General features: G+C 37.9%; 2 protein-coding genes across 10 annotated transcripts; both read left to right on the top strand.

The window, feature by feature from the left end:
• Window positions 1-35,241: 35,241 nt before the first annotated feature.
• ATP5MC3 (ATP synthase membrane subunit c locus 3) lies at window positions 35,242-38,609 on the top strand. The gene is made up of 5 exons (XM_027055453.2): window positions 35,242-35,382; window positions 35,569-35,677; window positions 36,864-36,941; window positions 37,467-37,660; window positions 38,349-38,609. The coding sequence occupies exons 2-5, from the start codon at window positions 35,639-35,641 to the stop codon at window positions 38,461-38,463; spliced, it is 426 nt and encodes a 141-aa protein (XP_026911254.1). The 5' UTR covers window positions 35,242-35,382; window positions 35,569-35,638; the 3' UTR covers window positions 38,464-38,609.
• Window positions 38,610-54,463: 15,854 nt separating this feature from the next.
• Window positions 54,464-134,904, top strand: ATF2 (activating transcription factor 2). Of its 9 annotated transcripts, none has more exons than XM_027055449.2 (16): window positions 54,466-54,630; window positions 69,063-69,179; window positions 70,160-70,260; window positions 74,250-74,284; window positions 83,639-83,713; window positions 85,570-85,639; window positions 91,418-91,514; window positions 94,565-94,683; window positions 94,827-94,955; window positions 99,436-99,614; window positions 100,323-100,437; window positions 101,167-101,253; window positions 114,853-115,002; window positions 119,186-119,392; window positions 127,401-127,506; window positions 132,331-134,904. In XM_027055449.2, the coding sequence occupies exons 5-16, from the start codon at window positions 83,682-83,684 to the stop codon at window positions 132,555-132,557; spliced, it is 1,518 nt and encodes a 505-aa protein (XP_026911250.1). In that variant the 5' UTR covers window positions 54,466-54,630; window positions 69,063-69,179; window positions 70,160-70,260; window positions 74,250-74,284; window positions 83,639-83,681; the 3' UTR covers window positions 132,558-134,904. The 9 variants fall into 9 exon arrangements, with proteins under 9 accessions (XP_026911253.1, XP_014941968.1, XP_026911250.1 ...); XM_053215305.1 differs by lacking the exon at window positions 74,250-74,284 and adding an exon at window positions 63,188-63,341; XM_015086482.3 differs by lacking the exons at window positions 74,250-74,284; window positions 132,331-134,904 and adding an exon at window positions 119,826-119,901 and having other exon boundaries at window positions 54,465-54,630; window positions 127,401-127,477.
• Window positions 134,905-144,179: the final 9,275 nt, after the last annotated feature.

Below are 144,179 nucleotides of genomic sequence, written 5' to 3'. Positions count from 1 at the left end.
TGAGTCAGACAAATACGGTATGATCTCACTTCCATGGGGAATCTAAAACAAACAAACTCATCGATACAGAGAACAGATTGGTGGTTGCCAGATGCAGAGAGTAGGGAGGCAGGCAAAATGGGTGAAGGTAGTCAAAAGATACAAACTTTCCAGTTATTTTATAAAATTGTATAACATGTATTATATATACATCCTGGGGATGTAATATACAGCATGGTGACTACAGTTAATAACATTGTATTGTGTATTTGAAAGTTACTAGGAGAGTAGATCTTTCTTTTCTTTAAGTTTTTATTTAAATTCCAGTTAGTTAACAATGTATTATTAGTTTCAGGTGTACAATGTACTGATTCAACACTTCCGTAAAACACCCGGTGCTCATCACAAGTGCACTCCTTAATCCCCGTCACCTATTTCACCCTTCCCCCCACCCACCTCCCCTCTAGTAACCATCAGAGTGTTCTCTGTAAAGAGTCAGTTTCTTGGATTGCCTCTCCCTCTCTCTTTTTTTCCCTTTGCTCATTTGTTTTGTTTCTTGAATTCCATATAGGAGTGAAATCACATGGTATGTGTCTTTCTCTGACTGACTTATTGCACTTAGACTATTAAGAGAGATCTTAAAACTTCTCATCATAAGAAAAAAAATGTGTAACCATAGGTGGTGATGGATGTTAACTAGACTTTGCGGTGATCATTTCACAGCATATACGAATACTGAATCACTATGCTGTACACCTGAAACTAATAGAATGTTATATGTCAATCGTCTATCAGTTACAAGCAAAATGAGGCAACACAGGTAAGTGCTTACTTTCCTGGGAAGACAAAACTTCACAGAAGAGGTGATGCACATGCTAGGGTTTGTTGTTTTGTTTTGTTTTGTTTTTAATTTTTTTGATGTTTATTTATTTTTTAAATTTTTTTTAACGTTTATTTATTTTTGAGACAGAGACAGAGCATGAACGGGGGAGGGGCAGAGAGAGAGGGCGACACAGAATTGGAAGCAGGCTCCAGGCTCTGAGCTGTCAGCACAGAGCTTGATGGGGGGCTCAAACTCACAAGCTGCGAGATCATGACCTGATCCGAAGTCAGACGCTTAACTGACTGAGCCACCCAGCCACCCCCAAGCTGGGTTTTGGGGGAAAAAAAAAAAGAGATTTACCAGTAGTTAAAATTGGAAAGAACATTCAGGCACAGCATGTATGAGACCTCAGAGGTGGGAAACGGCAAGGGAGTCCAGCATAGCTAAAATGAAAAGCACCCACAGAACAGAATCTTTTTTAGTAGCTTTATTAGCATATAATTCACATATCATAGAGTTCACCCATTTAAAGGGTACACCTTAGTGGTTTTTAAGGTAGTCACAAAGTTGTACAACTTTGTGCTGTACATCAAAGTTGTACATCATCGTTATCTAATTTTAGGACATTTCATCAGTCTCCAATGAAATACCATACCCCTTAGCAGTCACTCCTTATTCCCCACCCCCAGCCCTAAGCAACCATTAATCTCCTTTCTGCCTCCACAGACTGGCCTGTTCTAGACATTTCATTTAAGGAATCAGAGAGTATATGGCCCATTGTGATTCCTCCATTTGGCATAGTGTTTTCAAGTTCCATCTATCTTGCAGCATGGCTTAGTACTTGATTCCTTTTCGTTGCCAAATAATATTCCAGCATGTGGATATATCTCCTTTTGTTTATCCACTCAACAGTGGGTGGACATTTGGATTGTTTCCAGTTTGGGGCTATTATTAAGGATACTGCTACAAACATTCATATACAAGTTTTTGTGTGGACATATGTTTTCATTTCTCTTAGATACATACTTAGAAGTGGAATCACTGGGTCATACTGTAACTCTATATGGTTACTTTTTGAAGAATTGTCTAACCGTATTCTACAGTGGTTGCACCATTTTACATTTCCACTGGCAACATAAGAGGGTTCTAATTTCTTCACAACTCCACATTTGTTATTGTCTATCTTTATTATAGCCATTCTAGTGGGAGTGAACTGGTATATTAGCTTTCTAGGGCTGCAGCAACAAATTACCACAGTGTGAGTGATTTAGAACAACATGTATTTATTCTTTCACAGTTCTGGAGACTAGAAGTCTGAAATCAAAATGTCAGCAAGGTCATGTTTTCTTTCAAAGTTTAAGGGAAAGCTATTGCATACTTTTCTCTTAGTTTCTTGTGTTGCCAGAAATCCTTAACATTACTTAGCTGGTAGAGACATCATTTCAATCTCTGACTCTGTCATCACATGAAATTCTCCACCATATCTCTGTGTCTCTTCTCCAGTCATATTAGATTAGGACCCACCCTAATCCAGTATGGCCTCATCTTGACTTGACTACATCTGCAAAGACTGTTTCCAAATAAAGTTATTTTCCCAGGTACCAGAGTTAGGACTTCAACGTCTCTTTTGGGGGGACACGATTCAACTCACAAGTGGTATCTCATTGTGGTTTCAATTCACATCGCCCTAATGGCTAATGATGTTTGTCATCTTTTTATGTGCTTCTTTGGAGAAATGTCTTCTCAAATGTTTTGCTATTTTTTAATTGAACTATTTGTCTTTTTGTTCTTGTGTCATAAAAGTTCTTTATATATCTGGACTCCTATCAGACATATGATTTGCAAATATGTTCTTGCATTCTGAAGGCTATCTTTTTACTTTTTGATAGTGTCCTTTGAAACACAAAAGTTTTTAATTTTGAAGTATAATTTATCTATTTTTTCTTTTGTTTCTTGGTCCTTGGTATAATATCTAAGAAACTGTTGACTAATTCAAAGTCATTAAGATTTATGACTATGTTTTCTTCCAAGAGTTTCATAATTTTATCATTTACATTTAGGTTTTTTTATCTAATCTGAGTTAAATTGTGTGTATGGCATAAGATATGCATCCAAATTCATTCTTTTGCATGTGAATATCCAGTTGTCCTAGCACCATTTGTTGAAAATAATATTTTCCCCCATTAAATTGTCTGGGCATACTTGCCAAGACATGGATTGACCATAAATGTACAAATTTGCTTCTGGACTCTCAATTCCATTCTATTGATCTATATGTCTATCCTTATGTTGGCAATACACTGACTTGATTACTGTAACTTCGAAATCAAGAAGTGTGAATTGTCCAACTTTAGTCCTATTTTTAAAAATTACTTTGGGGGAAGCTGGGTGGCTCAGTTGGTTAAGCGTCTGACTCTTGGTTTAGGCTCAGGTCATGATCTCACAGATTGTGAGTTTGAGCCCCACGTCAGACTACTGCTGACAGTGTGGTGCCTGCTTGGAATTCTCTCTCTCTCCCTCTCTCTCTGACCCTCCTTTACTCATACGTTCCCTCTCTCTCTCTCTCTCTCTTCTTCTCTCTCTCTCCCTCCCTTTCAAAAAAATAAATAAACTTAAAAAATTACTTTGGTTATTCTGAGTCTTTTCCATTTTCATATATATCTCATGATCAGTTTGTCAGTTACTGCAAAAAGTTGGTTGGAATTTTTACAAGGATTGTGTTGAATCTGGAGATTAATTGGGGGAATATTGTCATCTTAACAGTACTCAGTCTTCCAATCCACGTGCATGGATGTCTTCCTATCTTTTAAATATTTTTAATATTGTGTAGTCTTCAGTGTGCAAACTTGACATTTATTTTGTTAAACTTATTTTAAGTATTTTATTTTTGATGCCATTAAAAATGAAAATGTTTTCTTAATCGTATTTTCAGATTGTTCGTTGCTAGTATACGAAGTAAAATTGATTTGTATATTAATCTTGTGTCTTGCAATTTGCTGAATGTGTTAGTTCTATTAGCTTTTTAGTGAATCTCATAGGATTTTCTATATAAAGATCATATCACCTGCATATTAAGTTTTTTTTACCTCTTCCTTTCTAAACTGGATGTCTTTTATTTCTTAATCTCACCTAATTGCCTTAGCTAGAGCTTCTAGTACAATGTTAAATAGAAGTGGAGAGAGGCGACATCTTTGTCTTGTTTCTGCTCTTAGGGGGAAAGCATTCAGTCTTTTACCAAGTACGACGTAGCTGTGGAGTTTTCATAGATTCCCTTTAACAAATTGAAGATGTTTTCTTCTACTCTTAGTTTATTGAGTGTTTTGTCATGAAAGGCTGTTGAATTTTGTCAAATGCTTTTTTATGACTATTAAGGTATTCTTGTGGGTTTTGTCCTTTATTAATATCCTATATTCATTGATTTTTATATGTTAAACCAACCTTGCATTCCTGGGGCAAATCCCATTTGGTCATGGTATATAATGCCTTTTATATGTTGTTGCATTGAGTTTACTAGTTTTGTTGAGGAATTTTACGTGCGTATCCATAAGGGATATTGGGCAGTCGTTTTCTTCTCTTACAATGTCTTTGTCTGCTTTGGGTATGTGGATAACACTGGCCTCATAAAATGAGTTGGGAAGTGTTCTCCCTACTTCTGTTTTTTGGAAGAATTTGTAAAGGACTGATATTAATTCTTCTTTAAACATCTGATAGAATGTATCTATGAAGCCATTCAGTCCTGGGCTTTTCTTTATAGTAAGTTTTTTCGATTACAGATTCAGTCTCTTTACTTGTTATATGTCAATTCAGGTTTCCTATTTATTCTTGCATCTGTTTTAATAGTTTGTGTCTTTCTGGGGCTCCTGGGTGGCTCAGTCGGTTAAGCATCTGACTTCAGTTCAGGTCACGATCTCGCAGTCTGTGAGTTTGAGCCCCGCATTGGGCTCTGTGCTGACAGCTCAGAGCCTGGAGCCTGCTTTGGATTCTGTGTCTCCCTCTCTCTGTGTCCCTCTCCTGCTTGCACTCTGTCTCTCTCTCTCAAAAATAAATTAACATTAAAAAGATAGTTTGTGTCTTTCCAAGAATTCATCCATGCCATCTATGTTACATAATTTGTTGGCATAGGATTATTTATGGCATTTTCTTATAATCCTTTTGATTTTTTAATGTCAGTAGTTACGTTCCTTCTTTCATCCCTGATTTTAGGAAGCTGAGTCTTCTCTCTTTTTTCCTTGGCTAGTTTAACTAAAGGATTGTCAATTTTGTTGACCATTTTAAAGGACCAATTTTTCAGTTCACTGATTTTCTCTATTATTTTTCTATTTTCTATTTCATTTATTTTTGCTCTAGTCTTTATCATTTATTTCCTTCTCCTTGCTTTGGGTTTAGTTTCATCTTCTTTTCCAGTGTCTTAAAGTGAAAAGTTAGGTTACTTACTGAGATCCTTCTTTTTTGGTATAGGCATTTACAGCTATAAATTTCTCACTAAGCACCCCTTTAGTTGCTACACATGTTGGTATTTGTGCACATAAAGGACCAAAGCAGAGATATGAAAGATATGACTCATTTGAGAAAAGTCAAATGAAAAGAGAACAGGGCTAAGGAAGGAAAGTGGGAGAACGTGGACATTTAAGGAGAGGACAGATGACAAGAAGCCAAGGAGGGGCAATGAGGAAAGGAAGTTATAGCAAAAGAAAACTCCCATAGTCCTGGTGGGCAGAAAGAATGCCCATTTCAAGAAGAAAAGAAAGATCATGTTTTGGCATAACATATTAATGTCAAAAAGCAGTCAAATTCTGTGCAGTTTGAGGACAATGTGACTTTCTTCGATCATGTTCTGATAGCCTCGAACAAAGATTTGATTTTTAATCGATAGGTTGCAACGGAATACCGTTTATTTTTGTTTCCTGGAGTTTGTAAGTGACACCTGTTGTTTCTGTCACCTTCTTTTGAAAACAGCATTGCTGGTGAAACCATCAAATAAGATGACCCCACCTTCATCTGCCAATGAGATCAAGAGGAGCAGGAATCAGACCCAAAGTGGGCCAATCAGGGTTTGCCTCTAGAATTTGAATCTTAAGCAGTGAAATCCAAAGCAGTGAGGGCTGACCTGCATTTCTGCCATGTCCCAAAGAAACTGTCCTCCTACCTAAAACCCACAGCTGCCCCAGTTTTTACCCAGCCAGAGCCAGCACCAGGACTAGAGTGAAATAAGTGAGACACTTTTCTGGAACACAAAATTTAAGAGCATTCTAAAAGACTCAGTGATCTATTTTTAACTTTCTGAGGAACCTCCATACTGTTTTCCAGAGTGGCGGCACCAGTTTGCATTCCCATCAACAGTGCAAAAGGGCTCCCCTTTCTCCACATCCTCACCAATACCTGTTATTTCTTGTGTTGTTGATTTTAGCCATTCTGACCGGCGTGAGGTGACATCTTATCGTAGTTTTGATTCGCATTTCCCTGATCATGATTGATGTTGAATATCTTCTCATATGTCCGTTGGCCATCTGTATATCTTCTTTGGAAAAATGTCTGTTCTTGTGTTCTGCCCATTTTTAATTGGGTTATTTGGTTTTGGGTATTGAGTAATAGAAGTTCTTCACATATTTTGGATACTCTTTATCAGATATGTCATTTGCAAATATCTTCTCCCATTCAGTAGGCTGCCTTTTAGTTTTGTTGGTTATTTCCTTCTGTGTGAAGAAGCTTTTTATTTTGATGAAGTCCCAATAGTTTATTTTTGTTTTTGTTTCCCTTGCTTCAGGAGACATATCTAGAGAGAAGTTGCTATGGCTGATGTCAAAGAGGTTACTGCCTGTATTCTCCTCTAGGATTTTTATGGTTTTAGGTCTCACATTTAGGTCTTTAATCCATTTTGAATTTATTTTTGTGTGTGGCGTAAGAAAGTGCCAGTTTTCATTCTTTTGTATGTTGCTGTCCAGTTTTCCCAACACCGTTTATTGAAGAGACTGTTTTTCCCCCCCACTGGATGTTCTTTCCCACTTTGTCAAAGATTAATTGACCATATAGTTGTGGGTCCGTTTCTGGGTTTCCTATTCTGTTCTATTGATCTATGTGTCTTTTTTTGTGTGCCAGTACTGTACTGTGTTGATCACTACAGCTTTGCAACTTGAAGTCTGGAGTTGTGATGCCTCCAGCTTTGCTTTTCTTTTTCAAGGTTTCTTTGGCTATTTGTGGTCTTTGATGGTTCCACACAAATTTTAGGATTGTTTGTTCTAGTTCTGTGAAAAATGCTGGCGATATTTTAATAGGGATCGCATTAATTGTGTACATTGCTTTGGGTAGTGGAGACATTTTAACCATATTTTTTCCCCAATTTATGAGCATGGAATGTCTTTCCATTTCTTTTTATCATCTTCTATTTCTTTCATCAATGTTTTATAGTTTTCAGAGGACACGTTTTTCACCTCTTTGGTTAGATTTATTCCCAGGTATCTTATTGGTTTTGGTACAATTATAATGGGATCCATTTCTTAATTTCTTTCTTCTGCTTCATTATTAGTGTATAGAAATGCAACAGATTTCTGTACCTTGATTTTGCATCCTGTGACTTTACTGAATTCGTTTATTCTAGCAGTTTTTTGGTGGAGTCTTTTGGGTTTCTTTATAGAGTATCATGTCATCTGTAAATAGTACAAGTTTAACTTCCTCCTTGCTGATTTGGATGCCTTTTATATCTTTTTGTTGTCTGATTGCTGAGGCTAGGACTTTCAGTACTATGTTAAATAACAGGGTGGGTGTGGACATCCCTGTTTCATTCCTGACCACAGAGAAAGAGTTACCCTACAATCCAGCAATTGCACTGCTAGGTATTTGCCCAAAGAATACAAAAGTGCTAATTCAAAAGGATACACGCACCCCGATGTTTATAGCAGCATTATCTACGGAAGCAAAATCATGGAAATAGCCCATTGATTAATGAATGGATAAAGAAGATGTGGTGCGTGTATATATATATAAATATATATATTTCATGATATATATATATCATGAAATATTACTTATGCATAAAAAAAGAATGAAATCTTGCCATTTGCAATGACATGGAATGAGCTAGAGAGTATTATGCTAAGTGAAATAAGACAGAGAAAGACAAATATCGTATGATTTCACTCATAAGTGGAATTTAACAAAACAAGCAAAGGGGAAAATAAGAGAGTGAGAAAGGCAAACCAAGAAACAGACACTTACCTATAGAAAACAAAACTGGTGGTTACCAGAGGGGAGGGGAGGGGAAGGGTTAAATAGGTGATGGGGATTAAGGAGTACACTTGTTGTGATGAGCACCAGGTGTTATACGAAAGTGTTGAATCGCTATATTGTACACCTGAAACTAATATAACACTATGTTAACTGGAATTTAAATAAAAACTCTTTAAAAATTAAAAAAAATTAATTTTTAAAAAATAAAAAAATTGGGGCACCTAGGTGGCTCAATCAGTTAAGTGTCCAACTCTTGATTTCGGCTCATGTCATGATCTCACAATTTGTGGGATCGAGCCCCACGTCAAGGTCTGCACTGAGTGCAGAACCTGCTTGGGATTCCCTGCCTCCTCTCTGTCCCTACCTCACTCATTTTTTCTCCCTCTCTCTCAAAATTAAACTTTAAAAAATAAAAATAGAGGCACCTGTGAGGCTCAGTCGGCTTAGCATCCGACTCTGGCTCAGGTCATGATCTCACAGTTTGTGGGTTCCAGCCCTGCGTCGGGCTCTGTGCTGATAGCTCAGAGCCTGGAGCTTACTTCAGATTCTGTGTCTCCCTCTCTGCCCTTCCTCTGCTCACGGCCTGTGCTCTCTCTCTCTCAAAAATGAATAAACATTGAAAAATAAAAATAAAAAACTTCATGATCAAGATAATGTTTTAATACAATATTTTTAAAAAACAAAATTAATGCAAAAACCAATGATGAACAAAATGTCAGTATTACTGATTTCTCCTCTTGCCTCAGGCTCCAATATGGCTTGAAATGGCACTATACAGGTCTGGTTGCTCACATTTTCCATCTATAAGCCAGTCCTTGTCTTTCCATAAGTTAACAGAAAATGTTTCCTTTGCTTACACCCAAAATCCAGCTGAGATGGAGTCTAAACATTAAAAGTAAAGGTAACTGCCTAGTAATTCCTTGGCTTACCATGAATTCCAACTTACAAATTCTAATCGATCAGCCTTCTGCTTGGAGAGATCCTATGTTGTCTTAATGAGAACTTAAAACTCATCTTATGTGAGGACTATTTGAAAGCAGAGATTTAAAAAAAAAATCAGTTGGGAAAGAATCTCAAAATAATTACACTGAGTGAAAAATACAGACAAAAATGAGTACAGAGTGTGTGATTTCATCTGTATAGAACTCCAAACTAATCAATAATGACAGAAAGCAGATCAGTGATTGCTTAGGGTGGGGATGGAATGTCAGGGACAAGGAAGGACTACAAAAGTCAACAAGAAAACCTTGGAGGATATTGGATGTGTTCACTATCTTTCTTTTATTTATTTTACAATTTTTTTTTTAAGTAGGCTCCACACCTAACGTGGGGCTTAACTCATGCCCCTGAACTCAAGAGTTGTAGCTTCTACAGACTGAGCCAGCCAGGCACCCTGGATATATTCACTATCTTGATTGTGCTGATGAAGTCAGGGGTATACATATGTCAAAATCTATTGGATTATATGCTTTAAATATATGCAGTTAATATGTCAATTATATCCTAATGAAGATTTTTTTAAATCTACCAATTGGCCTTTAGACTTTGCAGCTTTATTGTAAAATAATTTCCACCTTTTGAAACTTTAAACGTTTTACATGATTGCTACATAAAATGTTTTAAATTGATGTTTTGGATATTTGATAGAGTTGGCTTTTTCCATTTCTTCCTTTCTGTATACCAGGTGGATTGTTTCAGGTAATTAGAAATTGTTCCAAAGGAATATTTCTTTAAGGTTGCAGTGGAATGGCAGTTTAGTCTATGAACTGCATACTACCCTAACTGCAAAGTGTATGAAAAATATACCTAGTGTGCTGATTTTCTACTCATAAAACTCATGTGCAGATGATTCACAAGTTTTGAATAGGTTGTCTTCCGAAGCCCACTGTCCATTTCTGAGCTGTGTGTTCTGCTCTTGGGCCATATTTTCTCAAAGGAAAGACATCGTACATTTTAGGTGAGTCCATAGGCTCATTCTCCAAATTCTGTTTGAATATGGCCACAAATCCAACCTTGAAAATAAATAAATAAATAAATAAATAAATAAATAAATAAATATCTTGAAAAATAAATATAACAATCAAGTAAATAACAATTATAAAAAGTTTATCTTTTCTCTAACTTCAAAACTTGCCCTCAAGACAAAATACTTGTATATAGAAGCTGAAGAGGGGTGCCTGGGTGGCTCCCAGTTAAGCATCCAGCTTCATCTCAGGTCATGATGTCACAGTGAATTTGAGCCCTGTGTCACGCTCTGTGCTGACAGCCCAGATCCTGGAGCCGGGAGCCTGCTTTGGATTCTGTGTCTCTCACTCTCTCTGCTCCTCCCCCTATCTCTCTCAAAAATAAATAAACATCTAAAAAAAATTTTTGTAAAGAAGCCGAAGAAATGGTCAATGTGGAATTTCTGTGGAAATTGTAAAGAAGCCTTCTAGACACTTTCAAGGGCTTTGGAAGCTAATAAGGAATATTAGTTGATTCTCATTTCTGAATTCATTTTTACCTGTGGTTTTCCTCATTCAACCAAGTGGGGATAACTGATAAAAATGGTTTTCCCTAGTCACAATTCAGTATTTAGCTTTGCTTTAGAGCTTATAGACAGAGGTTCTTTTCCTTGGAATTTGGGGTACATAACGCTTCAGACCCCTAACTCCCCTTTCAAGCCCACTCAACCCAATATAAAATCCAACCATAGTGAAGAAAGAGGGCTGTGTCTTTTCATGTTTCCTTGCTAATTCATACCCCCAATCCTAGGTTCCCATGTTCAATCCCAGCATAATCAGTATGCTTTCTTAAAGGGAAATAATATTTTTGCACATCTTCCAAATCAATGAATTTCTTTCTCATGAATCAATGGATTTCTTTCTTATTGTTTTACTTTTATTTTTTTTAAATAGTTCAAAGGATTTTTAACCTAAAAAAACCAATGTTTTAATCTAAAAGTGTTCAAAGCTCTGAAAGCCCAGGTTTGATGATAGGACAAATAAAATAATATATACACCTAGATTTATAATCAATGAAACTGATTTATAATGTAATTAGAATTCTGCAACAGAAGCTTCCCCACTCCCAGTTTAACTTTATAACAGGACTTTTCTAGATTTTAAAGATAAAATAACGGGGGGGAAAACCAAGCTCAGAAACGGAGTGAAAACCTAGAGAAAAATAAAGAAAGAGAAAGAAAGAAAGAAAGAAAGAAAGAAAGAAAGAAAGAAAGAAAGAAAGAAAGAATAAAAATAAAAGAAATCAATTTACAAATTAAAATAAAGAAAAATATAAACAAATATAATAAAGCTAAAACAGATCATGGCATCTACAAACAAATAAATACAGCTGATCCAAATCTTACACCTTTAAAGCCCTACATATGTAAAGTCCTTAGGAATGGCTTCCAGCTCACCGAAGAGAGAGTGCTTCTCTCCATGCCAAATTACAGCGCTAAGGCAGATTGAGGGAGAAATATAATCAACCATTTGTTGATTATTTATTTTTTTAATCATGTTCTCAAACATCTACAGATGTAAGGAAGCATGTGGCCTCAGGCTGGAGCTGTTTGCAAACAGCAGGATTGCCTGGCCCAAGGAATGGCACTTGCTGTGTGATGAAAGCCGCCCCTCTACAACCGTGTTTGGTTAGCACCTAAGCCCTGCTGAAATTGGCAGAGCACACGCTTCGTGGGCATGCTGCCAGCCCAACAGATGGGCATGAATGCGACCCTGCCAAAGAACTAGTGCGTGCAGCAAGCTCACGACTGTGGTTAGCTTCCTTTCCAAGCGTGTTGCATCTACTTAAGCTGCCCAGCAAAAAATTTATGACTTACATGCCTTCAACTGGCATTAATGAATATGTAAATTAATTTTCCAGATTAGTAGTTCTCAAAGTGTGGTCCCCCGGACCAGCAGCATCGGCACCATTTGGCAGACTGCTGGAAATTCAAATTCTCAGGCCCTACCTCCCCCAGACCTGTTGAATCAGAAACTCTGGGGCGTGGGGCCCAGCAATCTGGGGTTTAACAAGCCCTCCAGGTGATTCTAATGCGCAGCTCAAGTTTGAGAACCACTGCTCTAAACCACCTTCTCAGATGTTTGAATTACTGGAGACATTTTTTAAAACACTGGTGCCTATTTCTTAGGCTCAGAGATTCTGATTTAATTGGGAGAGGGTGCGGCCTGGGCCTCAAGAGATTTTAAATCTCCCCAGGTGATTCTAATGTGCAGCAAAGTTTGAGAAGCACTGTTCTAACTGCTCAGAATACCTCGCACAAGCTTTGAGGAGAAATACTTCAGATCCTTGAAAATGCAGGTAAGTCTTTATTGAAAGAACATTTGTATAGATCTTCACTTAAATTATTCTTTGATCGGTCCATCACTTTATTTTAAGCCCTTAGATAAGACGAAGTTTATGTAATCTGTGGTTTTAGGCAAAGCCCTCTGTGCTCTGTGAGTCGCTTTCAACATGCCAACTCCCTCACAGCGCCATATTTAAGTTTGCTCCGGATTTCAGATTTCAACGTATTCTTTCAATCTCAATGACCTTGACATCTTTTTTTTTTTAATTTTTTTTTTAACGTTTATTTATTTTTGGGACAGAGAGAGACAGAGCATGAACGGGGGAGGGGCAGAGAGAGAGAGGGAGACCCAGAATCGGAAGCAGGCTCCAGGCTCTGAGCCATCAGCCCAGGCGGACACGGGGCTCGAACTCACGAACCGCGAGACAATGACCTGAGCCGAAGTCAGACGCTCAACCGACTGAGCCACCCAGGCGCCCCGACCTTGACGTCTTTTAATGTAATATCCCCAAACGCTCTTCTACTGGTACCTCACACCCCTGTGTCTCTCAAATACGGAAACCTCACCTTATTCCCAGCCGGGATGAGATCTGATATCCAAAAGTTTAAGCTTCAGTCTAAATTGAGATAACAAAAAAACAAACAAAAGCAAAAACGAAAAAACCTTTAAGCTCTAAACTTACCCAGCATGGTAGGTAGTATATTTGACTAAGAAGCCAAGAGTAGAAAGCCTGAAATATCCACTGATTTTCTGTGCTGTCACTCCCTGTTTCACATCGGGGCACATGATCATATTTGCACATCCCTGCAAAGTGAGTGGGAGAAACTGACCGCCTGGCCACTCACTGACCATTCATGATCTCACACACACCATATTCACTACTGGGAAGCTCTGAATCGATGACAAGTCGGGTTCCTGGGTGAAATCTTAATATAATTTATGAAAAATTAAACAAATGGTTGGTTTCCCTTCGATTTTTCAGCAACTAACGCAAGATGAGCCTGGCGGCCCATGATACTACTATTGATTTTTGTTGAGGTCCGACTTAGCCCTGGAAAAAAACAAAGTGAGACGAGGGGTTAAGTGAGCACACTCAGCTTCCTGTGGCAGAATCTCAGTTCTGCCACCTACCAGCCATGGGACCTGGACAAGTAACTCAGTCATGTTGTGCTTCAGTTTCTCTATCCATAAAATGGAGAAATGAGAGTTCCTATCTCATACGGTGGGTATGAAAATTAAATGGGCTAACGTATAAAAGTCTATAGTAAGCTGTGATTAAGTCGTCCCTATTCTTATGAACAGTGGTTACATGTAATGATAATGTGTGTGGACCTATTATTGCTAGCCCTCAGCCTCGTTTTCCTTGCCTCAGTCTCGCCCGGCTCGATAGACCTACTGAAGGAGTAGGTCATTCAACTGTTGTAGCAAATGAACAGAATAGGTCACAGCAAAGTCCAAGAACATAGTAAGGCATCCATTGCTCTCAGACAACAAGGTTCCAGACTGGGTTCAGCACAAAGCCCCTAGGCCCTGAGGTGATATTCTGACCTGGTGGTTTTCAATTCAGGTGTCTCAACAAGCTAGGAGGTATTTGGAAATGTTTGGAAATATTTCTGACTGTACACAGCTCAAGAATGCCACTAGCATCAGGGAGCTTGGGTGGTTCAGTCACTCAGTAAGTGTCTGACTCTTGATTTCGACTCAGGACATGATCTCACAAGTGGGATCGAGCCCCATGTCAGGCTATTCACTGACAACACAGAGCCTGCTTAGGGTTCTATCTCTCTCTGGTCCTCCCCTGTTCATGTGCACACGCATGTGCACTCTCTCTCTCTCAAAATAAATAAGCATTACAAAAAAAAAAAAAAGAATGATACTGGCATTTAGCCAGTGTTGCTAAATTTCCTCAAATGAATGGAAACCAAAATGGCAGTAACACCCGCATTGATAACAAAGAACAGGACGAGGTAGGCCCCGGTGTGATGACTGGGGCATAAGGCAGGTTACCAGAAGAGAGACATGAGAACAAGAACTAAGAATGAGCACCAGAGTATAACTGAGGTCCATGGCATGGTAGTCTATAAAGGAATACCCTTGAGATGAACATCTGTGGAGGGAAGGGACTATCTTAGTCTATGTGGGCAGTTGTAACAAAACACCACCAACCAGGTGCCTTATAAACCAAAGAAATTTATTTCTCACTGTCCTGGAATCTGGAAGTCCAAGATCAAGGCACCAGCATGGTCATATTTTCTGGTGAGGACCCTCTTCCTGGTTCATAGCTGGCATCCTGTTGTTGTGTCCTCACATGGTGGAAGGGAAAAGAGAGCTCCATGGGATCTCTTTTAGAAGGCCACTATTTTCATTCATAATGGCTTTACCTCCATCACCTAGTCACCTAGGGCACCTAGTCATGCCCCCTACCAATACTATCACCTTTGGGGGTTAGGATTTCAACATATAAATTTGAGGGAAACACAAACATTCCAAGCATACAAGAGACAGAAGCAAAACTGAGCAGAAATCAAGGTGCCTCCAATGACTCTATGGAAAGTGCTGGAGCTAGAATGGTCCTTCAAAGTTGTCTCGAGTTGAGCTGAGATATCAGTGTCTTTATATTCCCCATTGATCAATCACTGCATATGGGCTGCCCTGGAAAGGGAATAAGCTTGGGCAAGGCCATTCTCCTTGGTTAGGTAATTGCTGAAAGGGCTGACAACTGAAGGCTGTCTGCTGACAACACTCCTCATAGCTGGGTGAATAAGTTCCATTGAAAGAGAACCTGAATGGCGCATCACAAGGACAGATAAAGTACGTAGAATAACATGGAATCCCAGTGATAAGTGCCACAACTCTCTCTTCCAGGTCAGCTATTGGCATGAGTTCCCTGACCAAACATATTCATCCCATGTTCAGAGCTTGGCTGATGGTCTCTGAAGTAGGGAAGTTGCATTTTCTCAGGACAATGCCCGCTTAGCCTTACTTGGAATGGTCTGAAAGAGGGGATTGGCCAATAAAGCCATGGAATTTTTCCAGACTCTGCAGCAAGACACTGTTGTCACATTCTCTGTTCTTGGATGCTCAAGCCCTGAGTTAGGCAATTGATATGTTCAACCTTCCAGCTCAGTCCCACCCCATTGGTATGCTAAAGGGAACCAAACACGGTTATGTTTAGGGGCTGCCTCTCTCTCCTCTCACCAGTCTTGCCTACAAGGGACTAACAGCAGCCTCTGCATAAATCTCTGTCATAGAAATTCAGTTGGCAGGAATGGGCTCTTGACACCAGTTCTGATTTATTCAGTGCTCCAGACCTTTTCTTGAATGCATTGGTTTGGCTGGGACTCTCATTCCACCCAGTTTTGGTCAATCTATTTTTTGTAGGGTCTGGCCCATATTCCTGATCCCCACATGCTCTCTGGGATCCTGTATGCATCTGAACCAAAATAATATCCCCCATGGAGTTTCACCACCATAGTTACTGCTCAGAGACTCTGGCTACAGGATCCCAGCTCATCTTATCTAATACCTTAACTGGGGTTTTGTGATTTGGACTTCTGGTCCAGCTTCCTTGGAAACTGGTAGGGTCAGTCCCCCAAACCCTTGCCCTGTAAAACTTAAGCTTACTCTCATCTTCTTGTAGATCCACTGTTAGGGCTCTGGGATGACCATTGGCAAGTTATATATCCTATGATTCTTTGAAGCCTCTTAGAAGGATGCTTCCAAAGTATAACTTTCAGGAGTCCTACTGCTATAATAATTCTGTTTTAGCCATATACAGATAATAGACCTTAACCCACAATTTCCTTGCCTTCCTTACTTCCCAGATCTTAGTCTTTACCCCCACAGATAGGACCATTTTACTTCATACATCAAGGAAGTGTTCCTCTAAACATAGCAACCCCTTTGCTAGAACATGACAAAAGACCATAGCTCAACATCTCAGACTCCCTTGGGGGCCTCCCACTCAGGTTTGGTTTCCTGTCTGGTTTGTGTTCTTTCTGCAGTTGACTGACCACACACAATAAGTAGTTTACACTTTCCAGGCTATTTGGGGTAAAGTAACTCCAGTTCTCCCAAAACTCTGGACAATGGTTTTGCCGCTTACAGGTTTGCTGTATAAATAATATCCTAACCATTGAATACTAATATTATTCATTCAAAAAAGACTCCACACACATTCATAGAGACAGAAAGTAGAATAGTGGCTGCCAAAGGCTGCAGAGAGGGGATGGTGGGCAGTTATTTTTCAATGGATATTGGGGCTCCTGGCTGGCCCACTGGGTAGAGCATGTGATTCTTGATCTTGGAGTCCTGAGTTCAAGCCCCATGTTGGCCAAAGAGCTTACTTTTAAAAGGGGGGGAATAAGGGCACCTGGGTAGCTCAGTCAGTTGAGCATCCAACTTTGGCTCAGGTCATGATCTCACATTTCGTGGGTTCAACCCCCACGTCGGGCTCTGTACTGATGGCTCACATCCCTGAAGACTGCTTCAGCTTCTGTGTCTCCCTCTCTCTCTGCCCCTCCCCTTCTTGTGTCTTGTCTCTCTCTCTCTCCCAAAATAAACAAACATTAAAATTTTTTAATAAATAAATAAATAAATAATAAAAAGGGGGTACAGAATTTGAGAAGATGATAAAGTTCTGGTGATGGATAGAGGTGATAGTTGCACAACAACACAAATGGTCTTAATGCCCTTGTACCCTACACTTAAAAATGGCTAAAATGGTAAATGTTAGGTATATTTTCACACGATTTTTTTTAAGACCCAAAGCAGCAACATTAATCTTTCATATCACTCCTATTCTAGTTAGCTACTTTGGTTACAGGGGAACAAATATTCACTCAAGTTTCCACAAGTAATGGTCGTCAATTTCAAGAGTCAGGATGGAGCCAGGATCACATGGCAATCAATGAACAGGGACGTGACTGGAACAGAAACCTAAGGACCCTCAGCGGCAAGAGCCATGACTCCTCTCAAGTGCTCCATCACAAACATGCCTCAGCTTCCCCCTGGCCCTGCTTCTCCTACATGTCTTCCTACTCCTTCCACTAAAGGAGTAGATGCCTCTTCTCTGTGTTTTCTCTTTCTCCCAGCTTCTGCTTAATTATTGTCTTACTTTCTTCACAGTGTAGCTTCCTTATAACCCAGATTTGATCTTATTCTCTATTCTACAATATATCCCCTCTATACATCCTTTCTTATCAGTTCCTTCTGTTACCCACCTCATATTTTGTTTCCCCAATCAGGTTCCCATGAGTAAGCCTGTGATTGGAATGGCTGTGTCTCAATGAAAAGAGCTTTTTGAGCTAGGCGACCCCACAAACTGTTCCCAGGCTATATTGTGGCTCTCTGTAGTACAATCAGCCCTATGAAAAACAGACGTATATGATACAAAACACAGCCACCTTCATCTGCCTCTTTGGCAGAGGTGGTAGGTGTAAAAGACACTGTGATAGCCATGCCCAGTACAACCTCATTTTCTACACCTTCTTTCCTTATGCTCTAGAATAATAACCCCTTTCCAGGCAAGGTCACAGCAACTGCATCTGGGTCAATGACATCTTTGGCATCAGTATATTTCAGGGGCATCTCTAGTATCTGATGCAGCAAAAGACCACATGACTGACCTAGAGCTTACAGCAGCAGCAATATCTACAGAAGCCTCCCGTGCTCTATGGACCCCCAACCATACCCATATCAGACAGCATGCCTTAGGTGAGAACACATGCAACACCAATGTAAGACATTTAGCTTTATTTTATGGCACATTTTTACCCCTGCTAGTTAATTATTATGTTCCTAATCTAGAACCTTCTTTGGACAAATATATCATTTTGAATCTGCAAATTATTTTTAGTTCTTGGCTATTGAATCTTACTAACACAACATATCTAGCACATTTGGCCTCTAACAAGTACACTAATGATTAATGTTTGAAATAGCACATAATAGTTTATTGTGCGGGCCACATGCTAAATAAGATATTCCCCAAACCTGGTGATATAGAAGGCTATTCCTTGAGACATCAGATCTGGCTGGCTGCGCCCCGGAGAGCAGACTAAATTCATCTGCTGGCTCAACTCCAGCTCTTCAGGGCTTGAAGCTTCTGGGCAGGAAAACAGGCAGAAAAGCTGCATTGTGGGTGCCCCCAAGTGGGTATATTTTGATGTGCACGCTGAGGATTTTCTGGCCAGCTCCTCTTGCATTAGGTTATGTCTGTGAGGTACTTTTGAAGATGAAAAAAACTTCTAAAATGTGTATGCTTTTCAGCATACATCTTTTATCATATACTATCAACTGAAGCGATAATGTTTCAGATCATCACAGATTATTTATTTTTCAGTAAATATCTTACAGGAAAGTTTTCAAGTTACGCAGCCATTGAAAAGTGTGGAATAGGGGTACCTGGGTGGCTGGGTCAGTTAAGCATCTGACTCTTGATTTCGGCTCAGGTCATGATCCCAGGGTCATGGGACTGAGCCTAGGGTTGGGCTCTGTGCTGAACGTGGAGCCTGTTTAAGATATTCCCTCTCTCTCTGTCTCTCTCTGTCTCTCTCTCTCTCTCTCTCTCTCTCTCTCTCTCCCTCCCTCTCCCTCTCCCTCCCTCCCCCTCTCTCCCCCTCCCTCTCTCCCCCTCTCTCCCCCTCCCCTTACTCTCTCTCTAAAAAATAAGTAAAATGAAAAAAATTTTTAAATAAAAAAATTAAAATGTGGAATAGAAAAAGGATGGGCTTTAGTGTCAGACGAAACATCACTTTGAACTCTGAGTCCCTAATGAATTGTATATCCTTGGGCAATCCACTTAACCTTCAGAATCCACAATTGTCTCTTTGTTAAAATGGGAGTTAGGAGTATTCGAAAGAGTACTTAACTAATAGAGCTGTGTTTTAGGTAGATCACATTTCATGTAATGTAATAAGGACAGTGTCCTTATTAATTATATTAATTATTATAATTATATTAATAAGTGTCCTTATTATTATATTATAATTGCTCAGTAAAGTATCGTTTATCTTTTTTTCTGTAAACAATATTGTTTGATAGACATATGCAAAGGAAAATATTTTATTGATATTATTTGAAATTCTAGGAGCTCCCCAAAGCCTTTTTGATTAAATTCATCTCTTGCTTAAATCGGTAGGTAACTCAAGACTTATAACTGAGAACTACGTAATGTGTATAATCATGGCAGTGAAAAAGAGTGAGGTTTCCCTGTATTCCTCAAAATTCTCAATGTCATGACAAAGAAGGGCTAAAAATGTCCTAAATTATAGCAGACTATGAGACATAACAACTAAATGCAATATGTCATTTTGGACTGGATCCTTCCTGTATTAGAGGGAGAAAATTCTATTAAGGACCTTATTGGGACAACTGATGAAACTGGAATGTGGACTGTAGATTGAATAAAAATATCTTATCAGTGTTATTTTTCCTGAATTTGGTAAGTAAACTGTGATTATGTAAGAGAATCTATATTTATGACTGTGTAATTGATATATTCACTTCAGGTATATAAAAATAATTCAACATTTGCATATAGAGAATCTTCTTGTTAAGAAATATACACAAAAATATTAAGGGAAATGATGTGTGCAACCTACTCTCAAATGGTTTAGAAAAAAATGTGTAATATGTCTGTGCATGTGTGTATAGATGATAGATGTCTATAAATATGGACAACTCTCTACATATGCTCTGTGTGTGTGTGTGTGTGTGTGTGTGTGCATATCTACAGACAGAATAAGGAAGAGAATATGAAAAAGTATAGAAAGTGGTAAAAATCAGTGAATCAGGATAAGGAGTAAACAGCTCTCTGTATTCTTTTTGAAACTTTTCTTTGTTAATACTTAAAGCTTAAAAATCTAGGTATAAAACTTTTTATATAATAATTTTGAAAAGATAGAAAAGTAGTCCCCTCAAAAAAGACCTGATAACTCTCCAGTACTTTGAGACAAACCCACAAAATTATTGCAAATTATGTTATGTGTTAAAGGAACATCTACTCTCTGAAGACCACTGAAAGATATTAACTAATTCCTTTGAAATTGAGGATTAAGGCATAAATGTTTTTCATGAGGAAGAAAATGTATGAGCTGTAAGAGCTCAAAGGAACTTTAGACATCACCTGGTCCAAACTTCCTTCAAAGACAGAAAATCATTCAGATTTCCTTAAAGACACATCACCCATTCTTAATCTATAGGATAAATCACTCTATACTCATTTCCTAATGATTTAGATTATTTATCACTCATTATTCTGAAAATTGTAAATAAAAGAGAAAGAATCAACTCTTTATTCTGTCTTTTCTGTCCTAGCTGTAATATAAGGTAACAAATAGTTGATATGGGAAAGTTCTTCTTTATAAAATAATTCCAGCTACTAAAAGAAAAAGAAAGTATAGAAAAAGAATATCGCCATATTTCAATCCTCAGAAATAATCATCAGTGACTGCTAAAATCATTAAGCAGAAAGCTGATGGGGAACTTCATAATAGATAAGTCATGCTGACCTCACTGATCAATTTTAATATCAGAAAGAAAGACAACCCGACATTATGTGCCACCTAAGTGGTGCACATAAGAAATGCATCACCTGTGAAGGATATTTTAAGAAGGAAAAAAAAAGCTGACCAAGACTCTAGATCCATCTACCAATTTATAGGAAATATAGAGCTCTGATGAACATGCTAAATGACACCATGAGGGGGCGCCTGGGTGACTCAGTAGGTTAAGCATCTGACTTCAGCTCAGGTCATGATCTCGAGGTTTGTGAGTTCGAGCCCCGCGTCGGGCTCTGTGCTGACAGCTCGGAGCCTGGAGCATACTTCTGGTTCTGTGTCTCCCTTTCTCTATGCTCCTCCCCTGTTCATGCTCTGTCTGTCTGTCTGTCTCTCTCTCTCTCAAAAATAAATAAACATTAAAACAAAAAATAAATGACACCGTGAGGATAAAACTAGCAAAACCCAGAATGCGGAAAACTCTATTTGACAGACAACCAAGATTCTTGAACTAACGCATTTGAAGAGTGAGGGAGAATCTACAGGCTAAAACAGACTGAAAAGACATAATATAACTAATAATGATGCCAAGAACTTGTACAAATTCTTAATTTCAACCAATGCGCTGTTAATATTAAGAGACACTCAGGGATATCTAAACACTGGCTGCATATTTGGTGATATTAAGAATTTATTGTTAGATCCTTTAGGTATAATAATGGTATTGTACCTATGTTTTTCAGGAAAGAGTCCTTATAGAAACTCACACTTACACATTCATAATATAAATGTTTTGACCTCTGAAAATTGTTTCAAAATGACATGGGGTAGGTGGGGAAGAGGTGGATGAGAAGGAGAATAGAAGAAATGAGATTGACCATGTGCTGATAACCGTTGAAGCTGGGTGATGGGTGGGAATTAATATACCATTCTCTTCGCTTTTGAATATGTTTGAAATTTCCATTATAAAATTTAAACATGATTTTTAAAAGATTGAAGTAGCTATGTGTTTACTGAAATTGAAACCCTACTAACAAGTACATTTATCGAAAAATCAAAGTATAACTTGTTTGCTTTTTATTATGGAAAAATATATATAATTTACCATTTTAATCATTTTGAAGTGTACGGGTCAGTAGCGGTAAGTACATTCGCACGTTGTGCAACCATCATCACTATCCATGTCCAGAACTTCTTCAGCATCCCAAACAGAAACTCTGTCTCCATGAAGCAATAATTCTCCATTTCCCCTCCCCTCAGGGGAGTCCTGGTAGCTTCTACTTTACTTTCTGCCTCTATACGTTTGCCTATTCTAAATACGTTACGTGAGTAGAATCACACCATATGTATCCTTTTGCATTATTTCACTTAGCATAACGTTTTCAAGATTCATCTACTGGTATAGCATGTATCAGAATTTCATTCTGCCTTAAGTCTGAATAATACCCCCGTTGTGTGTTGCACCACATTTTGCTTCTCCATTCATTTGTTGGTGGACATTTGTGTTGTTTCCTCCTCTTGGCTATTGTGAATAAAGCTGCTGTGAACACTAGGGTACGAGTATCTGCTTGAGTACCTGCTTTCAGTTCTTTTGAGCATATGCCTAGAAGTGGAACGGCCAATCGTATGGTAATTCTATGTTTAACTTTTTGAGGAACCATCGCATTGTTTTCAACAGCAGCTGCACCATTTTACATTCCTACCAGCAATGCACAAGGAGTCCAGTTTTCCAACATCTTCACCTACAGTTGTTACTTTTCCTTTTTTAAAATAATAGCCATTCTAATGGTTGTGAAGTAGAATCTCATTGGATTTGCATTTCCCTCATGGTGAAGTGGTGCAACTTATCATGTACTTATTGGCCATTTGTATATCTTGTTCGGGGAAACGTCAATTCCTTTGTCCATTTCTTCATTGGGTTGTTTGGAGTTTTGCATTGTTTAGCTGCAGGAGTTCTTTACATATTCTAGATATTAATCTCTCGTCAAATATGTGATCTGCAAATATTTTCTCCCATTCTGTGGGGTATCTTTTCACTCTCTTGATAATGTCCTCTCATGCACAAAATTTTTAATTTTGATGAAGCCTGATTTATCTATTTTTCCTTTTGTTGCCTGTGCCTTTGGTGTCATAGCCAAGAAATCATTGCCAAATAAAGTGTCATAAAGATTCTCCCCCAATTTACTCTTGAGAGTTTTATAGTTTTAGATCTTACATTTGGGTCTTTAATCCATTTCAAGTTCATTTCTGCATATCGTATAATGTAAGTGTCCAACTGTTTTGCAAGTAGTTATCTAATTTTCCCAACACTATTTGTTAAAAAAAAAAGATGTAAGTTTTTATTTAAAAAAATTTTAAACTATATTCATACACTTCCACATAAAAAACATAGTGAAAGATCTGGCAAGATACACACTATACTATCCTTTTTTAAGTAGGCTCCAAACCCAACGTGGGATTCAAACTCACAACCCAGAGGTCAAGAATCACATGCTCTACCAACTAAGCCAGCCAGGCACCCCTCCACTATACTATTAATAGTGATTACTTCTGGAAAGGCAAACAATCTGGGGAGGAAGATACACAAAAGCTACAGTTTTTGCTGTACATAATCTTATATTGTTTAGGTTATTTATAAGCCTGTATTTATATATTACATATATAAATTTTAAAAGATAGTTCTAGGGGGGATATTTTTCCTATTTGTCTTTAAGAGAAAGTTGATTGGATGTTGAAGCATGGGACTAGTGGGCCAAGGGTTGATATTCTGGCAAGCTAGAGGTCCAAATTAAATAAAAACTCTGAGGTAGGAGAACGGTAGTGTGGGAAGGAATTAGCAGATCTCAAGGGTAATGCTGTTTGTCCAGATAATCTGGCCGCAGCAATAGCAAATAGAGACAGTTAAGAAGACTCGGTCCTAATTCTTAACCTCCCACCTACCCCCCAATCTCCCACCCTAATTTATTCCATTTTTAAGTCTCAGCTGTATTTGGATAGCATAGATTTTGCTGAAATATGTAAGAGGTAACTGAAGACTTAGAGGTCTCGGTAAACTTTGCCCGAGCAAAGCAGCCGAAGGTACAAAGAGGTTTTTATGCAATGGTTTTTTGGACAATGGCAAGTGGACTATTTTGACCAGACCAGAGGGTTTTCAGAGCAGACTGGCAAGGGGACAGGGGGAAAAAATCTTAATTTTACATTAGTTAGTATGCATTTTATTTTTTTTTTAAATTTAATGTTTGTTTATTTTTGAGAGAGAGAGAGAGAGACAGACAGAGTGTGAGTAGGTAAGTAGGGTGACCGAGAGAGGGAGGGAGACACAGAACCTCTGTGAGAGGTTCTCTCACAGAGAGAGTTCTCTGTGAGAGAGTTCTCTCTGTGACAGAGAGAGGGGGCTCCAGGCTCCGAGCTGTCAGCATAGAGACCGACACGAGGCTTCAACTCACGGACCGTGAGATCATGACCTGAGCCGAAGTCGGTCGCTTAACTGACTGAGCCACCCAGGCGCCCCAGTGTGTATTTTATTTTAGTTTTCACCCATGAAATATCTTTGGAAAGCAGTCTCACAATTGTATATAATAAATAAAATGCATAAATGACACATAAGTCTGAAGGAGACGAGATGAAGACAAGTAGACTAAGAGTACACTCGTAGTAGAAAGACATTGGCCTAAATAGGTGGTTTCGGTGGGGGAAGAAAAGAAAAGAATACATGGAGACTTGCTGCCCAGTGAGTCCCTGGACAAGACCCCTGGATAGTCAAGAAGTGTGAATATGGAAGCCTATGACTTTTACCCTCTAGTGACCTATCCACGACTGGCCCTCACTCTATTCCCTTTCCACCCAACACCCTGCCATTGATGACCTTCATCCTACAGGGTTTTATATCCTAAGAGCAATTTGAAGGGCAACCTAGAAAGATATTCCTAGCTCTTCTTCTAGAAGTCAGTGTGGTTCTGAAAGTGCTCTGATGCTTTATGCTTAACAGCATTTCAGCAACATTATATATCAGCTTCCTACAACTGCCTCCCTAAAGATATCAGTCTTCCCTTCTGATACACTTCTGCCCAGTTTCTTGGATACCTGGCTCTTCTTCTGGCCTCCCAAGTTCGGGTGCCCAGGATGGGCCTGGTCCTATGACCCAGTCAGCCGGCTAGTATACCTACTATGCTCTTGGAGATCATGCCATTATTGGTCAGAGCACACCCCTGCTGCTCATCTCCCTGACCTTGTACTAAACTAAGATCCATAATGAATGACCTATCCCATACAATGCCAGACAACTCAGCTGCCTGCATTCCAAAATTAAGTCCCCATCCCATCTTTGATTTGTCTCTCCAGATTGATAACCTGTGCCTGGAATCAGACAAGAAAGAGTTTGACTATTTTTAGCTTCCCGTGGCTGTTGTAACAAACTACCACAAACAGAGTGGCTTAAAACAACACAAATATTTTTCTGTTTTGGAGGACAGAACTCTGAAAGGGGTGTCACCAGGCTCCACAGAGTCATGAAAATCCAAAAGTAAAAAGGAAAGAAAGCATCACTTAGAATGATGCACTGGTGTCATATAGAAACCCTATAATTCCCAAAATTGACATAAGACCCTGTATCACATGGCACTAGGACTAGGAATATGACCCTTAAAGACCTCACTAGGGCTAGAATAGCAGAAAAGTTAGATAAGCAAGAGTCCTCTCACACATTGTGTTAGTGTTGTGAAACTTCTTATCTCTTAACCCTAAACTGAATATCTGGGTCCATTGAATATCAATGGATTTAACTTCTTGAAGGAGAGCAGGACATGTAATTGTCTTAAAAAATAGCTGAAATTGGCAAGATGCCTTGCAATCACATATAAGAAACTTCAGCCAAGATAGAGATAAGGTACACACACACGTTGTGCTTTAAAACAGGGATAGCCTACCATAACTTCAAGTGTAATTTAAAAATCACTGGGGTGCCTGGGTGGCTCAGTCAGTTAAGCGTCTGACTTCAGCTCAGGTCATGATCTCACGGTTTGTGAGTTCGAGCCCCGCGTCGGGCTCTGTGCTGACAGCTCAGAGCCTGGAACCTGCTTTGGATTCTGTGTCTCCCTCTCTCTCTGCCCCTCCCCTGCTCATGCTGTGTCTCTCTCTTTCTCTGAATAATAAACATTTAAAAATTAAAAAAAAAAATCATTATGTGGGGCTACAGCCAAGCCCATCACCAAGAACTGAAAGTCAACATTGAATAATGCTTCCCTGGGGCCCCTGACTGGCTTGGTTGGTAGAGCATGTGACCCTTGATCTTGCGGTTACAAGTTTGAGTCCCATATTGGGTGTTGAGATTACTTAAAAATAAATTATTTTAAAAAAATAATGTTTCCTTTTGGTTTAATTAATGCAAGTACCACATAGGGGATAATGTAATAAATTTTATCAATGATTGCGAACTATTAAAACTTTCCTAACATCCTGGTTTTTAAAACATCAGAGTAACTCACACTGATGGAGCACTTGGGTAGCTCAGTTGGTTAAGAGTCCAACTTCGGCTCAGGTCATGATCTTGTGGTTCATGAGTTCGAGCCCCGCATCAGGTTACCATCAGGACAAAGCCCACTTTGGATACTCTGTCACCCTCTCTCTCTGCCCCTCCCCTGTTTGTGCTTTCTCTCTCAAAATAAACATTTTTTTAAAAACTACAAAAAAAGAGTAATTCACGCTCATGGTAACCTGTCAAGTAATACAGTGATATGTGAAGAAAAAGTTAATAGTCTCTCTCTTCCTTCTCCACCCTCTTGGCTCAAAAATTTATTGAGTGCCTTTCAATGGGCCAAGCATGTTCTAGACTCTGTGGATACAGCAAAGAACAAAACAAAGTCCCTCCCACCATGGACTTACAGTCTAATGCAGGAGCCAAATAATGGCAAGTAGCAGCAAGTGTTATGAAGAAATATTAAGATATGTAAGGGATCCAGGAAGGCCTCTCTTAAGAGGAGACTTGAGCAAAGCCTTGAACAAAATGGAGTTGTAAACCAAGTGAATATCCAGAGGAAAGATGGCCCAAGCTAAAGGCGCAGACGTGCAGCTCTGTGAGATGGAATATGGTTGGCATATTGGAGAAATAGCATGAAGCAGAGTGATCAAGGAGCTATGTTTTTATCCATCTATAGAAACCTTTGCATTTACCCTGTGTAGTTATGGTACTGACTAGATGCAGTTAAATTCATTTGCTTCATTTACCTTAAATTTTTAGGGATTTTTTTTACATTTACATTTTTTTAATTTTTTAAACATTTTTATTTTTGAGAGACAGAGACAGCGCGCGAGCAGAGGAGAGGCAGAGAGAGAGGCAGACACGGAATCCGAAGCAGGCTCCAGGCTCTGAGCTATCAGCACAGAGCCCGATGTGGGGCTCGAACACATCAACTGTGAGATCATGACCTGAGCCGAAGTTGGAACTGAGCCACCCAGGTGCCCCTAAGTTTCCTTTCATAAATGGTTTGTGTGGAGGGGTCCCAGGCTAGCTCAGTTGGTAGAGCGTGCGATTCTTGATCTTTGGGTCATGAGTTCGAGCCCCACACTGGGAGTAGAGCTTACTTTAAATTTTGTTTTCATTTTTTTAAACAAATCAATTAAGACAAATGGTTCTCATGGTTCCAAATTCAAATCTACAAAGCCAAGAATTCCAGAGGAAGTCTAGCTTCTATTCTTCTTCCCTCCAACCTATTTCTTCTAGTTTTTAAATATAGGAAATACATTTGAAGGTTCTATGAACCTTCTAGTTTTTAAATATAGGAAATACATTTGAATTCCTTCCGCTTCTCAGATGCAGTCACATCCCCCACCCCTCCCCACCCTTCCTTCTGACATCGATGGCGGCACAGTACGAAAATATGGAATATTTGAGTTTGTGTGTTGTTCTTGCATTGGCACCATGCTCATCTTCTCTATCATTATAATATTGGTATATTGGCATCTGTGCTGCTGAAATGAGCACTAAGAGATTAATATTTGACATGGATGGAAGTTTAGAAGCTGGACACTGGAGAGAGGTGGCTTCAGTAGGTGCTCCCATGGAGAACCTCGCGTAGTCAGAAGTCACCAGGAAGATACCAGCTGCTGGCAGAAAAGAGCAAGTTGACTAGGAATGGACCAAAGGCATTGAAAAAAGAAGTGAAAGGGTAACCACACACAGACACTGCTTAGTTCACAACTCAGACTTGTGGCGGCTTCGGTTTATGTCCCATTCCCGCCTAGACTAGGTTGTATCAGAGACTAGATCAATAAAGGGCTCTGGTAATTTGGGTTTTCAGTGACTTCATTAAGCACATGAGAGTATAAACACAGAGTCCTTCATAGCACACAAAAATGTTTGAACAAATTCACGCCACAGATCAAAAAAATGTTCGTCGGTTTCTCTTAGATTGAACTTTGCAATACTAGAAAGACAAAGGCATTCTACAGATCATCCTTAATTTGAACAGAGACTACAATCTTAGTCGAAAGAGAAGAACAAACAAAATTATTGCAAACTACTTTGTACAGACTAAATCCCTTATATGTTATTGAGCAAAAATTTATTGAGTGACTACTATGTTTAACCCCGTGTCAAGTGCTGTGGAAGACATAAACATGAATTAGACCTAATCCTTGCCCTTGAGAATCTTACCATCTGTGCCAGTTATCACCTTACGACTTCTCAGCTACAAATCCATCCTTCTTTGCCTTGCTTCCCTATTCTAGAGCTGGACCCTGTAGGCATTTCTGTTTTGACAACTGGAAGAATGTTAGGTTTTGCCAAAAGAAGACCGTGGAAAGACCCCTGTGAGGCCAGAGCTGGAGGAAACAATTTTCTTCCCTCTGATGTGGAGCCCGTGGATTTGTTTGCAAGAGAGGCCTGGTTATGCTCACCTCCGCAGTCCTCCTGGTTCACTTGTGGCGGGTGCCTCCAGCAAAGTCCGTCACCACAAGTGGACTATGAGTTCCTATGACAGCCATGCCCTCTCGTCTAACCTCTACATTCTTCTTTCTGTTCACTCTTCCTCAGCCAAGGGTGGTCGCTCTTCTGACAGCTGCTACTTCTGCACCCCCTTTACAATCCACTCTACCCTTCTTAGTAGTAGATACTTTGTATTGGTTAGCAATCTCTACGTTCAATTTTCCTCATTCAAATTACTAAACTGGTCTCTGTCTCCTGGCTGGTCCCTGTCAGATATACCATGGAATATGGACAAAAGACAGACGTAAGTTAATGTAAATTCTGTGGGAAAAGAGCTATTTCTGCTGTAATCACAGCCCAACGACCAAAAAAACTTCAGAGATGTCGATTCATGGAATTATAGGTTAGTTTGTGCTGTGTTCAGCTGCATGTAACAGAAAACTGACCTCAGTGGCTTAAACAAATAGAGGTTTTTTTCACATATGACATGAAGTCCATAAGTAGACAGTTAAAAGCAGCTCTAGCTGCTAAAAAAAAAAAAAGAAAAAAAAAGTTAAGAACTCAGTCTCCTTTTAGTTCCCAACTTCTTCATCCTTACTGTTTGGCTTCTATACTCATGGGCACAAGATTGTTGCTTCACCTCCAGACATTGGATCCATATTCCAAACAGGAAAAAAAAAAAAAAAAAAAAAGGAAAAAAAGAAATGAGCCAATTGAATCTACACCTTTTGTACACATTCTTAGAGGCAATACCAAGTGACTTTAACTCACATTTCACTGACCATTCCTAACTGTAAGGAAACCTGGGAAGTTCAGTATTTTTAAACTGCGGACAGTTCTTAGTTCTGTAACTAAGAAAGGGAGAACATATGTTGGATAGGCAAGTAGCTGTATCTGCCACAAATTAAATGAAAAGTGAGTAAATTACTTACTTATTTTTTTGTCTATTATTGAAGTACAGTTAACACACAATGTCATATTTGTTTCAGGTGTACAACAAGTCTATACAGTCTTCAGTGTTCGCCACAATACATGTAATCACCACCACAAGTCACCGTACAACATTATTACGATATTATTGACTATCTTCCCTATGCGGTGTCTGCTAGGCAAGAGGCAAGAGGGACCTGATCTCATATCCACATACTTATTCATTTTCTTCTCACGTAGTCTTTCTACATGAATCATCAACTGAGACATAAAATTGTTTTTTCCTCAATAACGAGCGACATCTTACCAGAAGAAAAAAGGATGGAATAATATTTACTGTATTAATATACTGTTCCATGTAACTCTTTAATATAAATTTTAGCCTGGACCATCTGGACCTCTGCGAGGCCATAAAGAGGTACATTTATGTTTAATTCCTTACTAAATTCTTTGGCGTCATTTAGTAAATAATCTATTCCACTACACTGGATGGCATGACAGTAGCTAAAAAAATTTGTAGAGGAGTCAAAAATGAAGTTTAGGAACAAAAATTTCTGCAGCAGAAAGTGATCAGTAGCCTAGACAGACCTAAGACTGTTAGGTTTTATATAAGGGGTGCCAAGAAGCGTTTTGTAAACATCATCCCATCTCATCCTAGCTCAAGTCTTTCTCAGTGAGGCACTTTTTTTTTTTAATGTTTATGTATTTTTGAGAGAGAGAGAAAGAGACAGATTGGGAGCAAGGGAGGGGCAGCGAGAGAGGGAGACACAGAATCTGAAACAGGCTCCAGGCTCTGAGCTGTCAGCACAGAGCCCGACGTGGGGCTCAAACCCACAAATCGTAAGATCAGGACCTGAGCCAAGGTCGGACGCTTAACCAACTGAACCACCCAGGCGCCCCTAAATGAGGCACTTTCTAACCAGCCCAATCTTTTTTCTTAAGCTATTTCGCTTATCACACACCACACAACTTAGTCCTAGAACATGTACTAATTTGTGTTTGTCTCCAATTCTTTATATACCTTAGTTTAATTTTTCATATACCCCAATAATAATGAAAACTCTTACATTTTCCTGTATACTCGCTATGTTCAAAGAGAGGACCCAGTATTTATCTGACTTGAATGATCCTACAGAATTAGCACAGGTTTGGAGGTTTGTTTTCCTTTAAAAAAGATAAAATGAGGGGCATGTGAGGGGCTCCATTGGTTAAGTGACCAGCTACGGCTCAGGTCATGATCTCACAGTTTGTGAATTCAAGCCCTGCGTCGGGCTCTGTGCTGACAGCTCAGAACCTGGAGCCTACTTCAAGTTCTATGTCTCCCCCTCTCTCTACCCCTCCCCTACTCACACTCTGTTGTCTCTCTGTCTCTCAATAATAAATAAATGTTAAAAAAATTTTTTTTGATAAAAAAATAAAAATGATAAAGTGATAGCAAATTAAGGCCAATGATATGAAACAAAAATTTTAATAAGAAAAGCAAAATAGTTTTATAATAAAACCCAGAATATTTTTAACTCACATTTCTGATTTTCACTTCCACAAATAATATGTATATTTTTAAATCACACTAATGTGAGAATTAGTATTAAAATGAAAACTCTCAAAAGCAAGTAACTTAAACATCTTTCCATGTGTCCAGGTTAGAAGTACCTTTTTTTGTTTTGTTTTTTTGAGAGACAGTGAGAGAGAACCCAAGCAGGGAAGGGGCAGAGAGAGAGAGAGGGAGAGAGAAAGAATCCCAAGCAGGCTCCACACTGTCAACCCAGAGGCCAACATAGAGCTCAAGCTCACGAACAGCAAGATCGTGACTTAAGCGGAAATCAAGAGTCAGACACTAGGGGCACCTGGGTGGCTCAGTCAGTTGAGCATCTGACTTCGGCTCAGGTCATGATCTCACAGCTCATGAGTTTGAGCCCTGCATCAGGCTCTGTGCTGACAGTTCTAGAGCCTGGAGCCTGCTTCGGATTCTGTGTCTCCCTCTCCGTGCCCCTAACCCACTTGCACTCTGTCTGTCTCTCCCAAAGATAAGTAAACATTAAAAAAATTTTTTAAAAATAAAGTCAGACACTTAACCAACTGAGCCACCCAGGTGCCCCCCCTGCAATAGTTTTAACAATAACAACCCCATTCCACCCCAGAATTTCAAGGAAAGGGGAGTCAGTGCATAAGACATGTGATTCTATCTGGTTTTCTCTGAGTTATGCCTGGAGTTCTGAACTGAAATTGCCCACATTAAGGTGCTGCTGCCTCCTAATTACTTAAAAACAATTTTAAAAATTTTTATAAGGGGTGCCTGGCTGGCTCAGTTGGTGGACCATGCAGCTCTTGATCTGGGGGTCGTGGGGTTGAGCCCTGTGTTGGGCATAGAGATTAAAAAAAAAAAAAAACGATGCTACTGCCTCCACATGGATCTCAAAGGAGGAGTGAATATTTTGAGGACAATATCTTCTGTTCCAGTTACCTATGGCTGTGTATTAAACCACCCTAATTCTTAGTAGCTTCAAACAATAACCTTTTCATGGCGTTTGATTCTGTGAGTCAGGAATTTAGGCAAGGCTCATTTCTGTTCTATGTGGTGTTGGCTGGGAAAGCTTGATTAAAGCTAGAGAAGCCAACGTGGCCTCACTCACATGTCTGGGACACCTCAGTTCTCTGTCATGAGGCTTTTTTTCCTGTCCAGAAGGTTTCTCATCCATCAGCCGTGTAACCTATGTTTCTTGATGTGATGGCTGGCTTCCAAGGAGAGAATGAAAGTTATGAGACTTCTTACTTAAGACCTAGTCCAGAATTCACACAGTGTCACTTCCAATGCATTCTTTGGGTCAGAGCAAGTCATAGGATTAGCCCAGACTTGGGTGCCTGGGTGGCTCACTCGTTTCAGCATCTGACTCTTGATCTCGGCTCAGGTCATGATCTCACAGTAGCAAGCTTGAGCCCCATGTGGGACTCTGCACTGAGTGTGGGGCCTGCTTGGGATTCTTTCTCTCCCTCCCTCTCTTGTCTCCCCCTCCCCCGCCCCCCCGCCACTTGTGCACACTCGCTCTCTTTTCTCCCTCAAAATAAATAAATGAACTTAAAAAAAAAAGATGATCCCAGATTTAAGGAGAAGGGACACAGACTCCATTGCTTGATGAGTGGCAAAGTCCCATCGCAAAGGGGCATGCAGGGTAGGAGGGATTGCTGCATGTATATTTGGGAATGCTTGTCCATACTTCTTTTTATTGCACCATTCCTTTCGTCTCCAGGCCATCATCACTCAGGCTTATCAGGTACTGCCAAACTGTGAGGTCATAACGTAAGATGATTCTTTCCACGATTTAAGAAAAAATACGAAGAGAATTGAATACTTTCAAAGAAGTCCCCTGTGCATCATTGTGGTCTCACTTTACTCCTCTCAGAAGGTGCTGTTTTTCTTCAAACTTCCTCAGTGTAAATATCCACCCCCTATCAACATGGCTGGTGTCACCCAAGATCCACTTCTCTCTGTTACACACACACACACACACACATTCTCACAGGTTAACACACCTGTTCTTTGAACACCTCATATTCTTCATAAATACTTAAACTCTGGTAGAACACACCAAGGACCTATTATTGCCTCCTCTTCTAGGCCAGCTCACCTACTAATCGACATATTGACAGTTGGGAGCCTGGACTTAGATTGCACCTCTCCCTACCATAGGCACCTAACCCAAATACACCCTGGAAGTGATCCTCTTAGGAACCCTGGCTTCCCTCCTGCTTCCTCCTCCTCCTCAACAATTACTGCTACTCATTTATGGCTGAAGAAATAGGAAGTTCCCTTACACCACCTCTGTACACAAATCCACTTAGGATAGTTTTTCCCTAAGACAGTCTATTATTGAAGTATAGGATACGTGATGGTTAATTTTGAGTCAACTTGACTGGCCATGGGTGTGCTTAGATTAAATATTATCTCTGAGTATGTCTGTGAAGATGTTTCTGGATGAGATTAGCATTTGAATCAGTGGACTTGGTAGACTGTCCTCCCCAATGTGAGTGGGCATCATCTGATCCATTGAGGGTCTGAATAGAACAAAAGGCAGAGGAAGGAAGAATTTGTCCCCTTTTCCCCCATCTCACTATGGAGCTGGGACATCTCATCTCATGTCTGGCACTCAGACTGGGAATTACACTATTAGCCTCCCTGGTTGTCAGACCTTTAGATTCTAACTGAATTATACCACTGGCTTTCCTGGGTCTCCAGCTTGGAGACAGCAGATCATGGGACTTCTCAGCTTCCATAACTACATGTACTAGTTCTTCCTAAATAAGTCAATAATTAATTAATCAATTAATCTCCCACTGGTTCTGGTTCTCTGGCGAACTCTGATGAATACAGAGCTTTGTTTATTCTACTGTAGGCATCACAGGACACTACATACTTCAAGTAAGAAGTAAATACTTGAGAAAATAAATGAATAATCTCTCTTTGAACTGTACGTGTGAATTTACATGAATTATCTCTATTTTATGGCTAAAGATCGAGCCTAAAATGACTAGCATTCACGTGATTTTGAGCCATTTGTGTTTGAAGTTGGATCAGTGACACATTCTTATTCATTCTTCATGTGTTACTTCTGAGGGCTTCTCCCCAGGGTTGCTGCTAGATGATACTGAACCTTTGTGCTAACTAGAAAAAGGGTGATCCTCTGGGTGGATGTTGTCCCATGCCAACTCTCTAGGGGGAGTGGGTGTGATTTCAGCCCCCAGCTATCCCTTCAGCTCGTCATACTAGATGTTTAATCTTTTATGTTGGCTTGTATCACTGCTAGTAGTCATTTGTTAGAACTACTAAGTAAAATTTACAGAATTTTAGATCCACCAGAAGTTCAGTAGGAGCCATTTTTTTCTGAGACATTTCTGCATTCGTCGAAGAAGATGATGTGTCCAAAGTTACCAAAAACAAGTGTTAAAGTTGGATGGGTTTTGAAAATACTCAGACTTTCCTTAGTCCCATGAAATACATCACATCCCTTACTTTTTCCAAGCAGAGAGCTGGAAGAAAAATTGACCTCCCTTACTTTACAAAAGGCAACTTTATGCTCAGTCACATAACTTTTTGATCTATTCACATGCTCATTCCTTTGTCCCAGTATTTCTAGGTCATGTCTTCTGTCGCCCAAACGATTAGCCATACTTCTGGAATACTTTTCCAGATTCCTTTAAAGAAATGTGCTTTGCTGGGACCTAATTTCGTCGGTCAAGCAGTGACTGAACTCCTTCCCCACGCACACAGAGAGTCCAGTTTCACAAAAAAGGAGAAAGACCGGGAAGGGGGCCCCTCCCATAATGAAAGAACAATGAAAGAACAACTGATTAAAAGGCCAAATCTCACAAGGTGCCAATTGAAAGAAAAAGTCACGCTATCCTCCGGCCAGCTCAGATCAAAAGGGGAACAACCTGTTCAATTCTCTCAGCCAGGGCCAATTTTCAATTTCTTCTTTCTGCTTCTCCTCCACCACCCCCTGCCCGCCAGCCCACCTGTGTGGGACTGTCGTTGTCCTTCCCAACTAGTTGCCAATAAAGTTGGTACAAAGTGACCTTGAGCGGCTTCCCTACTGCCCCGTTTCCCCGCCTTCTCCATCCGGGTGCCGCGGCGCGGATAAGAGCCGGACCGCGCCTGCGCGCCGCGCGCCGCTCCTTCGACCTCTGCCGCCGCAGTTGCCGCCGCCACCTCCCGGGAAGGTAAGCGGAGGGCGCGACAGCCGGGCCTGGCCCGAACGGAGCGGCGTCCAGCCGGGATCCATTCATTCTGCTGGCGCCTTGCTGGACGAGGGCCCGAGCCGACGGCGTGCTCCGGAGCCCGCGGGACGTGGGTGGGAAGGACGGGCCCTGGAGGGCACTTGACCTTAAGCCCCTTTACTTCCGCAGAGGGGAAGCCCAAGAGCCCACGTCGCCATTCACTCACGTCCTCCAGCCGCGCCGCCCCGAAGACTGTAAGATGTTCGCCTGCGCCAAGCTCGCCTGCACCCCCGCTCTGGTGCGTAGCCCAGGCTGGGCCGGGACGCGGAGGGCCGAGCTCTTGGCCCGGAGCGTCCACGTTGTTGAATGGGGCACGGCACACCAACTTCGGGGGACAGTTCACCCCTTCACCTCTTACCCTCTGTGTCCTCTCCTGCCTTTCCTTCTGATCCTGGGGCACCTCGCTCGGCTCCTCCCCACCAGTAGGGCGGTGGGGTGCAGCCGCGGCCTAGTTGTCACGCTTCGCTCGCTGTAGGTCAAACCCTCCTTGCAGCTAGTGCCGGAGCGGCCCCCTCCCCCACCTCCTCGGTGACTTTGGGGTTGGGGTCGGCGCGAAGGTTGGGGTGCTGTTCAGGATGCTGGGGGCCCCTGAGGCCTACTTGACCGCATTAGCGTTTTCCATTGCCTATCTGTAGGTCAAACTCGCTGCTGCAGAAGGAGGGACTTTGCCTCACCCTGTGTGGGCGGAGGAAGGTGGTGGAGGAGTCGAAAGTCTTTCTTCCTGCCTCTGGCTGTCATTTCCATAACCATTTTGGAGGCTTTAGGTGAAGTGAGGATGTGGGGGACTTGTCTTAGAGAATCAAGTCTTGGTTCTGAAGGGATTTTCTGTGACCTTAGTTTAGTGGACGGTCAAGGGCAGAGACGCTGGACTGCGAGACATTCCTTATGGTCAGAGTATTTCCCCGATGATTCGTACGTTGGTACAGAATTGCTTAAACTGCTTTTTTATTTTATAATTAACGGACATATAGGAATATCTTGGAAGTTGTGGGACTCATATTAACTGATGGGCTATTTTAAATGACAAGCTTTTCTAGCAACACTCTGATATACTTGTTGCTGCACCGTAAGTTTACTGAAGAATGTGGCATGTTTATTGCTGTTTTTCTGATCTGAGTTGTGGCACCACAGTAACTGAAAATCTAAAAATAATGCTTTCTTTCCACCAATTGTTCTTAGAAGTTTTATTCAGATTATTACAAATAGGTTATGTACCACACTTTAAACTTTAATTAGCAACTTTAGAACTATTAAAATACCTTCATGGACTGAAAATAATCAAACAGCAAGATACCAGACAATACAGAAAAGTCATAAGCTCTCTGATTCATTTTTGCTGCTTGCTTTTTTAGAACTCCTGGTACAAGAAGGGTCATTGAAGTCTTATCCACTGTTAATATTTGGAATATTTTTTTCATTCATAGATCCGAGCTGGATCCAGAGTTACATACAGACCAATTTCTGCATCAGTGTTATCTCGACCAGAGACTAGGACTGAAGAGGTAATAGCAGTAGTAATAGAAATTGAGTAACCCTACCAAGTAAGTCCTGTGATTTTAATCAAAGGGGAGGAAAAACCTCATTTGTGAATGGTTTGAGAGCAGTTTTTTTCCACCCTTTTGTCAAAAAAATAGTGCAGAGGATAAGCCAATGAAAGGAACTTCTGTATCCAAAACTTACCTCCTTGAGTTGTCCAAGAAATGGAGTCCGTCTGTATATTTAAATATATGGTTTTGAATGCCTGTATTTAAGATTACACTTGCTACAGTTATTGAAAAGCCTTCCCTACCAAAAAGCTTATTCAAATACACTGTCTCTTAATTTTCAACAGCCTTATAATAGATATTGTTCTCCCTATTCTACAGCTTTGGAATTATTCTAAACTCTTGATTTTTCCATTGTGCCACACCACCTCCTATTCAGACTCAGTTACAAAATAGAGAAGTAGCTACCATTTACAGGATAGTAATTAAAATAGCTACTTGTGATTATTGATTTGACCTTTGCCTTTATTTCCTTTTGTCTAGGGCTCTACGGTATTTAATGGGTCCAGGACTGGTGTGTCCCACCTAATCCAAAGGGAGTTTCAGACCAGTGCAGTCAGCAGAGATATCGATACTGCTGCCAAATTTATTGGTGCAGGTGCTGCCACTGTGGGAGTGGCTGGTTCTGGTGCTGGTATTGGAACAGTCTTTGGCAGCCTTATCATTGGTTATGCCAGGTAATTTCTATCACCAAATAAGCTACTTTAAGAGCATGCTTGACATAGTTGGAAACTTGGAAAACTAGTCAGATAATAAGTACTTTGTATTAAGAGCCAACTCTGTGTCTTGCATTGTATTTTGAGGGCTTTGCATGCATGAGCCCACTTAACTCTCACGACACCCCTTGGAGATATACTCCAGGTTACCTGTGAGGGATGAGCAACGTAGAAATTACACTGATTGCCCAAGTAGCTAGTAAGTGTCAGAAAATAAATTTTAATTCTGACTTCAAAGTCTGTACTCTTGATTGTGAAGCTGTTTTTGGAATATAGTTAACAGCACAGTCTTTAGAAGTATCAACTTCCGTTTTCTTTAAGACCTTATTTCTAAACTATTAGATCTTAAGAGCACAGAACATACTTTCACAGGGATAGCAAATATGTCTGAACCCCTTAAAATGGATGAGGACTAACCATGTATATTGACATACAGAGTTAGCTTCCTACCTTTTCCCCATGTGATTAGGATTGAGGAGAAAGGAATAGCAAAAGCAGAAATAAAAGAGAGCTGGGCAAATACTTTTCCAGGACTCACCCAGTTTACAAAGATCCCACAGTAATAATCTGATTCTTTAGCATTTACCAAACATTCTGAAATTCAAATAATATTTCAGAGTAACAATTATATGTGTTGTGTCTCTTTTAGAAATCCTTCACTGAAGCAGCAGCTGTTCTCATATGCTATCCTGGGATTTGCCTTGTCTGAAGCTATGGGTCTCTTTTGTTTGATGGTTGCTTTCTTGATTTTGTTTGCCATGTAACAGAAATTACTGCTTGAAATGTTGGCATTCATATTAATTACGGATGTAATTGTGTGTATCTTACTGTGACTCCGAAAACTATAGTGTTGGTGTCATGGAAATGTACGTTATTTCCAAGGTCATTTCATTAAAGGTAAAAACTTTAATTTTTGCTGTGATTTGTACTTACCTAAATTTAGATCATCATAAAGAAGAATATGCATTCAGATAGATGCTGTATAAGTCAGAGGAAACTACGGCTGTTGGCCCATGATGAAAAAGATCCAATTTCATGAAAATTCTCTTATATAGTATTCTGCATATTGTAATTTGTAGGGCTTTTGGTTATCCATATAAAGGAGAAATATGTGTTTTCAGCTTCTATGAAACATGATAAATTAAACCAAAATAGTTAATTGCTTGAGATGGTTTTGTGTTTTTAAGAGCTAACATGAGTTATAGGGTCTAGCAATACCTAGGAGCAGAATTACCTTCCAAGACTAACTTGGCTAGTATTACACAGCTGGATCTAAAAATAAATGTCAGCTTTTTAGGAATTGAAGTCTTGTTAAACTGGGGGGAGGGGTTGCTTTTCAGTTATGTCTCACGTTTAGCAATTAAGTGTCCTATAACAAAGTAGAGTTTCTAAGAAAATCTAATTAGCATCTAGTTTCTTACTTGAACAAGGCTCTCGTTAAAAACCAAATACCAAAAAGTAAGCTGAATTGGCTATATTTTTAAAGCCAAAAGTTGCTAAAGCATTGGTTATCACTAGAATTTGGGGATGCTAGTTGATTCAACAGTACTTTGTTTCTAATACTACATGGAGTATGTTAAAGAAGAATGTAGAAATTGTACCTGTAAGATTTGATGTCTAGATCTTGGGAACCAGTTGTGGAAGGACAAGGGTATGTGCATCACACAAGTGCCACTCCCTGTCCTAGGAACTTAATGTATCTTAGGTAATTTAGTCCTCGATGACAATCTTCCATAATTAGGGAGGAAAGATGAAGAGAAAAAAAAGCCCAGAGGGATTAATTCCCCAAATCACATAGCCATTAAGTGGCAATGTCAGGGTCCAGATTCAGACCTTCCTTGATTCCAAAGCCCATGCTTTGATTTTTTTTTTTTTTTGCTTTTTCTTTCTTTCTTCCTTTTTTTTTTTTTTTGTAAGGGATGACAAAGGAAAAACTGATTTGGGAGAAACTGTTTTGTTATAGAATTTAAAGCAAAAAATGGAAGTATAATTTTACAGATAGCCTTGTGGGCTTGAAAAGAGGAAAGGAATGGTGTTTGGTATGGAGTAGATTTGAATAAAAGCAGTGCAGAGCAGCAGTAAGAACCCAGCTCCCGATAGTTACCTGAGTTGGTAATGAACCTCGTTAACCTCACTTTATGACTACCCAGTAATATTGGAAAGTTTGTTAACACAAACTCATAAAGAGCAGTGAGGATTATTCAAGTCTGGTTACTGACAAGAAGAAATGACAGGTCAAAGGGGCTCTAAGCAACAGCAAGCCAGCACATTGTTCAACAGGCTGACCTATGAGCTTCAAACTGGGTAAGGAATGAGTAGAGCCACAATAGTGACAAGTTGGAATAAAAGAGGCTGGTCAAGGGGATTCTGGAAAGATGGAGTAGGAAGCACCAAGAATCTTCACCACGTACATAGCAATTGCACTGTCCTATCTAATAGAACTGTTTTGGAACTCTGGTCTATTAATGGCTTGCAACTTCCAAAGGAAGGCTTGGACTGTAAATTGGGGTTAATTTCAATTTCAGGTCTTCATAGAGTAGCAGCTGCTAACCCTCAGCCCCAGCCCCAGGGCAGGCCACTATGTACATCTTCCTGGAGCAGCTTATACACAGCTTACAGGAGCCAGGGTAAGCAAAATGAACCCTGCCCTCCAAATACTGGTCATCAATGCTTTTATCACAGATTGCTACTTCTGATTACAGAGGTACAGATAAAGACGAAGGTGGCCATTGTTGCTGTACCTCCCTTAATTGTTACAAGCCCCTCTCCACTCCCAACTGAAGTGACTTCAGGGGATTTAAAGAGCTGGTATTCATTTCCACCTTTATTTCTCTTTCCCCTTTTGGGAGCCAGACACTAAAGACTAGGACATTCAAAAACAACTGTATATACAGGGAAAAGTTGAAAGTGATCACTCGTGTCCAAGAAAAGGCACAGGCTCAGAAAAGACCTGAGAAAACAGTAAGTTTACACATCAGGCTAATCCTTGGCACAGAGATCATTTACAACAATTAAAAAAAAAAAAACCCTAGGAAAGAAGGATAATCTGCCAGAGATACCATATTATTCAGATATCTAGTTTGCAACAAAAAAATCACAAGGCATTCTAAAAACAGGAAAGTAGCGCCCGTTCAAAGGGAAAATAGACTGTCCCTGAAAAAGACCTGATAGCAGATATCTAGATGAAGACTTTAAAACAACCATCTCAGAGATGATGAAAGAACTAAAGGAAGAGGTAGAGTAAGTTTAAAAAGTGATACATGAACTTCCTTATACTGAAACAGCACAAAGCTGCAATAATCAAGAGTGTTAATGGCATAAGGAAAGAGTAGACCAATTGGATAGACAGCCCAGAAATGAATCTTTGCATATATAGTCCAATAAGTCCCAATTTTGGTAAGAGTGCCAAGACCATTCAATGGGGAAATGATAGACTTTTCAACAAATGGGGACCTCGGAAACTGGATATCCACATGCAAAAGAATGAAGTTGGACCCCCATCTAACAACATATACAAAAATTAACTCAAAATGGATCAAAGACTTAAATACAAGACCTAAAATTACAAAGCTCTCAGAAGAAAACAAGGCAGGGTGCCTGGGTGGCCCAGTCAGTTAAGCATCTGACTCTTGATTTCGGCCCAGGTCATGATCTCATGGTTCCTGAGATTGAGCCCCTCCTTGGGCTCTGCGCTGACAGCAGGAGGCTGCTTGGGATTCTCTGTCTCCCTCTCTCTCTGCCCTTCCCCCACTTGGGTTCACGTGCACAAGCACACGAGCTCACTCTCTAAATAAACAAACACTTTCCAAAAATGAAGAATAGGCAAAAGCTTCAGGACGCTGGATTTGGCAATAGTTTCTTGGATATGACACCAAAGAAAGGCAATAAAATAACAAAATTAGATAAATTTAAGATGAAAATTTAAAATCTTGTGCAGTAAAAGACACAGTCAACAGAGTAAAAAGACATCATACAAAATGGGTGAAAACATTTGCAAATCCTGTATTTGATAAAGGCTTAACAATATCCACAATATATGGAGAAGTCCTAAAACTCAATAAAAACACAACACAATTTTAAAATGTTCAAAGGACTTAAATAGCCATATCTCTGAGGAAGATATTCAGATGGGTAACCAGTACATGGTTGTGTGATCTGAAAATATGCATGGTATGATCTCAATCTTTCTGTATTTGTTGAGGGCTGTTTTGTGACCTAGTATGTGATCTATTTTGGAGACTGTTCCATGTGCATTCAAGAAGAATGTATATTCTGCTTTAGGATGAAAAGTTCTGACTATATCTGTTAAGTCCATGTGGTCCAATATCAGTGTCATTTAGAGCCGTTGTTTCCTTATTGATTTTTCTGCCTAGATCTGTCCATTGTTGTTAAGTGGAGTATTAAAGTCACTATAATTATGGTATTATCAATAAGTTTATGTTTGTGACTAATTGATTTATATGTTGGATACTCCCACATTGGGGCATAAACATTTACAATTGTTAGCTCTTCTTGATGGATAGACCCCTTAATTAAGATATAATGCCCTTCTTCATCTCTTGTTACAGTCTTTATTTTAAAATCTAGTTTGTCTGGGGTGCCTGGGTGGCTGGCTCAGTTGGTTAAGTAGCGGACTTCGGCGCCAGTCATGATCTCACAGTTCGTGGGTTCGAGCCCTGCATCAGGCTCTATGCTGACTGCTCAGAGCCTGAAGCCTGCTTCGGATTCTGTGTTTCCCTGTCTCTCTGCTCCTGCCCTGCTCATGCTCTGTTTCTCTGTCTCTCCTTCAGAAATAAACATTTAAAACAATAAAATAAAATCTAGTTTGTCTCATATAAGTATGGCTACTCCAGCTTTCTTTTGACATCCGTTAGCATGATAGATGGTTCTCCATCTACTCATTTTCAATCTGCACGTTGTCCTCAGGTCTAAAATGAGTCTCTTGTAGGCAGCACATAGATGGATCGTGGGTTTTTTTTTTTTTTTTTTTAATCCATTCTGATACCCTATGTCTTGATTGAGGCATTTAATCCATTTACATTCAGAATGATTGTTGAAAGATACGGATTTAGTGCCATTGTGTTATCTGTAGATTTCCATGTTTGTGGCCATGTCTCTGGTCCTTTGTAGTCTTTGCTTGGTAGTCATGCAGGGCTGGTTTAGTGATCATGAACTCCTTTAGTTTGTGTTTGTCTAGGAAAGCCTTTATCTCTCCTTCTATTCTGAATGACAGCCTTGCTGGATAAAGGATTCTTGGCTGCATATTTTTCCTATTCAGCACATTGAACATTTGCTGCCACTCCCTTCTGGCCTGCCTAGTTTCAGTGGGCAGATCTGTTACTACCCTTATGTGTCTACCCTTATAGGTTAAGGACCACTTGTCCCTAGCTGCTTTCAGAATTCTCTTTATCTTTGTATTTTGCCAGTTTCACTGATATGTCATGGTGTTAACCTGTTTTTGTTGATTTGAAGGGAGTTCTCTGTGCCTTCTGGACTTGGATGTCTGCTTCCTTCCCCAGATTAGGGAAGTTCTCAGCTATAATTTGTTCAAATAAACCTTCTGTCCCTTTCTCTCACTCTTCTCCTGCTGGAACTCCTCTAATATGGATATTGTTACGTTTCATGGAATCACTCAGCTCTCTTAATTCTCCCCCTTGTGATCTAGTAATTTCCTTTCCCTCTTTTTTTTTTGTCAGATTCATCATTTACCACCTATTTTATCTTCTATTTCACCTATTCCCTCCTCTGCTTCTTCCATCCTTGCTGTCACTGTATGTAGTTTATTTTGCATCTCATTTGTACATTCTTAATTCATCACGACTAGTTCTTAGATCTTTGATCTCTGCAGCAAGAGCTTCTCTGCTGTCTTCTATGTTGTTTTCAAGCCCAGCTATTAGTCTTATGACTGTTATTCTAAATTCTTGTTCTTATATATTGCTTATATCTGTTTTGAGCGATTTTCTGGCTGTCATTTCTTCCCAAATTTTCTTTTGAGGAGAATTCTTCCATGTTGTCATTTTGGGTAACTTTCTGTCTTATGTGTATTTTAATAGCTTGTTATATTCCTGCACCTGAACTACTATATTAAAAAGGGGTCATATACTGTCCAGGGCCTAGTGCTTCAGGAAGCATTCTTGGTGTATGTTGCAGACAGTCTGTTGTTGTGTTTTGGCTGTTCTATCTCACTGGTCAGTCCTCTCTGCAAAGCTCCTTCTTGCTTGCAGTAGTGAGTGTTTGGACCTTCAACCAGGTGTGCTTTGATTTGTTCTTTGAAGTAACCCTGGAAAAAAAGGAAGAAGGAGGGGAGGAGCCTGATCCCATAAAAGAGAAAAACGAAAGGGGAGAAAAGAAGACCAACCAGAATAAAAAAAAAAACAAAAAACAAAACAACTATAAGGCTAAATCCAGAGAAAGAGAAAGGAAAATAAAGAAGAGATAGAAAAAAGTGTAAAAAGAAGAGAGTAAAAACGCCTGATCAAACAAGCAAACAAAAAATTATATATAGATACATTTCTATATCTATTTTATATCTATAGACCTACATCTATATATAATATAGAGAGAGATGTAGATATAGATAGATGTAAATATAAAATAAGAATTGGCCAAAAACAAATCAGAAACTATAAGCCTGGTTCCAAAAGAAAAAAAATAAGAGGGCAGAAAGAAAAAGAAGACAAACACAAAGAAAAACAAAAAATTAACAGTTCGTCTGTTGGTGCCTGGGACCAGTGGCTGTGCTGGCCTGGCGGAGAGAGGCAGGCTGTATCGGGGGTCAGTCAGCTCCAGTAGATAAGCAGTTGCCACGCAGGGAGGGGAGGGCTCAGGTGTAAGCGGGTCCCACTTCCCCCGGGGGGCCTCTGTGTTGCTCTCCCAGTCCCACCATGCTGGTGCTGGGGAGAAGAATGGCGACACCCCGATCTCTCCTCCCCTGACCGGGTGTCTCGAACCACACTGTTCAGGCAGCCCTCAGCCCTCACAGAGTAGCATGGGTGGCCGGCCAGCCCTGCTCCACAGTTCTCCCCCGCCTCCTAGGTGCTCGGCTGGGATTCAAAACCCAAAGTCTTAAAGGACCCTGCACCGACTGGACCCTTTCCTGGTGCAGCGTCACTCAGCTCTGCTGATAAAAGGGCTTTCTTTGGCTGGCACATGCAGGGGTTCACAGCACTCGGAGGAGACTGCTCTCTCCTAGGGCACCCCTGAGATCACTACCATGCCCTGAGCGGCTCCTTCCCCTGCCAGCCAGCACACGCGCACAGACTGGCCTTCCCTCCGGAGAAAGTCGCGCACTTTTGAAACCTCCGAGTTTCAGCTCCTAAGGCTGTTTGCAAAATAGAAACTGGCACCCTCCCTATTTCTCATTCCCCAGTCCGTGGTCTGGAGAGGTTTGCCTCTTGTGCTAACTCAATAGGGCAATTTCACACCCTTTCTCTCCCTTTCTCACCCTTTTGTCTTTCCATAGAAGGGGTTCCCTCCCCTCTGTGCCTACACCGTTTTTTTCTGCCCCAATTCACATACACACACCTCGATACCACCATGCTGTCTCCCTCCAACTGTGGAGATCTTTGTGCCACTCCACAGATCAATTTCCTGGGTGTTCCAAGTAAGCTGGCCTCAACACAGCTGTATCCGAGGGAGGAGGAAAATCCCAGTCCCCCTACTTCTCTGCCGTCTTAACTCTGCCCCCCATTGACCAGTACACGAAAAGATGCTCACCATTACGAATAATAAGAGAAATGCAAATCAAAGCTACAGTGAGATACCATCTCACACCCTATAGTATGGCTACTCTAGAAACAAAACAAGAAACAGGCATTGGCAAGGATGTGGGGAAATTGGAACTCTTGTGCACTGTTGGGAGGAAGGTAAAATGGTGCAGCTGCTGTGGAAAACAGTATGGTAGTTCCTCAAAATGTTACCAATAGAATTACCATGAGATCCAACAATTCCGCTGATGGGTATGTACCCCAAAGAACTGAAAGCAAGGTTTTGAAGAGATATTTGTACACATGTTCATAGCAGCATTATTCGCAATAGCTAAATATGGCAGCAACCCAAGTGTCCATCAACGGATGACTGGATAAGCAAAATGTGGTATATGCATACAATGGAATATTTTTTAGCCTTAAAAGGAGAGAAATTCTGACACAGGCTACAATGTCGATAAACCGTGAGGGCATCATACTAAGTGAACTAAACCTGTCATAAAAAGACAAAATACTGTATGATTCCACTTAGGTAGAGTAGTCAAAATCATTGAGACAGAAAGTAGAATGGTGGTTGCTAGGGGCCGGGGAAGGAGAAAGGGGAGGGGTTCCAGTTTAACAGCTATGGAGTTTCAGTTTCACAAAATGAAGAGCTATGGACATGGATGGTAATGCTGGCTGCACATTAGGAATGTATTTAATATCACTGAAACATAAACTGAAAATGGTTACGATGGTAAATTTTGTTATGTATGTTTTATGAAAATAAAACAGCGCTAGAACAGTCAAGGGCCCGGAGGGTACAAAACAGCGGAAGATCCATTTCAGTTAAGAGCCAACAAATAGACAAGAAATTTAAAGAACTTCAGAGTGCAAGCTCTTGAAGGTAAGTAGGTCCAATGAATGAAAAAAAAAATTTGCTGAGCAGCTAAAGTTAGGTAGAAATGAATGCCCGGATGCCTGGGTGGCTCAGTCCATTAAGCGTCTGCCTTCAGCTCAGGTCATGATCTCATGGTTTGTGGGTTCGAGCCCCGCACTGGGCTCTGTGCTGACAGTGCGGAGCCTTCCTGGGATTCTGTCTCTCTCTCTCTCTCTCTCTCTGCCACTTCCTGGCTTGCTCTCTCTCTCTCAAAATAAATACAAATAAACTTAAAAAAAATGGATGTCACTGAAGTTTAAGGAAGGATTGTAGATAAGTGGGAAATATGATTTGAAAATGTATATATATATATATATATTCATAGTTCTTCAGTAAGTTTTAAATTCTATTTGGCACTTTTAGCCAATGTGGTTAGGTTTGGGTGTTAAGTGTTTGGGAGAGGATGGTATGTGTTGTTTCAGTACTATCCTCTGCAAAGGCTTTTAAAATATGTGATTTCTACACACGAAATTATGAGTTGTTGAATGTTCTACATGCCGAGCATATATTAATTTAGTAATTTCATGGTATTATTCTGTTGATAATATTCTGGACTTAAGACCTCAATACATCGTCCGTCAATTACTTGCCCAATACTTTACATTACTACGGCCAAAAATTATTATTTTTTTCAGATCCAGCACCACCCTCCTCTGCCTCAACAGACAAGGCAGTTAGACTGTCTCTGCCAATAGCAACATTGTGCCTTAGCTGGCTTTGATGTAGAGATAGCTGATACGTAGCAGTCGAAACTTGTGACAGTATAGGATTTATAAGCAATATCATCGTTTTTACAGATTTTTTGGAAAGTAGATAACATGGCTTTATTTATACTCCTCTTTTCCCTCCACCCACCCTTATCCTACCCTCCTCCTTCACCACACATATACACAAGCTCAGCAGTGCATTTTGTTAAAGGCTTTCTGGTGATGTGTATATCATGATATATGCAGCACTGCTGCTCAAAGTGAGGTCCAGGGGTCAGCAGCGTTAGCATCACTTGGGAGCTTGTCGGAGATATAGGTTCTGGAGCTTCACACCAGATCTTCTAAACCAGAATCTGAATTTTAACAAGATCCCAGGTGATTTGTATATACATTAAGCTTTGAGAGTACTGGTCTAGAATACTGCAGTCCCCCATATGCCTTAGCTCAGACTCCTTATCTTTCAAAAAGTTGTCAACTCATTAATTGGGTAGTCCCCTGCCCCCCCCGCCACCCCTTTCTTCCTGGAATGTACTGCTAATCCAGTGATTCTCAAAGTGTGGTCTGAAAACTTCTGAGGGCCCCTAGAACCTTTCTTTCAGGGGTTTCACAAGGTCTTCCCTTTGCCGCTTGCACAGCTACGTGAGGCTAGATTGTCATTAAACACTTCAACCAAAACAACATATTGCAACAGATCAAATACAGGAGTAGATTAAGTGTGACTTAATTATTTACAACAATGAAAACAATGCCATTCTTCTATTTTTGCTTTGGAAACTATAGTTATTTTTCTTTTTTTTTTTTTAAGTATAGTTCTTTTTAAAAAAAAAGAACATGTTATTTATGTTAACATGTTGTTATGGAGTGAAGGGTACTGAATCTCCCTGACTGGTCTGTCAGTGATAAAACAGGCTCCAATATGACCTTTCACTTACAACTTTATAGAAATGTCAGTTTTGTAAGTTGAAGGTAACCCTGTATCCCTAGGTTACTTCCCTTCAGCTATCAATCTATTTATAATCTCTAAAAATTGGCCCATGTTCCTAGTAAGAATCTGCACTGCTTTCTCAAATGATGCAAGTAATCTATCTCCTCCTAGATGTTTAGTAACTTAGAGCTTCTTTTTTCAAGGGAGCTTAAATACTGAAAAGAATTGACCTAAGATCAATGGAGACTCGTAAATCCAAGGGCTTTTGATTGTTCTACTATTAGCATGAGCTAGCATCCTACTGCTGATCTTGGCAGAGACTCCTAAGAGGACCCATGGTTGTTGGCAGTGGCTACTTTTCAACAAAAGCATTTAGTCAGCATTTCCCAGCCGTGGAGATTCCAGGATCTGCTCCTCTGACATGAGAGTCCCAGAGTTTGCTTTGTCCAAGGGTTAATGTAGTTTGGCTGAGTGTCTCAGATGCTGGACAGCTCAGTATGATTCCCTCAAGACTTCCTCTATCTAAAGGACAGTTCAAAGTATTTACCTACCTCTCTAGAGATATCCAAAACATCTTTAGCTCTCAAGACCCCAGGAGCTGTACAAAAAGAATAAGCTTATAATACTGCACGTTATCACATTCCTGCCTTATTTTCTCCACAGCACTTACTATTCTTTAAATGGTCACACGGTTTATGTATGTGCCTCGACTCCCCTCCCCCACGAAAATCTCGCTAAGGGGCTTTGTCTTGTTGACAGTTGTAGCAGCAGGGCCAGGAACAGTGCCTGGCATGTTCATGCTCAATAAATATTGATGCTTTATGAGTAATAAAGTATAGAAACAGAGCATTAGGTTGATCGTTACCCTAAGAGGCTGTGTCCAAGGTGAGAATGCAACTGAAAAGAGCGAAGTATTAATCTAAGGGCCTAGGAGGGTCCATATGACCAAGACTTTCTGGTCTCTGGCATAAGGAATTCATAGCTTTGGTACTAGGTGGGCCTCAGGGTGACAGACTAGTTATGGCGAATCATCAAGGGTAGACACTGGAATGGCAGACAAAAATCTTTATCCTAGGGGCGCCTGGGTGGCGCAGTCGGTTAAGCTTCCGACTTCAGCCAGGTCACGATCTCGCGGTCCGTGAGTTCGAGCCCCGCGTCAGGCTCTGGGCTGATGGCTCAGAGCCTGGAGCCTGTTTCCGATTTTGTGTCTCCCTCTCTCTCTGCTCGTTCATGCTCTGTCTCTCTCTGTCCCAAAAATAAATAAACGTTGGAAAAAAAAATTAAAAGAAAAAATCTTTATCCTAGGAGTGGTTCTATCTACTTGTATTGGTAACTTAATAGTATGTGGAAAGCTGAATATAACGATGACAAGCCCTCTTTCTTTTTTCTTTTTCTACTCAATTTTATTTATTTATTTTTAAATTTACATCCAAATTAGTTAGCATATAGTGCAACAATGATTTCAGGAGTAGATTCCTTAGTGCCCCTTACCCATTTAGCCCATCCCCCCTCCCACAATCCCTCCCATAACCCTCAGTTTGTTCTCCACATTGGAGTCTCTTATGTTTTGTCCCCCTCCCTGTTTTTATATTATTTTTGTTTCCTTTCCCTTATGTTCATCTGTTTTGTCTCTTAAAGTCCTCATGTGAGTGAAGTCATATGATATTTGTTTTTCTCTAATTTCACTTAGCATGATCCCCTCCAGTTCCATCCACGTAGTTGCAAATGGCAAGATTTCATCCTTTTTGATTGCCGAGTAATACTCCATTGTATATATAGACCACATCTTCTTTATCCATTCATCCATTGATGGACATTTGGGCTCTTTCCATACTTTGGCTATTGTTGATAGTGCTGCTCTAAACATGGGGGTGCATGTGTCCCTTCGAAACAGCACACCTGTATCCCTTGGATAAATACCTAGTAGTGCAATTGCTGGGTCGTAGGGTAGTTCTATTTTTAGTTTTTTGAGGAACTTCCATACTGTTTTCCAGAGTGGCTGCACCAGCTTGCATTCCCAGACAAGCCCTCTTTCTAGTGAGTGGGATGAGAAGAGAGGTGGGAGGAGGCATTGATATGAAGGATGGAAACAAGGGCCTTAAATTCCATTCTCTGTCTTTGGGCTGATCTCATTGAGGCTGGCATAAGCTAAAGTATGATTTGAAGGTAAAGACAGCCCTCTAATTTTTGTTTCTTCACAATGCCACACACAATTAATTACAAATTCTTGTGAGACATTGAGGGTGGGAAGTGGACAATGACCCCCCCCCCCACCTTGTACTTGAAATGTTCTGAATGGATATTTCCATTATGAGAACAGATGCTTGAAAGGTGAACTATAGCATAGGCAATTTCGAGGATGTGCAGGAAAGCCCTGGGTTGTCAGAGGAAGGGAAAGAAGATCCGTCTGGAGATAGAAGCTACCAAAAGAATCAACCAAAATGTCTCGGGTCACGGTGTCCTCATCTCATCTTTCTGTACTGGGCTATACCTTGAGGATACCTGTGAAAACACAGAGGCTTTTTCTCTGAGTTCAAGACAGACATAAGGGACATCCTGGAATATGCTATGTTTTGTTTAACTACAAACAGAAACTATGTCCTTATGAATTGAATCTTCCTTTTCACCTTATTTTTCATATACACAGATCTGTATATTTCTATGTTAGTATATTTATATACTACTTGAGCAGGGTTTTAGTTGAATTTTTAAGAATAACAACAGATTAATGGATTAACAACCACGTCTTCTGAACAAGGCAGAAATACCACATTCTGGGCATTGGAAGGTTTTGAGAGCATTGAGAGGCCCCCGTTATTTCTTGCAGTATTTAATAATGGGCATTTCTACAATAGAAGTAGTTTTCTTCAAATAGCCTCTTGTATCTAAGGGATACCAATTTTACTCAGAAGTCATGTTGGGTTCTTAAAGGAGGTTTACCAGGTCCTTACCAACTCTCTTAGGAGTAAGTTGGGTAGGTGCATGTTTGGAATGATAAGACAGGTGAAGAAGGGGTCCAGAACAGACTTCCTGCGTTTGCAAAAGAGAAGATTGTAGAGAATTTTCGGGCTGTCAGGGGAGCTTGAGGAAAGACAATGAGAAAAAGAACTGAAAAGCAAAGCATTTTATTAAGATATAGTGAGACTTCCAAGTTCACGGGATCAGAATTAAAAGTCGTAACTACATTCGTTTTGTCTAAGCTGAATGTTTTTTTCATTTGTAGAAAAGCTATATTACATGAAATGTGGTGGAGCTACAAATATGTAGATTAAAGTAAGACACTTTCTAACTAGAAGGTTGCCAACATGCATATGGAACAGATTTGCATCTTTTCCACCTGTTTTCTTCCCGTGAGCTGCTTTATTTTTTCGCACCTTAAGTTTACTTTTTTAAAAAAGAAAAGTAGCTAAAACTGCATTCTCCAACAGAGCAGAGTACTATTTGTATTACTAAATAGTCTTCTCTTGTCTATGAGGACTCCTGAAAGACTTTCTTTAAAATAACATGTTCCATAGGGCACCTGGGTGACTCAGGGGTTGAGCATCCGACTTCAGCTCTGGTCATGATCTCACAGTTCGTGGGTTCAAGCCCCATGTCAGGCTCTGTGCTGACAGCTCAGAGTCTGGAGCCTACTTCAGATTCTGTGTCTCTCTCTCTCTCTCTCTCTCTCTCTTCCCCTCCCCCACTCGTGCTCTCTCTCAAAAAATAAACATTAAAAAAAAGTTTTAAATTAACATGTTCCTCTAGTGCATTATGTAGATAATTACTTGACAACAGACTGGATGAGGAGGAGAAATTTAAAACCAAACCTACTGCCAATTGAAAATGAATCAAAACCAGAGAAAAGAATTTCGAATTTTTGATGTGAATGGAAATAATTGTTTTTAAAACGCTACTCTAATTGACGCAAAGTTCTTTTGAAATGTCATAACATTTATAGTTCTTTTTCTCACATTAGACATTATTAGCCATTTTGAGAGATGGAGAGAAGCACCATTGTAGTGAATATATACTTGACCTAACAATTTGTCATTTGTCAATTGCACATTTTGTCCATCATCATATTCATGTTCAGTAGTCTGAGCTGCTGGGGTTTAACTGATGTGACAAGTGCTACACTACATTAACACTAGGACAATGTGACTGTTACTAGATAGGGATAGTACTTTCATTTTAACTTGAGAAGGTAAACAGTGGCTTCTTTCTGGTCTCTTGAATAATGAAATGAGTTTCAAAAGAAGAGTGAGTTGGCTCACATATATGTCCATAGGCCAGAAAGAAACCCGTTAAAAGGTTCAGTGCCATCAGGATTTCATTTTTATGTCAGATACCATTACTGAACTGCAAGTGTAACTTTCAAATACAATACTGCACAATTTTCCAATAATTTCAGTTTCAGTTTGGTTTGGATGTTTGAGAGTACATTTTATATTAACACAAAGCTTTATTCATAATTTGTTATAGACTAGAAATCACGTAATAGATGAAAAAACAAGGCACTGAAAAACAACTGGTTTTTAAAAAGTTGATGCAAGTTTTTTTGCAGGAACCCCTCATCATACTTTTCAACTTGTGCCAGTGTATGTTTCTTGAACAATCAATATCCCCACACCTGACACTGAAATATTTAAGTTGTATAGAGAATCACAGAGCAACATTAAAAAAATATTTTCAGGGGCATTCACTTTCGAATGTCCCCTCTCTGTAAAGAGAGCTTTCCTACTATTCTTTCTTTCTAATCTTATACTCTAATAAACTTTTGCCTGCTGCTCAAAAAATTTTTTTTTGAAAAAAAATATTTTCAGCACTATACTTCTTTGTGTTTTTAGGAGTGTATCTGTGTCAGTTGCAGAGCAGTAAGTATGGTCTCTTTTGTCCCTCATGTGAATCAAACTGTCTTCCTCCAGCACCCTTTTTTAAACAGCTTCTTTCAAAGTTTGAGGGACATTTCTTTGTCACTGTAGCAACCTAGTGGGCGGTAGGATAGTACTATGGGTAGAGAGCCATTTCTATTCCATATTCCAATTTGGTGTCCTTTGGTCCTCTCGAAATGTTAATAAGCAGATGCTGATATTTTAAAGGTTTGAAATTATTTCTAATAAAGTTGATATATTTATTTTTTAATGTTTATTTATTTTTGAAGGAGGGGGTAAAGAGAGAGAGAGGGAGAGCATTAGCGATGGAGGGGGAGAGAGAAAGGGAGACAGAGGATCCAAAGCGGGCTCTGCACTGACAGCAGAGAGCCCCATGTGGGGCCTCAAACTCACAAACTGTGAGATCGTCAGGACCTGAGCTAAAGTCTGACGCTTAACCGACTGAGCCACCCAGGTGTCCCTAAAGTTGATATATTTAAAATCGGTAACTACTCAGTAAAATTGATAAAATAGAATACACCACAGCATGGAAGATTTTTTTTTTTTACATTTTTTAATGTTTATTTTTTCTTTGAGACAGAGAGAGAGAGCACGCACACAAGCAGGAGAGGGGCAGAGAGAGACACACAGAATCTGAAGAAGACTCCAGGCTCTGAGCTGTGAGCACAGAGCCTAACATGGGGCTCAAACTCACCAACCAGGAGATCATGACCCCGAGCTGAAATCGGACGCTTAATCGACTGACCCACGCAGGCGCCCCCGATTTTTCTCTTATAAACAATTCTGTGCACTGTTTTAACTTACGGTTATATAGTGGAGGGCACTGTATTTCTTTTGCTAAGTTATTTAGGTATAATTATATGCTAACATCCTACACTGTACCAGGCGCCAGAAGAATCAGCTTCAGTTACAGTTTAGTAAAATTCGACCAAACGCCATCCAAAGTACAGGCTTTTTTTTTCTCTTGCTTTCAAAACGGACTTACCTTGCTTTCCCGCTTTGGGCCTTGGGGATACTTTGAGGCAAACTCCGCCTCTTCCAAACCCCAGCTTAACGGAGACACCCTCTCTCAGACTTCAGAGTAGCAGCAAAATGGGTTTAGGCGCGCGCCTCTCTAACGTTCTGCCTGCCTTCCTACCCAGGGCCGGGAAGTGACAGCGACAAAAATACCGGGCTCCCGTGGCGGAGCTCAGAGGACTCATCGCGCTTTCTCTCCCGCCACTCGCAGCCTTTTCCAGAGTTCACCTTACTTCTCCGCACACCGTCAAACCCTTCCCTCGACCCCAACATCCACCTGCTCCAGCGCCGCACACCCGTGCGAGTCGGCAGCCAGCCGCCAATCACAGGCTTCCGCACAGGTTACGGAGACTCCTCTCTTTTGGCTCTCCGATCCCGCCCCCTCCAGGCCTGCTTCCCGCCCTTCGGGCACTTTGTCCAATCACCCGCCACTGAGTGTTCTTTGGTTCCCACCCCCTCCATCCCCGCCCCCCTGAAGTCCCGCCCCCTTCCCCTTTAAGCTGACGAAATCACCTGACCCGGAGGCGCTCCATCAGATAGAAGGCAAGAAGGGGCGTGTGCGGTGGAGGGGAGGGGCGCCGAGAAGAAAGGGGGGATGCCGGGAGTGGGGCGGGGAGAAGGGAAGGGGTGTCAGTCCGATCTCGCGAGAGAGGACGGAAGCCTGTGGGAGCCCGTGGCCTTTAAAGTGCGGTTCAGCCCTTTCCTCCAGGGGTAGTTTGTAAACACCGCTGAGCTCGGGCCTCGGTGGCGACCGAAGGAAGCATGAACTAGTGACCTGGAAAGGTGAGTAGTGATGGGGGAAGGCCGAAGGACTGGAAACTGTAGGGATACGGAGAAAGAAGGCACTAACATGGCGACGTCGCTCACCGTAGTCCCCACCCCCCGCTTCCCATCACCTCCGGCGCTCCTGCCTCGGTGCCTAGCCCTCGGGGCGGCTGTGGCTGTTCTGCCACCTCAGCGGCCCGCGCGGCGTCGGCTTCAGGAGCCCGACCGGCCGGGCGGGACCGTTAGGTAACTGGCGTTCGTTGTTCCGGCCCCTCCCCGCTCGCGCGCTTTCCTAACGAAGAGGAAAAAGGAATAACGGCTCCTGTTAGACCCCTCCCCCCGATTTATCTTCCCCTTCTCTGGTTAGTTCAGAGGTCCCTGGGCTGCAGGTCGGGTCCGCCGGGGGCGCAAGGAGACCCCCTTTAGTCTTGGATTAGCAAGGAGAGGGCCGGCTCTGGTCTCCCCACCCAAGACTCAGTCGTTGGGGAACGTGTGTATGTGATGGTGGCGGGGAGGAGGATCGGGAGGCGCCGCTGAAAATAGGGTCAGGGTCTCTGCCTTTGGTGGAACATGATGGAACAAATGGTATGGAGAACCTGTGAGCTGGAAGTCTGGGCATTTTCTGTCCTTTCTGCCCCCTCACACTCTCGCCACCCCCCTTTTGCCTGGTGGGGCGGGGCTGAGATGTGGGTGCAGATTGATTCTGGTATTTTCCCCCATTTTTAACCTCCCTGCTTGGACTGCAGAACCTCCGTAGGGAAGTAACCTGTGCTTTTTAGTGATGCCCTAGGGGCCAGGGCCGAGAGAGGGGGAGAGGGAGTGAGTGAGTGTTTTCTGTGTTAGCTCGTTGAACCGACGCTAGAGGAGGGAGAGGGCGGAGGAGCTGGGTACTATTTTTGTGTCCTTAGGTAGTGTAAAACTGCCTTTGCTTAATCGGGAGCTTAAAACTGGTTGAGGCCAAAAGCAAAACTACTGTGAATATGATGGAGTAAAAGGCAGTACACCTGATGGACTTTAGGCATATTGACTAATCCCTAAACTATAATGTGAAAGTTGTGATTTCTTAGGAATTTTAAATTATGGAAACAGTAACATTGTGTAAGTTTAATAGACATACTTGAAATCAAAACAAAAACTGTTCCTTTGAGTGCACTTTTTGTCCTGTTTGAAGAAACCACTGACAATGTCAGTAATAGCCTTTCCAGGCGTAATTTTTAAATAGCGTGTAACCTTACTTAGTCTAGTGTGCCAAAATTACGAAGGTGATAAGATTGTTTAAAAGTCAACCCTACAGGGTTAAGTGACCTGAAAGACCAATACGGTAGCAATTACACCTTGTAATTAAATGTGTTACACTGACTTGAGGAATCCACTGTCAACACTCCTCAAAACTTCAGGAACACCATTGTAAAGTTATGTTAAAAAGTAGAGATGCCCTTCTGCAGATCACAAAATAGAGTTAAGGATGTTCTTGGATCTTCAAGGTCACCAATAATTAAGTAACAGTTAGAAATTCTAGTCCTTGTAATTTGTAAGAATCTTACAAATTTATGGTGGTCTCTATGCTGCTTTCCTAAAACATGTTTAATCTTGCTTTGAGAGGATTACTGCCATTAAGTTTTGAATTATTTAAAATGTATTGTGGTAATTTAGAATGTAGGTGTTTGTCAGTAAAGAAGTAGCTTTCAGGAACTGTGTGTGTGTGTGTGTTTCTAAGGTGCCCATGCCTTCTGTCGACCTGATTGCGTTTCCTCGAAGTTCTTTTTAAAATAACCATATTAGAATGTTTATTTCATCTTTGGGGACTATACCATAATCTATTATATATGTAAACCAGAAATTCCTGTATTTACTTGAGAGTATTTGTTTCATATTTAAAAATTAAAATAACAGCACAAAGTAAGGTTGTTATGTCAGCTCTCTTTAACAAATAATTTGGAGGAATGCTTTTTCTTGGTAGTCAGGATTTGAAAGCTTTCTGAATATCATTTTTAAAAATAATAGGCTATACATCAACTCGTATGAAGTCTCAATAAATAATGAACATTTTGCCTACCTAAATTTTTGTGTTTTGAAAAAGTTGGGTTTAATGATTTATATGTTCTCTGCCGATTAATGAAATTGTTAGATCATGTTAGAGCAAATGTGTAGATCTTACCTGTGTCATCTTGAGCAAATAATACAGTCTGTCTTTTAAAAACCCACTGAGGGGCACCTGGGTGGCTCAGTCCGTTGAGCGTCTAACTTCGGCTCAGGTCATGATCTTGAGGTTTGTGAGTTAGAGCCCCGTGGGCGCTCTGTGCTGACAGCTCAGAGCCTAGAGCCTGCTTAGGATTCTGTGTCGCCCTCTCTCTGCCCCTCCCCCACTTGTGCGCTTGCTTGCTCTCTCTCTCAAAAATAAACAAACTTAGAAAAAAAAACAAAACACTGAATATGGGGCACCTGGGTCCCTCAGTCGGTTAGGCATGGAACTCTTGGTTTCAGCTCAGGTCATGATCTCTGAGTTTCATGAGTTCAAGCCCCGAATGGGACTCTGCGCTGGTAGCACATAGCCTGAGTGGGATTCTCACTCTCTCCCTTTCTCTCAGCCCCTCCCCCAGTCACACTGTCTCTGTCTCTCTCAAAATAAACTTAAAAAAAATAAAATAACCCATCGAAAAACAATTGGATAGTCAACTGATCCTTGTAAAAGTCAATACATTAAGTGTTTGTTAAGCAATTCACTGTAATTAAAATGTACTATAGAAAAACAACAAATCTGCCTTGTTACAGTCAGTAGTTTAACTTAGTATTTCTGTGTTTATCCTATACTCACACCTATTCCATGAGACTAAGAACGTAACTAAACTGCTGCATTTTCTCCTAATGTAATTCTTAATGAGGGGGTATTAGTAGTAGTATTCACCTATTTATGTCCAAGGGAAAACCCACAAAACATTTCTTTTGCTCTGTTTCTTAAGCTCAAGAAAAGAAGTAAATATATAAGCTCAAGAAAAAGAGTAAAATATAATTTCAAAAAAATATAAGGAAGTTTGTGGATCTTTAAGGCCAACAATAATTGGAATTATTTTAAATATATTACTATGAATGTGTTATGTATTATATTAATTACAGATATATGTATATGTACCATTTTCATTTCTTTTTTTAACAATTTTGAAACTTGTATATTCATTTACATTTTTAAGTATGTTTAAGTGATGCTTTTTCTTCTTGGCAAAATTTTGGCAGTGGTAGTACAGTGATTAAAAACATTTTTTGTGGGCACCTAGGTGGCTCAGTCGGTTAAGCATCCAACTGCTCAGGTCATGATCTCATGGTTAGTGTGTTCGAGCTCTGCATCAGACTCTGTGCTGGCAGCATGGAACCTGGTTGAGATATTCTCTCTCTCTCTCTCCCTCCTCCTTCCCTGCTTGCCCTCTCTCTGTCAAAATAAGTAAACATTAAAAAACTTTAAAAATAATATAAAAAAATAACTTTTTTTTGTAACAAGAAGGGATGTAAGTAGAATGCTCTCCAGGCTAGACTTATGCATTCATGTCTGCATTCTGTATCTTAACAAAGATAGTGATTCCCATTTTTTTCCTGTCTTAATACCCAAGGAATAGAAACACTCCCAACGGTAGTAGTAGCTTATTATCACAGAGATTCTCAACAAGATTACTAGGGAAAGAGAAAGGGTGGGAATGATTAAAATTGGCAAACAGCCAGTGGGCAAAATACCAAGAGTATTTTGATTATTTGGCTAGTCCTGTATATCATTATCTTTATAATACTCCCTTAATTTACAAATTCCCTAAATGTTCTTTAGTTTGCCTACCTGAATCTAAACCTTTGTCATTCCAATTTTATAGCTTTGATTTTTCTAATTCTTGTTATGTGGGCTAGTGTGTTTTTTTCTGTTTATTGAACAGTTAAAATAGTGTTACTAAAAATCAATTACAAGTGTCCTACTGATAAATAACTTTTCATTACTTTTGTTGCCTTCTAATTTCTGCATATACATTGTAGTTTTAACAGAATTTGACACTTATGTTTTACTTTTCTAGCTTTAGCATTTTCCCATACTGTCTAACCTTTGTAATATATAATGGTTACCTGATAGTTTACCAAATGAGTATTAACATTTCCTCAATTTTATTTTTTTAATTTTTTTAAGTTGATTTATTTTGAGAGAGAGAGCTTGTGCATGCATGCACAAGCAGGAGGAGGGGAAAGAGAGAGGGAGAGAGAATCCTAAGGAGGCTCCATGCTGTCAGTGCAGAGCCGGTGGGTCACAGGGCTTGATCTCACTCACGAACCGTGAGATCATGACCTGAGCCAAAATCAAGAGTTGGACAGTCAACCAACTGAGCCACCCAGGCACCTCTACATTTACTCAATTTTAAATGCCCAACAGGAAAATAGTTGTTTTCAGTTTCTATTTTAACACTGAATTGAGCATCTCTATGCATTTATCTTTTTTTCTTATTTTGAATTGTTTTCCATACGGTACTAATCTCAAATGAAATTACTAGGTCAGAGGATATAAATGTTTCTATATTGCCAAATGTTTGCCTCCCCAAAGAGTTGAGCACATTTACACTGCCATGAGAATATGAGTTCACAGACTTTATCATGATTTTATCAACTTTGGAGTTATGCTTATTAATAAAGTAGGATTGCTTAATTAGGAATTATTACTAATTCTGGGAATAACTTGCATTATTTAGTAGTTTTATTTAGGAGACCATTTCAGTCTGTAGTTATTTATCTGCCAGTGATCTGTGTGCTGGGACAAATACTGTATATTTCATTTTTTTCTGTCATTTCACTGACTTTCTCCTAAAAATTAACTGAAACATTTAATGGTATAGTAACAATAATCCTTACATTCGATGTATTTTTAATGGTTTACAGGTTGGGTGTTTTATGCTGGTTTTAATATAAGACCTACTTTCTGACCTATACATTTATGAGTTATTAAAATTCATAATAACAATTATTTCCATATAGGTAACCCTTGAAATAAAGAATATGTATGTTATAGCCAAATTGACTGAGTTTTTGTTTCCTCAATGTCATCTTCTGGTATATAGTAAGTATATAATCAACATTTTAGTGTGATTATTAGGAGCCAGAGACTGTCATGAGTCTTCCAACTTACCGTCTGTATCACCTTCAGCAAATAATATAAACTCTCTGTGCTTCCTTGTCCTTATTTTTAAAGGTAATAATTTATAGCCTTGTTCAAATAATGTATATGTGATGCTTAAACCAGTGTCAGGAACTAACGAATACTTAGTAAATGGTGTGGTAATTATTACTGTTAAAGTACATTCAGAAATAATAATAATCTACCATACCCCCTCCAGGAATGTGTGATGTAACTTGAAAGCAGGATTTCAACCATCTGTTTGATAGCTTTGGCAATAAAGTTGAGTTTTCCGTAGGAACTTATAATTTGTGGTGCAGCTTATTACATTAGAATTTTCAAAAATCCATGTGAGAGTGGGGCGCCTGGGTAGTGCAGTCGGTTAAGCGTCCGACTTCAGCCAGGTCACGATCTCACGGTCCGTGAGTTCGAGCCCCGCGTCAGGCTCTGGGCTGATGGCTCAGAGCCTGGAGCCTGTTTCCGATTCTGTGTCTCCCTCTCTCTCTGCCCCTCCCCCGTTCATGCTCTGTCTCTCTCTGTCCCAAAAATAAATAAAAAACGTTGAAAAAAAAATTAAAAAAAAATCCATGTGAGAGAGTATTTCATATACTTTTTGTTTCATATACATCCCTTCTCCCCAAGTCGATAGCATCTTCATATTTTGAGATGATAAAACAATGGTAGTATCATTTCCATGAAATCTAATTACCATTTTCTATTCTACTGATTCCACTAAAAACATTTTGGTGAGACCTTTTATTCTTTTCTCTTCATAGTGGAAGAGCTAATGATTAAATAAAATACCACATTTATAATGTTCTCTTTTTAATTTGAAAGTTATTTTAATTCTGGTTAACATGTAGTGTTAGTTTCAGGCGTACAATATAGTGATTCACCATTTCCATAACCCTGTGCTCATGACAAGCACTCCTTGATCCACATCACCCATTTAATCCATCCACCTACCCTCTCCCCTCTGGTAATCAGTTTTTTCTCTATAATTAAGAGTTCTCTATAATTAAGTTTCTTGATTTGTCAATTTTTTCCCTTTGTTTTGTTTCTTCAATTCCACATACAAGTGAAATCATGTGGTATTTATCCTTCTCTGTTTCACTTAGCATAATATTCCCTAGTTCCATCCATGTCATTGCAAATGGCAAGATTTCATTCTTTTTTATGGTCGAGTAATATTCCATCACACACACACGCACACACACAACACTGCACATCTTCTTATCCATTCTTTTATCAAGGGACACTTGGGCTGCTTCCATTATAAATAATGCTGCTGTAAACATAGGGGTGCATGTATCCCTTTGAATTAGTGTTGTTGTATTTGGGTAAATACCCAATAGTGCAGTTGCTGGATCATAAGGTAGTTCTGTTTCTAGATTTTTGAGAACTTCCACACTTTTTCACAGTGGCTGCACCAGTTTGCATTCACCAACAGTGCACGAGTGTTCCTTTTTCTCCACATCCTCACCATGGTGTTGAGTTTATCCATTCTGACAGGTGTGAAGTGATAATCTCATTGCAGTTTTGATTTGCATTTTTCTGATAAATGGTCAGCATCTTTTCATGTGTCTGTTGGCCATCTGTATGTCTTCGGTTTTTTTGAATTCTTTAACGATTACTCAGTGTAACTGTACCATTACTTCTCAGCCACACTGTTAAGAGTCACTATGTTTTTATCATTTATAAGGAAGGTTTTAATGATTATTGACATATGTCGGATTGAGGGTTATTCCTGTAGTAGTATCTCTTTCACTTGAATTTTGACATACTTTGAGAGAAGTGAGAGGTGAGCTTACTAGTATTGTATTGGGAATTGTACGGAATCTATACCCTATCAGGGTGCCTGGGTGTCTAGTCAGTTAAACATCTGACTCCTGGTTTCGGCTCAGGTCACGATCTCATATTTCATGAGTTCCAGCCCCATGTCAGGCTCTGTGCTGACGGTACTGAGCCTGCTTGGGATTCTCTCTCTCCCTCCGTCTCTTCCTCTCCCCCTGTCTCTTCCTCTCCCCCTGTCTCTTCCTCTCCCTCTGTCTCTTCCTCTCCCCCCATCTCTCCCTCTCCCCTGCTTCCTTGTGTGTGTGCTCTCTCTCTCTCTCTCTCAAAATATATAAACTTTAAAAAAAAGTTAAAAATACTATACCGTATCTTATTTGTGCCCTCTTCATAATGGGAAATTAATATCGATATACTCTTAATAGCAGTGATGACTAGGAATTATTGTAATTCTTGGTGAGCTGTGAATTTCTATTTTTTTTTAACTTTTATAAAAGATAAGTTTTTAAGAAATAAAACAATAATAGATAAGGACGTTCTGTATGTTTACCTTGAGAAAAATAATGCTATGGACATTATAATAGATTACCAAATCTAAAATTATGTTATTAATAAAATCTTGCATTAGCACCATTCACATTCGTAACCATTACTATGTAAGTTCTTACATGTATTTCTAATGTACTGTTGTAGTTTTAAGCTATAAGACAAGAACTTGCTTACCTTAAATCACCTAGAGATTACAGGTCTGGGAATAATCAATACTCCCTTAAAAAAATGAAGTTTAACTTAAAAACTGCTATTTTTATTACAGAAGATTCTGATATATTGGGCTGATCTCAATATTCACATACTCAGTACTTTCGTGAATACAATATTGGGAAAAGTCTGAGGCGCTCGTTATGTGTACCATCAACTTTGAGGAATTTCATCAAAACATTAGTATACTCTTGGGAATTGGTGATATGTGTGAAGATTATCTGTTGTGTTGCTGTGAGTGGGGCAAAATTAAAAACTGCTTTCCTCAAAAAGCTGCTTTCCCTCATTAAATTCTATTTTTATCACTTCTGAGGCATTTGATTTCCTTACATAGATGAACTAAACATTATGTACCAGATAACCTTATGGGATAACATCAAATTCATGGGTTAAAGATTAAAAACCTTTGTTTAAGTATTAAACATGTAATTCTCAGTTTCGGGCTTTAAAGATGGTAGTAAGAACAGGATTGATTAAAGCATTAGGAAAATGTACATATAAAATTTTTTTAAGTAAGCTCTAGGCCCAGTGTGGGGCCTGAACTCATGATCCTGAGGTCCAGAGTCACATGCTCTACTGACTGAGCCAGCCAAGTGCCTCAGGAAAATGTACACTTAAAGTCAAATCCTGTAAAGCTTCTAATAAACTTAATAGATACCATGGAAGTGCCATGCACTATACTATATATTTTACATATGTTATTCTTTATGCTTTTTGACCATCCTAAAACTGGTGTATTATTTCCTATTGAAGAGGATCATAGTAAAATCATGCCATTAAAATTTTTCCTAATATAAAACTCAAAGATACTTTAATCTTGAAAGGAATAAAGTCCTATTAGCTCATAGTTACAGATTTTTAAACTCATAGGTTTTTTTGTTATGACCATAGTGCTGTTCCGAGGACCCAGGATTGCTCTAAGATCACTTTTTTGCATTTTGTGGCTCTTGACCAAGATTTAAGAAGGAAATTACAGCACAGAGAAAACTGTGTCTGTAAGGTGTTGCTGCTCTTGAAGACTTGTGACACAAGCCTGTCTTCCTGGGTACGTTAACATTTTTGCTCACTCTGTTAATTTTCTATTCCTGCATTACAAATTACCACATACTTTGCATCTTAAAACAACACAGATTATCTCACAGGTTTTGTAGGTCAGAAGTCCAGGTGGGCTCCCCTAGGTCCTCAGTTTAGGATCTTATAAAGCCAAAATATGTTGACTGAGCTGCATTCCATTTTAGTGTCTAGGGAAAATCCGCTCCTGGGTTGGCCGAACACAGTTGTAGGACTGGGGAGGTCTCTCTTTCCTTGTGGACTGACAACCAGGGCTGGTATTTGCTCTCAGAAGCTGGAAGGCTTTCATTTCTGCTCCCTCCAGTAAAGGCAGGTCAGGTCTCTCTCATGCTTCTAGTTTCTGTGATTTATGCTGCTGCTGAATCTCTCAGACTCCAGAGAAAAAAGTTTTCTGTTGTTAAGGGCTCCTGTGATTAGATTGGGACATCTGGATAACTCAGGATAATCTTCCTGTTATAGGATCTGTAACCTTTTTATATCTTCAGAGTCCATTTTGCTATGTAATATAACCTACTCATAGTTTCTAGGGATTTGAGTGTGTACATCTTTGGGGGACCATTCTACCTACTACACTCCTATGCTTCTGAAAAGAAATTTGGTAAATTGTGAACCCTTGCACCTTTTTTTCTTGTTTCTAAGCTGAATCCTATAATTTTTCATTGTAAGTTTAAATAGTTGGGGGAAAAAATTTCTGGCTCTTATATGTAATTTCAGTAGTCATTTGAGGTTATCATTGGTTTTTAAAAAACTATAATTCACTTTTAATAGAAGTTTTCATTATTACTCTTTCTTATGGAACTTTTATTTAACTTCCACTTCTCCAACGTGATTTTATTTGAATCCAGTGAATTTTAATGCTTTAAAGTATTGATCACCGTATCCTACTTCTCTGCAATAAATATAAATTGAACTTTTCTAAGTTTCTTATTGATTTCCTCTTTTCACGGAGCTCTCTCAGGACAGTTCATTTTTTAACAATATTTTGTGAATGGAAGAATCAGTCTAAATACAAAGTTTTCATTGTTCCTGTCACACTAAACAATATATATGAATTCAGAACATGTCCTAAACACAGGGCAGAACACCATTCTTAAAAGCAGTGCTTTGCTTTAACAGAAGTACTTAGACGAAGATGCAAGCCTGAGGTTTAATGGTGCCTGGATTAAGGGAGGCTTTAAGCCACTCTTATTTTAAATAATCCCCTTGTTTTATTCCTTGAAGGTTTTTACAGCCTGGGGCAACGCGTGGTAATAAGATTTGGTATGGGTTTCTTTGGAACTGTGGAAGAATAAGGATTTAGGGAAACTAGGCAGATCATTCTGGTAAAGCAAATGTAGAGAAGTAAAAGATATGGACATTTTCTTAAAACTTATCCTGTTCAGATGTCACTTGGAAAGCATTAGTGTACCTTCAGTAATACATAGGCCTGTTTGAACACTGGCTAGCTCCTATTCTGCCACCAGGCCAGAAGCCTACTACTCAGGATTCTCTCTGCTATCTAGCTGCCCTTAAATATGTTAGACTCTTCTGAGTCCATGTCAAGAGAGAATTACTCCTTTCTCACACGAATATCTACTTTTTGAGCCCTGTTGTTTGACAATATCTGCCTTCCAGAATACTTAACCACTAGCAGTATTTGCCTCCTTCAGCAGAGACCATACCCCCTACCCACAGGTTAATTATATCCAAATGCAGGCATCCCTTAGAGATAATGGCAGGTTTGGTTCCAGACTACCACAATAAAGCAGGTCAAGTGAAATTTCTTGGTTTCCTGGTGCATATAAAATTTATGTTTTTTCACTGTGCTGTGTAGTCTGTTAAGCGTGTGCTAGCATTACGTCTAAAAAAAATAAACTGTATATGCCTTGGGACTCCTGGGTGGCTCAGTTAAGTGTCTGACACTTGATTTCAGCTCAGGTCATAATCTCATGGTCATGAAATAGAGCCTCGCATTGGGCTCTGAGCTAGGTGCGGAGCCCGCTTAAATTTCTCCCTCAGGCCACCTGGGAGGCTCAGTCGGTTAACCAACTTTGGCTCAGGTCCTGACTTCACCGTTCCTGAGTTCAAGCCCCGCGTTGTGCTCTGTGCTGACAGCTCGGAGCCTGGAACTAGCTTAGGATTCTGTGTCTGTCTGTCTGTCTCTCTCAATAAATAAAACATTAAAAAATTCTCACTTTCTCTCTGCCGCTTCCCTGCTCGTTTGCGTGTGCACGTTAATTTTTCTCAAAAAATGAAAAGACTATCGCTAAAAAAATAATGCTAACCATCATCTGAGCTTTCAGCAAGTTGTAATCTTTTTGCTGATAAAGGATTTTGTCCATGATGGCTGTTCACTGGCCAGAGTGGTGGTTGCTGAAGGTGGGGTGGCTCTGACAATTTCTTTAAATAAGACAATGAAATGTACCCACAGTAGAACTTTTAAAATTGGAGTCAGTCCTCTCAAGCCATACCACTGCTTCATCAATTAAGGAATTCAGTATTCTGAATTCCTTGCTGCCATTTCAAAATCTTCATAGATCTTTACCAGTAGATTCCATCACAAGAAACCATTTTCTTTGTTCATGCATAAGAAACACCTCATTTGTTCAGGTTTTATCATGAGATTGCAGCAATTCAGTCCCATCTTCCGGCCCCACTTCTAGTTCCCTTGCTCTTTCTACCACATCTGTAGTTACTTTCTCCACTGAAGTCTTGAACCCCTCAAACTCATCCATGAATATTTGAATAAACTTCTTCCAAACTCCTGTTAATATTGGAATTTTGACCTCTTCCCATGAATCTCAAATTCTTTTAATGGCATCTAGAATGGTGAATCTCTACTAGAAGGTTTTCAGTTTACTTTGCCCAGATCCATCAGAGGAATCACTATTTATAGCAGCTGCAGTTTTACAAAAGGTATTTCTTAAATAATGAGATTTGAAAATCAGAATTACTCCTTGGGCCATGGGCTGCAGAATACATGTGTTTATTATCAGGCATGAAAACATTAATCACGTCTCCATGAGAGCTTTTGGGTGTCAGGTGCATTTCAGTGAGCACTAAGATTTTGAAAGGAATCTTTATTTCTGAGTAGCAGGTCTCAACTGTGGGCTTAAAATATTCAGTTAAAGCATGTTGTAAACAGATTTGCTGTCATCCAGACTTAGTTGTTCCATTTGTAGAGCAAAGGCAGAGTAGATTTAGCATAATTCTTAAGGGCCCTAAGATCTTTTTGAATGATCAATGAGCATTGGCTTCAACTTGAAGTCACCAGCTGTGTTTGCCCCTAACAAGAGAGTCATCTTGTTCTTTGAAGCTTGAAATCAGGTATGAATGCCTCTCTAGCTGTAAAAGTCCAAGATGGCATCTTCTTCCAATCTAAGGCTATTTAATCTACATGGAAAATCTGTTATTTAGTGTAGCCACCTTCATTAATGATCTTAGCTGGGTCTTCTGGATAACTTGCTGCAGTTCCTGTATTAATTTTTTTTAATGTTTTATTTTATATTTGAGAGACAGAGAGAGAGAGAACATGAGCAGGGGAGGGGCATAGAGAGGGAGACACAGAATCTGAAGCAGGCTCCAGGCTCTGGGCTGTCAGCACAGAGTCCAATGCAGGGCTCGAACTCACGAGCAGTGAGATCATGACCTGAGCCAAAGTCGGAGGCTTAACCGACTGAACGACCCAGGTGCCCCTGCAGTTCCTATATTAGTGCTTGCTGCCTCACCTTGCACTTTAAATTTTTATTATTATTTTTAAGTAATCTCTGTGCCCAGTGTGGGGCTCAAACTCACAACCCCAAGATCAAGAGTTGTATGTTCTACCAACTGAGCTAGCTAGGCTCCCCTTCACCTTGTACTATTATGTTATAAAGGTAGCTTCTTCCCTTAAACTTCATGAACCAACTCTGCTAGCTTCCAGTTTTTCTTCTGCAGTTTTGGCACCTCTCTCTGGACTAAGTTTTAGTTTATGGGAGTGTTGTGGCTGGTTTGATCTTCTATTCAGACCACTAAAACTTTCTCCATATCAGTTGTAAAGCTGTTTTACGTACCATTTGTATGTTCACTAGAATAGCACTTTTGATTTCCGTCAAGTTTACCTTTGTATTCACAGCTTGGTTATCTGCCTGGTGCAAGAGGCCTTTGCTTTTGGCCTGTCTTGGCTTTCGACATGCCTTCGTCACCAAGCTTAATCGTGTCTAGCTTTTGGTTCAGTGTGAGAGATGTGCCCCTCGTCCTTTCCCTTGAATACTTAGAGGCCATTGTAGGGTCAGTAATTGGCCTGATTTCAATATTGTGTTTCAGGGAACAGGGAGGCCTAAGGAGAGGGAGAGAGATGGGGGAGGGGCTGGTAGGTGGAATAATTAGAACACACACAACATTTATCAATGAAATTTGCTGTCTTATATGGGTACAGTCCATGGCTCCCTAAAACAATCGCAATAATAACATCAAAGATCGCTGATCACAACTCCCCAAAACAGATATAATAAGAATGAAGAAGCTTGAAATACTGCAAGAATGACCAAAATGTGACACAGAAACATGAAGTGAGCAAATACTGTTGGAAAAATGGCACCAATAGAATTGTTCAATGTAGTGAAGGCTGCCACAGACTTTGAATTTGTAAAAAAACATCCGCAAAGCACAATAAAGTGAAACTCAATAAAACAAGGTATGCCTGTATAAGAAATACATATACAGTAGCTAGGATAGGGAGCAGTGGTAAAAGAGAGGTTCCTTACATCTATGTGTTTCAAGCTACCAAAAAAGCCCCCCAGACATTATGTTCAATGTCTTCTGAAGTCTGGATGGCATCTATGTGTTTCAGGCTACCAAAAAAGCCCCCCCAAACATTATGTTTAATGTCTTCCAAAGTCTGGATGGTAATCTTAACATTGCTTGCATAAATCATAAGCTGTATAAGCCAGGTACAGCTTGTTAGCTTAATCTTGTTGCCTTTTACTTGAAGACCAGAAGTCCATCTTGCTGTTTTCTAGGGTGTTAGTTCCTGGTCTTTTGTGAGCAACTGCTAAAATAAGAATACAAACACTCCATAGGAAAATCTGAGGCCCTGCTTTTAAAAATAAACATTTCCCTGAAAGAAACAATTTGCAGAAATTTCTCTCTACCTAGAAAATGTGAACCTTTACACAAAGCCATTTGTCCTTTGAATTGCTGCTCCATTTATAGTCCCTATTTTACATTTGTATAGCTAAATAGCCTGTTCAGGTCCCTTTACCTTTAAGGGACATTCTGTCTAAAACAGAATTTTGTTGCCAGCTTTGAAATGAGAGTCTTTCTGGTTTCTGATATTCTCATTTCAAAGTTTTGAACATGAAGACTGTTTCAGCCAACCTTACTCGTGGTAAAGTGCAACCCTTCTTATCATCACTGTGCAATAGGGACATCTCCCAAGTTCATACACAGCCTAATAATGAGAGCTTGGTTCTCAAATAATGGTAGAGGGAAGTCTACTTTCCCTTTTAACATTTTGTTTCAAGGATATACTGCCTTTTCCTAATGCCAGGATCTTACGCAGCCGGACTCAGCTTGAGCACTCCATTACTTACATAATGGCCCTGTGTTACCATTTCTGAGTTTTGTGGACTGCTTATGTGAGTTTATCTTCCCAAACCACAACTGTTTAGGTTGTTTCTTTGCTCTTACATTGTTTTTCTGTTTTTCAGATTTTTCTCTTGTTTGTCACCTACAGATTGGCCTTGCATATTTAGAGACGTTCTCACGAACACTGGTCTTGCTCCTTGTCCACTGGCAGGACTTTCTGCTTTCGAAAGCTCCCTTCAGTGGACTACTAAGGCATCTCTACAAGGTATTCAACCATCTTATGCTTTAGAATGAGAGAGTGACGCCTAAATGTTGACCAATATTCATTTCCTTCTTTTTCTTTATTATAGATGCTCCAGTTTTTAACTGAGCATATGGCAAAATAAAGAATGTATTTCTCAGGTATAACCGTGTGACTTAAGTTCTGGCATATGGAATGTAAATAGAAGTTTCCTGTGAGTTGTTGGAAAGTTTCCTTAAGGGAGGCTGTTGCTCATCTCATTCTCCTTCCTGCTATCTGATCAGCAGATGTTATGGTTAGACCTTAAGCAGTTATTTTAAACCATGAAGTGGACACCACATGTTGAGGATGGCAAAACAACAAAATAGAAGGAGCCTGGGTTCCTAATGATCATGGTTCCAGACTGCTTGTGCTTTTGTGTGAGAGAAAAAAACTTCTGAATCATTTAAGCCATTGCTAATTTTGAGTTTTCTGTCACTCATAGCTGAACCTAATCCAACTGATACAGGTATAAAAAAAATCAAGCTGTTACCAAATGAAAAGCATATGAACTGGGTCCCATTGATGTTATGTTGCAGCACTGACACAGGAGAAACTTTTCGTCTCCACTCTTAAGATTCAGCAGATTCAGCACTGCCATTTCACCTATCATCTATAACTACCTCTCCCTTCTGTTGTGGTAAAAAGCTTCATTGTTCCCCTTTCACCAAGACACCATTGCTGTACTTCCATCCTTGAAACTGTTATACCTCTGGATAGGTGGCATTTTGCTGGGAGTTACAGGAGACCATGGGATAAACACCTTCCTGGAGCACTGAAACTTTTGAAGGGAACCTTAATTTTTATATCAGAAAAAAATGGAACAGAAGGCCAACTTTACATACATTTTAAAATATAAAGTAAATACTTAACATTTTTTGTATCGGAGTTTAACTGCATGCGTCTGTTTCCTTAGGTATCACAGAGTAAGGGGTTCACTCTTTTCTGCCTCTCCTTTGCCCTAGGGATACATAGATGGAAACTTGAGAAGTACTGCTTACTTAATTAGAGCTGAAGGATTCCTGGCAGCAGAGCAAATAAAGCTCATGGCCCACCAGCTAGAAAGGTAAGAGACTTTAAGCTTTTATGCAAAAGTGGTTCTTTATTTTGCGATTATCTCTCAAGTATTACTGACTTCAACAGATGCTTCTAGATAGTATCCTCAGGATGCTAGTGTCCTATCATATTATTGATAGTGTTTAGTAAATAAATACATACATACATAAATTGGAGGTTCAGCAAAGTTGGAAATGTCCTTTTGGAGCTACAGTGCATTACTGCATATAAAGCACACTGAAGACTTACATTAAATTTTTAAATTTTAACTCAGAGCCTCCTAAACTTATCTGACTAGGGAATCCTCTATAGTAAAGGGCCCCCATATGAAAGTCCTAATTCTCCGAAGATTTTGTAAATGATGGTAACAATAGTTAATCCTTGAAGTATTTTCTTTTCTTTTTTTTAAGTAAACTCTAAGCCCATCATGGGACTTGGGAATTCATGGTCCCAAGATCAGGAGTCACCTGCTCTACCAAATGAGCCAGCCAGGCTCCCCGAAGTATTTTCTATACTGCAAAATTTTTTTGGACAAAAAGTATTACCCATTTTAAGGCTAACTAAATACAAGCTAACTAAAATGTCAAAACTTATTTGCTTTTGGATTGAATTAAATCAACTAAGTTTAGTTCAGTGATTATTCGTACTGAACAGAAACATTAATAGGAAATTGTATAGTTCTTCAAATACATCTTTTTTGAACATCTTCTATGTATCAGCCCCAGTGTGGTGATGTTAAAGATACAAAGTACAGTGGTTTCTGGCTGTAAGACATTTATAGTTTGGGAATATAGCTTTTAAAAATGGAAGGGAAATATTGATGTAATAAATGTGATCTTTTAAAACATAATGGTCTAGTGGTAGACTTTGTCAGATACATCAAGATATACAAGCAGATTGGCCTATGCTGTTGTACCTTAATCTGAAGGTTCAGACTGAAAGTGAAACCATGTGTAAAATACAGTTACTCTAATTTTGATGAAATTTGGAAAATATTTATATATATGTGTGTGTGTATGTACCTGCATATGTATACATACATATATATATATATATAAGTATTATGTTTGAAAAAGTAAAACTTTTTTTTAATATATTTACTTACTTTGAGAGAGAAGGCATGTGGGAAGGGCAGGGGGGGTGGGGAGAGGGGGAGAGAGAGAGAGAGAAAATGCCAAGCAGGCTCTGCACTGTCAGTGTGTACCCTGGTATGTCCACGGGCTCAAACCTGCAAATTGTGAGATCATGACCTGAGCCAAAATGAAGAGTCAGACGCTTAACTGACTGAAACACCCAGGTGCCCCTGAAAAAGTAAAAAGTTTTAAGCAGGAATTTTTTTTTTTAATTTTTAATGTTTATTTATTTTTGAGAAAGAGACAGGGTGCGAGCAGGGAGGGGCAGAGAGAGAGGGAGACACAGAATCCGAAGCAGGCTTCAGGCTCTAGGCTCTGAGCTGCCAGCACAGAGCCTGATGTGGGGCTCGAACTCACAAACCATGAGATCATGACCTGAGCTGAAGTCGGACGCTTAACCGACTGAGCCACCCAGGTTCCCCTAAACAGGAAATGTTTTAAGGAGAAAAAGATGGCAAACTTTTTCTTGCACACTGAAATATATGTTAAATAAATTCTGAGCTACTTGATGAACTTAAATGTTCAAACCCTGATTTGGTTAGAAGTATTTTATAAATACTTCTATTTATAAATAAATAGAAATATATTTCTATTTATTTAATAAAGCATAAATTCCACGAGGGCAGGGACTGTGTATCATTGTATCCTGGAGTCTAACACAATTCCTCCCCTCTTACATGTACTCAATAAATAGTTATTAACTAAAGGATGAAGTAAATGAGTGATCTGAATTTCAGAGTATAAGGGGTTAGTGGATGGAGGTGAGCAGTGTTTACTAAGAAAGAGATGGGTGAGTAGGAAATGAGAGCATTCTAGGCTCCACATGGAGCTGATTAAAAGCCGACCTAAAACTGGAGCCAAGGAGATGAAGGGGTAGCATAGACTGGGGTAGGAGGAGGCAGGGGTCAGTCCATGCAAAGGTGTGGAGACAATGTTATGGATTTGAAGCCTTATCCTGCACGTTTTTTTCATAACTGGTCCTTTGCTCTCATTTTGACTGGTACTGCTGATGTGCAAATCGTCGTTCTCTTTTCTGAATTTAGCAGTAGTTTGTACTGGCTTTCTTATGCATAGTTTTGCCCTCTCTAATCCATCCTTCACATTTCTATTAGTGATCTTGCAAGAATTCCCCTTTGATTATCTAGTTCATCATTTTAAAATCTTTCCATTTTTTATACTGGGATTAAGCAGACTTATTCTTTAAAGGGCTAGATAGTAAATATTGTAGACTTTCTAGGGGCCACATGTGGTCTCTGTTGCTTATTCTCCTCCCACCCCTACCCCCAACCATTTGAAAATATGAAAAACTTGCTTGGTTCAACATTTCAGCACAGGCCTATATTTATAACCTCAGAGTGGCAGTGGGATGGGGGTGGTGAGGGTGGGATCCAAACTCCTAACCAGGCTAATAAAGCCCCTTCAAGATTTGCTTCACTTTCTGGCCTTCTCTCTCTTCCCTTCAAACTTATATCCCACATTTCAGGGGTCCAGCATTCCCTCAGTGTACTCTGTTTTATTGTGATTCTACATGCTGTCTTCTCTGCTGAAAACATCATCCCTGACTAGCTGATGCCTCTTCCTTTGAGACTACACACAGTCATTTCTTCCTTCAGTAGTAGTCTTCTCAGCCCCTCTCTCCACATTTGGCTAGGTACTTGTCTTGGTTAGGGGATAGAAACTTAATCGGATAAATTCAGGGTTCAAAAAGAAAAAAGAGCTCACGCTCAGAATACAGAAGACCTGCACAATTCAGCCACAGAAAACATAGTCAGGCATCACAGAAACTGCTTTCCTTCTTCTTGGCTGCATGCTTTCTCATCTCTATTTTTCTGTGCCTACTCTTGGTTCTGGCTTTCATTGATTTTTTTTTTTTTTTTAATATTTATTTTAGAGAGAGGATGCACATGTGTGCTCAAGCAGGGGAGGGGCAGAGAGGAGGGATAGAGGATCTGAAGTGGGCTCTGTGCTGACAGCAGAGGGTTGGATGCGTGGCTCGAACTCCCGAACCATGAGATCATGACCTTAGCCAAAGTCGATGCTTAACCAACTGAGCCACCCGGGCACCCCCATTAATTTCTTATCAGTATGAACATGACTATAAATGTCCACCAGTCCTGAGTATGATTTAGAATCTCTGGTGCCCACTTCTGTTTGCCTGATTTTTTTCTTTTTACAAATTTCCTGAAGAGGTAATCTGATTGGCTTAACTTGGTTAGGTGTCCCCTGATTCACCTGAGGCAAGTATGTCAAGGTCATGGATATTATAGGATTGCCCTTTACTGGTAATCAGACTCTCTAAGAGGGCAGTATGGGTGCTGAGGAGAGGTGGCCAGCTCCAGTATACTCCTTAAGCCCCTATGTTCCCATAGTGCCTGTGTATGTCTTTATTATTATGTTGCTGAATTGTATAATGTAAATATTATATATTATACTTCTATCACTGAATTATACTTGTTTACCCTTACTAATCTGATTTTGAGGGCAAAGACCGTATCTCTTATTCTCAATATGGTATAAGATACAAAATAGGCAGTCAAATGTTTTCCAAATACATTTTACAAAATAAATTTGTTGTATTAGAAATGCTTGGGGGGGGGCGCCTGGGTGGCGCAGTCGGTTAAGCGTCCGACTTCAGCCAGGTCACGATCTCGCGGTCCGGGAGTTCGAGCCCCGCGTCAGGCTCTGGGCTGATGGCTCAGAGCCTGGAGCCTGTTTCCGATTCTGTGTCTCCCTCTCTCTCTGCCCCTCCCCTGTTCATGCTCTGTCTCTCTCTGTCCCAAAAATAAATAAACGTTGAAAAAAAAAAATAGAAATGCTTGGGAATGCTGTACGTTGTATATAACATTTAGTATTATCCGTATTTTAGAAATCTGCTTTGAAACTTGAGTACATGCTTTGAAGGTAAGAAATTACAACATTTACAGTTCTGTAGCTAAGAGGGTCAGTAAAATTAACATTTTATTTTATTTTGTTTTAACTATTTTTTTTAATGTTCATTTATTTTTGAGAGAGAGAGAGTTACAAGCAGGGGAGGGGCAAAGAGAGAGGGAGACACAGAATCCGAAGCAGGCTCCAGGCTCGGAATTGTCAGCACAGAGCCTGCCGCAGGGTTCCAACCCATAAACCACGAGATCATGACTTGAGTTGAAGTCGAACACCCAACCAACTGAGCCACCCAGGAGCCCCTAAAATTCACATTTTAGAACATAGAGATTTTGGGGGTGCCTGACCAGCTCATTCAGGAGAGTATGGACACTTGATCTTAGGGTTGTGGGTTTGAGCCCCGCATCAGGCTCTGTGCTGACAGTTCTGAGCCTGGAGCCTGCTTCTGATTCTGTGTCTCCCTCTCTTCTGCCCCTCCCCCACTCATGCTCTGTCTCTCTCTGTCTCAGAAATAAATAAACATTTAAAAAAAAAAAAAAAGGAATCTAGAGATTTTTGAAGTTAGTCACCAGAAATTGACTTGCTCCCTCCCATTTTTTTTTTAAGATTTTATTTTTAAGTAATCGCTACCCCAACATGGGGCTCAAACTCAAGAGTCGCATGCTCTATCCATCAAGCTAACCAGGCACCCCCTGTCCCATTTTTAAAGCTTCATTTACCCACGCTATTTTCTGTGAAGTAAATTGGTTTCTTTCTTAATTTGTTTTTGGTAGAGATTTAAGAAAAGCATGTAGTTTTTATCAGCTGAATCATTTGAATGATAGAGTTCTATATAGCATGGGAGTAGTGGTATTATAGTCTATAGGATCATCTTACCTTGCTTAACTCATTTCATATTTAAAAAAAGGAACTAATAAGACAAATAATTGTCTAATATCATTCTTTGAATATTCAGGTACAGGGTAATATTTTTATCATAGTAGGATTCTCTTTGCTCTTAACCTTGCAATACAGATGTGATTTTTCTATTCTTTGATCTCTGTAACATGAAAGTTATAAACCAGAAATGAGTAGAGAATTGTTAGAGAATCCATGTTTTGTAGTATTTTTCTCATAACTACTCCTAAACACCATGTGATACTAATTATATAATGGATATATGGTGAATTATTATAGTGCATATCATTATAAATACCTTCTATAAGTTTTTCTTTTTTTAATTTTTTAGTATAGAACCATTTAAGAGTAAGTTGCCAGCCTTATGTCCCATTACCCCAAATACTTTATTTTCTACAATAATACATTCTTCTACAAAACCACAATACAGCCCTGAAAACCAAGAATTTAGCATTGAAATATTGCTACATCTAATCTGCATATCACATTTAAGTTTTACCAGTTGTGGGGTGCCTGGGTGGCTCAATCGGCTTAGCATCTGACTCTTGATTTGGGCTCAGGTCATGATCAAGCCCCACGTCAGGCTCCATACTGAGCATGGAGCCTGCTTGGGATTCTCTCTCTCTCTCTCTCTCTCTCTCTCTGTCTCTCTCTCTCTTTCTCTGTCTTTCTCTCTGTCTCTCCCTCCCCTCCCCAACCCCTGCCCCTCTACCCCATTTGTGCTTTCTCTCTCTTAAAAAAAAAAAAAAAAAAAGTTCTGCCAGTTCTAATCCAAAAGATTTGTCTAGAATTCACATTGCAGTTGTTATGTCTCATTGGTCTTTTTTAATCTGAAATAGTTCCTAAGTCTTTCCTTGAGTTTGTGACTTGGGCACTAGTGACTAGATGATTAAAGTCCAGTTATTTTGAAGAGTTTACCTCAATTTGGGGTTGTGTAATATTAGAGACAGGTATCTGATATTGTGTAGATTAGATACAGGTGTGTGTATCTTTGTTTTACTGTCGTGGAAATGATGCTATGTCCTTATTGCGTATCAATTTTTCTTATTTCTAATTTTAACTTGGATCATTTGAGTAAGGTAATATTTGCCAGATTTTTATAATTAAGATATATTTTATCAGGAAATACTTTGAGAGGATATAAGTATCCTGTCTTATCAAATGCTGAGTTTATTCTTTTGTATCAGTATGGATTAATGGGATCCTGTTTTATTCACAGTATGATCCATTACTATCATCTTTGATTTTGATTCTCAAATTGTTTCAGATCTGGCCACTTTCTGGCCAAATTCATAAGTAAGTCCTTCTTAATTTTCTTGCACAAGATATTCAAGGGCCATCCTGTACTTGCCCTGCCCTAGCCCTGGAATCAGACAATTCTTGAAAGAGCTCAGGTTCCTTTTGGTAGAGAATGGTATTTAGACATCAAGATCTGGGTGCCTAGTAGGTGTATTGCTTTGGGGGTATCTGTGTTCTCAGGCCCCCCTCACTAGACACAGCTAGGGAAATACATGAACATGTACGCAGATATGTACACACACATATTTATCGTCTATATTTCTGTACTTTATATCTCTTTTGAAAGTCAAGAGTTCACACCAATAAGTCTAAATTTCATCTAATTGCCAGGATTCATTCTGTATTATAATTACCTTCACCTATAGTGTAAATTTCCCTTCACCCACATCCTTGATATATCTTATTCTGTCATTCCTTGTATTTGTACATAATGAATCACCTGTTGCCACCACACCCACTTATCATCATCATCTAGATGTTCTCCAGCTTGGGCCCAGGTATCCTGTGCTAGACTCATACCATCTTTGTTCCTTACCTCATGTGGTTGCCTCCTCAGACTTCCCTCCAGCCACCTTCCATTGCCATGGACAACTTTCTCACTCTGCCCACGCTGTGACACTCTGCGCTGGTCTGTTCTCCAATAGCCTGTCTAAGCTGCCTCTCATGAAGACACCAAAATATATGTTTTTTCTGGAGGCTTGGCTTTTATATTAATTTTAATGTTTTATTTATTTTTGAGAGAGAGAGAGAGACGGAGTGTGGGGGGGGGAGCAGAGAGAGAGGGAGACACAGAATCTGAAGCAGGCTCCAGGCTCTGAGCTGTCAGCACAGAGCCCAGTGTGGGGCTTGAACCCACAAACTGAGATCATGACCTGAGCCGAAGTTGGACGCTTAACCGACTGAGCCACCCAGGCACCCCATATTAATTTTAAGTTATAAGAAATGTTTGGTAGTTAATTTCTCCCATTTTCTTCTGTTCATTGTTCCTGGAAGTGTTCTTTACTATTTTCTTATTGGCATCTCATATTATGTGTGATTTTATTTGATAATAGGTCTGTTGAATAATTCTGGAAGTCCTGGAAGAGTCTTTCTATACTATGTTTAAAAGATGGTTTACATAAAATTTCTAGATTGTTGGTAGGCATAGGATAGCAAGGCATAACAGTTGATAAACATAGTATAGCAACGCATACCAGCTGGCAGGTACAGTCTAGCATTAAAAATGTTTTTGTCCCATTTCTTACCTAGCAGTAAGTCATTTCACCCTTTGGGACCTCATTTGTAGGTTAGGTAGTCAGGACTAGATCAGGAATACAATAAGGTACATGATCAGAAATCTGTGTGATAAGAAAGCCTATGATCTATAGTCAAGAGAGAATTTTGGACTAAGATTTTATTTTTTTAAGAATGGGCAATGTAAACATTTCACAGAACTACAAATAATAATTATATATATGAAAAATTGTAACCTAAGTGTGTCAAAATATGCAACTTTAAAATTAGGGTTTTGTTCCAGTAATCTGACAAAAATGTTAAAAAGTAATATTCACTATTGGTATGGGTGTGAAGAAATGAGGTCTTTCTGTACACTACTGGTAAAGGAGAAATCAGTACTCTATATTGGAGGGCAGTTAACAGTGTAAATCAAGTCTTAAAAATATGCTTTCACTTTGATACAGTAATTTTTAATTGTTTTTTTGTTTTTATTGGTTTTTTAATTAAGCAGAAAGTTTATTTCTAAACTCATCAAAGATGATTACAAACACAAAGTATCCTTTTAAAAGTGTCCCAAATTAAATCAAAAGCACATCATTAAACACTTGTGACATTAAGAATTCATTTAGGTTGTAGTATTTTCACATTATTTTTTTAAATCATTTGCAGTGTTCTAAGATCACATTTAAACATTTAAAAAAAATTTTTTTTAATGTTTATTTATTTTTGAGAGAGACAGAGAGAGAGGGAGACAACAGAATCCAAAGCAGGCTCCAGGCTCTGAGCTGTCAGCACGGAGCCCGATGTGGGGCTCGAACCCATGGACGGTGAGATCATGACCTGAGCCGAAGTTGGACACCCAACCGACTGAGCCACCCAGGCACCCCTCACATTTAAACATTTTTTAAAGACATGAAATAATGTAGTATATTAATTTTTTAAGTATAACTATAAAGTAGAGGAACTTAAGACAAAGATCAAATCTTCATACATAGGATAGGGTAATCTGATACATAATACACTATGAATCTTTCCAAACAAGTTTTCTAAGAAACTGCTCCCATGTTTAGTGTTACAAATAAAACAATCTTCTCATTTAGAAAAATCAAGACATCATTTGATTAATAAAGTCTATTCTTCCCCAGTTTTATACTTGCTTGTCTTCATTTAGAAACTGTAAATTCATGAGAAAAGAACAAGTTTTGTTATGGTATAAAAAATCTCAGGAACAACAAATTACAAATATTCAATTTTTTAAAAGTGTATTTATTTTGAGAGAGAGAGAGAATAGGGGAAGAGCAGAGAGAGAAGGAGAAACAGAATCCCAAGCAGGTTCCACAGTGTCAGCAGAGAGCCTGACGCTGGGCTTGATCCCATGAACTGTGAGATAAAGACTTGCACCGATAACCCAGAGTTGGACGCTTAACCGACTAAGCCACCCAGGTGCCCCCAGTTTTTTAACAAACAAAAATGTTTTCCTTCCCAAAACGTAAAGAAACATTCAGTAAATAAAACAAACATAATATTCCAGGTATAGCAACACTAGTAATTCACTTAGGAAAGAGTTATATTTGGTGGTAACATTTTTTTTTTGTCTTAAACATAAAAAACACTTTACCAAAAGAATCAGGCCATTATTGTTTAATAATGGCCTTCACCCAGTTTCCTTACCTGAGTAGAAACTCGTCAATTTCTGTAGAATATTGGTTATAGGACCAGACCACAGGAAAGGTCTGAAATATCTAAAAGCCATTTGGCTGGAGAAAAGTGTTTTCTTGAGACTTGGAAGCAGTCATTTCATCACTTTGTGCTTAAATGCATTCCTCAGCGAACTTTTTCCCCCACAGCTTTTAGAATAAAGCACAGGATCTGGGCTCCTGGAAGGGTTGCTTCCAGCTGGAACACTTACCTACCAGCAGGACATCCCTGCAGGTCTTCTGCATGTGGTACTGCGGGAGTTCCAGCCTCCAGCCTGAGCTGCTCCAGTAGGCCGCTTCAGGGTATTCCCACTGGCCCAGGAAGACATGGTAGAAGAAGTGCTGGGCTCTTTGACATACTAATTTAATTTCATTTTTAGACATTGTTCCCGTGGAAATTGTTACAGATACTCCACAAAGATTTGCTGCCAAAGATATTTGTTGATGATAAAAAAAATCCACTAATAGAAAATTAATTATGAATATATCCCAACCATATGATGGAATACTAGATAACAATTAAAAATTATATATAATACTTAATGATCTTATATTTAATGATGTAGCAGAATTTAGATGATTGCAATTTAAAGAAAGTTATAACACTGTTTGTACAGTTTGTAAAGCTACATATCTCCATACATTGATAAGACTGTGGAATATGTACTCTGGAATGTTGAATAGTAGCTGTCCCTAAATCATGGTCTTTTGGGTGACTTTATTTTTTTCTTTTTGCTCTTCTGTATTTTTATGGGAGCAAATTTAAAGCTCCTTACTATATCTTAGTTTAGTAGGGGTAATTTAGTTCATATTATCAGGAAATAACAATGGCCTTCTTCTGAACCCCAGACTTTTGCTTTAAAGGTTTTTCAGAATTTTGTAATACTGCTAATTTTTGTAGGATATCTAATACTGGAAATTGCTCTGGCTCTGTTGTAACAAACAAAATTCAAAGTATACCAACATTCAAAGTATAGGTTGAAGGTTGAGGTTCTATGAGCACCTGGGTGGCTCAGTTGGTATGCGTCTGACTCTTCATTTTGGCACAGGTCATGGTCTCACCACTCATAAGATCAAGCCCTGTGTCAGTCTCTGTGCTGACAGCACCACTGTCTGCCCCTCCCCCACTCATGCGTGCGTGCATGCATGCGTCTCTCTCTCTCTCTCTCTCAAATAAACATGAAAAAAAGGTTGGGGGTTCTAAAATAAAATGCCTTATAGCAAAGAAATAGAGAAATATATTTTAGGGCATACATACATGTTTACATGTGGAATTGACTTAGAAACCTGGAAAGAAGTCTGAGTTGCATGCTAGATTAGCTGATGTAAACTTCCTCACTATCCTGGAAGCTTCTTGAGGGCAGGTACCTATCTTAGTTCCCCACTACATCCCTAGCATCTAGCAGAGTGCCAAGCCGGAAGCGGATGCTCAAGTATTTGTTGATTGAAAGAAGAAAAGAGGAAACTCCAATGGTATGGGATCTTGAGGGCAAGGAAGATAAAGGACTGTTAGAATAAGAGTTAAGAGTGAAATTAGAGAAACCAAAGAACTTCTTTTAAATTTTGCTTACAATCCTCTTGTGTCTTCTTCATGACAGTAATTCTCTTACCAGTGTAGTTTTGGATGTTTGCCAGAGAGCTGTGTGGTATATTAACAATTCTCTATCTGTAGTCGTTGAAGTCCCAACAATTTATAGTGAACAAAGCCTTCTTTCCCTATGAACGTATTTCCAACCTTGCTGTAAAAGGGAGATAAGGCTAGATTTAGAGGCTTGAGATTCAGTTTAAGGAAGAGATAGTTTTTAAACCTCCCAGAGCAAATATCATCATTTATGTCTCAAGGTGCTTCATCTGTTGTATTTACAGCTACCTCAGCGAGGTTTTAGAAAATAGTAATAAGGAATGGGAATTTTTATTGTTTGGCTAGGAAGTAGGCTGATATGTAGGTAAGGAACTTCTTTTGTAGAGGAAGGGGGCAGTTGTAATGGTGCAGGAGTGGAAGAGATGAGAGAGAAGGGTATCACAGGCTAATTCTCTCAGAAAGCCTTTCTAGAACTGTCAGGTTTGACCCTGCACTCCCTGTATATTGTCATAGTATTTTAACTCTTGTTCTTATCAAAGGAATTGAGATTATATTTCTGTATTCCTCTTTCTTCTGCTAGACTGAAAGTTTCTCAGGCACAGAGACTTTTTTCATCTTTGTGTCTTGGCATGTATTTGGTGTTTAAATGTTTCTTGAACTTAACTGAATTTAAATATTGCTTTGATTTTTCATGGCAATATAACTGCATTTTCTTACTAGTTTTAGAAGAGTTTGTTAAGGTAGACAAAACTTACTTGTTCACATCATATGACGATTCATTCCTTAATATTTAATGAGTAAATGCTATTGTGAGATAGGCACTGTTTTAGGTAGTTAAGCCAAAGATAAGTTCCTTGCCCTCATTAAGGTCACATTCTACTGGTAGTAAGAGAAGCAGAACTTTTACAGATTTCCTTTAGATTATTCTGGTGTTCTTTTCCCTCTTCTCACAGACAGCATGGTAGAGTTGGATGTGAATAGAGGAATAGAACCCTACCAGATACAAGTTTTGCCTGGAAACCAGGGAAAAAACTGTCTTCCTACCCTCCTATACCAGATCACCCTTGACCCCAAGACTCAGAACGGTGGCTATTTACACATTTCCCCACAGGAATTATCCAGTTTTTCTGAGCAAGACATTCTTGCTACCACATTTATAAGCAAAATTAGAAAAAAAATTTTTCTTTGTGCATCACTGGCTTATTTGGATAAGTATATAGTCACTTTGGGGGGTGCCTGGATGGCTCAGTCTGTTAAGCTTCCTACTCTTGATCTCAGGTCATGATCTTGTGGTTCGTGAGATCGAGCCCTGCATCAGGCTCTGTGCGGACAGTGCAGAGCCTGCTTGAGATTCCCTCCCTCCCTTCCTCCCTCTCTGTCTCTGTCTCTGTCTCTGTCTCTGTCTTTCTGCCCCTCTCCCACTCAAGCGTGCGCGCACACACATGCGTGCTCTGTCTCAAAGTAAACTTGAAAAAAAGCATATACTTTGTTCACCACTGGATGGGGTTTTAGTAATTCTAAGATGAAGTATTAGCAGAGTTTGGGTTTTTGTTTTGTTTTAAGTTTTGTTTTGTTTTGTTTTTTATGTTTGTTTATTTTTGAGAGAGAGACAGAGAGTGAGCTGGGGAGGGCAGAGAGAGAGGGAGACACAAAATCCAAAGCAGGCTCCAGGCTCTGACCTGTCTGCATAGAGCCCAACTCGGGGTTCAGATTCATGAACCATGAGATAATGACCTGAGCTGAAGTCAGGTGCTTAACCAGCTGAGCCACCCAGGCGCCCCTCTTTATTTTTTTTTAAGTAATCTCCACACCGAACGTGGGACTCAAACTCACAGCCCCAAATCAAAAGTCGCATGCTCTTCTGACTGAGCCAGCCAGGCTCCCCTAGCAGAGTTTTTAAAATGGGCCACTCAGGGCGCCTGGGTGGCTCCGTTGGTTGAGTATCCAACTTCGGCTCAGGTCATGATCTCACAGTTTGTGAGTTTGAGCCCCACATCGGGCTCTGTGCTGACAGCTCAGAGCCTGGAGCCTGCTTCGCATTCTGTGTCTCCCTCTCTCTCTGCCCCTCCCCCGCTCACACTCTGTTTCTGTTCTCTCAAAAATAAATAAATGTTAAAAAAAAATTTTTTTTAATAAAAGAAAATGGGCCACTGACCTGGATAGTTCCAACATGTTGTACTTGTTCTCAAACTGATATCAAATAAGTAAGTTATAAAGTTGTGAAACAGAGAGATGCTTATATAGATCAACGATATTATGGGACAAATAGATTTTGGTGAATTAGGCTGAGAACTTGATCACCTCTGACTATATTTTAAGAAGTTAAAAACTTTCCAAATAGATATTCTGAAATGCTAGATCTCCTCTTTCTCATCAGACTCCCAAAACCAGAATTTTTACTCTTTTAGTAGCTTCCTTTCAACTATAGCCCTGAGAGCTGAATTAAATGTTTTTTCTCCTTTTATCCTCTGTGGTGGAGTTGGATATATAGATCCTATGTTTGAGGCATTTATATGGGTATTCATATTGTAGGAGCACTACTCTTACCTATTATAAAGATTCTTAATAGTGACAGGCTTTGGGGGTGACAGTATTACAAAGTAATAATTATTCAAATATTTCAGTATTATTCAAATGTTTCAAAACTATTTTTAACAGTGTGAAAACTATTTTGTTTTTCAGTATCCTTGCCATGAAAAAGAGGACGTGATAAGTTGTTCAACTTATGAAATTCAAGTTACATGTGAATTCTGCCAGGTATGTATGCAGTATTTGGGGTTTTTAGCCATTTTCATATTTTAGGTTATAAAAATTTTCATAGTTATTTCCAGGTAAATATTTCAATATTTTTTTCTATTAAAAGAAAACACTTATCCAGTATATTAGTTTAGCTGATACTCCTGTTGTGTTTTTAAAGTATCAAATGGAGCATTAAAATACATATAACTATGACAAACATAAACATATTTTAGGGTTTGATTTCTACAGTGTCAGATAATACTAGTTCCATGAGATGTTACATAAAACAGGATTTCAAATAGCAAATGAATGTGGCAAAAATGCCATATTCTAGGTGCTCCTTTAGTCATTTCACTTGAACATATTAAAGGCTTTAAAAGTCCTAAAGAAAAAAAGTCCTAAAAAAAAAAAAAAGTCCTCCAGCATTTCCCAAATTTGTTTGATTACATACCTTGTTTCTATAGTAGCTGCTGTCATCCCTGTTGAATATGCTTTGGGAAACATTACTCTGAAGGCTTAACAAGCTAATATTGAAAAAAGAACAATGTTACTGAATTTTTAGCTGAGTCAAACACCGTTATATGTAATTTTTAAAAAGAATTTTTAATGTTTATTTATTTTTGAGACAGAAAGAGACAGAGCATGAGTGGGGGAGGGGCAGAGAGAGAGGGAGACACAGAATGCGAAGCAGGCTCCGGGCTCCGAGCTGTCAGCACAGAGCCCGATGCGGGGCTCAAACCCACGAACCATGAGATCATGACCTGAGCCTAAGTCGGACGCTTAACCGACTGAGCCACGCAGGTGCCCCAGTTATATGTAATTTTTAGAAAGAAAGCCAAAACATTGAAAACCTACAAGTTGATAGGAGTGATTGGGAACTTTAAGTCTAAATCAAAAATAGGAAAATAATCTTGACTCAAAAACATTTTGTAGTTATTTTGTTCAAATCAGGATCCAAAAGAGGATTTACATGTAGTTAGTATTTAGGAGATTTATTAAATCTCCTCTAATTTATAACAGTTCCTGTCTACCTCCTCTCTTCTTGTGTACTCCATGATATTTATTTGTTGAAGTGACTAGGGCTTTGTCCTATAGAATTTGGCTGACTGCTTCCAGAATGTTTTCACAGGTTTTTCTACCTCCTATATTTCCTGTAGCTGGATCTAGAGATGCTCAGTTAGATTCAGGTTTGACACCCCGTTCCACCCCCCCACCCCCCCACCACCAACACACACACACCCTGCCTCCCTGGACTAGTTTCTTGTGCATAATGTCTGATTGTCCCATTCTTAGTGATGTTAAGGTTGACCTGTTTCCCATCACCTTTTTTGCTAATGGTTTCATCAGACATTGGTGACCTGGTCTAGATCCATTATTTCATTGGGGATTAAAGTGATGATTTTCTAATTGTTTCATTAATTCTTCACTTAAACTGTTGAACAGGAAAAATTTAGCCTGACAGACCCAGGTTCCTGACCTTTTCCTTTTGTAGTGTAAAATCTGCATGCTGCATGTATTTGTCTACTCATTATAAGAAAATGGAAGGGGGGGCACCTGGGTGGGCTCAGTCGATTAAGTGTCCCCGACCCTTGATTTTGGCTCATGTCATGATGACAGCAGAGACTACTTGGGATTCCCTCTCTCCTCTGCAGCTCCCTTGCTGCTCTTTCTGTCTCTCAAAAATAAAGAAACTTTAAAAAGAAAAATTGAAGATGAAAGGGAAATAGGGCTAAAATATCAGTAAAAATGTTTAGTTCACATTGAAGTAGAAAAGGTAATAAGCTTAGTGAAAATCATATAATACTATATTTTAAATTATTCTTTAAAAACCTGTACTGTAAAATGTTAAGTCATCTCTTAATGTTTTATTATAGGCAATACAAGGACCTGTGGAATATGAGTGATGACAAACCCTTTCTATGCACTGCCCCTGGATGTGGCCAGGTAATATATAAATTACTTTAAATCATTTTGTATAGTCACATTTATTAAAACACTGATGACAGTTTTTGTTGTCATGAAAAGGATTTTCCTGCAATTTTTTGTAAAATTCTGGAGTTCGAATAAAAATAACCTAGAAAATTTTTGAGAAGAAATTCTTCATTTTTCTGAATAGAATATTTGAATTTTAAAATACACAATCTAATATAGGGAAAAAAAGTTAAAATTCCCGTAATGGAAAGGTGGATACCTAGATGAAATCCAGGGCTTAAAAGTTTTTTCATTTGACCATTATTGGCTAAAAATCATTGTAATTTGCTTAATTGGAAATGAAATATACATTATCTTGCTTGAAAATTATTTTACTTGCTGAACTCATAAAATTAATACTTAACCTCTGACAATATCACTAATGCATTAATGTTCTTAATGTACTTAAGTCTAACATTTTCACTACAGAGCATGTGTGAAAGTATTTTCAGAAAAATCAGCATTGTTTCAAAAAATAATATTTCAGTGTTTTTAACAGGCTATTACATTATTAATCTATTGCTATTATGATAATTCTAACTTTATAGACACCAGTAAAAGGATAAATTTAATGTGTAGTCAAATTACAGAGTACTTAATGATACAAACTATAGATCATAAATAAGCATTTGTGTTTCATTGGTTGTTATTTGTTTTCTTTAGTTGACATTTTAAATTGCATAATTTGACATACAATAAACTGCACATACTTATAATGTACAATTTCATGTTTTAACATGTATATGCTCATAAGACCATCACCATAATTAAGATAGTGAACATACTCATCACACCAAAAGTTTCTTCATGCCCATTTGTGATCCCTCCGTTTGTTATCCCTCCTACCATTGTAAACCACTGTTCTGCCTTATATCCCTATAGATTAGTTTACATTTTCTAGAATTTTATATAGAGTCATACAGTCTGTACTTTTATCTGGCATCTTTTGTTCCACATAATTAATTTGTGATTTCCCATGTTATGTAACCAATAAATTCTTTTTCGTTGATGAGTAATATTTCATTATTAAATGTGGACATTTGGCTTATTTCCAGTTTTCAGTTATTACAAATAAAACTGGTGTAAATATTTGTATACAAATCTTTTGTATGGATGAATGGTTTCTTTTCTCTTGGGTAAATGCATAGGAATGTAGTGGTGGGATCATATGATAGATATGTATTTACTTTTTTAAGAAATTGCCAAACTGTCTTCCAAAAATGGATGCACCACTTTACATTCTTACCAAGAGTGTATAAGAGGTCTGGTTGTGCCATATCTTTGCCAACATTTGGTGTTGTTTTGGTCTTCTCATTTTAGCCATTTTTATTGTATATCCTGTAGTTTTAATTTGCATTTCTTTGATGAAAAGATGAGTACTTATTCGTGTGCTTGTTGGACGGTTGCCATCCTGGATACCAGTCCATTGTCAAATAGTTTCTCTACTAAGTCTGGTTGGCATCTTAATTTTCATGATAAAAGCTTTTGAACAAGTCTTTCTAATTTTAGTGAAGTCTAATGTGTTAACTTTTTCTCTTCTATGGTTGTTGCTTTCTAAGAAATCTTGTCTAAGAAATCTTTGCCTACCTTTAGGTCACAAAGGTATTCTTTATTTTTCTGAAAGCTTGTTTTTTCATTCAGGTCTCTGTTTCATCTTGAACTCGTTTTTGTATATGTATATACTAGTGTGAGGTAGGAATTCAAGCTCACTTTTTTCCATGTGATTTTTCAGCATCATTTGTTGAAAAGGTTTTTCTTTCTCTATTAATTTGCTTCAACTCCTTCGTTGAAAATCAAATCACTGTGTAACTGTAGGTCTGTTTCTGAGCAGTCTACTCTGTTCCTTTCATCAGTTTGTCAACTTTATAGTATACACAATATCTTAATTACTCTAGCTTTATAATAATGCTTCCAGTCAGGAAAGGGAAGTTCACCAATTTAGTTCTTTCTCCTTTTGAAGATTGTTTTGGATAGTCTTTTAATTTTAGTTACTCTGGTGAGGATGTAGTTGTATCTCATTATGATCTTAATTTGCCTGATATCTGATGATGCTGAGCCAGGGTTGGTGCTATTTAGACAGGTTGTGCCTCTCTGATAAGGTGACATTTTAATTAAAACGTGAAAATGTGGGAGCAGACCCTGGAGGAAGAGTTTTTAAACTGAAGGAACAGCAAATATGAAGGTCCTAAGGAGGGAAAGGGTTTGGGTGTGTTTAAAAACAGAAAGACGACTATTGTGGCTGGAGCATGTAGTGACCAACAAGGATAAATAAGGGTAAGAGATGCTGTCAAGTAGAAAAAAAGAGTCCTACTCTGTAGGACTCTGTCGACTGTGATCAGGTATTTGGGCTTTATTCACAGAGTGATGAAAAGCCATTACTGAGCTAAGAGTGCAAACGGGGAGTAGACTGACAGCTGTTAGGTGAGAGATAATGGTGTCTTTGTCTACATGCTAATAGTGGAAATATAGAGAAATAGACTGATTTGACATATATTTTGGAGATATATTTGATATTCATTTTTCTATAAATTCAAGAAAGCTATAAAAACTACAGTTCTCAGAATTTTTTATGACTAGTATTTCCTAGGAAATTGAAAATTCATATAAAAATTGATTTTAGAAGTACCAATTTGGTGGTGGTAATGTAGTACAAGTTATTTTTTGTCATAAGTATTGATACTATTCCAAATTTGAAATTTAGCTTTAGTGCACTTAAATTTTCAAATAGATTTTAAATTTCTTAAAACATATTTTGTTGATATTGTTATTTTGGAGAGAGACCAGTTAGAAATCAGTGCAGAGAATACTAACTGTTGACTGTTGCTATTAAAAATGTTTTTAGGGGCGCCTGGGTGGCTCAGTCAGTTAAGCGTCCAACTTTGGCTCAGGTCATGATCTCGCAGTTTGTGAGTTCAAGCCCCACGTCAGGCTCTGTGCTGACAGCTCAGAGCCTGGAGCTCGCTGCAGATTCTCTGTCTCCTTCTCTCTCTGCCTCTTCCCCACTTGTGCTCTGTCTCGCTCTTGTCTCTCAAAAATACATTTTAAAAAATGTAAAAAAAAAAAATTAAAAAATGTTTTTATATGCCACTATTATGTATTTCACAGAAAGAGTTGCATTCATTGCATTTGTTTTAAAGTGATGTTCCACTGAATTTGGTGAAAGAGACAAAGTGAGATAATTTAGTGAAAGATTCATTTAACATGGGAACTCTTCTATTTTATTGGTAATAGCTTTGCTTTTGGTGATGCTTTCATTGAAACTTATCTCTTTGGTAGAATGTTCATACATTATAAGCTGTTTTGCAAAGGAAATTAAGATTGATTTTATTCAGTCTAAAGTGTCACTGGAGGTATGTTAATGTGAGTATGTGTGTATAACTTTCTGATGTTGAGTAGATTTCTTCAACTAGTAAAAAAGTAAGATGAGCTAGTGGTCTGATGGCTTTATAACTTAGTTGTACCTATTTAATCTGTTAATAATCTATATCGTGGATGTGAATGCATGTATTAAATGCAGAATGACTGACTTCCTAGGAAGTTAGTTCTGGTAAGTGTTCAAGCCTTAGAAACACAGATTTCTCAGATATCAGAGCTTAAATTCCTTATAGAAGCAACTGGTTTACCTCCCTTCCATCTGTCAGGTTACCCTTTTTAACTTTTTAAGAGAGATGGTTATCTTATCCTACTTTTCTTGACTGCCTTTCCATTTTATTCAGCTGTATGCTCAAAGCCTTGTTGTTTAGCAAAATGCTGTGTACATGTGTAACAGTTTGCATTGGGGTTGTACTCGGAATTGCCTGGGAGAAAGAAGTTATGAATTCAGTATGTTGTTATTACTAGTAGTATCATAATTTTTCTATAAAACTTACTTTCAAAATAAACTTTTTAATTTGGCTCAGAAAACGGTTCAAATAGATTTTGCAAAAATTTTAACTTAGCAGGTAGTAGCTATTTTATAAGCATTTGTTGAAAAAATAATTTATTTCATTCATATACATAGATATATATTCATCTATCTATAGATATATCTGTCCTTTCCTGGTGACTGCCTTTTGACAAGATGACTGTTGACATTTTTTTTAAGTTTCTAGTTAAAGGTAAATAAATTACCTTAGGTGATAGCTAAGGTTCAACTCCCCTATATCAGGTACCAGTTTCAATGTATTTTATCCATGTACATCAATAATATCTGATCAAAAATCTCTTAATAAATAGCATTTTGGTAAATTTGATCTGTAGATCATATGTGAGACTTCATAAATTCATATTTCTTGTTCTCCCCCTTTTAATATTCACATGATCCTAAATGGTTTTTAGGGTTCTTTTAACTGTTCTTTTTACTTAGGATTCAAATTTGGTGCCATTTTCACATGCTTTATACAATTCGTGCAGTTCTATATGTAGTTGCTCTTTGATTTGGATATTTGTGGTCGAACCAATCCCAGCAGGGGATAGTGGTAGAATAAGTTCCTAGGAGATAACTTTCCATGTTCTTATCTGTTAATTATGACCTCTACCAAAATGCATTTATTCACAAATGTTTAATTATTGCCTTCATGGGAGAAATTACATTGTTAGGTTCTTTGGACATAAAGTGAATCTTGCTTTAAGGTACTTTTAGTATGGAATGTAATACATGTATATTTAAATTCTAATGTAAGGTAATTAAATACGCTAGTAAATTCTACACGTATGTTCATTCTCTAAGAGCAGTTATTCAGCAGTCTATGAAAAGACAGCTACTTCTTCCTCCAAGTAATTTGGGAGTAATTCTTATAATGATAAAGCAATAGTAAGATAGCACTTGAGTGGGAAAGAGCTGGATTATAAAATGAACTGCTTTGTTATATTGATTGCTATTTCTTCACTGAATTACAAGAAGCATTTTTTTTTTTTAATATGGTAACATAAAGAACCTGATCTACTTCTTAATTTATTCAGGAGTAGTATTTCTACAAGAGAAGGGATCCATTTTGATGGTTTAGGGGAACTGAGTTCAAATACGTATAATTTTAACATTCCCGTTTATAAGGATGTAGAACAGAGAGTTTATATCTCTTAATGTGGCATTTTATAATTATTGCCCTGAAATAGAATATAAGTGCTCCCTATTTTCAGTTATAATTGTTGCTCGATAAGGAGCATCTTCATAAAGGTTGATGTCCAGACATAATTTTATTTTAAAATGAACTAGTTTATTATATTGGTTGCTATTTCTTTGTTGGATTATAACAAAAGCATTCTTTTTTAATGTGGTAACATAAAGAACCTGATTTACTTCTTAATTTGTCCGGGAATAATATTTTTATAAGAGAATTCTCATTTTAAAAGTGGTAAGTAACCTGAAGTCTGGGTCAATACAGTGCTTTCCTCAGAAGTCATTGTACCATGGGATATATATTTCTACTATGATAAAGCAAAAAAAAGAAAAAAACAGTAGTGGTCTGTTTTTAGTATCCAAATGAAATTTATATGAAGTTTCTTTGCCTCAGGTTTTATGAGTTTGCCTCAGTCAAATGAGTTTTGTGACTTAGTAATACATCAGTATTGCTTATTCTTGGGTAATGGGTTTCTCTATGATTATATGAAGTCTTCTGTGTTTATCTATACTAACAATAGATTCTTTTATAGTTAACAAACTATTTCATTGTTAATGGTGGTTTTACATGTTGTGGAAATGAATTTCCTTATCATTTTACTTATTTGATCAAATTGAAAATCTTAACTATATTTTAAAACTTTTTGCCACAGCGTTTTACCAACGAGGATCATTTGGCTGTCCATAAACATAAACATGAGATGACACTGAAATTTGGTCCAGCACGTAATGACAGTGTCATTGTGGCTGGTTAGTATATGCTTTTATTAATAGCTTATATACATATTTCACCTGGAATGTGCACAATTTTTGTGTATTCTCTGTAAATAATATAGTCTGGTGATATTCCAGTTCATTTACAGTAAATGTTGGCAACATGTATTTTACCCATTACATTTTCATGTTTCCTTCTGACCATTCATTTCACTTTTTTTTGTGTGGTTTTTCAAATGTAGATTTCAATGTCAGTTTTGTGGAAGTTAATTTAGAACCCCAGGAGCATTTTTATAGCATCTCCAGAATTTACATTTCATTGATAATTGAACTAATGTGATGTTTAGTCAGTGTTTCTTTTAGCTTTTTACACCTGGTTTACAATGCTGTGGGAAGATAGGAAATGATCAAGCTCCTCCTGTTGGAGAGAGATCAATTAGCTGACTTGCTCACTAGAATTTGTTTATATTTCTTTTGGGACTAAAACATCTGTGTTAGTAAAATACTCTCAATAAAGGGGCCTAAATTCAGTATTTGCTTTTCTTGTGTTTTGAGCCTATGAACATACAGTATTACATAAGCAGATGAATATCTTTCACAATATGTGAAAAGAGAAAATTCATGCATTGTTTTATTGTCCTCTCATGCTGTATTAGCTGCCCCTTTTTTGGTATTTAAATATATATACACACACGTCTATGTGTATGGACACACACATAATATGCATAGTTTTACTGCACTTTCTATATTTTATAAGTATCATGATAAGAAAACAAAGTTTCATATAAAACTTAATATATTTATATAAATTTCAGACCCTTTTGTGTCATAACCACAAAGTCGTAAGTATTCAGAATCACCCCTAAATTATTCTTTTATAAAGTTTGGGTTATACTGCTTGTAAGTCTGGAATTAACCCTGATATCTGAATATTATGAATATTTTGAAATTAATACCCAGCATAGAAATTGTCATATGCAGTGCTCTGGAGAGATAATGAGGCAGATGATTTTTCCTGTACTTTCAGTATCATAATTTTTGTACTGAAAAAATTTGAGGTAACAAAAAGTTGGTAATTTGTCAAAAACTAGGAAAAATGAAAGAGAGAATGCTCAGTGTATCTTTAGTTAGGTAAAAGGAAGCAGAGAAGAATGAGCTATACATTTCTTTAAAATGGTATACATCAGATCTAAAGAGCTAGAACCAAAAAAAAAGCAGTCAAACAAAGTAACAACAACCTGGACAGTTCACTCTCCTAGGCATGAAGGTCTTTGCTTGTCTGAAACTTCCTGCCCTAGAGCAATGTCTGGAAATTTTCAACTTAAAAATGTTTCGAGATTGGTTTCTAGAAATTTCCTGTTGCTTTACCTTTATTACAGTAGAAAAATAGAACATGTTCAAACACAGCACTTGACCATTTTTTTACTAACATATGTTGAAATAAGTAGTTTAGCATTACTGTATAATGCATGATGTGTGTGGTATATATTTGATGGTCAGTAGCCATAAGCCACTGCATATCATATTTAAACCATTGATGTTTAAACCGTGCCTGTGTTGATGTTTCTTTTCTCAGGCTTCATCATTCCAGTAATCACTAATAATGCATATGCATAAAACATGGTTATTTTTAAGCTCTTTCTCTCCCTTTAACACAAATTAGGAGCCTTCTGTTGAGGTGAGATAGACCTTTTGCATGTGAATAGAAGAGTCAGATTTATATTCAGTTTACTAATTCAGCTATGATGGACTTAAACTGATAAGAGTATTCTGAGCCCTTACTGTAATAGAATTATAGAAGTCTTGAGAGTTAGTGGGTATGTATGTTGTAGACTAACAGGTAAAATGATGGCAAGAGAGTCTCTTCAGTAATTTAGATAATACTAGTAGTGTTTGAAATAGGCTTACATTATACATAATATGTGTGACATGTAGGTCATTTTAGTGTTAAATATATTTATATGTAGTAAGCATATCAGTACTCTAGATATATGTGGGGCAGAGATGAAACAATAAGTAATGCCCATTCTGGGGACACAGTATTTAACAAATATATGAATTTTAATCTTACAAAATCTTAAACCAGGATTCATCCTTATACATGTATTTAATTTAGGCTAGATTCCTAATACAACCTGTAAGTTAAAATGCATAGAATGTGAATAGAATTTCAGTGTGCCACCAACTCTGGTCAGTATGAATAAATAGCCTGGAAAATTATGAGACCAAATAGGCAGAGTTCATAAAAATACTATTTTTTATTCAACATGGACCTTAACTGGCATTTATTCTATAACCAGTATATGTGTTAATGTACATAGCATAAGTACATATTCAAGGATAGTTAAAATATTCCAAGTTGTGAGAAAATAGAGTTGACTATTCCTCTACTGCCTAGAAATTAAGGTAGAACTTTACATAAATATGTAACTCTTAAATAGCCCCTTGTTCCAAACTTGAAAAATGCATTAAAATAGAAAATTGGCATTAGCAGATAAGGAGGGAGGGTTGGTTATTTTTGTTGTTGTTGTTGTTGTTGTTTTGGTTTGTTTTTGTTTCAGGGCTCTTGTTTTAACCTTCTTTTTCTTCCTTGTAGTATTTTGATCTACCTCCTAAAAATTCTGTTTTATCTTAAGCTTGCTTTCGTAATAGATTATGAACACTAGTGGAAGGGTCAGGCTAGAGTGAAGATACATGCTCTCGTCCTAGTTTTCCCCAAACTGCATGTATTTTAAACAATCATAATTGTTTAATAATGTAAAATTTTTAAAATTCTTACTGCCTTAAATAATGATAATAGTTGATCTCTGAGTAGAAGATGCTTGTCACTCTACTCAGAGAGAAGGTCTGGACTAAGGAAGAAGAAGGACTTTTTTCATACTTTTATGGTTCATAAAGTTGGAGGAAATATCTTGAACTGCAACAAAAACTTAACCAAATTTTGTTTGCTTTAAAGGAAGAGGTCTTTCCAAAGAGAATTAACAGCTGATTGAACCAGTCCTGCTAATTTGTTAATTTACTAGCTATATTTTAGGGTCCTGCATGATATTTAAATCTATGTGATTGCTTCTTGACGTTTATTTCAGATCAGACCCCAACACCAACAAGATTCTTGAAAAACTGTGAAGAAGTGGGTTTGTTTAATGAATTGGCAAGTCCATTTGAGAATGAATTCAAGAAAGCCTCAGAAGACGACATTAAAAAAGTATGTTGTTAACCATGAAATTAAAAAAAAGAGTACTTCTAACAGAACAATAATCATAGCTAACACTTCCTGCTTTCTTATTTTAGAAATGCTAGTTGGCATTTTGGAATTCCTAACATTTTCTTTTAACGTTTGTATTTTAGATGCCTCTAGATTTATCCCCTCTTGCAACACCCATTATAAGAAGCAAAATTGAGGAGCCCTCTGTTGTAGAAACAACCCACCAAGATAGTCCTTTACCTCACCCAGAATCTACTACCAGTGATGAAAAGGTTAGAAATTTGCATTTTTGGTAGAAATAGAAACTTAGTGTAAAAAAATCACCCCAAGTAAAGTTTAGTATTTGATTTACATAAAATGTTAATGTAATAAGTTGTACATAATTGAGTGTCAGGTTGTAATAGTCTTATATGTAAAAGCCTGTGAATACTCATGGAAATTTCAGGGCAAGAAGACGTCACTTTTGTAAAAAAATGGCTTTTTATTACACAGAAAAATTATAGGGGAGGACAGCAGTCATTTTAAATAAAACTTATTTTTTAAAGGCTACACAAATTTATAAAAACTTAATTTTTCTGGGTTTTGTTATTTTATTCTTTGCTACTTTTTTTTTTTAATGTTTCTTTTTGAGAGAAAGAGAGTGCAGGCGGGGGAGTTGGGGACATAGGGGGTTGGGACATAGAATCTGGAGCTGCGAGATCATGACCTGAGGTGAAGTAGGACGCTTGACCGACCGAGCCACCCAGGCGCCCCTATTCTTCACTGCTCTTATATAGTGACAGCTTTATCTTTACTACTAAAAATGGCTCGAACCAAGGTTATTTAGGCTTTTTAAGGGCTAAAGCAATACTCATTCTCAGCAATGGGTCTTTGGTACTGCCAACTGAGGTGATGGTGATACTGTCTTAGTACAGGCCTTTTGTATTCAATTTAGGGCTTATTCCTGGATCTTGAATACCTTGGTAATTTGGGACCCTCTGGGCTATAGTATGGGTTGAGTAACCATTATTGTGAGTATTTCTTGATTGCTTTTTTTCATAAGCACATCTAATGAACACATGGGGTGCTATGTGTGGCACAATGAAGAAGCATTGACAGTGTTTCTCTGTAGATTATTTTATTCTAAAACCATAAATGGATTAATGGATTACTGTCATGGCAGAGGATGACATGGCTTTGACCTTAGATGTTTTGTGGGGTGTTTTCCTCAGTTCCTAATTATAAAAGTGAGTCTCTTTATAAAAACTTTAAGAATATAGAAAAATATAAGGAAGAAAACCAAAATCTCCTCTTAGCCCATAATTGAGTGATAAGAAATACTAATATTTTGAAACATTTTTTCCTAGATATATGCGTGCATTTATACAAGTATACTGTGTAAGTGAATAGCTCATTAGAAGGATAGATACAAAGAAAAATTCGAAGAAAGATCCTAGTTTACTTTTTAATTTAAAAAATTTATTTTTAATTTTTTTTTAAGTAAGCTGTACACCCATCATGGGGCTTGAACTCATGACCCCAAGATCAAGAGTCACATGCTCTACCAATTGAGCCAGCCAGGCATCCTGATCCGAGTTTACTTTTATATCATGCATTCGACATTCAACATTAATGAACATTTTCCCACATCATTAGAAAATTTCCAAAATCATAATTTTCTTCATTTTTTGAGAATTTTATTTAAATCCAAGTTAGTTAACATGTAGTGTAATAATGGTTTCAAGAGTAGAATCTTATTGATTCATCACTTACCTATAACATGCAGTGTTCATCCCAACAAGTGCCTCCTTAATGCCCATCCCCCATAACCCATCCCCCTACCCAGCCACCCCTCCAGCAGCCCTCAGTTTGTTCTCTGTATTTAAGAGTCTCTTATGGTTTGTCTCCCTCTCTGGTTTTGTCTTATTTTTGCTTCCCTGTATTCATCTGTTTTGTTTCTTAAATTCCACATATGAATGAAATCGTATGATATTTATCTTTTTCTGACTTATTTTGCTTAGCATAATACATTCTGGTCCCATCCACATTGTTGCAAATAGCAAGATCTCATTCTTTTTGATTGCCGCGTTATATTCTATTGTATAGATATACCACATCTTCTTTATCCATTCATCAGTCAGTGGACATTTGGGCTCTTTCCATAATTTGCCTATTGTTGATGGTGCTGCTATAAACATTGGGGTGCATATGCCCCTTCAGTCAGCATTTTTGTATCCTTTGGATAAATACCTAGTAGTACAATTGCTGGGCCATTATGTAGCTCAATTTTTAATTTTTTGAGGAACCTCCATACTGTTTTCCAGAGCGGCTATACCAGTTTACTACATTCGCACAAAATCATAATTTTTAATGGTTGTACTTTATCATTATCTTAATGTATTTAATTATCTTGTTCTTTTTTGGACATAAAGGTTTCCACATTATCACAGTTACAGGAAATACTGTTAACTCTTTGATATGAATATCTTTTTTCCTAAAGATGGTGCCAGTCCCTTCACACTCAACAGTTTTTCCCTGTTCATTGCTGCTTCAGCTTCTTTCAGGAGTAATCCTTGCTACATTCCTCCCTCAGTCATTAGCCTCCTCCTGGGCAGGGCATAGCCATGCCAATTTGTTAAAGTCCATTCTGGGCCCTCTTCACTTTTCTTTCTAGGTGAGATCACCTAGACCATAACTTTAAAAACCATCTACATGCTGATGACTCTCAAACTTCTATCAACCAAGGTATCTCCTGGATTTCCATATTCATCTCTCACTCCCGTCTTGACATTTCCTTTTCTATGACTGATAGACATCTTAAACTTAATACATCTAAATCAGAACTCTTGATTTTTTTTCCATAATTCTCCCTATCTCAGTAAATTTTCTCTCCATCCCATTGAGTTGCTCAAGTCAAGAATCCTTCATTTCTTCCTTTTCTTCACACCAACACCAATAGCAAATCTTATCAGACTTACTTTCTGAAATATTAATTTATCCTCTTTGATCTTCAGTGTCATCACTTTAGTCCCAAGCCATCATCTTTTACTTGGATTGTTAATAATTACTTCTAACTGGATTTTCTACTTCCATCTCCAATATTCTATAGGTAGCTTTATTTTTAATACATTATATAATCACTTTCCTGCTTAAAATCCTTCAGTGGTTAGCCATGGCATTTAAGATAACTAATAGTCCTTTCATAAGGCCTCATTGATCTGAGCTTGTCTGCCCATTCGACCTTCACTTCATGCCACTCTGGTGTATTCCCCAAATATTCTAAGTTTTTTCCTACCTTAAAGACATTACTCTTGGTATCGCTTCCCTCTCCCTAGATAGAATTTTCTCCGGCTATCCTTTCAGTATCTGTTCATCCAGCACCATTTTTTGCAGAAAAGCTCACCTCACCTCACTATGTATGCTATCTAAAGTAAGCCAACCCTCAGTTAATCTTTCATGATTTATTATGTTGTACTGTTATTTTATAACATACTACTATTTGGAATTTTCTTGTTCTACTTGTTAATTGTCTCTTTCTTCCCAGTAGCCCTTGAGGGCATGCTATAAATTCTCAAACTTGTTGAATAAATGAAGTTCCAATAGTACTAGTTGATCTTTTCTTCCTATGTAGCTAAATAAGATTTTGATAATAAGAGGCAGCGTAAAGACCAATTCTAAGAACACAGGAGACCCAATTTTTACCCTAACTAGTAAAAGGAGTTCTAGGTAAAGCTCTTAATCTCTTCCTAATCTGTAAAACTGGGGAAAAGACCATCTTTAAGGTCCTGGCTAACTCAACAAATACTGTGTTTTTTTCTTTAATTTGCAAAGATTTCACTCCAGTAATTATTTTACATTCAGGATATCAACATTACTTGACCTTTTGACATTAATAAATTGTTGTAGCAAACATTTGTATTAAAATTTTTTAATCATTTCTATTACTAATTTGTATCAGTCTCTCTGGATCTGTTTCCCCTTTTTACAGTATAATGATGGAGTAGGACTAGGCAGTCTCTCATGGATTTTCAGAAATGTTCATGGAATCATAGCCAAGTTACTTAGCCTGTTTCTGGATTGATAGGAAAACAAGTAGTATGGAAAAAAAAAAAAAACACACCACTCTGATGTTTTTATTTTTATTATTTTTTAGGTGTTTTTAAATTCAAATATGAACGTTATATTTGACGCTTTTTAGCTACTTCTAAAATTTTCTTTTTAATAACTTTAGCTTGTAAAATTTTAAATAACTTTGGACTGGACATTACTTTGGGGGAGGGTATTATTCTGCAGATGCTTTTAATTTTTTTTTTTTTAACGTTTATTTTTTTTGAGACAGAGAGCATGAAGGGGGGAGGGTCAGAGAGAGGGAGACACAGAATCCGAAACAGGCTCCAGGCTCCGAGCTGTCAACACAGAGCCCGACGCATGTAGATTCTTTTAGAAGTGTGTTATATTCTGTTCACTTTTAAGTTTCATGGATTGACTTATAATTAAAAAAAATGTTTTGTTAATGTTTATTTATTATTAGAGAGAGAGAGAGAGAGAGAGCGCTTGAGAGGGGAAGGGCCAGAGAGAGAGGGAGACACAGAATCTGAAAGCACACTCCAGGCTCCGAGCTGTCAGCACAGAGCCTGCTGCAGGACTCGAACTCCCGAACCGCAAGATCATGACCTGAGCCAAAGTCAGACGCTTAACCAACTGAGCCACACAGGCGCCCCGGATTGACTTATAATTTTAAATCCCACCCTTTTTTATTTCATCACTAAATAGGAGGTACCATTGGCACAAACTGCACAGCCCACATCAGCTATCGTTCGTCCAGCATCATTACAGGTTCCCAACGTGCTGCTTACAAGTTCTGACTCCAGTGTAATTATTCAGCAAGCAGTACCTTCACCAACCTCAAGTACTGTGATCACCCAGGCACCATCCTCCAACAGGCCAATCGTGTAAGTGATGATTTGGGCCAGTCATTGAACTGTTTATGCATCAAGTTTTTCTTGTCACAGTTTTTCCCACGACATGTAATTCAAATTGTGGCCTTAGTTTTGTGTGTGTATGTTAATCATGTTCTGCGTGCTTTGATTTTTGGAAAAAGTATTTGGGTTGTCTTTTTCTCTTAGTGTTATCTAATAGATTAGAAAATAAATATCTAAAACTTAAATTCACATTCAATGCGATTTTTTTTAAAAATTAAGGTGGTCTCTAATTTTCATGCTATTTCACACAGAATACCTAAAATTACTCCAGCAGATGACATTTTTTTCAGTTCTTAAACATATGTCAAGACTTTGGTTTTTTTCCCCAAACATTTTAAGTAATCTCTACACTCATCATGGGGCTCAACTTACCTGATCAGAAGTTAAATGCTGTACCAACTGAGCCGGGTGACCCTCAAGACCTTCTGATAAGAATTTTTCTCATTCAGCATATTGGAGATTGTCCTGTTTTTCTGGACCTGTTGTTTCTCCACACTGCTATATACATTATGTATTTAGAATACAATTAAAAATAATAAAATTTTGTAATTTGCTTTGCAGTGGTTAGAAAATTTATTTTTAAATGATATGATAATAGGAGTAAAAATACTCTCGTATTGTTAGAAGTGGCTGATAAGGATTTCTTACCTTTAATTATTCTTCTTTTGTTTTTCTTAGTCCTGTACCGGGCCCATTTCCTCTTCTGTTGCATCTTCCTAATGGACAGACCATGCCTGTTGCTATTCCCGCATCAATTACAAGTTCTAATGTGCATGTTCCAGCTGCAGTCCCGGTAAGTTTGAGGTTTAGACTCTGTAAACTGATTTAGGGCTGCTTGATTGGTTTATGAAACTGAATCCAAAAAAGTACTTACTAGGGGTTAGTAGTGTGTATTCATTCATATTTATAATGACAGCATATACCATTCAAGACAAACATAATTAGTTGGTTAGAAAATGTTTTTCCATCCTCTCAAAATTTTCTTTTCCTTGTTTCCATACAACACCCAGTGCTCATCCCAACAAGTGCCCTCCTCAATGCCCATCAACCCTCAGTCTGTTCTCAGAATCCAGGAGTCTCTTATGGTTTGCCTCCCTCTCTCTAACTTTTTTCTTTTTCCCCTTCCCCTCCCTCATGGTCTTCTGTTAAGTTTCTCAAATTCTTCCTTGTATTTTTAATTTTAAGAAATTTATTCCTTATTCAGCCCATTTCACTTTGACTAGATTTGTAGAATTCAATTATTAACACAGATTTCTGTTCTTTAGGAATATATGTGTACGAAAACACATGTCCAGTAATTCCATGGTACTTTGATTATTGCAGGAATTGTTTATAAGGACACTCTCTGTGAACTTTTATGGAAATTGACAAATTTTAAAAGATAAATCAGGACCGTAGATAATAAGGGTTTACAGTTTTCTGATTCTGAACTCTCAAATTTGTATAACCATTGTGCAGATATAGCACAAATCTCATATTGAATATATCCTCTAGCAATTATTTGTTAATATATTTTGCATAGCTTGTTCGGCCAGTCACCATGGTGCCTAGTGTTCCAGGAATTCCAGGTCCTTCCTCCCCTCAACCAGTACAGTCAGAAGCAAAAATGGTAAGCAAGATTTTACTTGTTCTGTACATTTCTTGAGCCTGTTTTGAATTAGTTTTTCCATTAAAGCCTGCTTCCAAATGTACGGTTTAGATCACATCTTATAAAGCTTTGGAATGTATTACACTATGCAAGAACCAGATAATATGGAAGAGTTTCCATTAGCATAGTGACTAATTAGTGGTACTTTAAAATAAATGGATGAATTTGAGAGTAAAGTCCTAGTTCTTGTCATCGGTTTGTCTGCTTTTGAGCTGTGGCGTTTTGAACAAAATCTCCTCCTTGTGGTGGCTAGGAATATTACAGCTGAAACTAGGTGTGAACATTGGAAGGCCATACAGATGGTTTTAAACAGTGATAGGAATTAGTAGAACAGTATTGACAAGAATTCTGAAATTGTATACAAGTTAGTAAATGTAGCACATAATACATAAAGAAAATCCATATTTTTGAGTTGCGTTTTGACACCATGAAACTGGTGGTGTTTAAGGGATAAGCTATAGATTAGTAGTCCAAAGACATGGGTTTTAATTTTAATTCTGACTCTGCTGTTCATTACCCTTAATCAAGCCATTTTAATTTTGAGGAGACTCAGTATTCTTAGGTGTAAAGAGATTAAACGTTGATTTTTAGAGTGTCTCTTAGCCCCAAATTCCATAAATGTGCTAAATTCCTTGGCAAAAAACTAAAGCTGCTTTTTGTTTTTTTAATCCATGTAATTCTCCCTTCTATAGTCTTAACACATTTTCAGGACTAATTCTGAACATCAGTTAATGTATCCTTAGAAAAATTAATGGATAATTTTGCATCAGTTCTGTGCTAGGCAGTATACTAACAGTATACAAGTCAGATTTAAAGAAATACTTTTGGCTATAAGAGTAGGCCATACTTGTAGAAACTATTAAATTTAATACTTCCTTGAATAACTTTTTCTTTTAGGTCATCAGGAAATTAACAAGAATAAGAGTGTTTTGTGTGCTTGTATATTAAAAAAATCAAAGCTATAACTTTATATATGGAAAATAATCATTGGTTGAAGGCCCAAAAAATAGCATGGGGAGTCATAGATTGCCCTACTTAAATTTAACAATCCAGTTAAATTTATTATTAGGATTTTGCTAATGTAAAATAACCATATTTAGGTGATTGCCTATTTTAATTGGAGTAGTAAATAAGATTGTCCAGTTTTAATTAAATAAAAAGACTCAGAAATTAGTCCGTTTCCTTTTTTTTTTTTTCCTAACTTTTCATTATGGAAAATTTCAAACATATACAAAGTAACCAGTATAGAATAATGAACCCCCATGTACCCATCACCAGCTTCAATTATTAGCACTGTAACTGCCATTCGTGTTTTATCTATGCCTCAGACCATTCCCTACCCAACTCAATTATTTTTTAATAGGCCTTTCTCCGTGTAAAATTTATATACGTTGAAATGAACCAATTTTAATTTTGATGTATAAGTGTATTAATGTAACTCACACTGCTATCATGATATAGAACATTAACATCTACCCAGAAAGTTTATTTCCCTTCGCAATCAGTATACCTTCCCAACTGTTGTCACCAGCAATTAGTTCTAGAATTTAATATAAATGAATCCATGTATATTCTTGTGTCCAGCCACAAGATTTATCAATGTTGTTGAATGTATTGGTTTGCTGCTTTTTATTGCTGAGTACTATTCCATTGTGTGAATATAACACAGTTTCTTTATCCATTCTCTTGTTGGTGGACACTTGAATGGTTTTCAGTGTTTAGCATTGTGAACAGAGATGCTGTGCACGTTCTTGTGTAACTCTTCTTGCGGATGTTTATTTTCATTTGGCCTATCTACTGAAGGGTAGAATTTGCTGAGTAAGGGGTAGGTATACATTTAACTTTGTAAGAAACTGCCAGACCATTTGCCAAAGTTCTGAATTCTCACAGAGTATGGGAATTCCAGTTGTTCCACATTTTTGCCAGCATTTGGCTTTGTCTCATTTTCATTGTAGACATTTCTAGCAGTTTGTAGCAGTATCTTATGGTTTTATTTAATTTCTGATTTTGCCAGATGCTTTTGCGGTATCTTCTGCTGATTTCTTAAAATGGGTTGTCTCTTATTTTTATGTCATAGGAACTTTCTAGATATACTAAATATGAAATTTTTGTTACATATGTCTTACAAATATTTTCTCTTAGTGGGTAGCTTGGCTTTATTTTTCTTAATGATAGTACAAACATCATTCATTGCTACTTTTATCTCTAATGGTTTCTCCTAGTTAATTGGGTTTAATGTGCCTGTGTTTTTTTGGCTTAAAGTGGAAGCTTGGATTATTGATTAAACCTTTTTACCTTTCCAATATAGGCATTTAAAGCTATAAATTTCTTTCCACAAATTTGATCTGCTATATTTTGAACTACTGGCGCTTATATAAAAGTATATTGTATAATTTCCAAATATCTGGGGGCTTTCCTTTTTATCTTGATTTCTATTTTAATTACGTTGTGGTTTGAGAACATATCACCTTTGGTATATTTGATTGTCCTATGTTTCCATTTTCTAATATATCATACCTGTTTGGCTCATTTGTGAAAATTAGATATTGCCCTTCTATCCAGGTAATATGAACTGGTAACAAAATACCAATTGCCTAGAATGCTAAGGGAATTCTGATTAATTGGGGGTTTTGTTGTGCAGAAATAATTTCACATTTCATCATTGGTTTTATATTTTTACGAAATATTGCTCGTCTGTTTTCCCTTAGTCTATAATGTTCATTTTATATTACTGTCTAAGAATTTTCACTGCTTGCATGTCATCAACTATACTTCTATATTGTTACAAGTACAAAACCAATCTACCGACATTGGGAAATGACCTAAAAATAGTTTGGGTTTTGTAGTTGGTTTCATGTTCATATGTTTTTCCTCAGTCTTATTTAATAATTATTTCTGTCAATTGTCATTTATTTAACATACATTTCTTAGGTGCTAAGAAATTCAGCAGATGTGATCTTAAATTTTGAGTTTCTCTTGCAAATCGTTCTGGTGATCATCAAGAGAGGCAAAGAAGTCTTCTTTTAAGGCCATTGATTATATTCTTTAGCAGTTAGGATTATATCAGTGAGTTGTTTGTTTTTGGTGCCCTTGATAACTTTTGTACATAAAAACCATTATTCAGGGACTGCTTTTATTTATTTGATTTTTTTTTTCCAGGGACTGCTTTTAAAAAATATCTTAGATTTATTAAAGTTACAAATTCAGAAAGTTCTTCCCTGAATTTTTAAGGCCAGTTTACAAATCCAACTATATAATTGCTTTTAAAGGTCTTCAAATATAATTAATTTTAAACATGCCAAACTTCATTTTAAACTTAATATATCCTGTTTTCCCTATAGGTACCTCAGTTGTCTAATAAACTTCTCTAAGTACTTTAATAACCTTTTAAGTTTAATTAAACTTATAGATATGAGGCTTGGTTTTCTTAAATAGTCCATTATTGGGAGGCTTATGAGATTATTTTAGCTCTTCCAATTAAAATCACAAGACTGAATTGATCTTTTAACCATTTTAAATTGAAATTCAAGGGTAACCTATTACTCTGTGGCAAGTTACTTTAATTACTTTCAGAACATAGAATACCAAATAGGTACAGATGATTTTAAAATTTGAATTAATATGTCAGTGTCATTGATTTTTAGCCCCCTGGAGCTTAATAAGGTAAAAGACTTACCAATTGAGGAAATAATTGTATCTTCCCAACTGAAGAAAGTTGAGAGTGGTTTCCTTAATGACAGGTAAATGATCACAGGACTTGATTCTCCATCAGTGATAGGACTCCAAATACAGTTTCTCCAAATGAGTGATTCCCAGCTCTTATCCCTTTGATTCATGTTACACATTAAATAATTTTTTTTGCCAGTCTGCTAACCCTCTAGTAAAATTTACAATGTCTTCTTTCAGGCTTGAGTTGGACTGTGCTTTGTTGTTGCCTTCAACTCTTTGAAAATACTTAAACATCCTCCCTGTTTGTTTTTGCTAAAATGATGTGTGGTTCAGAAGATGTTATATACAAACCTAATGGTAACCACAAATCAAAAATTGGTAATAGGTATGCAAAAAAAATAGAGAAAGGAATCCAAATATATCACTAAAGAAAGCCAACTTGTGGTGAGAGAAGAGAGCAAGGGAAGAAAAAAACAGAAGATCTACAAAAACAATCACAAAACAAATGACAGAATACCAATAAATACAGAGTTATCAATAATTACTCTGAATGTAAATGGACTAAACATTCCAAAAAAAAAAAAGGCATAGGGTGATGGGAGGGATAAAAAAAAAAATAAGACCAGTGTATATGCTGCCAACAAGAAACTCCTTGCAGACCCAAAGTCACATGCAGATTGAAAAAGAGGGGATGCAGAAACATTTATCATGCAAAGGGGTGTGAAAAGAAAGCTAGGGTAGCAAGAGCTGTATCAGACAAAATAGACTTTAAGACAAAGACTGTAACAAGAGACAAAGAAGGACGCTACATAATCATTAAGGGGGACTCCAACAAGAAGACGTAACAATTGTAAACCCTTATACACCCAGAATGGGAGCACCCAAATACATAAAACAGTTAGTAACAAATATAAAGGAACTAACTGATGGTAACACAGTGATTGTAGGGAACTTTAACATCCTATTTACATCGATGAAATCAATTAGGAAACCGTGGCTTAGAATGATACATTGGACTAGTGTTTTAATAGACATATTCAGAATATTCCATCCTACAATAGCAAAATGCACATTCTTTAAGTACACATGAAATATTCTCCAGATTATATATTAGACCACAAAATAAATCTCTACAAATGCAAAAAGATTGAAGTTACCATGCATCTTTTCAACCACAATGCAGTGAAACTAGAAATCAGCCATAAGAAAAAAATCTGAAAAGAGCTCAAATACATGGAAGTTAAATAACATGCAACTAAACAGTGAATGAGTCAACCAACAAGTCAAAGAGGAAATCAAAAAACACATGGAGACAAATGAAAATGAAAACACAGTGGTCTAAAATCTTTGGGAAGCAGCAAAAGCAGTTCTCAGGGAAAAGTTTATAGCATTACAAGCCTACCTCAAGAAGCAAGAAAAATCTCAAATATTAGCCTAGCCTTACACCTAAAGGAGCTAGAAAAAGAACCCAAACCCAAACCCAGCAGAAGGAAGGAAATTATAAATATCAGAACAGAAATAAATGATCTAGGAACTAAAAAAATAGATTAATGAAATCGGGAGCTGGTTCTTTGAAAAGATCAACAAAATTGATAAACCTATAGCCAGGCTCATCAAAAATAGGAGAGGGGACTCAAATAAAATCAGAAATGAAAGAGGAAAAATAATAACCGACACCACAGGAATGCAAAGGATTGTAAGAATATTATGAAAAATTATGTGTCAACAAACTGAGCAACATAGAAGTGGATAAAATCCTAGCAACATATAACTTCCCAAAAATGAAGCAGGAAGAAACAGAAAATTTGAACATATAGATTACCAGCAATGAAATTGAATCAGTAATCAAAAATTTCCCCAAAAACGAAAGTCCAGGATCCAACGGCTTCACAGATAAATTCTACCAAACATTTAAAGTAGAGTTAAAACCTATTCTCAAACTTTTCCAAAAAATAGAAGAGGAAGGAAAACTTCCAAATTCATTCTTCAAGGCCAATATTAACCTGATACTAAAACCAAATAAACACACTACCAAATAAAAAAGAGAGTGCTACAGAACATAGATGTAAAAATCCTCAACAAAATATTAGCAAACCAAATCCAACAATGCATTAAAAAAGTCATTCCCCATGAGCAAGTAGGATTTATTCCAGGGATGCAAGGGTGGTTTAATATTCACAGATCAATCGACATGATATATCACATCAGTAAGAGAAAGGATAAAAGCCATAAGGTTGTTTCAATAGATGCAGAAAAAGATATGACAACATACAACATCCATTCATGATAAAAACCCTCAACAAACTAGGTTTAGAGGGAACATACTTTAACATAATACAGCCCTTATATGAAAACCCCACAGCTAACATCATAATGGTAAAAAACTGAAAGCTTTTTCCCTAAGGTCAGGAAGAAGACAAGTTTTATTCAACATAATACTGGAAGTCTTAGTCACAGCAGTCAGATAAGACAAAGGAATAAAAGTCCCCCAAATTGTAAGAAAGAAGTAAAACTTCAACTGTTTGCAGATGACATGATTCTATATACTGTATAGAACACTCTAAAGACTCCACAGAAGGGGCACCTGGGTGGCTCAGTCGGTTGAGTGTCCCACTTTGGCTCAGGTCATGATCTCGCCGTCTGTGAGTTTGAGCCCCGCGTCAGGCTCTGTGCTGACAGCTCAGGGCCTGGGGCCTGCTTCAGTTTCTGTGTCTCCTTTTCTCTCTGCCCTTCTCATGCTTGGACTCTTGTCTCTGTCTCTCAGTAATAAATAAACATTAAAAAAATAAAGACTCCACCAAAAAAACTACTAGAACTAATGAATGAATTCAGTAAGTTCACAGGATACAAAATCAATATACAGAAATCCATCGCATGTCTATACACTAATAATGAAGCAGCACAAAGGGAAATTAAGAAAACAATCCCATTTATAATTACACGAAAAGTAATAAAATACCTAGGAATAAGGAGTATAGGTGAAAGACCTGTACTCTGAAACCTGTGAAACAGTGGTGAAAGAAATTGAACATGATACAAAGAAATGGAAAGACATTGCACGTTCATGGATTAGAAGAACAAATATGTTTAAAATGTCTATACTGCCCAAAACAATCTACAGATGTAATGCAATCCCTATTAAAATACCAACAGCATTTTTCACAGAAATAGAACAATCCTAAAATTTGCATGGAACCACAAAAGACCCCAAATAGCCAAAGCAATCTTGAAAAAGAACAAAACTTGGAGGTATCACAATTCCAGGCTTCAGATTACAAAGCTGTAGTAATCGAAACAGTATGGTACTGCACAAAAATAGACACCTAGATCAATGGAACAGAATAGGGAGCCCAGAAATAAACCCACAATTATATGGTCAATTAATCTGACAAAGGAGGCAAGAATATGCATTGGGAAAGAGTCTCTTCAACAAACAGTGTTGGGAAAACTGGACAGCTATGTGCAAAAGACTGAAACTGGACCACTTTCTTACACTACATACAAAAATAAACTCAGAATGGATTAAGGACCTCATTGTGAGAACTGAAACCATAAAAATCCTAGAAGAGAGTATGGCGGTAAGTTCTCTAACATCGGCTATAATGACATCTTTCTAGATAGGTCACCTGAGGTAAGGGGAACAAAAGCAAAATTAACTATTGGAAGCACATCAAAATTAAAAGCTTCTGCACAGCAAAGGAAACAATCAACAAAACAAAAAGACAACCTACCGAGTGGGAGAAGATACTTGTAAATAATGTGCCCAATAAAGGGTAAGTATCCACAGTATATCAAGAACTTAACACAACTCAACACCAAAAAAACCACAATCCAATTAAAAATGGGCAGAAGACATGAACAGATGTTTCTCCAAAGAAGACATCCAGATGGTCAACAGATACATGAAAATCAGTTATCAGGGAAATGCATATCAAAACCTCACTGAAATACCATCTCACACCTGTCAGAAAAGCTCAAATCAAAAAAAGAAAAACAAGAGTCGGCAAGGATGTTGGGAAAAAGGGAGGCATCATGCACTGTTGGCTGGAATGCAAACTGGTGCAGCCACTGTGAAAGACAGTATGAAGGTTCCTCAGAAAGTTAAAGGGACGCTTAACCAAATGAGCGTTTGGTTAAGCGTCCGAATCTTGATCTTGGCCCAGGTCATGATCTCATGGTTTGTGAGTTCGAGCCCCACATCAAGCTGCACTGATGACATGGATGGGATTCTGTCTCTCCTCTGTGCCCCTCCCCCACTTGTGCTTGCTCTCTAGCTCTCTCTTGCTCGCTCGCTTGCTCTCTCAAAATAAATAAAGTTAAAAAAAATTAAAATAGAACTACCCTAAAATCCAGTCATCTCACTATTGGGTATTTTCCCAAAAAATTACAAAAACCCTAATTCAAAGGAATATATGCACTCCTGTGTTTATTGCAGCATTATTGTTAGAGTAGCCAAATTATGGAAGCAGCCTAAGTGTCCATCAATAGATGAATAAAGAAGAGGTATATATGGAGAATGGAATGTTACTCGGCTATAAAAAAGAATGAAATCTTGCCATTTTCAATAGCGTGAGGGATCTGGAGAGTATAATGCTAAGCAATATGAGCCAGTCAGAGAAGGACAAATACCACATGATTTCATTCATATGTGGAATTTAAGAAATAAAAAATACAAATGAAAACAGACTCTGACTATAGAGAACATATGTTTAGCAGAGAGGAGGTGGGGAGGATGGGTGAAATAGGGAATTAAGAGTACGCTTACCTAGATAAGCACAGAGTAATATATGGAAATGTGGGGGTTTTTTAATGTTTATTTACTTTTGAGAGAGTGTGTGAGTGGGGGAGGGGCAGAGAAGAGAGAGAGTGAGGGAGAGAGGGACAGAGAGGGAGACACAGAATCCGAAGCAGGCTCCAAGCTCTGAGCTGTCAGCACAGAGCCTGACACAGGACACAAACCCACAAACCGTGAGATCATGACCTGAACCGAAGTTGGACGCTTGAACGACTGAGCCACCCAGTCGCCCCAGCATATGGAATTGTTGAATCACTATATAAGTCCTGAAATGAACAGTGTATATTAACTATACAGGAATTAAAAATTTTTTAAACATAGTGAAAGATACATTAAAAAAATAAAAAATTAGGAGAAATAGCATTGGAACACATTAGAATGACTAGCACACTACAGCTGAAGAGAAAACTTATTTGTATCTGAAGATAGCCAGGAATGCTTTTGTGGGGCCCTGATTTTCAAAACCTAGTGCTTATATAAGGAAGACAAATACATATTGTTTGTGTCTACTATAAATATTGAAATAGGATCCTTTTTTTGCTAAAGAAATTTCTCCAGAGCAAGGTTATTTTTGGTTGTTAGCAGATTAAGTCTTTGGGAAAGTAAGAATGTGGTAAGAAAAAGAAATGTAAGTGGGGAATCACAAATACAAAATTATCTAGTATTTTTTAATATTATAGAAAAATTCCTAGGATCTGCTGTCTTCCATAGAATTGCAATGGACCTCCCCACATTTAGGAGTTTTGTCATTAAGCAAGTAAACTGTAGGTGTTTGCTATCTGTGTTATTCTTCTACTAAAACAACTTTCTTACCTAATATTTGTAACTAAAAGGTAATGTGTCTGAATAAGACAATGTTAATAGTCTAGGAGCTTTGTTAAGAAGATTTAATAAAGTATTTAGGTAGCATTCTTCACAATCCTTCCTTGAAGTGTTGTGTGACAAACTGAGAAATAACTTTGCATACGGTGGGAAGCCAGTAGGTTTTCTGCAGGGGGTTTCTACCGAGAGCTGACAAAGGGCATCTTGGCAAATGTTCAGAAACCTACATTAACTTAGTTGGGCCCTGCATGGAACCTCATGTTCAGCAGAATTCTTCTGACCTGCCTCTGCATGCCAAGCTAATCAGCAAACACCTAATGAGCCCACTCCAAAGAAACAGACTCTCTCCCAACCTACTTCATTTTCATACGTTCTCTGGGGGTGGGGAGACAAGACTTCATGAGGACTGATGATGCTGCAAAGACCACAATAATGATAATTAACTTGCTGAATTTAGAAGATTATGCTGTTAATTAGTTGCAAAATAAAGATAAGTAATAGAGCAGCAGATGGTAGGATAACACCCAGGAGAAGGAGGGTTATTACTCTGATGAGCTTTTGTGGCACATATGAAATATGGATCTGACTTTTTCATAAATTGTTTCTAGAGAACATTATGTTTTTTCTTTGAACTATGATGGAGTAGTTTGCTCCTACTAAGTTCTGACAGATGTGATAAAATTTGTTTCCAGGAATGTGAAATATAACATAGAATTTGAAAAGCAAATTATTTTTAGGAGATTATCTCTTAAAATGAGTAAGTTGTATTGGCCAGCACAACAAACCAATCATCCTTTAATTGACACATTTTATATCTAAGAAAAAAAGTTTCAATATAGTAGTTGAATTTTACGTTGCTAAAAATTAATTCCAAATATTAAAACACTAGTCTGCTTGGAAATAGAGTAATAAAGATATTTTAGTTTTCTTTCAAACAGTGCCTCTAGTTTAAAATTATGCTCAAGCTTTATTTTAATTGGACATGTTGGAGAATACAGACCTTATGGATCTTACTGAATTTCTTTGAGTACTCAGTCTTTTCATTTACTTATATTAAATATCCATATGGAGAGAAATGAGCTGGCCAATGTCTGATACTCTTCTTGATTGCTAATATATCTAAAATAGTTAATATCAGGCAAAAACTCTAGTTTGGCAAAACTTTTGTCTAAAATATGTTCAACGAATTAGGAGTCAACAGAATTTCTGGTCACTCTGCTTCTAACTAACTGTGATTCTGGGAAGTAACTTCTTTTTTTGGGCCTTTATCTGTAAGTTGGTGATTGGACTAATTATCAATATATCTGCTAGTTCCAAAATTCTATTTTAAAATAAATAATTTTGAACCAAACTATTTGTCATTATTTAAGATGTCTCTAGCAAATATATTTGGGTGGATTATAGAAAATCCTTATAAAATTTTTATGAATTCTGTTTAGTGACAACTTTTTTCACCTAACCCATTCTAATTTTTTTTTAGCACACATGTATTTTTATTGCTGTTTAAAAACAACAACAACAACAACAAATATATATCTATATCTATATCTATATATATATATATATATGCAGCTCAGAGCAGTGTTAACCCTTGAAAATCTTTTTCTTAAATTCTGTACCCAGTGGCACACTTTCTAAGTCAGACCCATTGTAATCAATGTAACAGCATGGAGCAAACATTAGAGCTTCCTCACTGGGTGAGTACTGTATACACTGGGGCAGTCAAGAGAGGATAATGAATGAATACTGATGCTGCTTTTAAGTGCTCTATAAGGTAGTAACTTGCCCTACTAAAGATTATTCAAGAGAGTGATGTTTATGTACTTCAGACTCCCCTATGTGCAGTTACTGTATTTCATTAATTCTAAGAGTTAAGCTCTTCACTATAAAACTTTAAATGCTCTTCAGTTCTATGATGTTTTCTACCTAAGGACTTCAAAATGTTTTACCAACACATAATTTACCAAGCTTCACATCTCAACCACTACCTAGATTTATGTACATTTTATATCTAGAAGTGAAAGCCCTAACCTAACACTATAGACTAGGTACTATTTCTTTTATTTTGATGTGTAACATTTCTGTTTTTAAAAGATACAATTATGCAGGCTGACCACCTCCCCAGATTTTCCTCCTTCTATTTATATTGACCTATACTTTCAAACTCCTTTCTACTTTGAGTTCTTTACCATTTAGCCTAAGTAGTCCTACTGGTTGGAGCCAATTACTCCTTTGATCACTTACCTCATTTTGGTTTAATCCATCCACTTCCATACTATCCCTTCAGTTGAGTGTCTCAATTTCATGTGTCTTAGCTACTAAGATGACCTTGGGCAAATGATCTCTGGTTTCCCAATCTGTAAAATAGGGACACTGTCCTGTTAGAAACTCAGTGAAAAAATACTGATAACATGGATGGATCTCAAGTACATTATGCTAAAAGAAAGACGCCAGATTTCAGAAAGCTGTAACACTGTATAAGTCCATTTATATGACATTCTGGAAAAGGCAAAACTTTGGGGATCAGAAAACAGATTAATGGTTTCTAAGGACTGGGGGTGGGAGGAAGAGTGACAGGAATGGAGCATGAGGGAATTTGGGGGGATAATAGCACTGTTTTGTATTCTGATGGTAGGGGGTGGTTGCACGACTGTATGTGCTTGTTAAAACTCATAGGACTATGCACAAAAAAGACTTCATTTTACGATGTATAACTTCTACCCCAGTAAACTTTTATTTTTAAACTAGTGGCTTATTTTTAAAATCATACCCAGCATCTACAGTGATTAGCAGTAGAGAGAAAATGTCCAGTAACACTTGTCTAGGTATAGTTATTGCCTCAAGGGAAATTTTGGTGGACCTTTTCATATATGCTTCAGTTTTTTCAGGGGTCTGGATCACTTGTAGATGGCATCGTAGATATGCATAGATGAAAACAAACTACAGATTTTGGGATAGTTGTATAATTTGCTAAGTTGCTCTTATTGGAGTAAATGAAAGCAGTTGTCCTAGAATCACCTGGGTGCTTTTCAAAAGCTCTTCTCTCTTTCCCACTTCTCCCTGCCATCGGCAAGGAAGGGAGAGAGAAAGGTGGGTACAAATCTGTTTTTAGCACCCAGCCAATTATGACTTCTGGGAAGTTTGGAAAGCACTGGATAGACTGCAACACATTTCTCATATCAATTTTATAGCCTCCTTCCCCCACAGATAATGAAACTTTATTTTGGGCTTAAGGACTACAACTGTTACTGAGAACAATATCAACAATAATAATCCCAGGTCTCTCAGGTGCCTTTCATTGCTAAGATATTATGGTATGATTATCTTGTACTAATTATTTCATATTTACAGATTCTCACAATAAAACTACCCCAGATATCGCTTGTGCCATTTTTGCCAAAGAATCCAATTTCTCTCAGTTAACAAATACATTTGTTATTCACCCATGTAGCAAATCCGTGTACCAGTCGCTTAAAAGGGATGCAAAGAAATGTAAGGAAATCTCTGCTCTTGAAAGAGCTTACTGTTTGAGGAACTAAGATATTCACATATGATACACTTTTGCTGATAGAATAGTAAGTTTTATGCAGATTGTGTTTTTATTAAGAGGTAGCCGTAAGTGTCTAAGGCCTCCTTCTGACACTAGGTTACTCATACCCTGGCAGTGGGTCAGATGCAATTCAGTGAAATGGCAAATGGAATATAGTAGAGGGGATAGACCTCAAACTAAACCTTCTTACTGGAGACAGGGAAGACCTGCGGGAGGCAAACCTAGCTGTAGGTTCTAGGAGGAGGTTCAGTCTGACAGTCAATATAGTGGCCTAAAAAATGCAACATCAGGTCATTGTCCAAATAAGCCCAGTTGTCCAAAGTGGGCCCAAATTTGGAAGAGATTTAGGTTTAAGAATCTAGGAGAGCCTAAAAAGATGGAGATTCAGGAATGAAGGGCAAGAAAATAGGTGACAGTGTACATAATTGTGTTATTTATTTTAGTTGAACGGAACTGGTTATTTTCAGGTAACGGTGTTTTTCACTCCTTCCTCAAAATTGATTAGGATAGCAAAGTATTAAATCCTATAGTAGTACTCAGAAAGACTCAGGAAAGCTTTCCAGAGTGTTTGTCTTACTATTTGTAATGATAAAACTAATTTTAAAGCCAAATGCATTTCTTAACAAATACTTTTTTTTTGGTTAACTAAAGAATACTTTGGGAGTTGGACTTGAGTGGAAAGCAGGGAACTTTTTTTTTTTTTTAATTGATGTCTGCATTTCAGAGATTAAAAGCTGCTTTGACCCAGCAACATCCTCCAGTTACCAATGGTGATACTGTCAAAGGTCATGGTAGTGGATTGGTTAGAACTCAGTCAGAGGAATCTCGACCACAGTCCCTACAACAGCCAGCCACATCCACTACAGAAACTCCGGTATGTGTGTTGTTTTTATAATCTACACTCTGTTATCCTTTAAAAAACAAATACGGGGTAACTTAAAGGACTATATACTTTGAAAAAATTACTTCTGGTCATATTTCAAAAGGGTACCAAAAACATTAGGAAAGGTAGTTCAGTGTAAAAGTATTCACACCCAGGGGTGCCAGGGTAGCTCTGTCATTTAAGTGTCCAACTCGATTTCAGTTCAGGTCATGACCTCAGAGTTGTGAGATCTAGCCCCGCATCAGGCTCCACGCTGAGTGTGAAGCCTGCTTAAGATTCTCTCTCTCCTTATCCCTGTGCCCCTCCTCTGCACCCATGCTGTCTCTCAAAAAGTATTGACACCCAAAAACAAATAATAATTAAAATAGTCGAGCAATTATTACTGCTCAGGACACCCTGTAAATGCTTTTGTCTATGTATGTTGGTCTGACATAGCACAAATCTCCACTGACGTTTTTTAACTCATTTTTTGTGGATTGTATTTATGAGATTACTGGCATATATCAAATGATTTTTTTTTTAACGTTTCTGTTTATTTCTGAGAGAGAGCGCGGTGCGAGCAAGCTGGGGAGGGTCAGAGAGAGGGAAGGGAGACCAAGGATCCAAAGCGGGCTCTTCGTGCTGACAGCGGAGAGCCCGATGTGGGGCTGGGATTCACGAACCGTGTGAGATCATGACCTGAGCCAAAATTGGACACTTTACTGACTGAGCCACCCAGACACCCCAGTCAAATGATTCTTGAATTAAAATGTGAGAGACATTACCAAAGGAGCAGATACATATGCTTTATGGACACTGTTTATACCAGAGGTCCTTTTCATTTATCTGTAGTTTGTGACTGCCTATCAGATGGTTGATAGGTCTGTTATGTCTACAGTGCATTTCTACATGGAAGGGTAACTATTTCTGTTAAATGTTTCAGAACTCTATTTAGAACTTTTATCTTAAGAGATACTTAAACAGTATTAGCATTAGCATTAAAAAAGCAAAACTTTGCTATTAAACAGGTAAATGGCAAGTTCTAGATTGCCTCATAAGCATAAGTTTTTAGATAACTGTATTTCATTTTTACAAAACTTAAAGTGGAATGTAGTTATGGTAGTTATCGACTAAACAACACAGGAGCCAAGAGAGAAGGTAAAGAAGTGGGTGTGTTTTAATGTCATAATTCAGACATTAGCAAACGAACTCATGGGCCAAATCCACCCATGGCTGTTTTTTTGTATCGTCTGCAAGCTCTGTGTGGTTTTTACATCCTCCAAGTTTATTTAAAAGAAATGAATATATAATATCTATATAATTTCTGTATAATAATTTCTATATAACTTCTATATAACTATAAAAATATAAATTTTTATATAATTTCTATATAAAGCTAACCATTATTCCCCTGGATCTAATTTTTATTTGTATCTTTATATCATATTGGATGACAGCTTCATAAGGCAGGACTTTGTTTACTATTGTATTTCTAGTTTCTAGGATAGTTCCTGTGTTCTTTTTAATGATGTGTAATGAATGGATCACTGAAAGAAAGGAGAGAAGGAGGAGTATATGCTTTTAAGTAGCCTTAAATTGTGAGCTGTAAAAATGTACAAATGTAACTCTGTATTAGTTTCTGCTTATAATACTTGTGATTAGCCTTTGCTGTAATAACTGACTTGCAAATTTAAAAAAAAAAACAAACAAACCTGTTCTTTCCTGTTCAGCCAAATGAGTAAAAGAAAAAACCTGCTATTATCAATAAGTTAAGAGGATGAAGACAAGAAAATATTTCAAGGTTGCCATTCTTGAAACCAGCCATAGAATATTTTTCTAAAAGATTAACTTGCAATTATGTACGTAAAATAAATGATCTAATTTAATACTTAATCTTTATTACAATTAAAATACAGTATAAGTTAAATTACCCTCATAATTTTTAATTCTAGTTATTTGGAAAAGAAATTAAATGAGAACCTGTGGTTTTGGAGTTTGTCGAGTGAGAAGTAGTTTGATGATTTCCCTGCAGAGCTTACCTTGATTGAGCTTATATATAAGATTATTGCTTATTATGTAGATTAGAAGATAGAAATTTTATTTATTCACCCCATTTTGGAATGTAATTCATATTAGGCAAAAAAGATTGTTTTCAGGCTTCTTTGGGTCACGTACCTGTAGTCACAAAGTGCTATTTCCTTTGCACTATTTCCAGGGGTTCGTTGTTTCCTGTCTCCCAAGTTCAGGTGTTCCATGGCACAATTTTGGGATTTAAGAAAGGCTTGGAAATGCTTATCGTTCTATAGCCCCAGATACTAGACAGTATCACTAGTGACTGACTGAAAATTTCTGTCCCTGGCTGATCTTAGATAACTAGGCAGATCCGTTGAGCAAGGGGAGCCAGTTAAAATTAAAATTTAGACTCCCATGAGATTCTACCCACCAGGAAGATGAACATTAATAATCATGTGAACCTGACCCTAAATTTCACAAATTGAAGGAAAGCGGAGTGTACCAAACTATGTATATCCAGTTGTTCCCTCGTCCCACGGTTTAGCTTTCGTGCTTTCAGTTACGCATAGTCAGCCATGGCTCAGAAGATGGTCCTCCCTGACAGATTGCTAGAAGGCTCATTACTAGTAGCCTAGGACTATGCCACAGTGTCTTTATCATCCACCTTACATCACATCATCACATAAACGTTTTATCTCGTATCATCACCAGAAGGGTGAGTATAGTACGAATATTTTAAAAGCAAGAGAGACCACATTCACATAACTTTTATTACAGTATATTGTTATAATTGTTCTGTTTTATTATGAGTTATTTTTGATCTCACACTATACCTAATTTATAAATTAAACCTTGTAATAGGTACATATTCATAGGAAAAAACATAGTATATATTGGGTTTGCTACTCTCCGTGGCTTCAGGCATCCACAGGAGTCTTGGAACACATCCCCTACTGATAAGGGGCACTACTGTACTTTACTCCTCAATTTTAGAGAAACGAATTTTTAAAAGAAAATTTTACTATTTTTTATTTTTAAAATTTTACTTCAAAAATAGTAAGAAAACGGTTTTTTCATAGTGAATTTAAGTAAGTTATTAAATTTTTTCCTTTAGTACTTCACAGTTTTTCAAAGGATTGTATAATACCATGATGTTAAAAAGTAAAGTTGGAGGAGACTATAGATGCTGGAGAGGGTGTGGAGAAACGGGAACCCTCTTGCACTGTTGGTGGGAATGCAAATTGGTGCAGCCGCTCTGGAAAGCAGTGTGGAGGTTCCTCAGAAAATTAAAAATAGACCTACCCTATGACCCAGCAATAGCACTGCTAGGAATTTATCCAAGGGATACAGGAGTACTGATGCATAGGGGCACTTGTACCCCAATGTTTATAGCAGCACTCTCAACAATAGCCAAATTATGGAAAGAGCCTAAATGTCCATCAGCTGATGAATGGATAAAGAAATTGTGGTTTATACACACAATGAAGTACCACGTGGCAATGAGAAAGAATGAAATATGGCCCTTTGTAGCAACGTGGATGGAACTGGAGAGTGTTATGCTAAGTGAAATAAGCCATACAGAGAAAGACGGATACCATATGTTTTCACTCTTATGTGGATCCTGAGAAACTTAACAGAAACCCATGGGGGAGGGGAGGGAAAAAAGAAAAAAAAAAAAAGAGGTTAGAGAGGGAGAGAGCCAAAGCATAAGAGACTCTTAAAAACTGAGAACAAACTGAGGGTTGATGCGGGGTGGGAGGGAGAGGGGGGTGGGTGATGTGTATTGAGGAGGGCACCTTTTGGGATGAGCACTGGGTGTTGTATGGAAACCAACTTGACAATAAACTTCATATATTGAAAAAAAAAAAGTTGGAAAAACACAAGATCTATACGTGTTCATTTGTATTACGGTTTCAAGTTTTCTACATTATTTCTGTATAAATGAAAATGTTATACAAACTTTAAATATATTCACTATGGTAGTGAAAAAGTGAGAATCTTATTTTTTTTAGCAGGGCTTATTTATTTCAAGGAATTCGTTAAACTGCAGGGTGATTTTCATGTCACTCCTAAATATTGATAATATACAATGAGACTTAGAAAATATAGTAGCAACCCTTTACTGCCTATGTTCTCGCTCACTGCTACAAACATAAAAAGCTTCCATTTGTGTTTATTATAGGCTTCTCCAGCTCACACAACTCCACAGACCCAAAATACAAGCGGTCGTCGAAGAAGAGCAGCTAATGAAGATCCTGATGAAAAAAGGAGGAAATTTCTAGAGCGAAATAGAGCAGCAGCATCAAGATGCCGACAAAAAAGGAAAGTCTGGGTTCAGTCTTTAGAGAAGAAAGCAGAAGACTTGAGTTCATTAAATGGTCAACTGCAGGTAAGGTGCATATATGTAAATGTTGTCTTATTTTTAGTAATTGTGAACTTAGCTCTTCCCTGTTTTTTCCAGTTAGCCATCCAGACATTTTAGCACACAATATTGGGTGTGTGTGGAATCTGTAGTTAAAGCGTAGTTTTATAAACCTATTTGAATACTGAGATGAAGGGTTATAACACTTTAAACACTGACACTATGAAGAAATGTTAAATATAAGTTCTTGTGTGATACAAAAGTACCAAAACTATCTTGCTTAAACTTTATAAAGTTGTGGTATAAAGTTCAAACAAAGAACCTTGAAATTTAAAATACCACTGGTATTTCATTTTTCTTATTTTTTGGTTTCTATCACAGCTGTAAAGTTGCTTTAGTAGCATTTTTGTTCTTAATTTCTTTTGTTCTTTGAATTATAAATTTTGTTTTGTTTATTTAGAGTGAATATAGTGCTCGGAAAAGGTGTCAGATTGACAGCCTTGGAAACTGAAGGGCTCTGATTATCCACAGAACAGGTACAATATGGCCAGTGGCAGTAGAAATCATTTCTGCCTGCCAGTTCACCGCAGACAGGTTTCTTAGGAACCTCATGGGATATAAAGGTTTTAAAGCTCTTTCCTGTTGAGTCTTTGGTAAGATTTACAGTGATGGTGTCGGTACCAAGTCGATTTCCTTCATGCTCTTTTTTTCTTTCTTCCTTTTGTTTTTGTTTTAATGTTGTGAATATTCTCCAGGAAAACGATGAGCATCAACTAGAAAATTGATGTCAGTGAATTGTACTTGTTACCGGTCAGTCTTTTGAGTCATCCTTTCCCAGTTAAAAATGAATCTTTCTGTATAATCATAATTGATGGGGAGACTTGCTCTCTTGTTAAATCTATCTTTAAAGATGTCACCAGTATTAATGTCTGTTTCAATACTTCGGAAAAAGTTTTTAACATCACAAAGTATTTAACCTAACGTAAATTTTATAAAAATTTTTTCATATGTGAAGCAGTCATCTTTTAAAATTCTCTATTGTGCTTTGGATATTGATGGATGAGCTCGAGAACAAATAAATTTGTCTTGAAAAATTTATTTTTAGCCATTTTAACCATTTAGAAAAAAATCTAAACATTTACCACATCACAGAGACTTTAAATACATACTAGGTTATCTTAAACATATATTATCATCATCTGGTGAATTCTTAATCAAGAACTATTTTCAATCCAACTCTTGATTTCAGCTCAGGCCATGATCTCAGAGTCATGGGGAGCGAGCCCTGTGCTGGGCTCCGTGCTAAGCATGGAGCCTGCTTAAGATTCACTCCCTCTCCCTCCCTGCCTCCCCCTCTCCCCCTCTTCCCCTACTCCCTTCCTCTAGGGGCACCTGGGTGGCTCAAGTCAGCTAAGCACCTGACCCTTGATTTCAGCTCAGGTCATGAATTCACAAACCATGGGATCCGGCAGGGTCTGCACTGAGATTGCGCTGCTGAGGATTCTCTCTCCCTTTCTGACCCTGCCCCACACATGCTTTGTCTCTCAAAATAAATAAACTTAAAGAAAGATTCTCTCTCCATAAAATAAAAATCATATTAAAACTATTTTCATAACTTTTTAGGAAAAAAACATGATTTTTATGATTTTTTTGTCCTCTTAAATAAAATGAAACAGATTATAGGTACTAATTTAAAGTTTCAAATATGTTACATTAACGAAATGATTTAGGTGTATCTGTTTCCTTTCTGTTCTTAACAAGATTATTCTTCTAAATGACTTGGCTGTTTTTTAGTTGTACATGAAGCATGTCATTCTCTGTTAGCCTGCATTGCCTTACACATAGAATAGAGATAATGCCTGTTGATCCTACTTCTCTTGAGGGTTTTTTGCATAAATCATTTGAATTAGAATAAGTGCAAGAATTTTTAAGTACATAAATTTTAAATCTTAAATTGGTCAATATTTTCCTAATTTGGCTTATTCTTTTTAAGAAGTAAAAATGTTTGAAAACTTTAAAGTGGGATAGGAATATATGGTATCTACAGGGTATTCTTGGACTTCAGATTGGGCCAGTTTTCTGCTGTGACCCAAGGTATGGTAGTACTAACAGCTTTAATGAATCATTGCTATTTCCTTAATTGTATTGCAGCACTGGTCACCATTATCAATAGCAACAGTGCTTTGTTATTTCAGAAAACCTTGGAAAATTCAACATTCGAGACAAATGTATGTAATCCTTACTTCATTCATCTCATGTTTTTTTTCCACCATACAAACTATGATTAAATGTCATTATCTTAAAATATATTTTATGTTTTCCTAATCTGGGTAGAAATTTCTCGATTGGAGGAATAAAGGCAAGATTTATCACCTCAGTAAAAGTTAACAAACGTATCATTTTGAAAGCATGAATCTTTTAAATTGAAGTCAAATTAAAGAAATTCCTAAATTAACCGCTACAGTTTAATAGGACGTTAGTTAATACTTCAAATTACAAACAGAAAAGTAAAATCCATATGTTTAATCATTAAAAACTAAGTGATGATGGCTTCACGGTTAGATAAGAAAGTGTTCTTAGTTTTAGAAATGCATATCAGAATGTGAAGATAGGTGAAATGATGTGTTATCAGGGATGTTTTTTAAAATGCTTAAGAATGAAGTTCGTATGTATGGATCAACCTGGGAAATAATCTGTAATATATTATTAGGGGTAAAAAGAAAGTTGCCGCAAACAGCCCTAATGTCCATCGGTGGATGAATGGACCAGTTATGTTATGTATGCACAGTAGAATATTATTCAGCCATAAAAAGGAGTAAGAGTACAGAATGTGTATGAACCTCAAAACATGCTTAACTGAAAGAAGCCAGAAACAAAGTCATGTGTGACTCCGTTTGTATGAAATATTTAGAGGAGAGAAATCCATAGAGACAAATGCAGATTGGTGGTTACCAGTGACATGGGGAGGAGGAAATAGGGAGAAACTGGTTAATGGGTAAGGAGTTTTACTTTGGAGTGACAGAAGTGTTTTATCACCAGATTGGGAGAGGTGACTGCACAGCATTGTAAACGTACTGAACACAACTGAATTGTTCCCTTTATTTTTGTTGTTGTTGTTTGTTTACTTTGGCAGAGAGTGCACATGTGAGCGAAGCTGAGAGAGAGGAGAGAGAATCCCAAGCAGGGATTCCTGACAGTAGAGCCCCATGTAGGGCTTGATCTCACAAACCATGAGATCATGACCTGAGCTGAAGTCAAGAGTCGGATGCTTAACCAACTGAGCCACCCAGGCGCCCTGAATTGTTCACTTTAAAATGGTTAATTCTAGGGGTGCCTGGGTGGCTCAGTCAGTTAAGTGTCTGACTTCGACTCAGGTCGTGATCTTGCAGATTGTGGGTTCAAGCCCTGCTTCGGGCTCTGTGCTGACAGCTCAGAGCCTGGAACCTGCTTCGGATTCTGTGTCTCCCTCTCTCTCTCTGCTGCTCCCCTGCTGATGTTCTGTCTCCCTCTCTCTCAAAATAATTAATAACATTTTTAAAAAATGGTTAATTCTAGCTCATGGAATGTCACCTCACTAAATTACTCAAAAAATAGTTGGAGCATAACTTTTTCATTAATAAAAAGTTTACAGTTAGATGAATAAATGTGTAGATATGGAAATCACTATAGGAATGAATCCCTAAATATAAGTAGAATTTTAAGAATGACCTGCACCAGGATGTAACAGTGGTGAAAAGGCTGTTGAGAAGCATGAACAATTTGGGAATAAAGTATGCTTCAGTAATTGTTTCAAGTGGCTATATGGTTTTTATTCATTGTTTTTTAGTTATCAAATAAAATAGCAGTTCTAAAAAGTGACAGATTCTGATTTTCAGAATGTAAAGAGTTAACCTGGATTCAGGGAGGAAAACTTTGTCTCCCAACAGCAAAACTGTTAACTGTGAAGAACAGAATGACTTGTAAAGAAAATTGAATGTCAGAGAAATAATTAAACTCTACTTTATGTGAAAACATTCATCAATTCTACATTTCCTTAATAATGCTTCACGTGACATACAGGCGTAGCTGATCAGTATAGTGGGCAGTAATGACCCATGGTTACTTATATATTATAAATAAATTTTAATGAGTGTTGAGGTATGACTGTTCATATTTTTACCAAATACATATTAGGTTTTAAAGAACATGTTAATTATTCAATCTTCTTGCCCCACTCACTGAATTTAATATTTTAGCCTTCTAAAATTGCTGCTAAAAGGCAATATCATGAAGTTGAATTGGAGACATGGTAATCTAGACCAAAACTTGGATACTGTTGGTTATAAATTATTATATTTTTAAAGGTAATATGTGATTTTTGTGGTCTTTTACTTGAAAGAGTTTCTACCTCTTCATGACTTTGCTTTTCAGTTATACTCGTTTTGAAATTTTGTTGTCAGTTTACAATTTCACCCTGTTTCCTTTGTGGACAAAGACAGATTCTTTACTCACCGTAGCTCCTTAACAGTTACTCTGATATAAAACTTGGGAGTTTTTGTCGTGGATTTTGCTTTTGAAACTTAAGTGTTGCAAAATGTGTGTGGAGTAGAAGCTTAGTAAGTTTTTTTAAAAATGGAAGCATTGTTTCATAGCTGGGTACTTGGAAGACTTCACTCATAAGTTAATGATGACACGGAAAAGGTTTTGTTATTGCTTTGTTGACTTAAAAGGGAATAGAATCAAATCTTTTATTTCTGACACCTAAACAATATTTTATTTCAGTATTTATCCCTCGAAATAGGAAAGAATAGTGACAGTTAGAAAATACTATACCTATTTGTTTTAATTCCAAGGTGGGGGTGTGGCGGGGAAGTATTGTGTGCTATCACGGCCTTCCTTCTTTTCCCCTGAGTGTTTAAATTACACTGTAGAGGGGGAAAGGATGATAGTGATACCACCTCTACTTCATGCATTTTACTAGGAGCCTGAGACCTGGTTCTTCGTTTTAGTAGGCCTTGCTAAAAATCTTTGAGCCCTTACTTCCCCATCTGTCATACTCCTAGAATAAGTACTATTATGAAGATCAAATGAGAGAGAGAGTACAGAGAAGTCTATTATAACAACACTATGCAAATGCTAGGTATTTATTATTCATTCTGTCGTTAAGCATCTATTGTGTGCAGAGCATGTTATTAGACACAGGAGATACAACAGTGAAAAAGACATTGTCCTTGCACTTACAGAATTTGTGGTCTATCAGAGGAGACTGACATGAAACAAAGTATGAGACTAAGGAGAATGAGAAAAGGGTCATTCCCATTCATTTCACAAAGTATTTCCAAAATACTTTTTTTTTCTTCTATCGTCATAGACATAAGTTAAATATTTCATTCTCAAGTGTAAGCTTTTGCATCCATGACAGTCCTTGGAACTGTGTGAGGGGAATCTTGATACTTAATCATTGATTTTTGTGAAGACTAAACATGAGGAAAATCATACCTTTAGCAATAAGAAACTCCCTTATTTAATTTGGAGGGGTAGTGTCTAAACTGAAAAGCCAAAGATCATAAATTTATGGAATACTTGGTCCTCAATTTATAGCCAGTGATCAGTGAAAACCTTTAATAGATTACTCATATAAACTAAAAAAGAATTGTTCATTAGTATGTAATTAACCTTTGAGTAGCTGCAGATGGAATGAAGCAATGGTACAGACAATGCCAAAGTAATTTACTTTTAGACCAGAATAACAGTTTTTTTTCAGCATCTGTCTTATCTTACCAAAAATGTTTTACTTTGACTAAAAAAAAAAAAAATCATAACATGGTTTATGATGAATGTCTATATAGAATATTTAGGAGAGAGGGCATTTGTGATTTTTTAAATTCTGTGAGATGATACTGTAAAATATGCCAATTTTCATTTTATGTCTGAGAAAAATTAACAGTGTAGCTGTGTTGGTGAGGTTGTGGGCATAAATAAGGAAGTTGGGACCTCTGACCAACTTTATATTATTTAAGCAATTTCATTTCACCTTCTTTGGTATTTTTTAACCCTCCCCTGGACATAGAATTACCGCGGTTCTCTCTAGAATAGTACTAAATAGTACTCCGTACTAGGCTGTGTGCTGTACTCTGGGGATACAGAGAGCCAGATAATCCCAATCTGGCAGAGGTGATGAACAAGTAAACCAAAAATTAACAATCCTGGTGTGGTGAATACTACGTAAATGCGCACACATATGTATATATGGCTCTGGGAACACAGAAATGGACTCCTAATTTATTTTCCTATCCAAATTTATACTGAGTGGACTCTTAAAGATGAGTGAAAAAATTAGCAAGATGAGAAGAAGGAGAGGAAAGCTTTTCTAGGTAGAGAAAATAGTGTGTATTCACAAGAACTTCAGTTTGTGTAGTTCAGAACAATTAAATATTTTTTTTCATAGGTTCAAACTAATGTGAAAGGGTGGTCACAGGTACCAGATTATAAGAGATTATAAGAGATTATTATAAGATTATACTATATATTCTGGGCTAAAAATACATGTCCAACCCTATTTCATATTACAGAAATTAATGAGAGAAACTTACTAGACATGGATCTCAAAATCAAGCTGATGCAGCAGGGAGGGAGGAAGTTTGGATAATATGTATTAGGTTCTTCATAACGTGGTTTCTCGTGCTTGGTGTCATTAATAAAGAGCTATAATTTATAGTATTGACACTGATGACTGCAGTATTACAGAGAAATGAGTTTTCTAATAAGCAGCTTATTTTTTTTAAGTGAAACTAAAAATTTCCCTCTTATATTTTCATCACCATACACCCATTCTTGTCTCAAATACAATATTTTAAACACAATTTAGCCTTTTAATGTTCTGAGTTATTGTGAGCATCAATTTTTGTTCTGTGCTTTAATGCATTGTTGCAATTTGTTGTTGTGGGGGTGCGAGAAACTATTTGGCCCAAGAGACTTGTTTAAGTTTCATTCTTTGGATTTTTATATTTCTGTCATTGATCAGTTAATAGGATCTAATGAGTCTAATCTTCTAAATAATTCTACATTCAGCTTCCTGGTTAAGAGACCAAGGGGTGGAAAACAAAGTTCCTGAGCTTTTACGTACACATGCTTGTTATATTTCTTTATTTAATTTCGGGTTACTTAAGGGTAATGTAAGTCCAAATAAATAGATGTGTTTGTAAATTAAGAGTTTTCCTACCATTTTATTAAATTCATATTATGACTCACTCTGGAGTATTGGTAATTATCACTAACTTCTGCATCTTTACTATTTGGGGGTGACCCAAGGGAATTAAATGGATTCCCTTAATTTGGAACTTTTTAATATAGAATCTACCAGATTAACGCCTCCAAAACAAAGGCTGTGAAGTGCTCATTTTTAAATAAGGACTAGGACAAATCACCATTAATTTATCAGATTTAAATTTTGATGTGTACAGATTACCTAGATCAAGGGCAACTAAGTCATCTAGATATTATATCTACTATCATTGGTTCCGTGTCCAACACAGTACTTTGTTGCATTTTAGGTATCCATGATTCTTTGATTATTGTGGTTTCTTCTGTGGAGGCTTTCATAGTTTCCAGAAAACCAGAAACTTGCTTAATTGAGTTTCCAGGATAAATTTTTCACTTTCAAGTGAACAGAGACAGTGAACATTCATTCTGACTCCCTTGATGTTTCTAATTTTTCAGATAATCAAAAGAGCATGCAACATAACTAAAAAATACCTTCTGCAGGTAACCTGTAATATATAAGCAGTCCCAAGGCAAATGGTAACATAAAAACTTTGAAATATGTTATCCAGTCATGTTGTTACCTCATTTAAATTTTTATAGAAGTTGCAGTCTTTGCACAAATGCTAAAATACAAAAACTGATGTGTACTGATTAAACCTGCTCGAGCAGTGTGTTTTGTTTATTCCTTGATATTCTGTTAAAGATCTCCGATATCCTTAATTTTCACTTGTTATCAGCAGTAAGAAACGTTTAGTCTGATGCTGTTAAGGTACATAAGTTGTTTCTTCTCTAGAGTGAAGTCACCCTGCTGAGAAATGAAGTGGCACAGCTGAAACAGCTTCTTCTGGCTCATAAAGATTGCCCTGTAACCGCCATGCAGAAGAAATCTGGCTATCATAGTGAGTAATGTGCCATCACCTATAGCCTTAGGCTGCGTCGGTGAAATACTGCCAGAGTGAACCACGCTACAGTTAAAAAGACAGAGGCTGCAGTTCTAATACTTAATATTAAATATCAGAACTTCTGCAAGGTTATTATGGAACGGGGAATATACTTTGTAGAATCTAGAGTTTTTGAATTTTCCTGTTTCTAGCCTTTTTTCGAGGGATTACTATACATCAACAAAACAGGTTAATAATTCAAAATATACTGCAAGTACTGATGGTATTTCATCTTCCCAGGGTAACGGTTGGTCTTAGAACGACAGAGTGAAACACTGCTTCTTTTCCAGCCTCCATTGAGTAATTTTTTTTTAATTAACTATCTTCGTTTAACAATATATAGTACCCATTTATAGTATCGGATCCTATTGTTCTTAAATATCAGCATTGTGCAGTTTTTTTTATTGTTGTGAATCTTTATGTTGAGTCTTTTGGTCATAAAAATGCTACAGTAGAACACTACTTCCATTATCTGCTTCTAAGTTTCCTTTTACATGTTTTCCCCAAAATGAGATTCTTCTGTTTTTCAGCATTTTAGAGGTTAATTGTGCTTTTTCTTTCTTGTAATGTCCTTCTTTTTTGATAAGATGCGCAATATTGGAGCCAGCTGTTACTCTTGAATAAATGGCCAATTTTGTCCATCGTACACAAATTTGTAACAAGTAACAGAGCTGGGAAGGCATTAGGCAACATTCATAATATATAACCCACAGCTTTTGTTTTTATGATTTAGTGATATTTCAGGATATTTGTAAATGTGAAGATTGTTTCAACCATATGTATCCACTTCATTTTAATTTGCCAGTGTCAGTAATTCAAAAGAAAGAAACATTTTGTATTGGATGCAAACAGTTCCTCAGGTGCTCACGATAAAACTTAATGGCCACCATCTTTACTTGTAGTCATTGTAAGCAGTTTCATCAGGATGGGCAATATTTTTTAATTTAAAAGATTCAGTAGATTTAGCAACTCTCTATTGCCATATATATTTAGAACATTGATTTTTGTCAGTTTTGAGCAAATAAATCTCAGTCCTTTGATATCTAGTCATTTTCACAGGATGGTGAAACACATTGTGGAGTAAATTGGAACCATATAGAAATATGTTTGGGGTTTGTATTAACAATGATTGCTGCAGGGATGAGGCCATTATGGCTCCCATCTGACTTAACAACATAATTTCTGATAGAAGCTACTGAGTTCAGCATTATGCATCTATGATTTTCTTAACAAGAGAGCGCTCTTGAATTTTGATAGTTCAAAAAGAATATACGAACGATTCTATAAAATTAGAAGGAAAATGAATTCTTCCGTTGCATCCAACTAAAAATTTATCTCATCTGCAATTTTTTAATCCCATCAGTTTTATCTCTTATCAAGGTAGCATGTGCACAGCAAAGGCAAGCCAATTTTTCATTTTAAGCAACAATTTATAAAGATATTTTTAAGGTATAAATGTGTGGGTTTATGTGCCATACCCTTAAATAAACTGAAAGTCTAGATTAATAAATTTTTAGGAAATACATATTATGCTAGGTTGTATAGATTGCAGGAAATGAATAACACATTTTGGACGTTTGGAACTATTCCTGCCTGTTTTCCTACCTAGTCCTCTAGATAATCAAATGGAAGTAAAATACGGTTTTAGTATAAAATTAGTTCTCTTTAGCTCTTGGGAGATAATTGGATTTTGTAGAAATTGTAAAGTAATTTCTGTTTTCAAGTTTGAAGGAGAAAATCTGACTTTTGTTTAGTAGTCAAGGCAGATGGATTGAGTAAGTGAGTACTGACATCTTGGAGAAAATGTGGGGAAGTTCACAAATACTGAACACTATGCATGTCTTAGCACACAGCTATTGCTGATGGTGAACTGTAATAGTAGTTAAGACTTTCAAAACATTTGTGAAGTCAAGGTTTAATAGAAACTAATGAATATTACAAAAATCTTTCAGATAAAGGTGACAGTATAAAAGCACACTGCCATACGGTCTCACTTCTAATTGTCAAAGTCCGTGCATCCTAGGATGAAACCCCTCAGGCATGGGAAAACCATGACAGTTGGTCACCTTAAACAGTATAAAACATGAGTGAAAATAGGAATATATTTTTGATGTTTGGATTCTATGAAAAATAAAGCACAAGAGTGATCTTATTACCATTGATTCATATTTTCTAAATCTTGGAGCATAATTAAAATTGTATTATACTTGCTTCTGTAATCTTAAGTGCGAAGGAAACCTTCTTTGGGCCCTAAATGTAATTGAGAGCTTATATTTTCATTAATGAAAATATGTATGAACATAGGTAGAAAACTTCAGAGCGTGAATTGTCAAACACTTGGGGGTTTTTTAGCTTTAAGTAGGGCTGAAAAGGGCTCTGTGAGTGCAGTAAGAACTCTTCTCTTTCTAGTGCTTATGGTTATGCTGGTGATTTTTCTCTCCTCACCTTCCAGAAGTGGACATAGGTGCAGGTATATCCCTTTATAAAAGTATTTTACATATAAAATGTATAATTACGCCATTTATAAATCGGTACCTGGTACTTTGTATAGCCTAAAGATTTGCTTTGCCTAATTCTGAAAGTCTGGAGATTAGCACTTGTCTTTAAAATGTACTGTTTTATGTTGTCATTGCCTGCACTCTGTATTTACATTTCCTTAGACCTCTCATCATAGATCAGCCTCTTTATTTTTAAATTTTTTATTTTGAGAGAGAGAGGAGTGAGTATGGAGGGGCAGGGAGAGAGAGTCTTAAGCAGGCTCCACTCTCAGCTCAACTGTGAGATCGTGACCTGAGCAGAAATCAAGAGCTGGACACTACTGACTGAGCCACCCAGGCACCTTAGCCTCTTGATTTTTGAAAGCTGGTGTATCCCTAGAACTTAACATTGAGAGGAAGGTCCGTTTGTTTTCATATTGAAGAAGAGACGTAAAGGGGACTGTACTCTTGTCAGTTTGAGTGCCATTGCCAGGGTTTGGGTTTCTTGAACACGTAACTAACTGTTCTGTTGGCTATGTAACTGAATTAGAAATATTTTATAACATTTGTTATTGCCTCATCAGAAAAGGGTCCTTTCTACTTTATATAATTTTAAAAGGTTTATTGTGATTTTTTTATCATATCTTGAGGGGTGATTTTGCATTGATAGCAGATTTATAGAGAAGAGGGGATTCTAATTAATATATTTTTAAAAACTGCTTTCCAGAAAATGCATGGATTTGAGGCAAACTTGTCAAAATTCTTTAAGTCCTATATTTCAGAAAACTCTCAAAATGAGTTTTATGTGAACTAAAATCAAGCTGGCCAGGTTTCTCCTCCTCCATCTCCTGCATCACAAATCATGGAGTAAGTCCTGCTTCATAGCGTCCACAGTCTTTTAATAATGGACTTTCAGAATAGGCACCTGGCCACCAGTAAGCAGGCCAGTCTGCATTGTCAGATTTGACAGCCCGCTTGTTACCTTTAAGCACTAAATAAAAATTATTTTAAAGCCAAGTGAAAAGAAAATGAGGGGTTTCTGGGTGGCTCAGTTGGTTAGGCGTCTGACTCTTGGTTTTGGCTCAGGTCATGATCTCACAGTTTGTGAGATCGAGCCCCACATTGGGCTGTTCACTGACAGTGCAGAGCCTGCGTGAGATTCTCTCTCTCCCTCTCTCTGCTCCACCTCAGCTCTGTGTCTCTCAAAATAAATAAACTCTATAAAAAAAAAAAGTACAAAAGAATACATCCAGTATGATACAATTTTCAGAATGTTCAAAAGTTAAATGCTACTTTCTAGGGATGCATACCTATTTGGTAAAACTTCGAACAAAAGCAAGGTAATGGTTAAAGAGCTATCAGAACAGTGATTACCTTTGATGAAGAGAAGAGCCTCCAGGAAGCATCATTGTTATTGGCGGTGTTCTCTTAAGCTGGGGGCTAGGTTCATAGTTATCATTGGTCCATGCTATCATTCTATAAGTTATGTACACTGTAACTACCGGTGTGGTGTGCGTATCAGATTTTTCACTAAATGAAATTCCTGGATTTGATCCTGTTAAAATGAGAAAGATGTAGGAGATGCATTGTTCCATCCTAAAAGTTGGTAGATTTTCACAAGTACACAGAATGCCTCTTTCTGAATATCTTCCATTGTAGTTTCTAGAGTTTTATATAATTTTTTATTTGAATCCCAATTAATTCGTGCAGCTCTAACAGCTGGTGGCATTTAGATTCTAAATATTGCTCATTCTCATGTGTATGCATCATTAGAGTCAGGTGTTGTAATCACCCATTGCTGCCATCGATGGAAAGTCAGCCAGAATAAATATAGTTCTAGAGAATGCAGAGGGAGTAATTTGAAAATGCAATTTGTATGGAAGAATTCATTTTGTTTATGCGTGTGGGTATAAATTTTCTTATCTTTTAATAAGAATGGCATGTAGGCAAACAGACCGGTTGTGTTAAATTGTCGTTACTTGGTAAGGGTCTGATTATATCTGTAAGAGTCTGTCTCCCAAATTCCCACCTGACTTTTCTTAACACTGTTGAGCAAACACGTCCTCGGCTCGGTTCTGTGAGCTGGGCACGCAGGTGCTTCCGTGTGCATGGCGAGGCCTTCACTTGAGCTGCTGCAGGTAAAATCGGAAAGCCACCTTTTGGTTTGCTCAGTTCCAGTCATACCATCGTATCTAAATAACCGCTTTTGTCAAACCCTGACTTTTTACTCTTGCGTGTTGACAACCTACTGATAGATTCTTACAGCTGTTTTTAAGAAACCGTCATTCTTCTTTTTTCCGCTCAGCTGCTGATAAAGACGATAGTTCAGAAGACCTGTCAGTGCCAAGCAGCCCGCACCCTGAAGCTATACAGCATAGTTCTGTCAGCACATCCAATGGAGTCAGTTCAACCTCCAAGGCCGAAGCTGTGGCCACCTCAGTCCTCACACAGATGGCGGACCAGAGTACAGAGCCCGCGCTGTCGCAGATTGTTATGGCTCCTGCCTCCCAGTCACAGCCCTCAGGAAGTTGATTAAAAACCTGCGGTGCGGCAGTTTTAGATACTCATTAGTGACTTCAAAGGGAAATCAAGGAAAGACCGGTTTCCGTTGATGCGAAATCTGTGGTTGTAAATTTTTCTTTTTACTTGAAATTAAATTTGGCTCTAAAGTTGGTGTAGCGGCAGTTGATGATCAGCCTGAACAACAGTTTTTAGTCTCTGGAAAAAGACTGATTTTGCTTTTTTTATAAATATTGTTAGATTTATTAATTTTCTGTGCTCAATGTGTAAATTGTATTATAATTCATTGTGGTTTATTTCACTTTTAATTTGGTGGTGTTTTAATAAATGGGGGTGTTACTGAGTCTCTTCCCACTTCCATTTCTTTTGACCACCTCTTACCCTCAACTGTGATGGTAGTATTGTCATATCATTTATACCAAAGTTCTGCATCGTCCCTGTTGACTTTGTAATGTTAACAAGGTCATAAAGCACTAGCAAGAGAAAGATAGAAATTTGCTTTTAATCTTTTTGCCTTTTATTTTGCACATTATGCAAAAGGAAGAACATTAGAGAACACTTTTTAAGTGAGTGAAACGTGGTAAAAGACATACAGTGCTTTTATGCACCCTCAAACTAAATCAAGGTCATTCGTCGTGCGTTTTCTTTAAGATTTGAAGTAGACAGGAATTTTGGAATCCTCCAACATTTCAAAAGGACTATTTTTCAAGTCTTAAATTCAGTATTTTAAATCCTATGTTTTGAGGCTAATAAAACATGAAATTATATCATCTATGATACAGGGTTATCAGATAGCTAATAATTTTTTGAAATTAGGTTTTGGGGTTTTTTTGCAGATTTCAGGTTACAAACTGAGAAGTTTATGCATAATCAAGTATGGTGTGGTTGCCAGAAAAAGCCTAAAAATTACTTAGAAAATTTAAGGCTGTTTGCCCCCATTGTCTTGTACTTGCAAGCTAACTTGTACTTATTCTTGTGAAAGCACTGTCATCTTTTAGTAGCAAATTTTGATAATGTTTCTCGTGGGAAAAAAATCAGTATCTATCTTTAGAACATTGTAATTATAATGTGGGAAGCAAGAGTGGGTGTGTGTGTGTGAGAGAGAGAGAGAGTGTGTGTGTGTGTGTGTATGTGTGTTATGTGTGTATGTTTCTTTCAATAGTTTATGCCAGCAGTCTTTGCTTGAATGTTTAACGATGCCTTCGGTGTGATGCTGGCCGATAGATGATTGCAATTTAAAATGTCATTACTGTGCAGGCTTGGATAACTAACATTCCATGATGTAGTTTGTTTCTGAGGAGATGATTGTAGGTACACTTTTCTCATTATCCAATCATCCGTGGGATACTGAGTTTTCTAATGTGCCATTATCTATTTTTATTCTCCAGTTATGTTCAAGATACAGTACAATATTTTAAAATAGACTAAATTGTGAAAAATAAAGTAGTAGACGTGTGTAAGAAAACTTTGTAAAATAGTTACGAGTCCTACCCAGTAGCAACTTCTGGCATTCAAGCAGGATTCCATTATGTAAATATCTGTAACGCATTTATAATAAGCTGTGTAGTCTGTTCTGCATCTATACTACACTATTTACGAATGTCTCGGTGCCATCTCCTAACGAGACTGACCTTTTAAAAACCTATGTTGAATATCCTTGGTAATTCAAGGAACTATCCCACCTGCCTAAGTTCCAAACTGGGAAACATTCAAATTATACAAATGACATTTCAGGACTTTTAAGTATGAAGATAATAGGATTTTTATTGTTTGGCTTATCAAGAGTGAGCGTTTTTAGTTGATAATTCTACTTCTAAATTTTTTTTTATTTTTAACTGATTTTGTAATTTAAAGCAATGAATTTCTGATCATGATTTTCTCATAGTTATGCTAAGGAGTTGATCTCAAAGGCACAAAATATGAATTCTGCAAGAAGGCAATTTTTTATTGTAAGTTTGGATGGGTTAGGAAAAGCCTCAACTTTTCACTCTCCTAAGTCCTTCAGTACATTTTTCTTTCATTTTATTATTTATGCAAGTTAAAGTTTTTGGTAACAGGAATTCTTGCAACTGTAAAATAAAACTACATAGATGTAAGAAGTCATGTAAACGGTTAATGAACTTACCAAGGTTAGCAAAACTTTCATTGTAAATCAGTCTGTGCTCAGCAAATGAAAATCATTCTTAGTTGTATAAACACAAATTCCATTTTGACTTTCAGGATGTCGCACTACTTCTGTACCTAGCATTTTGAGTCCTTACATTTGCAATGTTACACAAACTGTACTACTTTCTTTTATGTGCAGTTTGCATGAGTAAACCATCAGAGAATAAATTCTATCTTTAAATTATGTTCATAATTTGCTTGTCCTTACCTCTCTTCCGTAAAGTAACAGCACTTGATAATATGCTTTCCGCCCCCTTCAGGATGTTTGTTACCTGAGAAGAACCGGATAGTCTTTCTATTTCTGTGATAAAATTCAGTCCTCCTTAAAGACGTTTCAACTGCAGGGTGCTCAGGCCTTGTCCTACTCTGGATTCATTAAGCCCCAGCCAGATACACTGAACTTTTAACTTTGTCCCCAGCCACGAACATTCTCTCAACGACACCCATACACCAGTCCGCCCGCCTCTGGCATCTCTTGGCAACTGCCTGACAAAACATCTTAAACGTAACACATCCAACGTTATGTGCCAACCGTTATAGTTCAGTTACAACAACTGTAACACGTCCAGCACTGACTCCTTAGCACCCCCCCACCTTCCCGTCAAGTGTGCTTCTCCAGCAGTCTTTCATAAGACACTTGATGACAGCTCCCTTCTTCCAGTTGCTTAAGCCAGGACAACGGTGGTGGTGTCTTTGATTTCTCTCTTCCCACCTCCAAACTATCAGGAAATGCTGTTGGATTTACCGTCAGAACAATCCAGAGTTCAACCACTTCTCCCCCTGTACAGTGCTGTTGCTCTGTACCCTTTTTATCGTTCACCCAGTTTACTGTATCTGCCTAGTAACGGCCTCCTTGCTTCCACCCCTCCTCCTTCAGCCCATCCTGAGTACAACAGCTAGGATGGTACTTTTCAAATTAAATCAGCTTGCGGTGCTCCATCTACTCCAATCCTGGAGCAGCTCGCTGCACTCAGAGCTGAAGTCCATACAGCGGCCTGCAAGATGGTTTGGTCGCCATCCCGGTGCTGTGCTGGCTCTGAACCCCTCTACCTCGTTTTATTCAGTGAGTGAGAGCTACTCAGCGTGTCGCTCATTGTTCTGGGCACATGAAATGCACCAGGAGCCCAAACACAAAAATCCGTGCCTTTGTGGATGGAGCTCCATTCCAAAGAGGGTTGGGGGGGTAAGTGTTGGGAACCACAATTAACCTAATACAAATGCTAAAAGTGGTCAGTGCTAAGTGAAGAAATTAAAGATGGAGAGCATGTGAATTGATATTTTGGTCTTGTTCAGATTGAGCTAATCTGAAGAGATGCAAAAAAATCACATGGCTATTTTTTAAGGTACACGTTCTAATGAAGGTACTTAATCTGGATTACATGATATTAGATAAAAGATTTCATGAAGACAAGCTGCTGATACCTAACAAAATTTGACGAAAATATTAAAAGGTCAAACTCATTGTTTGCATTGATTTGTTTCAGAGGACAGGAAAGATGATCTTGTCTCTGGCATGTACTTACTGTTAAATGTAGTTTTATTACTTCTACATCTCAGACTGTAGCGTTTAACACTTGACATTAAGAATTCGCTTGTGAGAATATAACTATAGGAGAAATCTGTTTACTTGTAGGCCTTCATTTGTATAAATATACACTTGCACAGACACAGGGGAAAACAATGCCTAGAGAACACAGTTATCCAAGAATTTAGTTCTAAAAGACATTTAGAAGAAAACATTTTCTAGGGGCACCTGGGGCGCTCAGCCGATCAAGCATCCAACTTCGCCTCAGGTCATGATCTCACAGTTAATGAGTTCAAGTCCCACGTTGGGCTCTGGGCCGACAGCTCAGAGCCTGGAGCCTACCTCGGATTCTGTGTCTTCCTCTCTCTGCCCCTCCCCCACTTATGTGCTCTCTCAAAAATAAACATTTAAAAAGTTAAAAAAATTTTTTAATCTGACATTTTCTAGATTATCTTGACCACAGGATAATGGTTACTTTTTAAGGCAATTCATACCCTTTTGTATCTCATGTAGTTATGAGAAATCGTTTCTTTACACTATTAATAAATACAAATTTGTTTCTGTAATTCCCACAGTTAAAAAAAAAATACAGGTCTTTCCAAGACTAACAACAGACTTCTACATGGGTGCTCATTGAAGCTAAGTATCATGATCCTAGAGAGCTAGCATCTTTCTGTGTAGAGAAAAACCCACACAAAATTTAGAATGAGGACCTTTCTGGAAAAAGCAATCTACCATTTAAGTAAGTGGTGAGTTGCCAATTCCATGTATTGCCATAGAAAAAGCACAGTGAAAACGTTTCAAAATTAAAGGATTTATTCTGAAATAACAAAGGCCACGTGACATTGAAACCTACAATAAAAAGTATATGCATAGTTTTATTCTACTGTAGCAGTCTAAAGTACAGAATCAAATGTTAATAGTAAAATAAATTATCAAATGTGTCACAGCACTCTAGAAGGGTTTTGTTATTCAATAATGGGACAGTGAGTTGCATCTTTTATCATCAAATGCACATGCAAATTTTTCCAGTGGCTTTCTGAGAAGAGGAAGTCATTAGTATATGGTCATGATCACAGTGCCTTCCTTTGCCTCTTTATTTTGCATTAAATTTTAAATGTAAAGCAATTCCTTCAGCTAGAATGTGTTTAACAAAATGGTTGCCATGGTTTTATCATTACCTCAATTATTTGGGAAGCATTTTTAACTATGTCCGTTATGTCAAATAAAGGTTGGTTTGCTTTATTCACTTACATTAGGTTTTGCATCCCCCACCAAAAGAATGCTCTCCCAAGGAGGAGTTAAGGTGATGGAGCAGCATGGAGACCCTGAGCTTGTCTGGTCCCTGAAACACAGCTAGATCAGTGCCAAACAATTTTGAACCCTAGGAAACTGATCTGAGGATTCACACAACAATCCGCATAACTTAAGCCATAGAATTTGGTAGGTACATGGTACAGAGAGGTGAACTGGGGGAGAGGAAAGCTGCAGAGGGAAGGGAGGTGTTTTTGGCGGAGAGAGGACAGAGCAAGGGGGAGAGTGTAGTGTATCGTGATTGTGCGACAAAAGCATTCCCCAAAGCTACCTGGAGAGAGACAGAGAGAGAGAGTGAAAACACAGGCGAGACTGAACAAGAAATCTGTTCCCAAAACCATTGATGGGGAGAAAGGAGAGGGTTTCAACACCACCAGGATTCTATAAACAGGGGAGTGTAGAGCAAGTTCCAGACCTCAGTGCTGGGCAGTGCTCTGGTGAGGAAGCAGGGTGGATGTCCAGGAGCAGGCAGAGCAACCTGAGGGGGTATGTGTGCCACACAGAAGCAGTTCCCCTACTTGGAGTGCATTTGGTAGAGGCCATACAGCCTCCCCATAGGCAAAGGTCCCAGTGAATTCTGAAGAGCAGCCATGTTTGCTGGTATTGGGAATAAAAACACCAGAGTACAGTGAAACCCGGCAACAGCTGTATGTTGTAATTTGCCATAATCTCTGAACCCCTGCCGTTGAACAATCACCCAAACGCTTCTGGGGCAAGCCGGCACCTGGCCATTGCTTAGCAAGACCCTCCACCAGAGAGTCGGTGTAGATGGGTCTAAGCCCCAGGGGTCTCCGAAGTGTAGGGTTTTGAAACACAACTCCGTCTGAGATAAAACACTGGAAGAAGGTGCTGCCTGGCAAGCGGACAGCTTGGACAGGGACAGGGTAGAGGCGGGGAGTGGACAGAGGCCTGAGACAAAGGAGGGGGTGCTTGATCACAGGTCGGTGAGGGCAAAGAATTCCTGTGCCAGAGACTAGGGAACTGGGTGGAGCCATTTCCACCTCTCTCGTGCTCGCACACGTGCACACCAGCATGCGCACCACACTGATCCACCCCAGTAAGCTAAGTGGTGCCACTTAGTTGAGAATGGAGCTGTTACACCAAGCCCAGCTGCGCCCTCCAACCGCATCCCCCAGAAGACCAGCACAAGATACTCCACCTGCTTAGTGTACAGACTATAGAGTGCTCCACAGTTTCAGTTGTAGGGGAAACTGGATATAACTTCATTTGGGTTTCATTCTGTTTGCTGGCTCATTTATTTGTTTGTTTTCTTTGCTTCTATTTTTGCTTAAATTGGTTTTTTTTTCTCTTGTCTTTCTCTTTCTTGGATACAGAAAGATAAAATACTTTTTTTAATTTTTTATTTTTTCTAAATTTTTATTCTATTTTATTTTATAATTCTATTATATATTTTTTTAATTCTTATTTTCTCACTTTTTTCTTCCCTTTCCCTTTTTTCCTCTATTCTATCAAGCTACTTTCAAAAGCAGACCAAAACACACCTAGGATCTAGCTTCCTTTATTTGATTTTTGTTTTGTTTTTAATTTTTTAATTTTAACTTTATATTTTATTAATTTTTTTCTTCCTCCAAATGACAAAACAAAGGAATTCACCCCAAAAGAAAGAACAGGAAGAAATGACAGCCAGGGGCTTAATCAACACAGATATAAACAAGATGTCTGAACCAGAATTTAGAACCACGATAATAAGAATACTCACTGGGGTTTAAAAAAGCATAGAAGACACCAGAGAATCCCTCTCTGCAGAGATAAAATAAATAAAATCTAGTCAGGCTAGAATTAAAAATGCTATAACTGAGATGCAATCTTGAATGGATGCCACAATGGCAAGGATGGACAAAGCAGAGCAGCGAATTGGGGGTATATATGATAAAATTATGGAGAATAATGAAACAGAGAAAAAAGAAGGAAACAAAGGCAAAAGATCATAATACAAGACTTAGAGAACTCAGTGACTTATTAAAAAGGAATAACATCTGAATCACAGGAGTCCCAGAAAATGAAGAGAGAAAACAAGGGGCAGAAGGTTTATGTGAGCAAATTATAGCAGAAAACTTTCCTAATCTGGGGAAGGACACAGACATCAAAATCCAAGAAGCACAGAGAACTCCCATTAGATTCAACAAAACCCGACCATCACCAAGGCATGTCATAGTCAAGTTCACAAGATATACAGACAAGGATAGAATCATGAAAGCAGCCAGGGAATAAAAGTCCTTAACCTATAAGGGAAGAGAGATCAGGTTCACAGCAGACCTATCCACAGAAACTTGGCCAGAAAGGCCAGAAAGGAGTGGTGGGAAATATTCAACATGCTGAATTGAAAAAAATATGCAGCCAAGAGTTCTTTATCCAGCAAGACTGTCATTCAAAATAAAAGGAGAGAGAGAATTTCTCAGACAAAAACTAAAGGAGTTCATAACCACTAAACCAGCCCTGCAAGAAATGTTAAGGGGAACTCTTTGCGTGGAGAAAAGACAAAATAAAACAAAAAAGACCAAAAGCAATCAAGACTAGAAAGGACCAGAGAACATCACCAGAAACCCCAACTCTACAGGAAACACAGTGGCACTAAAATCATGTCTTTCAGGACTCCCTCTAAATGTCAATGGACCAAATGCTCCAATCAATATACATAGGTATCAGAATGGATAAGAAAACAAGACCCATCTATATGCTGCTTACAAGAGACTCATTTTAGACCTAAAGACATCTGCAAATTGAAAGTAAGGGGATGAAGAACCATCTATCATGTTAATGGTCATCAAAAAAAAAGCTGGAGTAGCCATTCTGATATCAGACAAACTAGATTTTAAAATAAAGATATAACAAGAGATGAAAAAGGGCATTCTATCATTAAGGGGACTGTCCACCAAGAAGATCTAACAATTGTAAATATTTATGCCCCCAACGTAGAGCACCCAAATATATAAATCAATTAATCATAAGCCTAAAGAAACACATTGATACTAATACTATAATAAAAGGGGACTTAAACACCCAACTTACAACAATGGACTAATCATCTAAGCAGAAAATCAACAAGGAAACAATGGCACACTGGACAAGATGGACTTAACAAATATATCCAGAACATTTCATCCTAAAGCAGCAGAATACACATTCCTCTCAAGTGCACATGGAACATTCTCCAGAATAGATCACATGCTAGGTCACAAATCAGACCTCAACAAATACAAAAAGATCAGATCGGACCTTGCATATTTTCAGACCACAATGCTATGAAACTCAAAATCAACCACAAGAAAAAATTTGGAAAGAACATGAATACTTGGAGATTAAAGAACATCCTAATAAAGAATGAGTGGGTTTTCCAAGAAATTAAAGAGGAAATTAAAAAGTACATGGAAGCCTATGAAAATGAGAATACAACAGTCCAAAATCTCTGGGATGCAGCAAAGACAGTCATAAGAGGGAAGTATATAGCAATCCAGGCCTTCCTAAAGAAGGAAGAAAGTTCTCAAATACACACCTAACCTTACACCTAAAAGACCCGGAAAAAGAACAGCAAATAAAGCCCAAAACCAGGAGAAGAAGGGAAATAATATCAGAGCAGAAATCCATGATACTAAAAAATGAATCAATGAAATTTAAAGGACAACAACAACAACAACAACAAAAAACAACAGTAGACCAGATAATGAAACCAGGAGCTGGTTCTTTGAAAGAATTAACAGAATTGATAAATTCCTAGCCAGATGGATCAAAAAGAAAAAGGAAAGGACCCAAATAAATAAAATCACAATTGAAAGATGAGATATCATAACCAATGCAGCAGAAATACAAACAATAATAAGAGAATATAATGTGAAGTTATAGGCCAACATATTTGTCAATCTGGAAGAAATGGACAAATTCCCAGAAACATATAAACTACCAAAACTGAAACAGGAAGAAATAGAAAATTTGAACAGACCCATAACCAGTAAAAAAAAATTGAATCAGTAATCAAACATCTCCCAACAAACAAGAGTCCAGGGCTGGATGGCTTTCCAGGGGAATTCTACCAAACATTTAAAGAAGAGTTAATGCCTATTCTTTTGAAGCTGTTCCAAAAAATAGAAATGGAAGGAAAACTTCCAAACTCATTCTACGAGGCCAGCATTACCTTGATTTCTAAACCGGACAAAGACCCCACTAAAAAGGAGAACTACTGGCACTTTCCCTAATGAATATGGATGCAAAAATTCTCAGCAAGATACTAGTAAACTGGATCCAACAATACATTAAAAGAATTATTCACCACAATCAAGCGGGATTTATGCCTGGGATGCAGGGCTGGTTCAATATTCACAAAATCAATGTGATAGGTCACATCAATAAAAGAAAGGATAAGAACCACATGATCCTCCCAATAGATGCAGTAAAAGCACTTGACAGAATACAGCATCCTTTCTTGATAAAAACCCTCAAGAAAGTAGGAGCGGAAGGGTCATACCTCAAGATCATAAAGACCCTATATGAAAGACCCAGCTGATATCATCCTCAATGGGGAACAAATAAGAGCTTTACCCCTAAGGTCAGGAACACAACATGGATGTCCATTCTCACCACTGTTATTCAGCATGGTGTTGGGAGTCATAGCCTCAGCAATCAGACAGCATAAAGAAATAAAAGGCATCCAAATCAGCAAGGAGGAAGTCAAACTTTCACTCTTCGCAGAGAACATGATACTCTGTGGAAAACCCAAACGACTCCACCAAAACACCGCTAGTACTGATACATGAATTCAGCAAAGTTGCAAGGATATAAAATCAATGTATAGAAATTGATTGCAATTGTATACATCAATAATGAAACAACAGAAACAGAAATCAAGGAATCATCCCATTTACAACTACAGCAAAACCATAAAATACCTAGGAATAAATTTGACCAAAGAGATGAAAAATCTATACACTGAAAACTATAGAAAGCTTATGAAAGACATTGAAGATGACACCAAAAAAATGGAAAACATTCCATGCTCATGGGTTGGAAGAACAAATATTGTTAAAATGTCAATACTACCCAAAGCAATCTACATTTTCAGTGCAATCCCTATCAAAATAATACCAGCATTCTTCACTGAGGTAGAACAAACAATTCTAAAATTTGTATGGAATCACAAAAGACCCCGAATAGAAAAGCAATCCTGAAAAAGAAAAGTAAACCTGGAGGCATCACAATTCCGGACTGCAAGCTGTATTACAAAGCTGTAATCATCAAGACAATATGGTACTGACAACAAAAAGAGACACAGATTAATGGAACAGAATGGAGAACTCAGAAATGGACGCACAAACGTATGGCCAACTAATGTGACAAAGCTGGAAAGAATATCCAATGGAAAAAAGACAGTCCCTTCAGTAAATGGTGTTGGGAAAACCAGACAGCAAAATGCAGAAGAATGAACCTGGACCACTTTCTTACACCATACACAAAAATAAACTCAGAATGGATGAAAGACCTAAATGTAAGACAGGAAGCCAGCAAAATCCTAGAGGAGAAAACAGGCAACAACCTCTTTGACCTTGGCCACAGTAATTCCTTACTTGACATGTGTCTAAGAGGCAAGGAAAGCAAAAGCAAAAATGAACTATTGGGACCTCATTAAGATAAAAGGCTTTTTTCACAGCGAAGGAAACAATCAGCAAAACTAAAAGGAATGAGAGAAGGTATTTGCAAATGACATATCTGATAAAGAGTTAGTATCCAAAATCTATAAAGAACTTATCAAACTTAATACCCAGAAAACAAATAATCCAGTGAAGAAACGGGCAAAAGACATGAATAGACACTTCTCCAAAGAAGACATCCAGAAAGCTGAAAGACACATGAAAAAAAATGCTCAACATCAGTTATCATCAGGGAAATACAAATCAAAACCACAGTGAGATACCACCTCACCCCTGCCAAAATTGCTAAAATTAACAACTCAGGGAACAACAGATTTTGGTGAGGATGTGAAGAAAGAGGAACACTTTTGCACTTCCGGTGGGAATGAAAACTGGTGCGGCCACTCTGGAATACAGTATGGAGGTTCCTCAAAAAATTAAAAATAGAACTACCCTATGTATGACCCAGCAATTGTACTACTAGGTATTTGTCCAAAAGACGTAGGAGTGCTGATTCGAAGGGCCATGTGTACCCCAATGTTTACAGCAGCTATATTGACAATAGCCAACGTATGGAAAGAGCCCAAATGTCCATCAACAGATGAATTGATAAAGATGTGGTATATATATACAGTGGAATATTAGTCAGCAATGACTAAATGGAATCTTGTCATTTGCAACAACATGGATGGAACTTGAATGTATTATGCTAAGCAAAATAAGTCAGAGAAAGACAAATATCACATGATTTCACTCTTATGTGGAATTTAAGAAACAAAACAGCTGAACATAGGGGAAGGGAAGGACAAAGAAGATAAAAACAGAGAGAGAGACAATAAGAGACTCTCAAATACAGGGAACAAACTGAGGGTTGCTGGAGGGGTGGTTGGGTGGGGGGATAGGCTAAAAGGGTGAGGGCCATTAAGAAGGACACTTGTTGAGATGAGCACTGGGTGTTGTTACATGTAAGTGATGAATCACTAAATTATA

This window comes from Acinonyx jubatus, chromosome C1 (genome assembly GCF_027475565.1).
Source record: "Acinonyx jubatus isolate Ajub_Pintada_27869175 chromosome C1, VMU_Ajub_asm_v1.0, whole genome shotgun sequence".
Lineage (NCBI taxonomy): Eukaryota > Metazoa > Chordata > Mammalia > Carnivora > Felidae > Acinonyx > Acinonyx jubatus.
Note: the sequence above shows the minus strand (reverse complement) of the source record. Positions and strands in the feature narration are given on the sequence as shown.

Excerpts from the sequence above, each read along its gene's own strand:
- ATP5MC3 (XM_027055453.2), top strand. The coding sequence starts at position 35,639 with ATGTTCGCCTGCGCCAAGCTCGCCTGCACCCCCGCTCTG. Across the intron at positions 36,942-37,466 it reads CAGAGACTAGGACTGAAGAG|GGCTCTACGGTATTTAATGG; the intron begins GTAATAGCAGTA and ends CCTTTTGTCTAG. Across the intron at positions 37,661-38,348 it reads CTTATCATTGGTTATGCCAG|AAATCCTTCACTGAAGCAGC; the intron begins GTAATTTCTATC and ends TGTCTCTTTTAG.
- ATF2 (XM_015086480.3), top strand. The coding sequence starts at position 83,682 with ATGAAATTCAAGTTACATGTGAATTCTGCCAG. Across the intron at positions 100,438-101,166 it reads ATGTTCCAGCTGCAGTCCCG|CTTGTTCGGCCAGTCACCAT; the intron begins GTAAGTTTGAGG and ends TATTTTGCATAG. Across the intron at positions 115,003-119,185 it reads CATCCACTACAGAAACTCCG|GCTTCTCCAGCTCACACAAC; the intron begins GTATGTGTGTTG and ends TGTTTATTATAG.